The sequence below is a fragment of the Rhodamnia argentea genome, chromosome 7, assembly GCF_020921035.1.
Source record: "Rhodamnia argentea isolate NSW1041297 chromosome 7, ASM2092103v1, whole genome shotgun sequence".
Classification (NCBI taxonomy): Eukaryota; Viridiplantae; Streptophyta; class Magnoliopsida; order Myrtales; family Myrtaceae; genus Rhodamnia; species Rhodamnia argentea.
Window position 1 is genome coordinate 12,136,273 of NC_063156.1, and position 138,237 is coordinate 12,274,509.

At 38.8% G+C, this 138,237-nt stretch overlaps 6 protein-coding genes and 2 long non-coding RNA genes across 23 annotated transcripts; 6 read left to right on the forward strand and 2 right to left on the reverse strand.

The window, feature by feature from the left end:
* The first annotated feature begins 386 nt into the window (after positions 1–386).
* On the forward strand, positions 387–50,479 carry LOC115741914 (protein RESTRICTED TEV MOVEMENT 3-like). Of its 13 annotated transcripts, XM_030675942.2 has the most exons (6): positions 34,785–34,915; positions 34,958–35,106; positions 35,414–35,532; positions 35,704–35,861; positions 36,863–37,539; positions 50,193–50,479. In XM_030675942.2, the coding sequence occupies exons 1-6, from the start codon at positions 34,801–34,803 to the stop codon at positions 50,382–50,384; spliced, it is 1,410 nt and encodes a 469-aa protein (XP_030531802.2). In that variant the 5' UTR covers positions 34,785–34,800; the 3' UTR covers positions 50,385–50,479. The 13 variants fall into 13 exon arrangements, with proteins under 13 accessions (XP_048137612.1, XP_048137619.1, XP_048137618.1 ...); XM_030675947.2 differs by lacking the exons at positions 34,785–34,915; positions 34,958–35,106; positions 35,414–35,532; positions 50,193–50,479 and adding exons at positions 24,269–24,429; positions 24,708–24,826; positions 24,941–25,065 and having other exon boundaries at positions 35,829–35,861; positions 36,863–37,996; XM_048281655.1 differs by lacking the exons at positions 34,785–34,915; positions 34,958–35,106; positions 35,414–35,532; ... (1 more) ...; positions 36,863–37,539; positions 50,193–50,479 and adding exons at positions 387–521; positions 24,530–24,826; positions 24,941–25,098; positions 26,066–27,170.
* LOC125315977 (MATH domain and coiled-coil domain-containing protein At3g58360-like) lies at positions 16,162–18,180 on the forward strand. The gene is made up of 3 exons (XM_048282604.1): positions 16,162–16,292; positions 16,412–16,569; positions 17,289–18,180. The coding sequence occupies exons 1-3, from the start codon at positions 16,162–16,164 to the stop codon at positions 18,158–18,160; spliced, it is 1,161 nt and encodes a 386-aa protein (XP_048138561.1). The 3' UTR covers positions 18,161–18,180.
* Positions 47,213–47,833, forward strand: LOC115741922 (MATH domain and coiled-coil domain-containing protein At3g58360-like). The gene is made up of 2 exons (XM_030675960.2): positions 47,213–47,367; positions 47,498–47,833. Exons 1-2 carry the CDS (start codon positions 47,237–47,239, stop codon positions 47,778–47,780), a joined length of 414 nt encoding a protein of 137 aa, XP_030531820.2. The 5' UTR covers positions 47,213–47,236; the 3' UTR covers positions 47,781–47,833.
* A 5,754-nt stretch (positions 50,480–56,233) lies between the features above and the next one.
* On the reverse strand, positions 56,234–57,219 carry LOC125315812. Its single transcript, XR_007199093.1, has 2 exons — positions 56,858–57,219; positions 56,234–56,636 (listed from the first exon to the last, which is right to left on the reverse strand). It is a non-coding gene; the product is annotated as an uncharacterized LOC125315812 (long non-coding RNA).
* A 7,438-nt stretch (positions 57,220–64,657) lies between these two features.
* Positions 64,658–72,558, reverse strand: LOC115741859 (salicylate carboxymethyltransferase-like). Its single transcript, XM_030675876.2, has 4 exons — positions 72,447–72,558; positions 71,518–71,946; positions 65,567–65,821; positions 64,658–65,185 (listed from the first exon to the last, which is right to left on the reverse strand). Exons 1-4 carry the CDS (start codon positions 72,519–72,521, stop codon positions 64,826–64,828), a joined length of 1,119 nt encoding a protein of 372 aa, XP_030531736.2. The 5' UTR covers positions 72,522–72,558; the 3' UTR covers positions 64,658–64,825.
* Positions 72,559–90,627: 18,069 nt separating this feature from the next.
* On the forward strand, positions 90,628–135,211 carry LOC115741912 (ubiquitin C-terminal hydrolase 12-like). Of its 4 annotated transcripts, none has more exons than XM_048281650.1 (12): positions 90,628–90,763; positions 90,846–90,923; positions 90,991–91,110; positions 91,760–91,882; positions 118,063–118,143; positions 118,269–118,357; positions 118,446–118,554; positions 118,829–118,897; positions 118,979–119,080; positions 120,122–120,240; positions 120,373–120,530; positions 121,491–122,471. In XM_048281650.1, exons 2-12 carry the CDS (start codon positions 90,846–90,848, stop codon positions 122,357–122,359), a joined length of 1,917 nt encoding a protein of 638 aa, XP_048137607.1. In that variant the 5' UTR covers positions 90,628–90,763; the 3' UTR covers positions 122,360–122,471. The 4 variants fall into 4 exon arrangements, with proteins under 4 accessions (XP_048137607.1, XP_030531795.1, XP_030531796.2 ...); XM_030675935.1 differs by lacking the exon at positions 91,760–91,882 and adding an exon at positions 117,418–117,540; XM_030675936.2 differs by lacking the exons at positions 90,991–91,110; positions 91,760–91,882 and adding exons at positions 116,675–116,794; positions 117,418–117,540.
* LOC125315804 lies at positions 92,336–100,522 on the forward strand. Its single transcript, XM_048281669.1, has 6 exons — positions 92,336–92,405; positions 92,530–92,618; positions 92,707–92,815; positions 98,530–98,598; positions 98,678–98,776; positions 99,602–100,522. Exons 1-6 carry the CDS (start codon positions 92,346–92,348, stop codon positions 100,274–100,276), a joined length of 1,101 nt encoding a protein of 366 aa, XP_048137626.1. The 5' UTR covers positions 92,336–92,345; the 3' UTR covers positions 100,277–100,522.
* On the forward strand, positions 129,556–130,205 carry LOC125315811. Its single transcript, XR_007199092.1, has 2 exons — positions 129,556–129,642; positions 129,768–130,205. It is a non-coding gene; the product is annotated as an uncharacterized LOC125315811 (long non-coding RNA).
* Positions 135,212–138,237: the final 3,026 nt, after the last annotated feature.

A 138,237-nucleotide genomic window follows, 5' to 3' on the forward strand; every position in this document is an offset into this window, starting at 1 on the left:
AGGCATTGCTTTTGCTTTCACATCAGGAAATAATGCATTAACTGATATCGTTATGTTTAAGACGATGAATACTGCCATTGATTGGCCATTTTTAACAAAAGGAAATCCGTAAGAACACTTATTCCATAAGCAATATGACAAAAGGGACAAGAAATCTCTCGCTTGTTTTTATTTAATTTGTTTGTTTATTTTGGCGATTATCATCGAGCTCTATTAGAAATATTTTGATATTATGATATTGCCTCTGATTTTCTATATCTATTTTGATTATATATATAATTGAATTTGTTTAATTTCTGTTAATCACAGTCTTCAATTAGCTCTAGTATAAGTAGTCGGTAATGGTTTTGTGCGGGGTATCTTTCTTATTCTGAAATGCGCACGACTCAATTGACGCAAGACGAGGTTGTTTTTCTCACTGGGGCTTCTTTTCTCGTCGTCCCCAGAACACAACCCAAGTTCCAACCGCTTTTGTCCCACTCTCTTCTGAGTCGGAGCTCGTTCCACGTTTCGCCGGAAAGGTCTAGGTTCATTCCTTTATTTTATTTTATTTTTACCTCTGTTTCAAGAAGTCCATGTACTTGAATACTGCCCTGTCTAATGCACATTTCAGTCGATGCTTTAACTTTCAAGAAATGGGGTGAGTGTTTGTTTTGGTTTCGATGTTACAGAATGACGATGTCTGAAATTTTCCGTTTGAATTTTTGTGGGAATCATTGTGTGCTCTTGACTCTAAAGACTGATGATGAGTCTTTGTTGTTTCGATTGATTGTGTCATGGGGAAGCAGGCGGGCGGTGAGCAAAATCTCGTTTCATGGAGATACACATGGAAGATTACCAACTTCACATGCCTGACTCCAGACAGATACTACTCCGAAGTGTTCATGCTCGGCGACCATGCATGGTAATCGTTGTATTCGGTTTTCGGCAACCGTAATGGTCAAATTGCGCCCTGTTCTTGTCTTGTCGTTTCCTTGTTTAATTCCTAAGAATGATCAGTTCTCTCGTGTGGTACGGTTGAGCAGGCGAACAGTCATATACCCTAAGGGGTACAATACAACAGAGCATCTGTCCATATTCTTGGAACACGCCGATTTCCCGCGGGTGCCGAGTGGGTGGAGCACAAACACTAAATTCTTATTGACCCTGGTCGATCAGAACAATTACGGCTCTTCTAGGATTAGGGGTACGTTGATTGCAACTCTGATTATGTGTGGTGTTTTCAATCTGCTATACTCAACCAAAAAAAAAAAGAAGAAAGAATCTGCTATTGAAATCTGATCTTTTGATATGGAATTATGGGGAATGTGAAACCTTCTTTACTTGCTACTGAAGTTCTCGTTCATTTCTTGGATAGGTTTAGGCACATATATGTCCTCGCATTTGATGGTATTCATATGAATGAAGTCCGCACTCAGAAATTTGGTATAATGGAAAATTTGATTCATGACCTGAGAAATCTTGCTTATGCTAGTATCTTACGAAATTATAATGCATGAAATAAATCCACCATCATTCATCATGTGAAGTATTCCATTGTGTTTGTGGTGTGCACCGACAAAGACTATAGTCGGGTCAGTTATCCAGCACTTTGTGAATTTGGATTAAGTATACTATAAGTGTCAAAATTTGTGTACGGCGCTCACTTTAGTGCTAAAACTTAGCATTGCCGCAATTTGAATTTTTTCCATACAGCAGACCAGGCCGAGGTTTCTGATGAAGCAAAGTGTGAGAGCATGATTAGGCCTTGTTGTTGCAATGCTTTCTCAAAACATGCTTTAACTTCATTCTTATGGTTCTGGGGTCCCATGATTCGGACCCGAAACGCAGTTTTCTTTTCATTCTTTGAACCTAATGCCCCCGAGCAAAGTCTTTAACCTGTTACCCCTTTCTACTGAAGTCCCATCTGAACAAATTTGCAGAGCTCGAATGTCAATTCACTGCAACTGAGAAGGCCTGGGGCTGCAGAAATTTCATTCCATTGAGCGCTGTCCATGACAGACGTAAGGGGTACTTAGTGAACAATGCTTTGACAGTTGAAGCTGAAATTTTTGCCCCCCTACCCCCAGCCCCCCAAGAAATTACTCCTGCAAGTATTCCTGAGGCTACACCAACTGAGAAGTTCGACGCGTACTTCTCAAATCTTGAGGAAATTATCAACGCTGCTCCGAGTTCTCGTACCAGAGGAGGGTCGAAGGCGATAAATAAAAAAGGTGCTCTTTTGACTTCCGAGTCTCCAAACTTGGAAGAAGTAAAGAAGGCTAAGCTGTCTTTGAAGGAGTGCCTTTCTGATATCTTCAAGCTGAATGCAAAAGACAGATTGGCTGAAGCTATTTCGACGTTAAGCATAGCCAAAAGCGGGTTATCACTAGACCAGCAAAAATCAGCCAAGGCCTTTTGGGCCAACTTCGATGAGTTCATTTCCGACTTTTTAACCTTTGAGCGGGACAATGCCGAATTCGAGCTGCAGAAATTGCTGAAGGATCAATCTTTTGCAACAATGAAGAAGAGTCACGAGATTCACATCTCGTATGTGCAGTTGCTTGGTGACCTGACCCAGGAGGAGGAAGAGCTCAACAAAAAACTTGAGGAAGCGAAGTCCAGAAGAGAAAAACTCATGTCAGACTGGGAGATTTTGATGGTCGAGACGGAAGAAGCGAAATGTGGGCACGAGAATCTAGAGAAGAAAGAAGCAGCGGCCGGGGAAAAGAGGAGAACAGCCGAGGAGAGAATGTCTTAGATCAACCGCTGCTTGGTCAAATCTGAAGATGCTATCCCGGTTGAAACCTTTGGGCGTGGATCAGAACTGGCTATGTGAATTTCTTTTGCTAATAAGTGCTTTCTTTTTGCTGGGTCTAAGCTAATAAGTGGTTTTGAGTGGTGAATACCTGGGCCTTCGAGAAAACAGTCACCTTCCGATAATTTTTATACCGAGTTACCACATCTGCTGTGCTCTTTTACACTTCAGAATTTCACGTTCTCTGTGTTCTTCTTTCCGTTATTTCACTTTTGAAGTTGAGACCAAAGATGTTCTTTCATCCATTCACCTGTACTGCAGATAGATTTCGAGAGGATGATTTTGGACATTAACACTCTCTCTTACATACCACAATCATTTCACTCTCATATCGTTGAGGCAATTCACATATATCACTTTGATTGGGCAACAGGGGAAAAAGAATTGGTGATGTTAATTCCCTAACGTTGTTGGGTAAATTTGAGATCTCATTATAAAGAAGTAAATGGCCATGTTTGACGGATACGTCGATGGTTGTTTACTAGCAAAGTTAACAACTTTTGATCATCACATGAGATGGTCAGTTTAGTTACCAATTATTTTAGATATTTACAATTAATATCTTAATACTATAGGTCCTTCTTATAAGGTAGAAAGCCATAAGTAGAGTAAGAACTACACTGAGTTTAAGTAGAATGGAACTAGTCTATTTTTCCCAGAAAATTTACCGGGGAAAACAAAAATTCTCCTGTGTAATTAGTAACTTGCAATGAAATTATTAATTTACCAACTCAAGATCATTTAGAGGTCATCAAATTACCTGTTACGCTAGGAACTTACGATTCCAAAGCATCTCCAATGAAAGTGAGGGCAAAACTTGAGGCTTCATTGTCAAACGCGGAAAGCAATTTCCCTACACTACAGAAGACAGGCGTAGAGTAGCGATGTGGACCAGAAATTTTTTTTTGGGTCAAAGTGGACCAGAATTTACATTAATTTTTTTCTTGAAAAAAAATGCACTAGAACTTTGGAAAATTTCGTACGGCGCACACTTTGGTGTTAAAATTTTTCGTCGGATCATTTCAATGACACTTTTTAAAAAAGTTCGATCATTTGAGTTTGACTGAAATCAACCCAAATAAAAGTTTGTAGGAAAGACCTTCCAAACTCTCTAAGACAGTTTTAGGTTTGACTGAAATTGACCGCAGATGAAAATTTGCTAATAGCATGATTGAATGACACACCTGGGTAGTTCCTATCAAGAGGCTTCTACAATCCCCAATTCGCCCGAAAGGATAACTGGGTGTCCAAATGTATGATATCTTTTAACCACAATCGTTCGATCTTGAGGGTGTAAAAAAAAAAGTGTAATTTTCAATATTAGATGATACATCCGCTTCAATCTTGTTACAAGCTTGCATAAGTCTCGAGAATTTCAATCGGACTCTTTTTGTCTGGGGACCTAACTATGGCCAATGTGATTTTCTAGTCTGAAGTGCACCCGACATGGTTTCTGGACCTTATCACCTTACAAAGCGTGACCACAGGCTTTTGCGTGACATGAGAAATTGAGTTTTGATATTCACATTAGGAATGCATAATGTTTTTTATACGTTATTTATGAGGATATCCCCATTATGCTTGTTACTTAGGGAAACTATGATGTATGTTGTAGAGTTAATTAGATACATCGAGAATCATTGGCAAAAATGAAGATTTGACATAGTTTTTATTTCATTGGATCGCTCAATTTCCACTCGAAATTTGTCGGAGAAGCATAATATAGTCTTCTTCGTAAAATGTTGATATTAAAATGGGATGATCAGCTTCATGTCTTGATCGTTCCATGATCAACTGTATTTTGGTAGTGCGCGGGCCCATTTTGATATCGCCTTGGTCATCTTACTGTGTATAGAATCAATCAATATTCTCTTTGCCAATCATATATGTAAGGGGTCACAATATCCTCCTATCTTTATTAAAATCAACAAGTCACTAACATTTATGTTTAAGGACGTGACATTTTGGTTTTCGCCTACCTGTTTAATGAGCAAGTCAGATTAGTTTTGGCGGCGATGATCGAGGAGTCACAATGAAATGGACTTTTATATCATGGCGCGATAACCAGGGAAATGGGTAAATTTAGAGGGGCGATAATCGATGAATTGTCTTGTAAGGGATTTTAAGTCGATGGCGCGAAAATTTATCGACGAAAGAACGAGAACACCTGATTATTAATTTCGGTCCCGCAAAGTTAGATTATGTGAAAAATTGATACACCTACTGAAATTTCTTCTTGATGGACCGAGGACAAGTGGAGGCGCCCTTGGAGGACACTTGTCCCTCATGCCGTCAGCCCCTTTCTCCGATAAATAAATATCTTGATTCTCTGTCTCCTCCTCATTTGCAAGAGAAGCTCCAAGAACTCCCAACTCTCTTTCTTCCTCTCCCTCTTGATGCTGCGCCTCCCTCACCCTCTTTGCCCGCTCGGTCGCTCTCTCCTTCTCGCCGACTCGATCTTTCTCTCAATCGTCCTCTCGCTCTCGTTCGTGTGAAGGAAGTAAGGACGGAGGTTCGAGTGCGACGCGGCGGCTCGTCTTGCAAGCATTTCCGTGCATAGGACTCGAGGCGAGTGAAATTCCAATTCATCAATCATTGGTTTGTCGATTCTGGTTGCATGTCTTAAATTTTAGCAATATAGACTTCCTCGAGGTTTGGGTGAACTAGAGTGGTGGTTGGATAGTCGCAAAAGGCGACGTATCGGTGGTTGGTGCGCGATGGACCAAAAGTGAAGGCATGGGCGCGAAAAGGCCCTAAACTTGTTTGCATGTCTCAGATTCTAGTTAGATAAGGTGCTCTCGGTGTCAGGTTAGTGAAATTCGTGGGTTGATCGTCGAGGTGGACGGCGGGTGGTGCTTGGCCGTGCGTGGTGTTTTGGTACCGTGGCTTGGGCTCCGAGCTGATTGCATGTCGTATTTCTGAGCTACATAGTTATCTTCGAGTACCGGGTTGTTGGAACTCCAGGTCAATCAAGTGAGACAGGCGATGGATTGTGGATCGGGTTACATAAGAATGTCGATCATGGTTTGCATGGGCGCGTACATAGCCGCGTCGGTTTGCATGCCGTCGATATTGCTTGAATAGTCTACTCTGGGTTCTGAATTGGTTAGATCGATGGTTAAAATTGGTAAAACGGGCAATGATTTTCGGCTTGGTGGCGAAGGAATGACGGCTGTGCATCCTAGAAATGAATTTGGGTTGTTGATGGAAGTATAGTTGTCATTAGTCATTCACTTGACCTGATTTTCTTTTGAATATTGAACATTTGACATCACAAAGGAAAATTACCAAAAAAAGTCGTAAACTTATCGTAATTGTATTAATTCAGTCACAAACATTTTCTTTTGGCCGGTTGAATCTCAAATCTTTTGCATTTGTGTCAATTCAATTCATTCGATCAATTTTAGCTAGAAATCACCGATATAAATGTCGACCGTCCTACGTGACTCGGTCGGCACTGTCCTGGATAATTTTTACTAGCATATTCACTTTTTTCATTTTTTTTATTCTTTCCTTTTTGTTTTCACTTTGGCTGGTGAGGCCATCACTGCTGTTGTTAAAATATATCTCGAGTTTGAGTTCAAAGAAAAAATAAGGATTTCAAAAGTAAATATATCCTAATCGTGAAAGATGACGGATTATTTTTTCTGTTTTGAAGGTGCGGTCAAGAAGGGAAACTGTAGCGGCTTGGATTTTGTGTTCGATGAAGTCTGATTTGAAATCCACAGGATTGTATCCTTTCAGTTATTGGAGTTGGCGAAGGAAAAGATAAGAATGGGAAGTTGACTTTGTTGACCGAATTCGTTAGGCACTCCTCTGTCAAGTGGACTTCATGCATATATATAATATTGTTCTCAATGGTTGGAAAGTGTGCCTTGCAAAATTGCTGCCGTGTGTGGGACTTCATCGTGGGGGGCTTTGAAACTTTCGATAATCGCATCTAGACGAAGTTTTATTAGTGTTCAATAGCCAATAAATCTTGTCTATGATTTGTGTTTTAATTAGGGGTAATCGGTTCCAGAATGGAAGATTATCACCTTAGAATCGAGAACCGTCCGCTAAAAACCGGTTCCGCAAAATACAAATGGTGAACTACCCATTCGTTTCATGGATTCACCCGAGAATCGAACCACCGGTTCGGTCCGATTTTCGATTGGATCCCGATTACAGTCCTACCGAGAGAACTAGTCCCTAGCAATTGAAGGTGGAGGGCTAAACTTGGGACTTTGGCTTTGCAACTTGAATCGACTACCGAGGCTCACACCCATCCTGCAACATCTACTACTCATCATTCATCACAAGGAAGTACAAAGCCTCCTTCACATTATCCACAAGACTACTTAAGGCAATTGATTGCTGATAAACTGACCCCTGTTCAAAACTTCAGTTTGATATACATAAAGCAGCCGGTCTACTTAGAAGAAAGTCAGATTTTTAATTCTTTGGAAGATCCAGAACACATGATGTAAAGGGTTGGCACCTCGTCGATGATTCACGTGCGTTTCAGTCTGCACTCTCTTTGTGAATTCATTAAGGAGACACTACAAAAAAGCACGTATTTAGCCACGAAAAATTAGCGACGGAACAATTTCGTTACAAATTTGCAACGAAATTTGCCACGAAATATTGTTTTCGTCTCAAATTTGCGACAAAATTAGAGAAAATACGGTTTCGTCGCAAAAAATTGCGACGAAAACAATATTTCATGGCAAATTTGCCACGAATATGTGTTCGTTGCAAATTTAGCAACGAAAATATAATTTCGTCGCAAATTTTGCAACGAAACGTACGTTTCATCGCAAAATTAATTGGTGTAATTTAAATAAAAAATAAAAATATTAAATTAGTTTGCGACGAAAGAATAAATTCATCGCAAATTTTGCAACGAAATTCACCTTTCGTGGCAAATTTGCCACGAACTAGTGTTCGTTGCAAATTTAGCAATGAAAATATAATTTCGTCGAAAAATGTGCAACGAAATGTACGTTTCGTCGCAAAATTAATTAGTGTAATTTAAATAAAAATAAAAATATTAAATTAGTTTGTGACGAAATAAGAAATTCATTGCAAATTTTGCAACGAAATTCACCTTTTGTGGCAAATTTGCCACGAACCAAGATTCGTTGCAAATTTAGCAACAAAAATATAATTTCGTCGCAAATTTTGCAACGAAATGTACGTTTCGTCGCAAAATTACTTTTAATATTTTTATTTTTTATTAAAATTATTCTAGAATTTTGCGACGAAAGGGTAAATTCGTCGAAAATTTGCGAGGAATTACTCCTTTTGTTGCAAATTGTTTTTAATTTTTCATTTTTCATTTAATTTAATCCAGCAAATTTGCGACCAAAACATGATTTTGTCGCAATTTTTTTATTTTTTCTTAAAATTTGCAACGACATCATACTTTCGTCGTAAATTACTTTTAATTTTTTTTCTTTTTATTAACATTATTCTAGAATTTTGCGATGAAATTATAATTTCGTTGCAAATTATTTTTATTTAATTTAATCTAGCAAATTTGCAACGAAATGATGATTTCGTCGCAAATTTTTTTAATTTTTATTAAAATTATTCTATAATTTTGCTACGAAAGGAGAATTTCGTTGCAAATTATTTTTAAAATTTGTTACTTTTTATTTAATTTAATCTAGCAAATTTGCAACGAAATGTGCCTTTCGTTGCAAATTTGGCAACAAAATTATCCTTCGTCGCAAAATTCTAGAATAATTTTAATAAAAAATAAAAATAATTTGCGATTTATAAGCTTAGAAACCCATAAGTCATTTGAAATTTTTTTTCGCAAAATCAAAATCTTCTTGATAATGATATTGGAATTGATAGTTCATTGTGTGTTCATAAGCCATTATAACTAAAAGTTTCTAACATTACAAACAGATAATTTCGTCGTGAATTTATTTAATTGTTTATTAAATTATTTTTATTTAATTTATATTCGACAAAAAATTATTTAGCGACTAAAGTATTTACAAAGAATGAGTAATAGGGGGAAAACTTGAAATTTCTTGATGTTCAACTCTTGATATATTCGACAAAAATGCTCTTGATATAAGGAAATAAATTAATTTTGATTGTAGATTCAATTTCATATCACGTGGATAAAAAATTTAAAATATGCTTAAAGTTGAAATTCGTCACAAAAGTATGGGAAAAGTATTTCATTGTAAGATCATTGTACTTTACTCATTTAAAATGCTTGAAAATTGTATGACTGAAAATTTAATTAGAAATGTTGTACATTTTCTTTTTTATTTATTTGTTACAAAGATCCATTTTTCTTTTTTAGTTTATCGTCAAAAGATGGGAAAAGTACTAAAAAAGTCTTAAACATATTGAGTTGATACCAATTCAGTACTAACCATTTTAACACTAGTACGAATCCAGTCTCATCCGATCAATTTTTCTTGAAATTAGCGACGAATGTAAAAGTTAGCGACGAAATAAAAATATTGCTAATTTGATTATTTTATTTTGAATTATATTTTCTTTTTAAAAATAAAAATAGAAAATTTAATAATAAACAGAATAAATAAAAAATTAAATTAGCGACAAAATATTTTTTTCGTCGCTAATCAGGGTTGAATATTTCATTTTCGTCACTAAATATTTATTTTATTTAAATTTATTTAGCGACGAAATGTAAAATTCGTCGCTAAATATTTATTTTTATTTGAATTTTCTTAAATTTAGCGACAAAAAAACAGTGTTCGTCGCTAAATTTACGACGAAATGATACATTTCGTCGCAAATTTATTTAATTTATTGTGGAAATTAGTGACGAAATTATTTTTTCATCGCTAATTTTTTTTCTATTTTATTTAATTTATATCAGCAATTTGCGGCGAAATGAGAATTCGTCGCAAATTTTGCGATGAATTTCATCTTTCGTCGCAAATTTTTATTTTTGAAAATTAACGACGAAATTATGTTTTCATTGCTAATTAGCGACAAAATTATGTGTTTCGTCGCTAATTAGCGACGAAGGACTTTATTTCGTTATTAGCGACGAAACACATAATTTTGTCGCTAAATTTTTTAGGGAACTTTTGAAATTTAGCGATCTCACTCTCTCCTCCCGCCTAACCCCATTCTATAAACTCTCCCGCCCCCTTTATATCATTCCACTCTCCACAGCATTCAATTTCCCCCACCTAACCGCACTCACCTTCTCTCTCTTCGTCCTTCTCTCTCTTCCCCCCACTCACCTTCTCTCTTCCTCCTCTTTGTGCGAACAGACCCCCCTTCCCCCCTGTTCATCATCATCTTCTTCTTCTTCTTCATTCGGCAGCCCCCCCAGCCGACGCCAGCCTCCAGCTAACCACCACCCGCCTTCGTCGTTACCCCGCCGTTGCGGCCGTCGCCGCTCGCTCGCCAGCCCCACGTAGCCGTCGTCGACCTCCACCCCACCGCCTCTCTATTCCCCACAACTCAGGCCCCGATGCCCACAGCTTGCAGCCACCACCTCCAGCTGCACCGTCGCAGCGCCATTCCATCGTCCAGCGAGCCTGCCGAGCTCGCCCCGCCAACCTCACAAGCCACTAGACTCGCGACGCTTCGCCCTCCCCCTCTGTTCCACTGCTGCTCTACCAGCCTCCAGCTAACCACCGACGCCACCACCTGCCGCCTCCTCCAATCACCGTCGGCCTCGTCGTCATCCCTCCAGCCGTCCGCCCCGAGCCCGAGCCCCTGACCTCCATCTCCATCTCTCGGTCTCTCTCCCTCTCTTTGTCTCGGCACCTCGACTACCCTCCTGCTCTGCTCCTCCTTTGCCCGCGATGCCCCCTGCTCCAGCTGAGACCCACCCCCTCCGCCACCGTCTAGCTCGCCAGCCCCGTCGCCATCCACCTCAGCCCGGGGACTCCCTCGACCCGCTGCGACCCAAGACTCCCTCACCCCCTCTGCCACTGAATAAAAAGGAGCACTACAAAAAAAAACACGCTTTTTGCGACAAACATTTGCGACGAATAAAAATTCGTAGCAAATTTGTGACGAATTTTGCGATGGATCAAATTTTTGACGAATTTTGCGAGGAATAAAAATTCGTAGCAAATTTGTGACGAATTTTGCGAGAAAAAAAAATTCGTTGCCAATACGACGTCGCAAATTTTGCGATGGAAATTCGGCAATTTGTGGCAAATTTGCGACGAAACACTATTCGTGGCAAATTTGCCACGAAACACAACTTTCTCGCAAAATTCCCGACAAAGATAGTTTCGTTGCAAAATTCGTGGCAAATTTACGACAAAACACTATTCGTGGCAAATTTGCCACGAAACACAAGTTTCTCGCAAAATTCCCGATGAAGACAGTTTCGTTGCAAAATTCGTGGCAAATTTGCAACGAAACATAAAAATTGTCATGGCAAAATTTGTGATGCCTGATTCGCGACGAAATTTTTTTTGTTGCAAATTTCGTGGCAAAATCGATTTTCCACGAATTTTTCCCAAATTTTCGTTGCAAATTTCGTGGCTAAAACCTTGTTTTTTTGTAGTGAGAGATTTTCACAGCTGAAGTAGTCCCATTTACATTGCGTACATTCACAGAGAAGCATTGCTTCTAAACCAGAGTGAGCCAGCAAATGACATCAAACGTGTCTAAAGTTCCGAAGCTTCATTTTCAAATGCATCCATAGTGTACAACACATTAAAATAAGTTTGCCACAACAAATTCGCAAGAGTGAGCAAGCAAATGACACTAAAGTGATCTTTTTTTTAAAAAATTGACAGTTAAATAATCGTTTTTAAAAAAAGTTGGCACTTAAGTGATCGTTTTGAAAGTTTTGGCATTGAAGTGATCGTTTTTCAAAAAATTTAGCACTTAAGTGATAGTTTTGAAAGTTTTGACACTAAAATGAGCGTCATACACAAGTTTTGGCACTTGTAGTGTACTTAAGCCTAATTCGTTCCATCTGGTTGGCCTGCGTTGACGCGGCACTCTCGATGCTGACGTGGCACTCTCGGTACTAACGTGAACATTTTTTTAACGCTATTTCAATAGTTTTATGAAATTTTTATATTTTTCTTGAATTTTTTCCCTTGGACTTAGATGGAAAATTAAAGAAAAGAAAGTAAAAAATAAAAATTATAAATAAATATCAAAAAATTATTTAAAATAGTATTAAAAAGTTCACGTCGGCGTCAGCGGCTAGATAGACCGAATTGACACAAATGCAAAAGGTTTAGGACTGAAATGATACAATTACAATAGATTAATGACTTTTTTGATAATTCTCTAAAAAATAATGTATTCACTAATTTATAATATTTAAGACATTGAATACCGCCATTGATTGGCCATTCCTATCGAACAAACTACCTACGTACACTTGAGAAGGATTTTTTTTTTTTTTTTTGGTCAACAATTGAGAAGGAACTAGTCGAACGCAAACCAAGGGATCTTAGGTATGAAGGTTTGATTAAAATTTGGACAAGTTAACATCCCACCACACCCTTACAATATTACAGCAGTATTTATGGTAAAAACTTTAAATAGGATTAATGCCACGGAAAAACCTAAGGCGATACACTTGTGATAAATTTATCCCAAACTATTTTTTTAACCATAAAAAATTTCAAACTGGTACACTTGTGACAAATTTATCCCAAATTGGTATATTTATGATAAATTTACCATATGTTAGTTTTCAATAAATTTAATTGTCAAATTGCTGAGTTGGATGACACGTGGTAGTTGTCAGATATATCATTTTGGGGTTTTTACCATCTATTTTTCATAAGTTTATCAATTCGGGGTTTTTCGTTATATTAACTCAGTTTAATGTAAGGTAAATTTGTCACAAGTGTATCAGTTTGGGGTATTTCGTGGTCAAAAGAATTAATTTATGGTGAACTTGTCATAGATATACCAGTTTAGGATTTTTGGAGGTCAAAAAATAGTTTAGAATAAATTTGTCATAGGTGTACCAGTTTGAGATTTTCCATTATCAAAAAAATAGTTTGGAATAAATTTATCATATACTAATTTAGGGTTTTTCATGGTAATAACACTTAAATCCCTCATCAATTATTTTTGAATGCAACATGCAAAGTTGGATTCAAACATGATTACGAGACATGTCGTGGCGATATTCACGTAAGCAAATTGTCTTGACCTTTTGACCCAAAAAAAAAAAAAAAAAAATTGTCATCACCCATTTTACTAAACCTTGTTTTTGTCCGTTAATCCATTTTGATTTACTTTGTTGCTAAATGAGTTATTCACTCTGCATGGGGCCCATATAATATGAGTTGCAACATGGGGCTCGGACAGATATTGCCGGCTCCAATATCAGGGAATGAAACTTTGTGTGAACTGAACAAATTCTATGTTGATGTCAACGGAAAAGGACCTCTGATTTTTGTATAGATGGAGCAGCAAACAAGCAACCACAATGATAATAACCATTGTAATCGAATCGAAAGTTGGTTCCGTATGAGTTTTTCTGACATGAGTTACATTAATGAAAATTGTAGTTTATTGTTTTACTATATTATTCTAATAAGGTAATATATAAATATTCTTAAGAACTCCAATATGAGTCTAGCTTATGTGAGCCGAGTTGAGTCCAGCCCATAATGAGAGGATTAAGCCGAAAACTCTATATGAATAATACTTAATAATAACCTCACCAAAGGAGCAGTTTCATTTAGTGATACAGGGAGAAACACTCCTTAGCTGCACAAATTCCTTCAATACATTGTTGTGTTTCTAGATTTTAGCTATGATGATTTTGGGTGCCGTTTTTGGCTAATTGCAAGTTCATCTAGTTTAGATCTACCAGAAAAGTTTGTAATTTCTACGACAGAGAGAAGAAAGAGTTGCAAGTACATCGTTTGGATTTTTGGCAATACTTTTTTGTTTGAATGTTAATCATGTTTTTGGAGATTGATTGAAGCTCGTCGAGAATCAGGAATATGATGACGAATCAAGAAAAATCCTAGAAAGAGAAAGCTTAATATGAAACGGAACTGGCTTCAATATGACAGAGGCGTATCTTCCTCGTGAGAATCGGCTCCTCATATAAGTGAAAATTAAAGAAAAAATCTTTCGAAATCTCGATGTATTTGCAAATAATAGTATTAAGTACTGTCATTCCATCGACAGCTTTAATCGTCAGTCTCCCTTTCTCTTCTTATGGACCATCAGTTACCTGATTGCTGCCCTTGAGCCTGGCCGAGCCGAGTCGAGTTATAGGCTTGCGCGGAGACGGTCTCTCGATCAGCTCAAATGCTTCCACATGATCATTGATATTTCTCTCTCCATTCCTACGCACTTATATAAGTATGGAATACTAATAGCAATAGGTTTAAATGAATATATTATGAAAGAATTTTCCAAATGGCCGTTTACGTTCTATTTCTTCACTTTGTACATTACTTCATTAAATGATATTGACACTCTAGTGACCTTTTCGTGGGCCTAATATATATACATATAAAACTAACTTTAGCATCTGTTCTAGTTATATCCACATTTTTTTGTCTTGTAAAAAATTCCAAACTTCTACTTTTATCCCTATTCTACTAGCCTAATATCCAAAAAACCCCCCAACTTTATCCAAAATTTTTTTTGTCTCATATAAAATCCTCAAATTTTGCTTTTGGCCCAATTCTATCACCGTCACCTTTCCATCCATAATCACTATTAGTTACTTCTATGTGGCTCAAATTTTTTCGTTGAGATTATCCATGAATATTTGAAATTCGAAAATAGCAGGTTTCAGGAATAAAGAGATTTAAGATCGTTCATTCAAATAATTAGATCTACATGTCCAGATATTCTTTGAGCTATTAAGTGCTGGAGAGAATCCGAAACGCGTAGTCTTGAGTGGCTCTGTAGAGGAAGCATACAACAGAAGAGAAGTTGGAGGATCTTTTTCATGTCAACTTTGCTAAGATGTAATTCATTAACAACGTGAAAAAGTCACATAGGATTAAATAATAGTAATTATAGATGAAAGACTAACGGTAGTAGAATTGGGACAAAAGTAAAAGTCGGAAGATTTTTTATGAGACGAAAAAAATTGGATATAATTGGGACATATGCTAAAGTTGGGGTTTTTTTTTTATTAGGTAGGTAAAATTGAGATAAAAGTAAAAGTTGTGGGTTTTTTTTTTTATAAGCATAAAAGTTTTTAATATAATTGAAAAAGATGCTAAAATTGAGGATTTTTTTGGGGTAACCAGCCCTATTTTGTGCTGACAGAATATAGAAACATCCAATAGCAAAAGATTTTCTTTTGGGCAAAAGAGAATATAGCTCATGCTGGTACTATTACAAGAATTCAGTTTCGGTCCTTGTTCTATATCTCCGACATACTTAGTTCCCCATGTTATCTATGGCAATAATTCAAGGACAAAATTCAACTTGATGGAATATGTTGAGTCAGCATCAGGAAACCAACACATGACGTATATGTGTGCAAGTCTCTAAGAAAAAAACTAATATTTTTTGGTTTTCGTACTTTTGTGGGATGTAGTACTTCTACAATTTCAAGACAGCTAGTCTTCGAATTATTTCAATAAAATTTTTAGCTTCTTCATCAATATTTATCAGACATATATCTAAAGCGATAATGGCAAAACAAGGCATTGCTTTCACTAATTCCTAATGTTTAAGACACTGAATACTTCCATTGATTGGCCATTTTAATAAAAGGAAATCCATGCGTAGATTTACTCGATTGACAACATGACAAAAGGGACAAGAAATTTGTTGCTCGTGTTTATCTAATTTGGTTGTTTATTTTGGCGATTATGGATGAGCTCTATCAAAGATATTTGAGATCTCATCTCTTTTGATTGTGCTTATCTGATTTAAATTCTTTTGATTTTCTCGTATAGTCATTAGAACTTATAAATGCTCTTTTGATGGTTTTGTGCAGTAATCTTTCTTATTCTGAGATTCCCACGACTCAATGAGCGCAAGAAGAGGTTGTTTTTCTCGTTGGGGCTTCTCTTCTTGTCCTCGCCGGAACACGACCCACGATCAACCTGCTGTTGTCCCACTCTCTTCTGAGTCTGAGTCGGAGCTCATTCCTCGTTTCGCCGGAGAGGTTTGTGTTTATATTCATCTTCCTCTGTTTCAAGAAGTCCCATGTTCTTGAATCTTGCCCTGTCTAATGCAAACTTGAATCGATGCTTTAGCGTTTGTTTGTTTTTAACGTTGAAGGTTGTGCTGTTTTTGTGCTCCTTTCTTGAACCATCAGAGATGGGGCGAGTGTTTGTTTGGTTTCGATGTTACAGAACGTTGATGTCTGCGATTCTTTTCATTCGAAATTTCCGGGAACCGTTGAGGTTTTTTTGTCTTCATTCTAAAGACTAATTTTCTCAACTGGTTGGATTATGGGGAAGCTGGCGATGGGAGAGCAAAATCCCACTTCATGGAAATACACATGGAAGATTACCAACTTCACTAGCTTAACTCAAAAGAGATACTACGACTCTGAAGTGTTCACGATCGGCGGCAATGCCTGGTAATCGTTTCGGCAAGCGGAATGATCGAATTATGGCTTGTTCGAACTTTTGTTTCCTTTACCTGTTGAATTCCGTAAGACTTAACCAATCTCTTCTATGGTACGGTTGATTTGAGCAGGCGAATAGTCATATTCCCCAAGGGGAACAATACAGACAATTTGTCGATATACTTGGACGTCCCTGATCACAGGAGGCTACCAGACGGGTGGAGCAGAAGCGCGCATTTCAGATTGATTCTGGTCGATCAGAACAATTATGGCAATTCCTGGATTAGGGGTATGCTGATTGAGACTCTGATCATGTCTGGTTTTTTCAGTCTGCTGAATAGTGCTGATGGAATCTGATTTTTGAGATATGGTGGAATGAGGAACTTTCTTTGATATTTGCTACTTTAATCCTCTTTCATGTCTAGGATGAATTTAGGCGCGTATGTGTCCTTGCAATTGATGGTATTCGTGTTAATCATGTTTGCGCTCGCGAATTTGGAGTAATGGCCAATGTGATTCATAACCTTAGAAATCTCGCTTATGCTTATTGATATTCGGGTTAAATACATCCACCGTCATTAGATGAAGTGTTGTCTTTGTGGTGTTCATTGTCAAAGACCATAGTTGGGTTGGCAATGCAGTACTTTTGTGAATTCTATTAATAAGTCTCTTTTGGAAAGAATATCGAAGGATTGTTTGACTTCTCTTGTTGAACTAATTATGACGAGGGAATCGAAGTGATCATAGCACCTGCTTATAGACGAGCTGAAGCTTCTTCTGTGTACATATTTTTGTGCTAATTCCAATTGCACATGCACTTCTGGGTTTCTGATTTCTCATCTTTAGGCCTTGTTGCAACGCTTTCTTGAACATGCTTTAACCTGTTTCTTGTGGTTCTGTGGTCCCGTGTTTCTGATCTGACGTGGAGTAATCTGTTCATTTATCGAACCTAATACTGTAGCCTGTTAACCCCCCTCTTTACTGAAGTTCCGTCTAAACGAAATGCAGAAGCGAAACGAGATTTCACTGCAAGAAACTGGGACTGGGGCTTCACATCCTTCATTCCATTGAGTGAAGTCTATGATGACATCCGTAACGGGTATTTAGTGAACGACACTGTGACGGTTGTAGCGGAGATTTTGGCTTCCCAACCCCTGGCCGGAAATACTCATTTGGCTGAACCTCGTGCAAATGTCCCTCAGGCAACACCAACAGATACGTTCGACATGTATTTCACAAATCTTGAGAAAATTATTAACGTTGCTCAGAGTTCTCCCACCAGAGGAGGGTGGAACGCAAGCAATCAAAAAAGTGCTCTTTCAACTTCTGAGGCTCCTACCTTGGAAGAAGTAGAGAATGCTAAGCAGTCTCTGAAGGAGTGCCTCTCTGATATCTTCAAGCTAAATGTAAAAGACAGATTGGCAGAAGCAATGTTGACGTTAAGCATAGCCAAAAGCGGGTTATCACTGGACCAGCAAAAATCGGTCAAGGCCTTTTGGGCAAACTTCGATGAGTTCACTTCTGACTTTTTGACCTTCGAGCAGGACAATGCCGAATTCGAGCTACAGAAATTGATGAAGGATCAAATGCTCGCAACGATGAAGAAGAATCACGAGACTCACATCTCGTACAAGCAGTTGCATGATGACCTGACCAAAGAGGAGGAAAAGCTCAGCAAAAAACTTGAGGAAGTGAAGTCCAGAAGAGAAAAGCTCATTTCAGACTGGGAGATTTTGATGGTCGAGTCGGAGGAAGCGAAATCTGGGCACGAGGATCAAGCCAAGAAAGTAGCAGAGGCCGAGGAAAAGAAGAGAATAGCCGAGGAAAGAATGTCTAGATCAACCACTGCCTGGTCAAATTTGAAGATTCAATTCTGTTAAACACCCGTGACTTCGAGATACAGTCGCCTTCTGATAATTTTTTTACAGAGTTACCACATTTGTTTTTTTTTTTTTTGGTAAGATTTTTTTTTTTTTTGGTAAGGGAGTTACCACATTTGTTGTGTTCTTAAACAATTCAAATTTCACATTCTTTGTTTTTCTGTCGGTTATTACATCATTTATTATCATTCCTGCTTGTAAGCCTATTGCTGCTTCGTTTCGGTCTGCATAATTGTATGCAAATGATAACCTACCTATGCCTTCATTTTCTTTTTCACTGTGAAGTTGAGACCAAGGATGTTCTTTCATCCATTCAGCTGTACTGCAGAAAGGTTTCAAGAGGATGATTTTGGACACTATCACACCCTTACGTGCCACAATCATTTCGAACTCATGTCCTTGAGGCAATTCACTTGTATCACTTTGATTGGGCAAAGAGGGGAAAATTTTTGGTGATGTTAATTCCCTAACGTTGTTAGTAAATTTGAAATTTTGTTAAAAAGATTGTGTTACCAATTATTTTGGAAATTTACCACTCAAAGCAAAAACTTAGCAATAAAAAAAGTAAATAACCGGTAAAAAATAATATCTTCGAAGGTAAAAATAACTAGCTCCACTTATAAGGCAGAAAGTTATAATAGTAGAATGAAACTAATCTTTTTTTTTTTATGGAAATTTACTGCTGAAAACAAAAACTTACCAGTGTAAAGTAACTTGCAATGAAATTACTGAATTACCAATTTAAGATCATTTACGGGTCAGTAAGCTACCAGGAATTTACCATTTCAAAGCATCCACAATGCAAATTAGGGCAAAACTTGAGGTGTCCACGTCAAAGGCCGAAAGCAATTTCCCTACACTATAGAAGATACCCTCGCCGGCCATTGAGCGAGGGTCGCGAGGTTTCGCCAGCCCCGACGAGGGCATCTTCGTAAACCTGAACGAAAGACATTCCAAACTCTCTAAGACTTTTTTAAGTTTGACTGAACTTGACCCCACATAAAAATTTGCTAACCGTTTGATCGAATGGTGTAAAATGTAGAGTTCCTATCAAGAGGTTTCTACAATCCCCAATTTGCCTGACAAGGGTAGCGGGGTGCCAAGATGTCATATCTTTTAAGCAGGATCGCTCGGTCTTAATGGTGTCTAAAAAAAAAAAAATGCGCAATTGCCAATTTCAAGTGACCCATTCGCTTCGATCTCGTCACAAGCTTGCATATGTCTCGAGAATCCTATGGATCGGACTTTTGATTAAGGAAATATCTTGACTATTTATTGAATTGGGATGGTCAACTTCCAATGAAAATTTTCCGAAGAAGCATAAGATAATTCCCTTAGAAAAATGTCGGTATTGAAATGGGACAATCAGCTTCTAATCTTGATCTTCTCATGATCTGTAGTGCGAAACAAGCTGTTGAATGATTCATAATTACATGTCATTGATATAACAGAGTTTACAACCATACCCAAGTCTCTCAAACGTTCTCAATATTTCCTAGCTCTCAATAACATGTCAATAACTCATGCAGTGTTTAATCCAATAATTTCTCTCGAAATAATCTCTCAATCTCATGAAAGAACTAACAAATCTTACCATCAAATTTAAATGGCTTTAACACTTAAATTATTCATATAACTCCACGAAGAAATCCTCTGCCAAGCACTCGGCAAAATGGCGCTTCCTTTGGAGCATTCACGTCGTTCTATCTTCCTAGAAAATCAACTTGCAGTAAACATGTTGTTGTAACAAATGCGAAAGCGAACATAGAACACAAGGATTTACATGGTTCGATCGAGGTGATCTACGTCCACGGACGAGGCAAAACAATATTCCACTATGATCAAAAAGAGTACAGATTGCAGAAGTCGGTCTTATCGACCGAATAAAAGCACACGACTCACTAGTCTCTCACATAAGGAAAATCCTCAATACCAATCGAAAAGAAACCCTAGCCGTAGTATAAATAGAGCTCAAAAAAATTTTCTCGGGAGCGTTGCCCCCGAACCCCCATACAAATTTGTTCGCACCGCAATAGAGATTTGTTTGTTTGCTCCGAGTTGGGCCTATCCGCCCAACTCTCCACGTCACGACTTGGTTTTCAAGTCCATATTCAACTTTCCACTCTTGACCGAGACGTCCACAGGAATTAGGAAAGAAGAGAAAATTTCTTGTTCGTTCTCTGCTTTTCTTGTTTTCTTGCCAAAAGTCAAACTTCAAGAAACATCAAGTTAACGATCCAAGACCAATAGAGACTTTGCAAACTTATGCCACATCCGAATATATAAAACAAAACAAAAAATCCAGTCTGATTTCCACATACACTTTATAGAATATGGGTTTATTTATGGGCTCAAGCTTGAAACATATTTTAACTTGATCAGTTTGTCATTGGCGTAATTCGGTGGTCTGTGTGCCCATTTTGATACCGTCTAGTTCATCTTACTATTTATATATCACGGGACATCATTTCTTCCTATCTCTGTCACAATCATGAACATCACTAATACTAACATATGTCAATGATATCGCAACTTTATATAACCTACCAATTAAAAGGGTGATCGGAGGAAATTTCATCATATGGGTATTGCTCAAGCCTTGAGCTAGAACACTAATGGGGACTTGTCGACCTCGTCGGCTCTAATCCGCATATCTACTTTGTCCCATTTCTTTTGTGCACAGTAAGAGGTCTGCACCTGGAGAAGAAAATTGAAAGCACCTTAAACTTCAGTGTTCAAACTAATTCATGCTGCAGAATGTTGCACTCGCCATGCAATATAGAGATAACTTTCATAACCCGTCGCCGTGTCTTCACGATTCTCATCCAAAGATGCGCACGGTTCATTCCATCGACCGAGATTGATGATCGCAGTGCCGGCTTTCTAGCAAGACGCTTTGGTGATGGAAGCCAGGTTTAGGTCCTAAGCTTCGCTACTCCTTTGAATATTGTATAAGCAATTGTTGGATGACCTCGCCGAGGAAGAGGAAGAGCTCGACGGGAAATTGGAGGAAACGAAGTCAAGGAGAGATGCGTGGTGATTTATGAGAAGTTGCAGCGCTTTGATGGAATGAATGGAAGTGTTGGATCGGGATAGATGAGTCCACCACAAGGCACGACGGGGTATTCCACCCGCCACGGTCAAAGGACTCTAAGGATCACCGCCAAGCAATTGAATAAACAACCGAATGATTCACTCACTTGAAAGGAATTTTCATATATATTATAAACTCAACTCTAAATGTTTTTTGTTTTTGACAAAAAAAAGAACTCTAAATGTTTGCAATTGTGAATGCACGTCCCATGTAGATGGACTAAACTTTGAGGAAACATGGGAATTGACAAAGCCGATTTGTTTTTTTAAAAAGAAAATATATTGTAGACATATGAATTTGGAAACATTCAAAATACAGAAATTAGGAAATGATCCGGCTAAGCTGACGGTCGGTCGGACGGTCAACTTGTGGCCACAAATATGTTTGTGGAAACCGGATCACTTGCTGATCCGGTTTCATTATGCTGACTCCCCATTCCTTTTTTTTTTTTTCCACTTTTATGTGTTTTTATTGTAAGCTAAAATTAGAAGACAATTAAGGTTCTAATGAAACATATCCAGCTAATAATATTCAAATAATAAGTTGCAACTTTTGAAATAGTAGATATTCTTCTCCTGCCAAATAAAAAGATCACGGTGGATATTGTTCATACGATTACGAAAAAATTCTTAAGGAGTTTGCTGGGTGACAATATTATCATTGAACGGTGCAACTTGAACTGCACATACCAGACATGGAATTTTGGCTATATCGCGGGGATATGTGGTGCATACATGAACCTAGACTTTTGGTTGACAAACATACCACGCAGATATGTGGTGTGCGTGGGTCCGTCACTTTCATGGACTGTCATTTTAGCTTTTCTCAATTCTTAATAACACAAAAAAAAAATGAAACTTAATTATTCTATATACTTTATCTTCTAATGTTAGCTTATAATAAAAATACATAAAAAAAAAAAAAAGAATGGGGAGTCAAAACGATGAAATCGGATCCAATTTCCACAAACTGAGATTTGTGGCCGTAAGCTGATGGTCCCACCATTTGACTTTGAGGGATGGTAGAGGTTCAGCGAAGCAATTTCCTTTGCAAATAACCCTCAAGCTTTGACCCAGCCGAATCTGCCTCCATCCTTCAATTCTTGAAACTCTATCTTGGACACCTTACCTCATAGGGTCCATTAAATCATGTTGTGGCCGAAATCTCTTTTTGGTTGCATAAATTTGGTTGATTGATGAGGCTCGATTTGGGCTTGTGAGTTGATTTTCTTCAATGGACCCGCCCCAAGGAGAGCAACGCTCGTCTTGGACTAGGAGATTTTGATGGTCGAAGGGAAATCTGAGAACAGAACTCATCAGAAGAAAGTAGCGACGAAGAGAAGAGCGGCGGAAAAAATGTGGAGATCGAGCACTGCTTGGTCGAACCGGAAGGGTCAATTTTGCTAAAAATCTTTTAGCTGGTAACCGTGGCAATTTGGCTAATGCTTACAAGTGTTTCCACAAAGCTATAGCGGAAACGGGCTTGCTTCTTGTATCCTATTTGGCCACAAACAGAAATAGAGAAAGAGTCCGGTTTGTGAAGATCTTCCACGCGAACCGTGCGGTTCGGTCATTATGTTTTTTGCTCTTGGAACTTAGAAGATCGCTCTAATAAATGCGCTTTCCTCGCTGTTATTCAGTCGATTCATGAGGATTGAGTAGTTCCATCTCGCAAAACCTATCCCCGGTCTGTACCTTACATGTCTCCGAACAAATATAGGCGATTCATGTGTTGGTTGTGAATCTGTACTCATGAAATGCATGTTCATCTGTCTCAAGCTGTTTTGCTGTTTTCGGAACAAGAGCTCTTCCCTTTCTGTACCTAATGTTCACTTTGCTCCCACTGCTGCGAAGGACTGATACATTGAATCCGAGCTCCTCCTCCTTATAAGTTCGGAATTCCCATTCCCTTTACAAGCAGAAGATCCTCAAGATGACTAATTCTAACAAATAAAGGAACCGCCACGAAAGAGACTCAATCATGAAGAAACGACTTCGAATTTGAACTGGTTCAAAGTGGCAAAACCACCTCGAAGTCAATCTGGAAAGTGTATGAAAATATGTTCCCGTCAGTCGACTATTATCAGGAAAGAGATTTCACAACTTGACCAAAGATGGAATGAATTTGTTAGGTGAATTACAACTACGTCAAGGTGTCAAACTAGCCAATTCACAAAGCCAATTTGGCGTACGAAAAGTATTCATGGAATGTGAAAGTCATGCTAGCAATTTGCTTGGAAATAGTAAGAGCGTGGGTTGCCATTGACGATGAATAAAAATTATAATCTAGTGCAATTTCTAGAGAGTTTGCATCACATATATCTAGAGTGATTATGACAAGATGAGGCACTGCTTTCATATTAGGAATTAGGAAATAAGAAGAGGCCAATAGAAAAAGGTTTGGAAAGCAGCTTTGTAATGTTTTAATAATGAGTTTACAATTTAGTACCGAAGAAGTAATGGGCACTATTACCAAAAAAGTCATAAATCTATTGTAATTATGCCAATTCAATCATAAATCTTTTGCATTTGTGTCAATTCAGTCCATCTCGCCGGTCAGCTGACGTAGACTTTTTTTTAAAACATTTAGAGTCAATTGGCAAGGCTACATCTTTGGATATGGTAGGTTCGTGGGAACCCACATACATACACACGCCTATTGACTTCACGTACGAAATAATGCACCAGCTAATATTCTAATGTTTAAAACACTGAATACTTCCATTGATTGGCCATTTTAATAAAACGAAACCCATGGGTAGATTTACTCCACTAACAATATGACAAAAGGGACAAGAAATCGGTTGCTTGTGTTTATCCAATTTGGTTGTTTAATTTGGCGATTATGGATGAGCTCTGACAAAGATATTTAGGTATTTAAGACATTATCTCCTTTGATTATGCTTATCTAATTAAATTTCCTTGATTTTCTCGAATAGTCGTTGGAACTTATAAATACACTCTTCATACTCTTTTCTAGTGCAATTAGTGACTTACATGGTTTTGTGCAGCAATCTTTTTTATTCTGAGATTCCCACGACTCAATGAGCGCAAGACGAGGTTGTTTTTCTCGTTGGGGCTTCTCCTCTCGTCCTCACCGGAATACGACCCAAGTTCAACCTGCTGTTGTCCCACTCTCTTCTGAGTCGGAGCTTGTTCCTTGTTTCGCCGGAGAGGTCTGTGTTTATTTCTTTTTTTCCTCTGTTTTTAAGAAGTCCATGTTCTTGGATCTTGCCCTGTCTAATGCAAATTTCAATGGATTACTTAACGTTGAAGGTCGTGCTCTTTTTGTGCTCCTTTCTTGACCCATCAGAGATGGGGCGAGTGTTCGCTTGGTTTCGATGTTACAGAACGATGATGTCTGCGATTTTTCTTGATAGAGTTTCTGGGAACCATTGAGTTTTTTTCTTCATCCTATAGACTGATTTTTTCAACTGATTGGATTATGGGGAAGCTGGCGATGGGTGAGCAAAATCCCACTTCATGGAAATACACATGGAAGATCACCAACTTCAGTAGCTTGACTCAAAAGAAATACTACTGTGAAGTGTTCATGATTGGCGGCAATGCCTGGTAATCCTTTTGGCGAGTGTAATAATCGAATTATTGCTTGCTCCTCCTTTTGTTTCCTTGTTGAATTCCCTAAGACTTATCCATTCTCTTGTGCGGTACGGTTGATTTGAGCAGGCGAATACTCATTTTCCCCAAGGGGAACGAGGTAGAGTGCTTGTCGATATACTTGGACGCCCCTGATTCCACAAGGCTACCAGCAGGGTGGAGCAGAAGCACCCGTTTCAGATTGATTCTGGTCGATCAGGACGATTATGGCTGTTCTAAGATTAAGGGTATGATGATTGCAACTCTGATTATGTCTGGTTTCTTCAGTCTGCTATTGGAATGAGAAACCTTCTTTCAGATTTGCTACTTTAGTCCTCTTTCAAGTCTAGGATGAATTTAGGCGCATACATGTCCTCGCAATTGATGGCATCCGTGTTAATGTAGTTTGCACTCGCAAATTTGGAGGAATGGCTAACGTGATTCATAACCTTAGAAGTCTCGCTTATGCATATTGAGATTCAGGTTAAATACATCCACCGTCATTATGTGAAGTATTGTCTTTGTGGTGTTCATTGTCAAAGACCATAGTTGGGTTGGCAATGCAGCACTTTCGTAAATTCTATTAATAAGTCTGTTTCGGAAAGAATACCGACGGATTATTTGACTTCTCTTGTTGAACTAAGTACGACTTTAGGGAATCGAAGTGAGAGAAATCACTCTATGATCATAGCACCTGTTTAGGGATAAGCCTGCTTTATTAATGAGATGAAGTTTCTTCTGTGTACATGTTTTTGCGCCAATTCCAATTGCACGTGCACTTATATGCACTTTAAAGCATCTGAGGTGATAATATGAATTCTTGGCAACAGAAAGTATAGAAGGAATGCCTGAACCTTGTAGACATTTAGAAGTATTGGAAGGAAGGGAGATTCACTATTTCAATATCGTTTGTGGGACAAATTGCAGGATTTCGGGTACCATATCAAATGAACATAGAAGTGTTGTTGTAATTTGGATTTTTTCCGTTTCTGCAAACTGGACTGGGTTTCTGATGAAGCAAACATGCTCATGTTTAGGCCTTGTTGTTTTAATGCTTTCTGGAAGCATGCTTTAACTTCGTTCTTGTGGTTCTGGTGTCAATGTTTCCGATCTGAAGCATAGTAATCTGTTCATTTATCGAACCCAATGATGTGAAACAACCCATCTTTAACCAGTTACACCGTTTTACTGAAGTCCCATCTGAACAAAATGCAGAGACGGAGCATAATTTCAGTGCAGGAGACAGTGACTGGGGCTTCGCATCCTTCATTTCATTGAGTGAAGTCTATGATGGCTTTCGTAACGGGTATTTGGTGAACAACACTTTGACGGTTGTAGCTGAGATTTTGGCCCCCCAACCCCCGGCTGAAAATACTCGTTTGGCTGAACCTCCTGCAAATGTTCCTCAGGCAACACCAACAGATACGTTCGACATCTATTTCACAAATCTTGAGAAAATTATTAACACTGCTCAGAGTTCTCCTGCCAGAGGAGGGTCGAACGCGCACGATCAAAAGAGTGCTCTTTCTACTTCTGAGGCTCCAACCTTGGAAGAAGTAGAGAAGGCTAAGCAGTCTTTGAAGGAGTGCCTCTCTGATATCTTCAAGCTAAATATAAAAGACAGATTGGCTGAAGCAATGTCGGCATTAAGCACAGCCAAAAGCGGGTTATCACTGGACCAGCAAAAATCAGTGGAGGCCTTTTGGGCCAACTTCGATGAGTTCACTTCCGACTTTTTGATCTTTGAGCTGGACAATGCCAAATTCGAGCTGGAGAAATTCCTGAAGGATCAAACGCTCGCAACAATGAAGAAGAATCACGAGACTCATGTCTCGAATAAGCAGTTGCTTGGTCACCTGATCCAGGAGCAGGAAGAGCTCAACAAAAAACTTGAGGACGTGAAGTCCAGAAGAGAAAAACTCATGTCAGACTGGGAGATTTTGATGGTCGAGTCGGAAGAAGCGAAATCTGGGCACAAGGATCTGGAGAAGAAAGTAGCAGAGGCTGAGGAAAAGAAGAGAATAGCCGAGGAAAGAATGTCTAGATCAACCACTGCTTGGTCAAATTTGAAGACTCAATTCTGTTAAATACCCGTGCCTTCGAGGTACAGTCACCTTCGGACAATCTTTTTACAGAGTTACCACATCTGTTGTGTTCTTAAACACTTCGAATTTCACTTTCCTTTTGTTTTTCCTTTGGTTATTACATCAGAGGTTTGAAGATTACAATCATTCCTAATTGTAAGCCTATTGCTGCTTCGCGTTGGCCTGCATAATTGTATGCAAATGATAACCTATCTATGCCTTCATTTTCTTTTTCACTCTTGAAGTTGAGACCAAGGATGTTCTTTCATCCATTTACCTGTACTGCAGAAAGATTTCAACAGGATGACTATGGACATTCTCACTCTCTTACAGACCACAATCTTTTCACACTCATGTCCTTGAGGCAATCTACTAATGTCACTTTGATTGGCCAAAAAGGGGAAAAAAAATTTGGTGATGTTAATCCACTAACGTTGTTAGTAAATTTGAAATCTTTTGGAAGAGATTGTGTAAATGGAAATATGTTCGACAGATACATCGACGCTTGTTTACTGACGATGTTAATAACTTCTGAACACCACATGAAATGGTAAGTTACCAATTATTTTAGAAAATAACCGGAAAAGAACAAATATCTTCCTACTATAGGTCCACTTATAAAGTAGAAAGTTATAAGCAGAGTAATAACCATACCGAGTTTAAGTAGAATGAAACTAATCTATTTCTTCACAGAAATTTACCGTTGAAAACAAAAACTTACCAGTGTAATTAGTAACTCACAATGAAACTATTAATTTACCGATTTAAGATCATTTACAGGTCGGTAAGGGCGCGAATGATAACCATTCTATTCCCAGGAGTTATTTCTGGCCAGAAATAGATCACTTACGAATTTCTATCCTAAACTTGTTCTCGAGAATAGAAAAATAGAAAAACAGGGAAACAGAATGCTTAGCATACATGTCCTAAGTTACCGGTTACGTAAGGAATTTACTATTTCAAAGCATCGACAACAAAAAACGAGGGCAAAACTTGAGGTGTCAACGACGAATGCCGAAAGCAAATTGCCTACACTACAGTAGACAGACAGGTGAGGAGTAGCGACCTGGACTGGAATTTATATGGACGTTTTTTCTCTAAACATGCATGAAAGACCTTCCAAACTCGGAGCTATCCACAAATGATCGCCTAGCGCGAACGGAGAAGCTCCTGTAATACCAGGAATATCTTCCAGTTCAGCAATTTCTATTTTTACTTCCAGGGTCAAACCGTAACTTTAGGTTATTATGAACTAGTTCTACATGGAGACCAAAGTAGCCAAAGAAATGGACATTACTCCTATGAAACAGAGGGGGTGGATTGGGACTTACCAAGACAAATTGCATAGATTTGGCCCCACTTGCTGAAATTAGGTGGGCACTTACTTGGGCTCCATATTTTTGGCGAAAAATTAATGATTTTGAAAAACATGTTTCAAAAAATAATGTTTTGCATCATTTCAAATAATTAGTCAATGAAAAATATTTCCATTATCGATGACAATTTATGTTTGAACTTTCGTGAAGGATGAAAATATTTTTCGTTCACTTATTATAATAAGTTATACATGCGATTAATTTTAGGAAAGTATTTTAAAATTATTTATTTTTCACGAAACAAATGGAGCCTTAATCAAGAGTGCAAATTGTTCAAACCTTCGCCCGCTTGTTTTTATGGATAATTCTTCGTTCACACGTCAAGTTTTGAAAACTTTTGATCCCTTTGTGACCTAAGACTTTTTTAAGTTTGAATGAACTTGACCCCGGCCCGGATAAAAATCTGCTAATCGAACGGTCTAAGTGGGTAGTTCCTATCAAGAGGTTTCTACAATCCCCAATTTGCCCAAAAAAGGATTGCTGGGTGTGGAGAGGCTGTGTCTTTTGAGCAGGATGTTCGATCTTAAGGGTGTCAAAAAGTACGTAATTTCCAATATTAGATGACACAATTCCCTTCAATCTTGTCACAAGCTTACATACGTCTCGAGAATCTTATGATTAGAATCTTGATTAAGGAAATATCTTGACTATTCACCATGATCATCCGTCTTGCCCGATTATCATAAATATCGTTTCCAAAGTATTGGAGTTGGCGAATACTTTGAGGACCCTTGTTTCTTACATCGGGCACGCCCACGTGAGCTTAGGGAAATTGAAGTATGATCTAATGACATGTGACCCCTACGCACGAAATACGGGAGTTCGGGGGCAGCACTCTCGACACGGGTGTCCCGCTGCCCTATCAGCGAGCGGGGGTTCCGCTCCCCGGTGAGCGGACGGTTGCCCCACTTAAAGGGGTTTTATTTAAGTTTGCCCATTTGTTAATGGATTAAAAGGGTTTCAGTTAAGTTTTGGTTTTGGGCCCGTTTAGGGCATACATATATTTACTCGTTTTTGATTGATTATTGTAACGCGTTGTACGGTTGTAAACCTAAATCATAGTGAAATCTCTTTGCAGGATGTAGCCCTATTCTGGGGTGAATCTGGGTAAACCGTGCGTCGTCTAATTTTTCTTCTATTATCTGTGTAATCGTTCTGAATCGGTTTGCGATACATCCCTTCACAAAGCACTTCTTCAGTAATGAAAACTTGGTTCTTGTATGCACAAAAATCAAGTTCATCGTTCATTGGAAGGAAAACTTATGTACTTCTTAGAAGCGCCAGACGGGCAAAATTGGATGGAACATCATATACTTTTCAGCCGCATGTTAATATTGTCCGAAGTATTTTGTCATGAAATGCTGTCTATATTGATGAAATATTTATTAAACCAGCATGTTGTAATTTGGTTTGGATTAGAAGCTCATCGTCAACCTATATGTTGAGACATGATATGCTTGTGCACAGACAGATTCCGTCTGGGGACCTAACCACGGCCAATGTGATTTTGGAGGATTAAGCACACCCAACATGGCTCTCCGACGGTCAGCTGGAGGAAGAGGGGGAAGGAAAAAAAGAAGATCAAAATTATTAAAATAATATTAAAAATTGTTACATCAGAGGATTCGTACCATGTCAGCGATTTTCGGCTAATAGAAGGAACGGAAATCATATATATTTTTTAGGGTTTTTTACATGACTGCAAATATTTCAAAGATGCTATTAGGTCTAGTGTAGCGATGGGGAAATAAAAAAACCTAAGTACACTTGTGAAGCAACTAATCGAACGCAATCCTAGCGATCTTAGGTATGGGGGTTTGATTACGCATTTGACAAATTAGCATCTCACGTTGCCCTGTCAGTAGTACATGTACAATAATATTTACGGATAACCAAGACTGTGTGGACTGAACGAATTCTCTGTAGATGCCAGCCAAAAAGGACCCTGTGTTGCCAGAAATGTTCCGTGACGAGAGACCTTTTATAGAAGGTTTGGATCTTCGGTTTTGATGTTTAATCGGGTTGTTGTGGCGATTTCGGATATAAAATAACTATGCAAATGAGAAATGAATTGAACAATAAAATGTAACGAAATAATAAAGAACAAATAACTTGAATTGCAAAGGAAATTGATAAGTGTTATTGATTGTTCAAATCATTTACAAAGATTCTTCTCCGATTATTTATAGTCGAGTACATAAGACAACCATCTGTATCGATTACTGTTCATACATTATATCCTTAAATTCTCGGATACGCTTCGGTAATTGCTCATATGATCCATTAAGCGGTTGATTCTTTGACTTATTTACTTTGCTTGTACCTCGGTGTCACGTAATGATCGTGTGGTGTCACCGATGCTCCCTTTGCTCAGACATCGGCCACAACATGTATTTGGTCACCGATGTGTTCTAAATGTTCTGGGTCCCCAAGCCCATAATGTTTTATGAGCCTTCCTGCTTTCTAAAAGTCGGGTCAATTTTAGATGTCAACAGACCAATTTAAATATAAAGGAAACTAACAAGAAGAACGTGAAAGGAGACTTTTTATCGTCGATTTGACACGGCTTGGTAATTGGAGAGATGGAGAAGCAAACAATCAACCCCTCAATAATAATGACAACGGAATTGAAGGTTGGTTCATCCAATTTCCTCTGCATTTCAGGTCATCAACAGACCCGCATCAAGGAGGAAAAAGCTCATCTTGGACTGGGAGATTTTGATGGTCGTGTAGGAGGAAACGAAATCTGGTAACATAGCTCATTAGATGAAGATAGCGAAGAAGAGAATAGCCAGAGAAAAAATGTCAAGATCGACCGCACCTTGGTCGAACCCGAAGGCTCAATTTTATTAAAAACTTTTAGCTGGTAACTGTGGAAATTTGGCCAATGTTAACGAGTGTTTCAGCAAAACTATTGCGGAAAAGGACTTTGTTTCTGGTATCCTATGTTATGCTAATGCGCAGCTCATTTTGGCCACAAACAGAAATAGAGAAAGAGTCTGGTTTGTGATGATCTTCCATGCGAGCTGTGCGGTCCGGTCATTATGTCTTTTGCTCTTGAAACTTAGAAGATCGCTCTGATGCTTTCGTCGCAAAGCCAGTGCCCGGTCTGTACTCTACAAGTCTCTGAACAAACATTGTGCGATTCATGTGTTGGTTGTGAGTAGTGGGAATGTAAAGCAATGAATTCCTATTCATGAAATGCATGTTCATCTGTCTCAAACTATTTGCTGTTTTCAGAACAGGAGCTCTTTCGTTTTCTGTACCTGATGTTCAATGTGCTAGCAGTGCTGCGTGACGCAATTCCTTCCTCTTATAACTTCTGATGTCTCATTCCCTTATTAGGCACGTTAGATTTGATTGGATTAGTGCCAATTGTTATAAAAGCATAAATCGTTAGACGAAGACATGATTTAATATTTAATTATTCTATCACGGTAAAAGATGTTCAAGATGACTAATCCCAATTAAACAGAAAAAAAAAGAAAAAAAAACAAACCGCCATTATAGACTTTTGATCATGCAGAAATGACTTCGAATTTGAACTATGAAAATGTTCCCATCGGTCGACTATCATCAGGAGAGAGATTTTACAATTTGACGAAAGGTGGAATGAATTTGTTGGGTGAATAGCAACTACGTCAAGGTGTGAAACTGGCCATTTCACAAAGCCAACTATGTCTGCGAAAAGTACTCGTGGAAACCGAAGGTCAACGATGATAGCAATTGCTTGGAAATGGTGAGAACGTGGGTCGCCATTGACGATGAATAAAATTTAATCTGGTGCAATTTCTGGCGATAATGACAAAACACGGCATTGCTTTCACATCAGGAAATAATGCATTAACTAATATTCTAACGAGATAATTCGAGAAGGTTTGATTTTTTTTTTTTAGGATTAATTTAATGAAAAACCCCAAACTGATACACTTGTAATAAATTTATTCCAAATTATTTTCTTGGCCCCAAAAAACTCCAAACTAGTACATATGTGATAAATTTACCCCAAACTATTTTTTTGACCCTGAAAAACTTCAAACTGGTACACATGTGATAAATTTGCCTCAAACTCACCAAAAGTTCTAAACCGCTATATCTTTGGCAAATTTACCGTAAACTAATTTTTTTAACCATAAAAAATCCCAAACCGATACGTCTATGACAAATTTACCCTCCGTAAAATTATGTCAATACCACGAAAAATCCCAAATTGATACACCTATGACAAACAGAGGGTAAAAGCCCTAAAGCGATATACCCATCAACTACCACATGTCATCCAATTTAGTAGTTTGACGATTAGATTTAACTAAAATTAACGGAGGATAAATTTATCATATGTGTACCAGTTTAGGATAAATTTGTCACAAGTGTACCAATTTGAAATTTTTTATAGTAAAAAAATAGTTTGGAGTAAATTTGTCACAAGTGCACTAATTTGAGGTTTTTCATGATATTAGGCTTTTTTTTTTATGTTTAAGACACTGGATGCTGACATTGACTGACCATTTCTATGAAAAAAAATAAATAGATCCATAAGTAGGGTTATTCCATTAATTATATGTCAAGAAACAAGAAATCCGTAGCTTGTGGCTATTTAATTTGTTTGTTTGTTTTGGCGATTATTGATGAGCTCTAGTCTAGTTTGAAACTCACTTCGTCCTAAGGCCAGCCAATTTTTTTTCTTTTGCCGGCACTCTTTTCTCTATCGGTTATGGTTACAACTATCGCTTATGAATTTGGAATGAATATTTTTATTTGATAATCTAGGAGTACATTTGCGAAGGCAATATCGATTCACTTATTCATATGCAGATTAAGGCTCCATTCATTTCGTGACAAATGAAGTGTTTCCGAAAAATATTTTTCAGAAAGTCATTTCTTAAGAAAATGACGATATCTTCTGGTGTTCGGTTGAAACCCGAAAATGAATTGAAAAATATTTTCCATCATTTGGTAAGGAAAATCGGTTTCCCGTGCTCTACTTCTAATAATTTTTTTTATTTTAAAAAATTTAAATTTTAATAATTTTTTTTTCTCTTTTTCTATTTTGTATTTTAAAATTTTCCCTTATTCTTTTGCTAGTCGTCGGCGGCAGCGATGGCTAGTGATCGGCTGCAGGCGAGCTTGAGCTTGACGGATCCGGTGAGGCGAGGTGAGTTCTCACTTGCCTACGGCCCGTCGTCAACCAAAGTCGTGGCCGTCGACCGGCTGAAGTAGGGCAAAAAATAAAAATAAAAGAGAAAAATAAAAAACTAAATTCCAAATTTAAAAAAAAAATTAAAAGAGACAATGAAAGATGAGAAGAGGAAATTCCCCACTTTTGAAGCTGTTTTTTAAATGGGTGAAATATGTTTTCCTTGACTCATTTATTTTCCGTGAACCGAATGTAGAAAAATTTGGAAAGCATTTTTCTGGAAGTTGTTTTTTCGCAAAACGAACGGAGCCTAAAGCTACTTCAGCACCTAAATTTTTTACATAAAATCTTTTCGAGTCAATTGGCAAAGATTAGATCCTTATGCATGGTGGACTCGTGTAAACTCTAAACATGCACACGTATTGAGGCTGTGCCGCACGTACGAGGTTTTACTCGATAACTTCGTTTTTAAGGTCACTTAAGTGAGATTAATAACGTAGGAACAACCATCATTATAAAAGGCTAATAGAAGCAAAGACAATTCCATTTTCGCAGGTTTATCACATGACCGCATATATTTCAGGTATGGAGGACTGAGCACGCATTGGACAAAATTAGCATCGTACGACGCCCTTTCAATACTATAGCAATCTTAAAATGTGAAATATTTTCCATAAACACTTTATGTAGTGCGGTTATTAATTAAATTTAAAGCCACCATTTTTCCATGAGTTATAGTAAACTCTATTTGCATGTGAAAGTGTGTACGCAGAATTCGTCATGACGGTAATTGAAATGCAAAGTTGGATTCAAACATAATTAAATTTTGCTTTTTTTTTAATCCGAATTCAAACATAATTGAGAAAACGACATGTTGTGGCGATATCCACATAACCAACTCATCGCAATCCAATTTACTAAGCCTTATTTTTTATTAGGGGGAATTGATTATCTAATTGTCTTTTGAGTGGCTGTTGCACTAAAAGTCTATTTTGGACCACAAAAAATTATGTAAAATTTAATAGAAAATAATTGTTGTGGCCACTCTTTTAAAAATTTGTGACTCACAATATATTTCTATTTTAATAGTCGTTCAAAAACTATTTTGCTAGCAAATTCTTTTTTTTTTCCTTTAAATTAAACTCATTTTGTCTTACTTTGTTGCCAAATGGGTTGTCTTTTCTGCAAAGGGCCCCATTAAACATGAGTTTCAAAATGGACTTGGGACCGATATTGCCGGCTCTAAAATCAGGGAATGAAACTCTGTGTGAAATGAACAAATTCCATGTACACGTCGACGGAAAAGGATTCCTGGGGAAACTGACAAGAAGAACACGAAAGGAGACATTTTTTATGGTCCACTTGACAATGGACCAGCAAACAAGCAATTTGCTCTGCATTTCAGGTCAACTGATAAAGCTTGTATTAGCCGCCTTTTTGTTCATAATTAGTGTTTTATTAGGATTTTGTGAGGCAAATCTATCTTTCTCTTTTTTTTTGTTTTTCTGAGATGCCCACGACTCGATGAGTGCAAGAAGAGGTTGCTTCTCTCGTTGCGGCTTCTCCTTTCGTCATCCCCGAAGAAGCGCAACCCAAGTTCAACCTGTTGCTGTCCAACTCTCCTCTGAGTCTGAGCTCGTTCCTTGTTTCGCGGGAGAGGTTGGTGTTCTTTTCTTGTTTCTCTGTTTCAAGAAGTCCTTGTTCTTGAATCTTGCCCTGTCTACTGCAAATTCCAATCGATTCTTTTAACGTTGGAGATCGTGCTCTCTTGGTGTTCCTTTCTTGACCCATCAGCGTGTGTTTGTTTGGTTTTTTTTTTTTTGGTAAAGTGTGTTTGTTTGGTTTTGTTGTTAAAGAACGATGATGTCTGCGATTCTTTTTTTCATTCGAATTTCTGGGAACCTTTTGAGTTCGTCTTCTTCATTCTAAAGACTGATTTTTTTCAACTGATGGGATAATGGGGAAGCTGGCGATGGGAGAGCAAAATCCCACTTCATGGAAATACACCTGGAAGATTACCAACTTCACTAGCTTGACTCAAAAGAAATACTACTCCGAAGTGTTCACGCTCGGCAACAATGCCTGGTAATCCTTTATTTCGATTTTTGGCAAGCGTAATGATCAAATCGTGGCTTGTTCGTCTTGTTGTTTCCTTTGCTTTTCTTTTTTCTTATTTTTTTTTGGTCCGATTTCCTTTACTTGTTGAATTCCCTTGGAATTATCCATTCTCCGTTGTGATACGGTTGATGTAAGCAGGCGAATACTCATTTTCCCCAAGGGGAACACCATAGACCATTTGTCGATATACTTGGATGCCGCTGATTCCACAAGGCTACCATACGGGTGGAGCATAAGCGCCCATTTCAGAATGATTCTGGTAGATCAGAACAATTATGGCTATTCTAGGATTAAGGGTACGTCCATCGCGACTCTGGTTATGTCTGGGTTTTTCAGTCTGCTGTTGGAATCTGATTTTGAGATATGGTATTTTGGGGGAATTGAGAAAACTTCTTTCATATTTGCTACTGAAGCTCTTGGATAAATTTAGGAACATACATGTCCTCGCAATATATGGTATTCATATTAATACTGTCTGCACAATTTGGTGTCATGCCAAATTTGATTCGTAACCTGAGATATCTTGCTTATGCCGGTATCTTAGAATTTGTCAGTAATTTGAAAGACATCCACCATTATTCATCATATGGTGAAGCATTCCAGTGTGTTTGTGGTGAACATTGGCGAACACCACAGTTGGATTAGCTATGCAGTACTTTTGTCATCTCTATCAATAAGTTTCTTCCAAAAATAATATCGAAGGATTACATGACTTCTCTTGTTGTACTAAGTATGACTTTACGGAATCAAATTGAGGAATTGCTCGCTAGGTCATAGCACATCTACTTATGGGGATGCCCACTTTATGGATGAGACGAAGTTTCTTCTGTGTTCATAATTTTGTGCTGACTCCAATGGCATGTGTGCTTTTATGCACTTCAGAGCGTCTGAGGTGATGATAAATACTTGCCTGCTGTAAGTTTATAAGTAATGCATGATCATTTGGACGTCAAGAAGTACCGAAAGGAGTGGAAATTCACCACGTCTATACTGTTTGTGGAACAAATTGCAGGATTTACTGCATCATATGAACACAGACATGTTGTCAGTAGTCTTGATTTTTTCACTTCTGCAAACCAGACCAAGTTTCTGATGAAGCAAACTGAGAGAGCATGTTTAGGCCTTGTGGTTGCAATGCATTCTCAGAACATGCTTTAACTTCTTTTTTGTGGTTCTGGTGTCCCATCTTTCTGATCCGAGCACAATAATCTGTGCATTTATTGAACCTAATGCAGTGAAACAAGGTATCTTTAACCTGTTACCCCTTTCTACTGAAGTCCCATCTGAACAAATGCAGAGACGGAACATAATTTCACTGCAAGAGAGAGTGACTGGGGCTTCACATCCTTCATTCCATTGAGTGAAGTCCATGACAGCTGTAATGGGTATTTAGTTAACAACACTTTGACGATTGTAGCTGAGATTTTGGGCCCCCATCCCCCGGTTGAAAATACTCAGTTGGCTGAACCTCCTGCAAATATTCCTCAGGCAACACCAACAGATACGTTTGACACGTATTTCACAAATCTTGAGGAAATTATTAAGGCTGCTCAGAGTTCTCCTGCCAGAGGAGGGTCGAACACGAGCAACCAAAAAAGTGTTCTTTCAACTTCTGAGGCTCCAACCTTGGAAGAAGTAGAGAATGCTAAGCAGTCTTTGAAGGAGTGCCTCTCTGATATCTTCAAGCTAAATGTAAAAGACAGATTGGCTGAAGCAATGTCGACGTTAAGCATAGCCAAAAGCGGGTTATCACTGGACCAGCAAAAATCAGTCGAGGCCTTTTGGGCCAACTTCGATGAGTTCACTTCTGACTTTTTGACCTTCGAGCAGGACAATGCCGAATTCGAGCTGCAGAAATTGCTGAAGGATCAAATGTTTGCGACAATGAAGAAGAATCACGAGACTCACATCTCGTATAAGCAGTTGCTTGGTGACCTGACCAAAGAGGAGGAAGAGCTCAACAAAAAACTTGAGGAAGTGAAGTCCAAAAGAGAAAAGCTCATTTCGAACTGGGAGATTTTGATGGTTGAGTCAGAGGAAGCGAAATCCGGGCACAAGGATCAAGCCAAGAAAGTAGCAGAGGCCGAGGAAAAGAAAAGAATAGCCGAGGAAAGAATGTCTAGATCAACCACCGCTTGGTCAAATCTGAAGACGCTATTTGGTTGAAACCTATTGTCTTGGATTGTCTTGGATCAGAACTGCTTATGACGACACTGTTCGAATGGATTGTGTATGTGAATATAACTTTGTTTGTGTGAACTCTCTTGCTAGTGAGTGCTTTCACGTGGTGAAAACCGGTGCCTTTGTGATACAGCCAACTTGTGATAATTTTTGTACAGAGTTACCACATCTGTTGTGCTCTTATACACTTCGAATTTCACTTCCTCTGCGTCTTTCCTTCGGCTATTTCATCAGATGTTTGAAGATGGAATCATTCCTGCCTGTAAGCCCGATGACGCTTCGCGTCGGTCCACTTAATTGCCCACAAATGTTATCCTGTGGCTTCATTGTGACTGAAGTTGTATTTCTTTTTCACTTTGAAGTTCGGGACAGGATGTTCTTTTATCCATGTGCATGCTATGTTACTGCAGAAAGATTTCAAGAGGATGATTTTGGACATCTACACTCTCTCCCTCTTACCACCATAATTTTGTTCATGCCCTTATGTTATTAACAAATAAACATTTGATACACCTAAAATCCTACACAGTGTCAATAATTTATATAGCAGTAAACTAGTTATTTTTTTGGTAAGGTACAACCATTCACCGACACCACTGGTAAAGTATGCATGCAACTCTTAACCTACTAGCGGTAAAATTACCAAAAAAGTCATAAATCTATTGTATTTGTATCAATTCAGTCTTAAACCTTTTTCTTTTTGCCGATTCAGTCCTAAATCTTTTGCAATTGTGCCAATTCAATCGATTCGGTCAATTTTGGTCAGCCGGCATCGACGTGAACGCCGGCTGGCGTCGGTTGTCCGGCGACATAATATTTTAATATTATTTATTTATTTATTTATTTTCTTTTCATTTCTTTATTTCCTTTTTTTTTAGTGAGGGAATGCGAATTGGCTCGAACGGTCAAGTTTAGCAAAATTCATTGTGTCGGGATCATTGGAGTCGTCTTCTTCAGTTGCAAAATCACGATGTAGGAAGGCCATCAAGTTACATTCCGCTCCCTTCGTTCTCAATTCTCTGCTAGTGGGTTCCCAAAGCGGCAATTTAATAATAATGCACTTGAACGCTAAAATTTTCACTTCGTATGTTTGCGTTCTAAAGTATTTTTTATACAGTTCTCCCCTTTAGTCTTTTCGCTAACTTCGGTGTAAAGAAAGTCTGTCATGACATCATTCTTTCTTGATGGAACAAAACTGATCGGGAGGACTATAATGACAAATTACCAAAATATCTAAAACTAAATTGATCAAATTAAAAAATTTGAAACCGAATTGACTACCGTAAAATAAGTTTAGCACTTAATAATTATTTCCCTATTTGTGGATACGAGGCACCATGCGTATCTACCCATGCAACCAAAAGGAAAAAGTAGCTTGATACAATGAACTGTTCATCTTGCTTTATCTATGGGCATAAACAAATAGTTGGGTGTAAGTTTTCTCAGATTCTCAAACCACATCCAAAATAACGTGATAGAACAATTTTACTATACCTAATATAAAGGTTGATGATTCTCCTTATTTGGTCGGATTTGTGTTGATTAGCGTATCACTTCTAAGTTGTTTCAACAGTAACTATAGGGTTTTCCTAAAAATGTGTTGTACCGAATCGATATATTTTTCAATAAATTCATGACATGTTTTTATGTCACGAGGATAATCAATTATATTGGGAGTTAAAAAAAAAAAACGATGAAAGGACCAGAGGTCCCTGAACTGCCGCAAAATACTCAATAAGTGTCCTTACCTTTGTGCAATTGGGTCCGTAAAATACGTGCACTCTTCTTCGAATTAGACCTTTCATCAAATTTATAGACTAAATTATTAACATGAAACACATCAGCGCCGCATGAGTATATGGGCATCCATGTTAGTGCCACAACATCATATTCTTCCAACTTGTTGCTCCCATGAATTTAGAAGTGGCAAAATGATCTAAAAACCATAAGTTTAACCCATATACAATGATACAAGTCATAAATGTGTTGCCTTAAATATAAAGGTTAACACTACAAAAAATCTCAAATTGGTACATATGTGATAAATTTACCCAACACTATTTTTTTTACCACGAAAAATTTCAAACCAATACATTTGTGATAAATTTACCACATACTATTTTTTTATCACATAAACCCCTGAATTGGTACACCTGTGATAAATTTACTCCAAACTATTTTTTGGCAACCAAAAAACCTAAATTGGTATACCTAGGACAAATTTACCTCAAAGTAGTATACTTATGACAAATTTGGCTCCCGTAAGTTTTCGTTATTTTAGTTAATACCACAAAAAACCCTCCAAATTGATGTACTTGTGACAAACAAAGGGTAAAAATCTCAAATGAGTACATCCTTCAACTACCATGTGTCATCTAACTTAGCAATTTGACGACAAATTTTAACAAAAACTAACGGATAATAAATTTGTCACAAGTGTACAAGCGTAGGGTAAATTTGTCATAAGCGTACCAGTTTAGGATTTTTTGTAGTTAAAAAAATAGTTTGAGATAAATTTGTCACCAATGTACCAATTTGGGATTTTTTTTTATTGTCAAAAAAATAGTTTGGGTAAATTTGTCACAAGCGTACCAGTTTGAGATTTTTCATAGTACTAATCCAAGTATAAAAATAAACCTAAGTGGTCATAAATGGGTTACCTAACAACTTCTTTTTTTAGAAGTTACCTATCAACTTAATGAGTCTTAAATGAGCCATAAATTAGTTAGGTAACAAGCTTAAGAGGAACATGAACTTGTCTTCTTCTTTTTTTCTGATTTTGTTGTAATTTTTATTTATTTTATTTATTAGTTTTTTTTCTTTCTTTTCCTTTTTTTGTTTTGAGAAATCCAATAAGAGTTGTTGGCTGACCCTCACTAGTCATAGTTTTAACATTAAAAAAAAATAGTCCGTACTAGTGTAGTAATATATTTTTTTAGAAACTTATAAGAAACAAGTTTTCCTATATATATATATATATATGAAAGTGTTTTAAAAATATGGGTTGAGTTAGTTATATATTGAGTATGGGTCGAGTTAGATATGTGTTCGCTCTTTTATGGGCTCAATTTAAGGCCTAAGCTTTTAGTGGGCTGAATAAAGCTCAAAATAAGCCAATTAAGGCCCATTCTCTTTATAAATTCCGGCTCTACCTCCTCCTATGCCGTGGCCGACTCCTTCAAAGGGTTCTCGTCCGTGTGCGTGTCAATTTCACGTTCGTTTCCATTGCCGGTTCGATTAAGATGCAAATGAATGCAATGCAAAAAATTAAACTAGCCTCTATGCACTTATAAAATGATTTAAATATTTTTGTTTAGGGGCCGGGGTCGGTCCCTAATTTTTATGAAATTAATAACTATGCAAAAAGCTAAAATTCAAGTGTCAACAAAAGGGTCTAAGCATTTGTGTCTAGTTTTTTACCATAAAGAGATCAATTCAGAATGGTGATATTACAATAGAGTATATTTCCACAAATGATATAGATGAAAACCACTAACTAAAGATTTTCGCCCTTGTGAGTTAAAACGACATGTTATTAGCATGGGCTTAGATTCATCATGGGATGTTGTTTAGTGGGAATTGTTTTGTTTTGCTCTAATAAAATTTACATATGTATTTGTATTTGTTACATTTTGTAGTGTTTTGATAACTCTTTTCCATTCAATGAAGTGTTTTATAAATGTATTGATGTTAAATACATAATCTTGTGAAAATCACAATGTATTGCGTAAACCTTGAGTACGGGTTAAAGGCATTCAGTTATTAGTCTTAAGAATATATCTTGTTACACATAAAGTATAGTTAATTATAATGATAAGATATATGTTGGTTCATTGGAACCACAAGGATATTCTCTAATGACACTTGATGAGAGAGAATGTGGAATAACAAAGGGGATAACACATAAGGTATCACTCTCTATGAGGTGTTATCCATTTTCTATACCAACATATTGAATCCATAACAAGAGAGTTAATAGCACTCGTGAGCATAGATCGCTCTATGATTATTGAAGCAAAAATGCCATAGTTCGGCATTTGAGACTTTATGCAATCGAATTGAGTACATAGAATTATCTCTAGACCATCATAAATGTGTGTGCATACAGCACAATTTTGGTTAATGTAGTTCAAATGGGAGAATGTAAGAGTTTTTCTTATATGAGCTACACTAATTGAAATTGTAATTTACGAGGTCGGTCTAACAATGTAAGATATTAATTTGCTTAATTAGTCTAATATGTAGCTAGTTAATGTGGGCCGAGTAAAGCCCGATCCGTAATGATAGGGTTCGTGACTATAGATAGTGCTCAAGTCTCTCATTTAACCATGATGCACAAATAACCTCACATAAGGAGCAGTTATAATACATAACTGGTGATGAGCAGTCCCATTGAGCCGGTGATACATAATGTGATAGAGGAAAAGCACTTTAGTCTTGGATCATTGATATTCCACATAAAAAACGATGGATTCCAAATTAGGTGTGCAAATCACTTTTTCCTCCATTATTATGTTTTAAATTCTAATTATAGTGATCTTGGGGTGCCGTTTTCTCTGCTTACATGTACAACATTGAATCCATATTTGAGAAATGCATTTTCATCCGTCTCAAACCATTTGTTGTTTTCCGAACAAGAACTCTTCCCCTTTCATACCTGATATTTACTTTTCTCCCATTGCTACGAAGTAAAGGCGTCAAAAGGGTGAGTCGGGTTGGGTTTGGTCCAAGTGGAATATGGTTCGACCTATATCGACTCATTTAAACCATTTTGATCCATTTTCATGCAGTACAAACCTCAGACCCAACTCATATCCAACCCATACCCGACCCGATCTGTATTACTTAAACACTTTTATATTTGACCAAATCATGAAATATTTATTTCTTATTATTTGTTAAGAAAAATAATATTGCTAAAATACCTTTATGCAATACCGTGATTTTTTTTTCAAAAAGTATTTTTTTCATCTTTATTTTTTAAACTTTTTTATGTTTATTTTCTTTTCCTTTTTTTCCCTCCGAAATTCGGCAGATAACAGTAGACAGCAAAGGGGTTCCCATCCACCGTATGCAGCCAATAGCGATACCGCTAATCTACTCGGCTTTATCTGCTGCATTGCTATCGAAAATGCCATCGCGGACGAGAATAAACACTACCAGGCACTGCTAACCGTTAGGGGCTGATCCGGTCAGTTTCGGGACATCGTCGGGCATCGCAGGGACTCGGCTTGGAATCATGCCGAGAGAAAAAAGTGCCTGGGGGCACCGGGGTGGGATGATGGATTGGAGAGGAAAGAGGAACATGGGCCAGAGCTTCTTTGTTTTGTTGAGGCTCCTGGTATCTCCCCGCTGTGAAGAGATAGGATGGATTTATGTGATTTTTTCTTTCTAGGCTTTACGTGTTTTTTGTTTCGGTTCAAAAGAAAAGAAAAAGAAAAAGAAAAAGAAAAGTCGAAAAAAGAAAAATTGAAAACCGAACCGAATTGGATTTTCAGTTCGGTTCATATTCAATTCAGGCTGAGATTTGGTTCGATTCAAGCTTACCTCCTAATGGTTCAATTCAATTCGGTTTTCTTGCAAAACGGAACCGACCGGAACCATTGCCGGAAATGTTGCGAATTCAACTTAATGGGATTGCTTATAATACGATGGAAGAGAAGATCCAGTTACATGATGTGGGAGTCTCGTGACTTTTTCCCGTCGGCCGGTGCAAACAAGGGATGATAGCCGGCTGCACTCTACATATTGTGTAGATTTGGGTTCGGTGTCTGAAAGATTATTATAAAATCTTCTTTAAGTTCAATAAATCACACGAACTTCGGCAGACAGTGGTCGACAGCGATAAACTACGGTGGACGGTGGCCACTGTCGACATTTTACTTCTTTGGAAAGTTTTTACATTACTCAATAAAAGATAAAAAAAAAGAAAAAGAAAAAGAAAAACAAATAAAAAATAAGAAAATAAAGAAATCAAAAAACATTTTTATGACTCACTTAACATAGTAAGGTAACTCATTTATGATCAATTTAAAATCTATTTAAGATCCATTATTTTGTTAAGTGGCCCATTTATGATACTTAAGTTTGTTAAACAACTCATTTATGACCCACTCTCTTATATATGAGTTAGAATATGGGTTCTTGACTCATTTTGCCATCTCTACTGTAGAGCTGTCAATATGAGTCAATTGCCTATTTCTGACCCATATTTTGTGTAAAATAGGCTCTATATGGGTTGTTAGTGTTTAGGTGGCTCACTAAATATGGGTCCACAAAATTGAAGGTAAATATAAGTGGTCGAAAATGGGCCACACATGAAATCCATTTTGGACTCATTTTCAACCCATCAAAATCATCCAACAAGCAATGCGTGCGTGAGCATGACCCACCCAACCCAGTTTCCGCAATCACCTCTTGCCTTGGCAGCTCTCAAAGTCGTAGGCACCATCACCCCCTCTGTCGGCTCCTGCGACTATTGCGATGTGACGAAGGAGGCAATGGTGACGAAGGTGAGGATGGACTGAAAGAAGTGCATGGACAAGAGGAAGTACTTGTGGCCGAGCTAGAGGAGGTCATGCTCGGAGAGGGCATGGATCTTCTGGCCGATGTAGAAGGAATCAGAGTGGCAGACGAGGTGCTTGGGGAACTGGGCCATGAGCTCTAAAGTCGAGTTGAGTGGTAGTAGGTCTTAACGAGGCCATCGGACAGGATGAGCCTGACGGTGCCGGCATCTTCGGCAGAGGAGTAGGGCAGCAGGGAGGGCTTAGGCACGGGCTAGGGCTGAACACAGGAGGCGTGGCTGCCCATGAGTTGGAAGCACCAGGGGATCATCTAGAGGTTCAAGAATTTATAGATGTCCATCTTTTCTGTCTTAGTTCAAAAGCGAAGAACAAAAAGGAAGAAGATGCGGTCCAAAACACATAACTAAGCTGAACATGAGAGATGATGGTGGGTTGGCTTAGATCTTTGACTGCAACTATAAAGAATTGTATCGAAAGGTTTCACCTTTGCATACAGAGAGGTGAACTAGGTAGGAGATCAAAATGAGCTGGAGATGGGGGGATGACTTTACACGAGCAAAGGCTGAATCTGAGAGACAGAGAGTGAGTGTGCGACTGTTGAACGAAGATGGTGACTCTATAAAGAAGAGATATAGAGAGAGAAAGTGGAAAGGAGATGGTTTTTAGAGAGAGAGAGAGAGAGAGAGAGGGGCGTGAGAGCCGGGTAAAGCACTTCTTTTGAAAATGGGTTCTTGTTGCTTGTCATAGATTGTGGTCTAATGACCATATTGGATTGATTTTTAACAACACCTAAAGATGGAGCGGGGCTTGATGCGTGGTTTTGCTCCAGGACATAAATTTGAGAATTGAGATTTAGGAAGTGAGTTAGGAAATTCAGGTCGAACATGCTTGACGTTCAATTAAATTCATCAAACGCATATATATCTACTTTCAAAAAATGAATTACCCATACAAAATTGGGCTCATTAAATATGGGTCACAACCGATCAAAAAAATATGGGTCATAACCTGTTTTGTCAGCCTTTTTTTTATAAGTATTTCAATTTATAGATTTTTTACATTTTTATTTAGTTTATTAATTTTTTTATTGTTTAATTTATTTTTTTAATCTGAAGGTTTATCTAGATAACATACACATGTGAAAATTTTAAAGTAGGTTAAATGAGTTGAATAGGTTTTTTTAGAATATTAGCGTGTTTTGATTATATGGGTCAAAACGGATCGGGCCGGGTATGGGTCGATTACGGGTCGAGTCGGGTATATGTCATTAAATATGGATCAAAATGGGTTTAGACGGGTCAATATGGGTTGGAACATATTCGACCTGACCTAAACCGACTCGATCCGACCCACCAATTTAAGACATTTACTCTACTATGTGAAGGGCTGATATATAGAAACAAAATTCCTTCTTAAAGTTCTGAATTCTCATTCCCTTTACAAGGAGAAGATCCCTTAAGATGACTAATTCCAATAGCCAAAGGACCTGCCATGAAAGAGACTTGATCATGCATAATCGACTTCGACTTTGAACTCCTCAACGCGGCTAAGTCGCCTCCAAGTCAAGTCTGGAAAGTGCATGGAAAATGTTCCCGCCGATCGACTATCGTCAGGAGAGGGATTCTGCAATTTGACCAAAGACGGAAATAATTTGTTGGGTGAATTACAACCACTACAAGGTGGGAAACTGGCCATTTCACAAAGCCAACTTGTTATACGTCTAGTATTCATGGAAAGCGAAGGTCAGCGATGCTATTGGTTGCCACTGGCGCTGAATGTGATATAATCTAGCTCAACTTGAGAGTTTGCATTACGTATATCTAGAGTGATAACAATAAATTAAGGCATTCATTTCACACTAGGAATTAGGAAATTAGATGAGGTCAATAGAAAAATATTTGGAAAGAAGCTATGAGAATGTTTTAATAATGGGCCCACAAATTTCCACCCAAAAAACAGTGCATTAACTAATTTTCGATGTTTAGGACACTAGATACTGCCATTTATTGGCCATTTCCATAAAAACAAAAGGGAAAACTTCAAATAAGGGCATGAAGTATCCTCATTTTCTCAAATAAAGGCATGAAGTGAATTTTGTTTCAAATAAGAGCCTGTAGTGCCTCATTGTTTAAAAAAAAAAGGGCCTAATCAAAGGTATTTTCGCCATCTACTTTTTAAATTTTTTTCTTTTCTTTTTTCCCATTTTTCTTCTTTGTCGCGGCCAGATCTGGCTAGGGCTACCTCGCCCAGCCCTCACCAATGGCCGGTCACCCTAAAAAAGGAATGAAAAGATAAAAAAAAGTAAGAAAAAACAAAAGGAGTAAAATAAAAAAGGAAAAAAAATAAAAAAATTAAATGACAAAAGGGCAAGGCAACCCTCGCTCAGATTTGGCGAGAAAAAGAAAAGATTTATATGTAGGTTTATTCCATTACTAATATGACAAGAGCAGCAAGTTCCCCTCACTTAGTCCTATGGCCGACCATTTGTTGCCAGCACTCTTTTCTCTGAGTCGGTGCTCGTTCCTTGTTTCGCGGGAGAGGTTGGTGTTCATCTTTCTTCTCTCTCTCAAGTCCATGTTCTTGGAATCTTGCCCTGTTCATCGCTGCTCTTTCTTTCGTCCCTGTTTCAAGTCCATGTTCTTGAATCTTCCCCTGTTCATCGCTGCTCTTTCTTTCGTCTCTGTTTCAAGTCCATGTTCTTGAATCTTCCCCTGTTCATTGCTGCTTTTTCCCCTTTCTTTTCTGTTTCAAGTCCACGTTCTTGAATCTTGCCCTGCCTAATGCAAATTTCGAAATCGATTCTTTAACGTTCAAGAAATGGGGCGAGCGTTTTGTTTGGTTTCAAGGTCGCAAAATGATGATATCTGCGATTTTTTTGGTCTAAATTTTGCGGGAGTCGTTGTGCGCTCTTGACTCTAAAGACTGATAATGACTTTTTTTTTTTTTTTTTTTCAACTGATTGGATCATGGAGAAGCAGCAGGCGATGGTTGATCAAAATCCCACTTCATGGAAATACACATGGAAGATTACCAACTTCACTAGCTTGATTCAAAAGACGTCCTCCTCCGAAGCGTTCACGTTCGACGACAACGCCTGGTAATCTTTGAATTCGATTTTTGGAGGGTAGGTGACGAATTGTGACCTGTTCTTGTCTTTTTGTTTCCTTTACTCGTTGAATTCTCTGAGACTTGTCCATTCTCTTGTATGTTCCGATTGATTTGAGCAGGCGAATACTCATTTGCCCCAAGGGGAAGGACGTAGAGTACTTGTCCATGTACTGGGAAGCCACTGATTCCACGAGGCTACCATCAGGGTGGCGCAGAAGCGCCTGTTTCAGATTGATTCTGGTCGATCAGAACAATTATGGCCATTCTAAGATTAAGGGTACACTGATTGCGATTCTGATTATGTGCGGTTTTTTCAGTCTGCTGAGGGAATCTGATTTTGAGATATGGTGGAATGAGAAACCTTCTTTCATTTTTGCTACTTTATTCCTCTTTCATGTCTAGGATGAATTTACGCACATATAAGTTCTTGCAATTGATGGAATTCGTCTTAGTAAAGTTTGTGCTCGCGAATTTGGAGTAATGGCTAATGTGATTCATAGCCTTAGAAATCTTGCTTATGCTTATTGTGATTCAGGTGAAGTATTCCATTGTCTTTGTGATGTGCATTGTCAAAGACCATAGTTGGGTTAGCAATGCAGTACTTTGGTCAATTCTATCAATAAGTTTTGTATAGAATATTGAAGGTCTATTTGACTTCTCTCAGTTGAAATGCTTCCTCAGAACATGCTTTAACTTCGTTCTTGTGGTTCTGGTGTCCCATATTTCTGATCCGAAGCGCAATAATCTGAACAAAATGCAGAGGGGGAAGGTCATTTCACTGCAAGAGAGAATGGCGGGGGCTTTCCATGCTTCATTCTATTGAGTGAAGTCCATGACAGCTCTAAGGGGTATTTAGGCTACGTATGGTAACGTTTCTGTTCCCGAAACAACTTTTAGAATAGAAACATTTTTTTTTCTGTTTCTGTTCCTAGCAACAATTTTTGAGAACAAAAACGCGTTTGGTAACTGCAAAAAAAAAAAATATGTTCCCAGAATAAAAAAAGAACAGAAACACGTTTGGTAATCGCATAAAATTTCTGTTCTAGAACAAAAAAGAAGAAGAAAAGAAATGTGTTTGGTAACTACAAAAAAATTGTTCCTAATTTTTTTCATTTAATTAAGGGGACTATATATATTAAAATTAAAATGTCTTTATCTTTTTAACTTACTAAATCAAATTAAATTGCATTTGTTCAATTTACTAAATCAAATTGGACCAATATATGTATAAGTAATTTATGCATGATTTATCAAATGATGATATGGACGAGATCAACTATAAAAAAAAAAAAAAACTGAAAGAGAAGACGAATTGGAATTAGACAACGAGAACATCAAATATGTTTTCTATAGATAGGAAAAATTACAATTATGAGTTACACGTAAACGTTCCCAAGTAGTTAAAAATATAATTACCTTTAAACGAGGACCCTAGAAAAATATTAATTACACTTTGAGTGAAATTGGTGACTAAAATGAAAAATATTTGTGCATTTAGGTCCTTTTAGTCCAATTGTGCAATTTTTCCAAACATGAGGACTGAAATGAGATGCAAGGTACTAAAATCTCATGTCATGACTCTAAAAGTAAAAATTTTGGCGAAAATGATTTAAAATGAACTTTTTTAGTCAATTTAGGATTATGTTCAATGAAGAGGCATGTGGTCCCAAACTGAATTTTTTTTAAATTTAAGAGATCAAAATGAAAAGGGAATTAAAATAAGAATATAGACTATTTTTGCACATTTTTCTGACCACAAATACTATTTTCCTTATTTTCGGCTATTTTTATAATTAAAATAAATCTGCAAAATGTCAAATATTACAAAAAATATTTTTTTGTTCAAAATTGGTTGCTAAGGCTAGGCCAAAGCTTCCAAGGTTGATTTTGTAATTTTATGAATTTTTTCATATTTTTAATTAATTTTTTAAAATAAAATGATCAAAAATCAAGTGCCAACATCATGCAAGAACAAAAGAGAAAAAAGTGTGTTCAAAAACAAAATTGTTCCCAATTATTTCTACAAATATTCCAAATGTGTTTCTAAAAAGTGTTCTAGGAACACAAAAACAAGTTTTTCTTGTTTCTTGTTTCTGCTCCAAAAGTGTTTCTTTTTCTCAAAAGTGTTCCCAGAACACTTTGAGAACACTTTTTTACCATACGCATTTCTGTTCCCAAAGTGTTCCGGGAACACTTTGGGAACAAAAACACTTTTTCTGAAATGTTACTATACAGACCCTTAGTGAACAACACTTTGACGGTTCGAGCAGAGATTTTGGCCCCCCAACCCCGGGCTGAAAATGCTCAGTCGGCTGAGTCTCCCGCAAATGTTCCTCAGGCAACACCAACAGATACGTTCAACACGTATTTCAAAAAAATTGAGGAAATTATGAACGCTACTCAGAGTTCTCCTGCCAGTGGAGGGTCGAACACGAGCGATCAAAAAGTTGCTCTTTTGACTTCTGAGGCTCCAACATTGTAAGAAGTAGAGAAGGCTACGCTGTCTCTGAAGGAGTGCCTTTCTGATATCTTCAAGCTAAATGTAGAAGACAGATTGGCTGACGCAATGTCGACGTTGAGCATAGCCAAAAGCGGGTTATCGCTGGACCAGCAAATAGCGGTCAAGGCCTTTTGGGCCAACTTCAATCAGTTCACTTCCGACTTTCTGACCTTTGAGCAGGACAATGCCGACTTCGAGCTGCAGAAATTGCTGAAGGATCAAATGTTTGCAACAATGAAGAAGAATCACGAGGCTCACGTTTCAAATAAGCAGTTACTTGGTGACTTGAACAAGAGCTTAACAAAACACTTGAGGAAGTGAAGTCCAGAAGAGAAAAGCTCATTTCAGACTTGGAAATTTTGATGGTCGAGTCAGAGGAAGCGAAATCTGGGTACAACAATCTAGAGAAGAAAGTAGCAGAGGCCGAGGAAAAGAAGAGAATAGCTAAGGAAAGGATGTCTAGATCAACCACTGCTTGGTCAAATCTGAAGGCCCTGTTTGGTTGAAACCTTTTGGCTAGGATTAGAATTGGCTATGAAGACACTGTTCAAATGGATCGCTTATTGAAATATGACTGCGTTTGTGTTAAGTCTCTTGCTAATAAGTGCTTCCGGAGTCGTGAAAGCTCATGCCTTTGAGATACAGTCACCTTCTGATAAATTTTGCAAAGAGTTACCACATCTGTTGTGCTCTTGTACATTTTGCATTTCACATTATTTGTGTTTTTCCTTCAGTTATTTCATCAGAGGTCTGAAGATAGAATCATTCCCGTTTGTAAGCCTATGGACGCTTCGCGTTGCATCGTACCGCTTAATTGCCCGCAAATGATAACCTGTGGCTTCGTTGTGACTGAAGCTGCATTTCTTTTTCACTTTGAAGTTGAGAGAGAGGATGTTCTTTCATCCATGGGCATACTACTGCAGAAAGGATTTTTTTTTTTTTTTTTTGTGCTGCAGAAAGATTTCATTCTTGCGTGTGAGATCAATTGCAGACAACATTACGGGGTAAGACATCATCGACGAGCTCCAAATTCAGTGTAGATTCAACGAAGGTAAGGACTTTTCAGTTTGTTCTGTTCTCTCAAAAAAGAAAATAAAGAGGACAGATTTGGTCAAAACGTGTGAAATTTCATTTAGACGTGTAATTGAGCGCGATCGTCTGTATATCTTTTCAGCTTTCTCTTTTCACATAGCGATATCTCTTTTGCAGGAGATACTAAAGCCAGTTACCTCACGGTCTTGTTTCTTGAGGCTCTCTCCATCTTGAGGCACAAATTCAATGCAAATCTGGCGAGTCGAGCCTCGCCGTCACCGGTGAACTTGCCCAACGACGGTGGCAAGGCTCGGCTTGGGCGACACCGACCTCGCCCTCACCGGCTCTGGCCTCCGGCCGATCGCCCATGCCGAAGGAAGAAGGAGAAGAAAACAAAAAATAAAAATAAAAAAAAAAAAAAATATAAAGTAATTCAAAAAATATTAAATCATTATTAAAAATTGTCCACATCATGGTTGGTTGGCATCCATGTCAACACTAGCTAGCCAAATTTGGATAGATTAACTAAATTGGCAAAAATGCAAAAGGTTTACGACCTAAAAAAAGATTTATAATTGAATTGACACAATTATAATAGGTTGAGGATTTTTTTGGGTAATTTTCTTATCGAAAAAGTGCATCCTCTTGTAAAACCCGCGTATATGTTTGTAATCTAAGTGGGTAATTTAATATGGCAAACCCTTTATTTTAGCAGTATGTTATTAACAAATAAACATTTGATAGTCCTAAAATTGTCAATATTTTACTAAGAATTTATACTATTTAAATAGTTTTTTTTTTCGAAAGGTACAACCATTAACCAACACCACTAGTAAAGTATCTCAGCAAGTCCTAACCTAGCAGAAGAAAAAAGCATCAACTTGCAAAATTTAAAATCAATTAACAATCTACTATAAAATTTTAAGGATGGAAAAATAGTTGTTTCATGGGTGACTTACTAACAGTTTTTTTGGGTCGGAAACTTACCAACTGTTGAACGGACTAATATGTTGTCAATCACTTTTTACTTAGCAACGCAATTTCAAATTTTAACATCCATTTTTTCAAATTTATCCTGGACAGAACGAATTGGCTTGCGCACCGACTCCTGCTCCTTCAGCGTAGGAGGCTCCAAAAGAGTACATCTCAACTCAAGCTCATTGTATGCAGCGTCGCTACGGAAGGAATCTAAAGTACTTCGACTCGAATGAGCGAGTGGCGACTCGAGAGCCGTATTTAGCGAATCAAAGTTATTAGAGTGCGGATTGGCTCGAACAGTTTTGAGTTTAGCAAAATTCATTGTGTTGGGATCGTTGGACTCCTGTTCACAAGTTACAGAAGTTCGATATATGAAGGCCATTACACGCTCTTATCTACCCAATTTCACTGGCTTCATTCTCATTCTCTGCTAGAGGGTTCTCAAAGTGATGATCTAATAATTATGCACGTGAGTCCCAAAATTTTCATTTCGTGTATTTATGTTCAAAAGTTCTTTTTTTTTTAATAGTTGTCCACTTTAGCCTTTGTTTAACTCCAGCGCAAGGAAAACCTTCATGACATTATTCATGACCAAAATTGGCCGGAAGGATTACTTTAGCAAGAGTTAAAGACTAAATTGGCCAAATTAAAAGATTAGGACTGAATTAACTACCATACAGTAAGTTTAGACTTTTTTTATAATTATCTTGATGTAGAACAACTAGCGTGTGATTTTTTTGAAAAAACGTGATTACCAAAAATCATGTAGATTTAAGCGATTTGGGGCTAGCGAGCTCGGATTGCCCTCAAATTTGGTCGGCTGAAGCGAAACGACCTTCTGATCAATAAACACGGCTTTGCCGTGACGTACAATGGATTTTCGCATTTCGGAGTTGTTTATATAGGTTTTCGGGCAGTTTTTAATTTTAGGAAACTTAGCGATATAGATATTAGCAATATTTGATTTGAATTCTGTTTGATTAGATTAGATTTGATTCGTTTAATGTTATTTTTGAGTAATTCTAAGGGAAAAATCTAAAAAAGGGCCTAAAGTCTTCTTGTTTTTTCAATTAAGGGCCCAAAGTTAACTATGTTTCAAAAAAGGGCCCAAAGTGACATAGAATGTTTCAATTAAGGGCCCGAAGTGTTCATAATGTTTCAAAAAAGGGTCTGGCTTGAAGGGTCTTTCCGTCATTTCACATTTTAATTTTTTTATTCATTTTTCTTCTTTTTTCTGATTAAAAAAAAAAACACTCCTGCACAGGGCGGGGGGGCAGCCCTCCCGTTTGTGAATGTCCAATTTTCCTTTTTTTTTTTTGGGTGAGAAAACAGAAAACAAAAGGAATAATAAAAAAAGAAAAAATTAAATAAGTGAAAAGACTAAAATACCCTTAAATCAGGCCCTTTTTTGAAATTTTATGATCATTTCAAGCCTTTATTTGAAACAGTATTCACTTGAGGCCCTTATTTGAAAAAAAATGAAGACTTCGGGCCCTTTTTTGAAACAACATTCACTTGGGGCCCTTATTTGAAAAAACATGAGGACTTCGGGCCCTTTTTTGGATTTTTCCCTAATTCTAATTCCTAAAGGAGTCCTATCTATATAATGGACGTTCGCCCTATGTAATCTTTACATTATCATTCTATCAAATTCAGTTTATCCTTTGGAAGCTTTTCCAGTTATCACTACTTCTACATCATATCTCCATAAAAAATAAAAACGAGGCACCATGCCTATCAACGAATGTAGTCAAAAGGAAAAGTAGTGTGACATGATAAATTGTTCATCTTGCTTTACCTATGGAGATAAACCTAACATTTGAGTAAGTATTGTCAACAGTAGTTGATTTTTTTTTATGAGAAAACAACGTATATATACAAACTAGGGTAAACTCCCAAAACCCATAAGCGCATAAAGACCATTCTACCCTTTACTCTTTAACACTCCCCTCAAGCTAGAGGATGGATATCAAGCATGCTCAGCTTGTTACAAATATACTCAACCCTACTACTCCCTAGAGATTTGGTGAAAATATCAGCCAGTTGTTCATCGGTCCAAATGTAACTAGTAGAGATAACTCTAGCTTGAAGTTTCTCATGAACAAGATAACAATCAAGTTCAATATGCTTGGTACGCTCATGGAATCTTGGATTAGAAGCAATATGAACAGCTGCTTGATTATTGCACCACAACTCCATTGGTGCGGGATCTTTGAATCTGAGTTCAACTAATAGCCGACACATCTAGATTAACTCACAAGTAGCTTGAGCCATCGCTCCGTATTCTGATTTTGCACTTGATCTAGCCACAACACTTTGCTTCTTACTCTTCCAAGATATTAGGTTTTTCCCACAAAGGAGATCCTGCCCAATTAGCATCCGAGAAAGCTTCTACCCTTTTGTGACCATGATTCATATAAATGAGACCACGACTTGAGGCTTTTTTCAAGTATCTCAGAATTCTGATTACGGCATCCCAATGTGACGTATGGGGGGAGGACATAAACCGACTCAAAACATTCACCGGAAAGGAAATATCGGGTCATAGTCGGATAATTAGCTTTCCAACAAGCCTTCGATACCTTTTTGGATCATCTAATAGTTCGCCATCCTCTGCCATCGACTTCAAGCCCACTTCCATCGGTATATCCAATGGTTTAGCTCTTAACATACCCATCTCGGTAAGCAAATCCAGAACATACTTTCGTTGTGAGATATGAATGCCTTTCTTCGCCCATGCCACTTCGATGCCCAAGAAGTATCTAAGTGACCCCAAATCCTTTGTATGGAACCGCTGCTACGGATACAAGTTCAACTCATTAATTCCTATAGAATCATCTCCAGTTATGACAATATCATCCACATAAACTATAAGAAATATGTGACTAGCTTTGAAAACTCAGTAAAACATCGAATGATCTCCAATACATCTACTCAATCCAAACCGGAGTACTGCCTTAGAAAACTTCCCGAACCATGCTCCGGGAGATTGTTTCAAACCATATAAAGATTTTTTTTAAGCGACAAACATGGCCGGACTCTCCCTAAGCAACAAACCGAGGTGGTTGCTCTATATTCACCTCTTCCCGTAAATCTCCATGAAGAAAGGTATTCTTAACATCAAGCTGAAACAGAGGCCAACTAGTAGAGGCAACCAAAGAAAGTAAGAGACGAACGGAGGTCATCCTAGCCATCGGAGAAAAGGTATCACCATAATCAACTCCATAAACTCGTGCATACCCTTTAGTAACCAATCTGGCCTTGAGACAAGCAAGATAACCATCGGGATTAACCTTGATGGTAAGTACCCACTTACATCCAATGGTCGTCTTCCCTGCGGGTAATGGGACAAGATCCCAAGTTTGATTTTGGTCCAATGCCAATAGTTCCTCTTCCATAGCTTTCCTCCAGCTTGGACTAGATAATGCTTCAACAATAGTTTTAAGAATAGGATGTGTATCAATGGTCATTAGATTAGCCCGACAAGAGGTAGATAAACCAGAATAGGAGACAAATTATGCAATAGGGTGTTTCGTACAACTACGAACTCCTTTGCAATGTGCAATGGGAATATCAAGGTCAGTATGTGACTGACTTACCTCGGGTTCGGAAGATGAAGAAGACGAGATAGGCTCGGATTCATCTGCAGGGGGCTCCACATGCCGACAAGGACGTTTCTTGTAAACATATTGGACAGGTGGAAGAGTTGGAGCTTCCGAAGTGGGTGTTGATTCCATAATGACATATGTCAAGGAATCATCATCCACCGTAGAAGGCTCCATTGGATTATCGGAATAGACTGTAGACTCAAAAAATGAGACATCCGTAGTAGTAAAATACTTATACAAAGAGGGACAAGAACACCGATAACCCTTATGTGTACAAGAGTACCCCACAAAGATGCATTTAAGAGATCGAGGATCAAGTTTAGAAAGTCTTGGACGATGATCACGAATATAATAGACACAACCAAATATACAAGGTGGCAAATGAAATAAAGGGTCAGAAGGAAAAAGAAGAGAGTGAGGAATTGCACCTTTAAGAACAGAGGACGGTATGCGATTGATAAGATAATGCAACGGTCATAAGGCGTCGGCTCAAAATGATTTATCTATCTTCATTTCAAACATCAAAGAACGAGTAACTTCTAACAAGTGACGATTCTTTCTTTCAGCTATACCATTTTGTTGTGGTGTATCCGAACACGAGGATTGATGAAGAATGCCCCGTTGAGACATGAATTTAGAGAAAGGCTAAGAAAAGTACTCTTTGGCACTATCACTTTGAAGAATACAAACAAAGGTAGAAAATTGAGTATGTACTTTGTTAACAAATGCACAAAAAATAGAGAATAACTCAGAACAACTTTTCATTAGATATAGCCAAGTGGCTCTTGAATAATCATCTACAAAAGTAACGAAGTACTTAAAACCCAACTTTGAAGTAATCGGACAAGGACCCCAAACATTAGAATGAACTAACGCAAATGGTCGAGAGGCCTGTTTATTAACTCCTGGACTATAATTAATACAGTGCAATTTTCCAAATTGACATGACCGACACTCAATACGAGATAAAGAATGAAAATGGGAATCTAACTTCATCAAATTTCCCAAAGAGGGATGTCCCAAGTGACAATGAATTTTATGTGGAGAAATTGTCAAACAAGCAACACTGGTAGTATCATCAAACACATATAGCCCCCTCGACATGTGTCCCCTACAAATCGTCTTCTTCGTCTTCAAATCCTGAAAAACATAGGAATCGGGATAGAATGTTACAGAACAATTATATTCTTTGATAAGGTGACTAACGGACATAATTTTAAATGGAAATTTTGGGAGGTACATGATAGAAGATAAAGATATGGAGGATGTCGGGGAAACTGTACCTATCTCTTTTCTTGTTGATAAAGAACCATCGGCTATAGTAACATTGGACATAGACTCATGAAAGATAGAAAATATACCTGAAGATCCAGTCATGTGATCCGTAGCACTTGAATCAATGATCTAGGAGCGAGAGATAGATGAGAGACATGCTATTGCATTACTTGTCTGAGCAAAGGTAGTTGTGGAGGAGGAAACCGGCTGAGAAATCTGGAACCGATTATACCTAGCAAGTTCCTCTTCTGACATTCTGATAAATGTTCCTCCCTCGGAGGAGCGAGAAGGAATAATAAACTCAGCTGCATTAGCTACATTTGTTGTAGCCAAATAAGGGGGCCTTCCGGGAAGTTTATAGCGGAAACGCTGAATATGTCCGGGTATACCACAATAATGACATGTTCGTACAAGTCCAAGATATCGCCCGAGTCACCGAGAGGTGTTACTATATGACCGTGATTGGCCTCTAATAAACCCACATCCACTACAACCACTACTAAAGCCGCGACCACTCCGACCACCACCACAACCTCGACTACCACCTCGGTTCCCTTGGACTACCAAGGCGAGCTATCACACTGTGGGGGATATATCTTTAGATGATTCACGAGAAACCCTTAAGACCTGAGAAAAGGTCTCCGTCGGTGGGGCTACGGTATCTCCTCCAAGAATTTGTGAATGAACCGCCTCAAACTCTAGTCCTAGTGCTCCCAAAAAACCCATAACAGCCAATTGTTCTCGCTACTCTTGCATCTTCTTAATGTCTGAGATAATTGGCAAAAGATGATTAAGTTCCTCATACATTTGTTTAAAATCAACAAAGAATTGAGTAAGTGGCCGACCCTTTATATCAGCTCTAAAGAAATCTTGAGAAACTTCATAAATCCTTGATAGATTATTTTCTCCAAAATAGAGGACATTCAAGTAATCCCATAGCTCTTTAACCGTAGTGACATGTGTAACTAAGGCAGCCACATGAGCTTCCATATAATTCCACATTTGTCCAAGAATTCTGGTATCCATTGTATCCCATTTAATATCAGCATCAATTCGTTCACTTGATAGATGGTGATTTAGCTCTCTCCCAGTCAATACTACCATAACAATTCTCTTCCATTGCTGGAAGTTGGTGACCCCGGCTAATTTCTTCTTTGTCAAATGACTAGAGGATGTAGATACAACTTCCGTTAATACTCCTTTGTTCTTATCTGCCATAATCAAACACTTCCACCAAACTAGGAATAAAACTCCACAAACTTTCACTACACCGTTGATCACCAACTAAATCAGCCCATTCACCTCGCACAAATCAGAAACTAATAGCTTTGGAATCAAACCATACACCTCAAATAAATCTACGCAAATCCCACCCAATCAATACGCACAACATTACACCCAATCAGCCAACTTATACATGATAATACTCTAACACGATCAGCAGCCAAACTCTATAACACCAAAAGAAAATTTCACAATCCTCTGTAAGTCAGATTCACATAAACCTTACAGAAGCAATCGCCTTTTGTGTGCACTTCAAATAGCAAACTTCAAGGCCACAGGGTCCAAAATCAGGCGCGATAGAGTCATGCAAAGGGGTCGCTGGGGTCGCACTTCAATCGACGACCCCAAGGAAGTCTCGCGCCTTGACCAGCAGGGTTAGTACATGCCAGAAATGGATCGTCAGGCCTAGGTGACGTTAGGGGACGCCCAGCAGGAGGTTACCGGGCCTCAGCGAAGTCAGGCAACTCCTGACAAAGGTCGTCGAGCATGGATCTGGGTTCGCCGGCTTTGGTTTAGGCTCACCGGCCTAGATTTAGGGTTCGCCGAGCTTGGTTTGTCAAGTAGTGGTGTTCGGTGATGGTCGATGATGATTCTAGGGTTCAGATCTAGGGTTTAGGTTTTAATTAGGCTCTAATACCATGTCAACAGTAGTTGATTTTATTTGATGAGAAAACAACATATATATACAAACTAGGGTAAACTCCCAAAATCCACAAGCCCATAAAGACCATTCTACCCTTTACTCTTTAACTAGTATAATTTTCTCAAATTCTGAAACCACTTACAAAATAATGTGAGAGGACTATTTTCCTATATCTAACATCAAGGCTAATAATTCTCTCTATTTCATCCGATTCATGTTGATAATTATGTCACTTCTTAGTTATTTCAACGTAGCAACAAAGTGGTTTATTTAAACTATGTTGTGTTGTGTTGTGTTGTGTCTTCGACCAAAGAATAAAATAAAATAAAGTATGTTGTGCTACATAATTTTCAATGAATTATGCTATTTCTTCTTGTCGTGAGGATAGTCGATCATATTGTCTTCTGCGTTTCTTTTTCTTTTTCTTTTTCTTTTCTTGTGAAGGATTGTTTGGCGTTCTTCATCTCTTTTGACGTGGGTGGCTTTCTGAATTGTGCTTCGGTTGCGCCAATCTATCTAGTCTGGCGATTTCTCTAGGGTTTTGACTGGGTTGATCGGGTTTTGGTTGGGAAGAAACTAACTGCTTTTGACACTTACTACTTTGCATTTGTTACAGCAAGAGGACAAAGATATGCTGGTTCTGCATGCTTCGACCCCTGACTAGAACCGAATTTGTTTGAAATTCTTACCTTCATCATTGAAGCTAGAGGCAGATGATCTGTACATGAACAGAGCACAGGAATATCGAATTCCTGAAGAAATATTTATTAAAGTCCCAGATCTAAGTCGGAAGAGGATAGATCCATGATCTAGAATTAGATCACCAGTGCTCGAACTCTTATTTAAATCTAGACCGGGAGAAGAGAGCTTCCTCTTCCAGATCTAGATTGGGAAAGATGAAAAAACAAGGAAAGAACAAGAATATACAAACAAAATTAATAAGAGAGGGAGGGGAGGGCACTTTAATAAATATGTCTAGCGACAATAATTGTCCCTTGACGAGCTTTCCCTTCCCAATTCGCTACAGTGTTCCCGGTGGCTTCTTCACGCGTCCACAACACTCTAGCCGACGGAGAACAAACAACGACGCCCTACAATCAAATCTCGTTGCGCAATCCTCCAGCATGCTTAACTAGTTCACGCTGCCAAGTCCAGAGTCGTCATCGTTCTAATTCAAGGCCTGTTAGTGCCTTGACGAGCTCATCCCGATGCTCCAGTTCGGCCACCAGCGATCCTTGCTGGGTTTACCCATCACCGCCGGTCCTCCTCCCCCTACCGTGCTGCCGCTCCTTACCGGTTGCCGTCAAACACTTGTTGCCAATCGTCGTTGGAGTCAAAGTCCGATTTAGGTAACTTTCCTAAGTTAAATATTGGAGTATTTGATCTGGATTATTTGATTATAATCAAGATTGGTTCAACGCTTTTTAGGCATTCCTAACTAGGAAATTTCCTTTTTGAGTCATGAATACTAACGAAAATTTGATGTTTTAGAATTAATCATGGATCACCGTTTACTTTTATTTCCTAATTTGTATATGGTGAATATTGGTTTATGTATTGCGTGTTTTTAATTTAGTTAACTTTCTTCTCTTCAAAATACGAAAAAAGAAAGAAAAAATTTCAGAAAAGGGTCTAAAATGAATCTTATTTCAAATAAGGACCTAAAGTTCGTTTCAAAAAAGGGCCTGACTAAGTGCATTTTTGTCATTTCCTTTTTCCTTTTTTTACCCTAGCTTGTCACCAATGGCTAGGAAAGTGAGTCAGCAAGGACCTTGCCAGGGCGAGTTGCGGGCTTCCCTCACCCTTGCCGGCCAGATCCGGTGAGGCAATGATCGCCCTTGCCGGCCTCACTCACCCCGCCCAAGCAAGGGTGGCCTCGCCCGACCCTCACCCATGGCCGGCCACCGGCGAGAATTTAGGGAAAAAATATGGAAAAGGAAAAAAAGGAAAACAAAAAAGAGGGAAAAAAAGAAGAAAATTCAAAAAAGGAAATGAGGAAAATGCCCTTGGTGCCTTTGCACATCAAGCATTTATTTAAAATAAGGTCATCTTTAAACCCTTATTTGAGAAAATGTGGTCACTTCTGGCTCTTATTTGAAGTTTCCAAAAAAAAAAAAATTACATTGCATTATAATAATCTTGTATTAGTTTCCTAATTTAGAATTGCATATCTATGAGTCAAGTAGTAATTTTGGAACTTTCCTAATTTCATATTTCATTTAATCTAATTGATTTTCTAGTTTAAATTATGAAATCACATGTTTAAGTAGTTCCCTACTTTTACTTTTAAAAAGAAAAACCATAAAAAAATAATGCATGTAATGTAGAATTAGTTGCATCATTGTTACGTCATTGTTGCCACGTCACCACATGCCATCTCATAATTTCCTATGTCATTTAACAATGACATTGCTTAGACTCATATAAATTAGACTGCATGACATGCAAGATTAGTTCATAAATTTTTTCCGTTGCTAAAATTAGGTCATGTCACATATCATTAGTTTAATAACTCGTGCATGAAAAAATTAAATTTTGTTTAGGAAAACCCAAAGAAGAAATAGTTTGAATTGCGTAATTGAGAAATCATGTTTAGGACATGCAAGCAATTTCTAGTTACTATCTTGCAAACCATTCGATGCATTGCAATTAATGGGTTTTTGCTTGTTTGCGGTTTTGATGATCCTGCCCTATCTCTGGCAACTTATTTATTACTTTGATTATTAGTTGTTGAATTCTTGTCTGCACACCAGCATGGTTACCTCTCGCTATTTTAAGTTAAAATTGACCAAGATTGGCTGCAAAATATTTTTGAAAAAAGGAGAAAAGGTATCGAGCATAAGATTTATATAGCTTAATCAGGTCCCCGTATTTGTAAATCCTTAGTTCGCAAAAGTAAAAGTGATTCCCCACACTTTACTTAGATGTCTAATCGACCTACCAGTAATTGATTAATGACGACTCTAGAGTAAACTGATTTGCATGTTAAGTTAATAAATTTTAAACTTGAAAGTTGCGATTGGCATGGGCTTGGGACGGTTGTCACGACCTAAATTTAAAAATTTCATGTTAATGGCTTGGGACAGTTGTCACGACCTAAATTTAAAAATTTCATGTTAATGGATTGTTAGGTAATTATCCGGCTAACCTAATTTAGACTCTCCTAAGCTCTGCCAAATCGCAACTTTGGTTCAAGTGATTATTATGCAAAAGATTTTAATTTCCGAAGCCGCCATTAATCATTATTTGGTAGGTAAATGAGAAACCTAAATAAGATATTGGGAGAAATATCTTATTTCTGCAAAGATTAAATGAGTTCGGGTACTTGATTACATTAATTTTTCAATTAACGCCCTTTCGATACCCATTTTTCGTGAAAGCCTTTTGATTTGGCCAATGGATTTAATTTTTAAGTGCTTTCTCTTTATTTAATGCAATGCTAATGCAACTAACCTATATGACATGGCAAATGGATGACATAAGATAACATGTGCATGAATAACGTGGCAAATATGACATTTAAACTATATGCTATGCAATATGAATGACATTTTTTATATTTTTTTATGTATTTTCGGATTTATGAAAAGTAAGAGTAAAAAGCTATCCTAAAGTGAAATAACATCCAATATTATTTAAGAAATTGATTTCTCAAACTCCCAATTTTTATTAGATGTTATTCTACATGCAAAAGTGTAGAAAAATATGTTTTACCTTAAGAAAAGGTGACATTTTTTGGGATTTTTTTAGAAGTTTAAGTAGACTATAAAAACATAAAATTTGAACAAAAATAAATAATTTTTCCCATAAAACACCTCTAAATCTGAAAATCCGATTTTATTTGCAATGCCCCCTTGCGGTTAGGGGCGGTAAGTGAATATGATATAGTCGTCCCTAAATATATATGGCTGACCTTGAAATTCTATTTAAGAATTATCAATTCGCTCCTCGAGATCAAGGATTTGAGGTATAATTCACATGTGCGGGCATAATCATACTTCGTGATCGAAGTCGGATGTTGCTTTAATGCAAATTTTATGAGGGACAATGCACATTAGAGAGCACGTATTATGGGCAAAATTATTTAGTAATGTGCAAATTTAAATCACATAAAGATAAAATAAAAGACAAGATGCAAAAATATAACAAATAATCTTGCCTACTTATATATAAGGCAATGCCTTTATCTATAAAGATCAACATTTTTCTAATTTATGCAACAACAATATCCGCAAGATAGAATCAAAGATGTGCAAATATCTCGAATTAGGCAACAAAATATTTGGAATATCATTAGATGACGATTGTTACCTAATTCACGGATTCTGTTTCCAAATTCGAATCGGCTCCAGATCGGAATCCGTACGGACCCCACGATGCAATTACTTGCGTGACTAAGGCGTGATTACATGGAAACCTCCTTTGACGTCAATGGAATGGAATAGCAGCAGTGAGGGTGTCGAAGGTCACCTGAAAATCTATGGAAAAATTGCTAGAGAAAAAGCCGATTTGGGTTAGTTGGATTTAATAATCATCACCAATGAGGAACCGAGTCCTTCACATAAGTGGAGGACTGCCTTTGGGGTAAACAGGAAGATAGTACTCCCCTTCCTGTCCTTTTGTGCCGCAGCGGACCAGGGAAGAAAGAAATAGATAACGAGAGAGAGGAGCCTTCTACTTTTTCTTCTCGTGGACTACCTCCCCTCCCTCAATTCACACTTGTTGGCTGTGAATTGAGTTCTGTGGAGCTCCTTCTCTTTTGACTTTCTTCCCTCGCTTCTTTTTCGTGTAATCCTGGTGAGCTCCCTCTCAATGTGCCGTCTGTTCAATTTATGTGGCCTCCAAGAGAGAGATCCGGAGAAGAAATTCTTTGTGGCGTCTACGGAGAAAGCCGCTCTCTTTCGCCTCACGATCTCTCTCCTTTTGTGCTCTCAAAAATTCTGTCATGTGTTCAATGAATTGGCCTCTTGTGGACATTGCAAAGGAAAGCCCAAAAGGAAATCCTTTCCGTGAGCGTCACGCAGCAAATAATCAATACAGAAAAAGAACCAAACAATGAAAAGAAAACTTCTCTCTTTTTTTTTTGTGTGTGTGTGTGTGGAAAATCTAAGTATCTAATGAATATATCCCTATCTTTTATTCTAATTAAAATTTTAAGGATTATATTGTTATTATCACCGAATTTGATAATGCTGACTTTTTTAATCTTTGTACGCCACGTACACATGCAATTTTCGGCCATATATCACAGTGGCTGGCTAAATTCTTTTTCACGTGCTTACTCTAATTAATTTAATTAATCTGAGAGCATTCAATAAATCCACCGCCAATGGTCCGATTACAATGCAAATGCAACTCAATTTAGGTGTCCAAAGCAATCCATGCTAAGTGTTTGAATTTAGTGATTCATTAGCTTTCCCTTGATAGTTCGTCTTTGGGAAGGTCACTACAACTTGCTAGCTCCCCTTCAAAGGATGCTATTGAGGAATAGCCCTCTCTACATGGTGTTACATATTATCAAATCGACTTCCTACTATCAATTCATTTTTGTCCCCAAGTTGTAAAAAATGTAGATAGCTTCATTAATTTCTTGACGCGTTTGGATCCTCACTTATGTAACATATGTTGTTTAAGTCCTTCTTAGCTCAACAAATATTGCCAATGCAAATTGTAATTTCATAATTTAATAAGCACCACTGCTCGCAACTATGGAGTAAAATCGTTCGTATGCTCCGTTGACATTATTGTAGATGAGTTTTCAAACTCCATTTTGATACAATCGTGTTTACTCTTCCAGACTTCCCTGGATGGGAACCGTACTTGATTTAGCTTTCTTCTTTCATTTTCCTTGGATAAATAAATCAAGAAAACACCGAATTCGCTCATTTGTAAATGCATGGTGGATCTACGAAAGAAAAATTCTCGAAACAAAATCCCAAACGTCGAGTCCTTCAACTTCTAAGTCTCTCACATTTTCTTAATCCTAGACATAAGAAGCAATACACGTACAACACTCACACCTTCTTCAAAATATAGTGGACACACTTGTGATGTTCATCTTTCAACTACACAATAAACGTACATATATCTGTAACGTTCTTAATCGTGATATTTTTTTGCAGTTTATCTAGGTGATCTTTTTTAGCGAAATGACGACATTGATGGCTAAAGTCTTATGCTTAGATATGTGATCGGAGGCTTGAGCCCTATATCTGTTGAAGACCTCATCGATGAGAGCTTCACCAAAGTGTTCAACGAGCAAGGGCTCGGCAACAGCTCTCATGGAAATGGCCATACCATATGCCCTATCCTTGGAGACATCGTTAGGGACGAAACCGGTGTCGAACACATCCCAATTAACTTCGGACACCTCCAAGCAATCGATCAAGAACGATCCTTGCTTTTGGACCTCGCATCTTACTTCCTTTGGTGAGGGCGTGTAATAAGGGACGTTGAAGGAGTCCAGTTTCTCTTCTTCTATAAGTCCCTGCATCAGTGACAAACGCGGAATGTTAGGTGTTTTACCAAAGATGAGAAACAACTGCAAAATCATAAGTTGTCAGTATAATATCCACAAAAAAGTTACAGTTACTTGTTTATGTAATTGGCTATGTAACTGTTGCATACCGCTGATATATGTAGTTTGCTCTCATGTAATTTGGGTCTACACCATGTCTAAGAGGGAATGATCTGTGCACTCGAAACACCTAGTAATTTTATCTCTTGTACTTCTTATTTTCCCGATACTTTCCTAAGGAAGCTATCAAATTAATTTGTAAGGTCACCGGGTTCCACAGTAGGAGATTAAATTTTTACTGGAGGCAATAAGAGTAATTGTTCAAGTAGGCTTTTGATTTTCTATTAGTACCTCGGAGACCATCACATTGAGAACAGTAGCTAAGAGATTCCAATGGTGGCAACACTCTTCGCTTGAAGGATCGTTGCTTCTTCGACCCACGAGACTCAAAACCATACGTCCTCCCACCACCAACTCTCGCCCACGATACTCCAAGAACATGGAGAAGTCCCTCTGGAATTGCTCGAAGAATGCCCTAATCACACTCGGAGGGCTTGACCTCGCAATGTACACGTTGCCTTTGTTTCCCTCTAAGCCTCGTGGCACCTGACCACATATAGAGAGAGAGAGAGTGTGTGTGTGTGTTTCCCAATTACACCTCATCTTCCTTCATAGAAAAGAGAAATTTTCTAAAGCCCTTAAGCTGAGTTTCTGAGGGTGTCAACCTTTACATACTTGACTTTTCCAAAGAAAAAGAAAAGGATTGTAGTAGCACAATGATGTTACAACCGTGGCATCCAAAGCTAAAGCTCAAGAAACCCGCAAATGACACCCTCCCGGTATGGGTTAGGATGAGAGATATCCCACTCTCTCTATGGTCACCGCAAGGTATAGGCCGCATTGCTAGTGCGATTGGAAATCCTCTCTATGTGGATGTCCAAACGGAGCAAATGAAGAGACTTTCTTTTGCCCGGGTATGTATCGAGATCAAAGCTTCTCGACCTCGGGTGCAGGTGATCAAACTTCGATGGGATGATGAGTTGATCACTATTGGAGTTGAGTACGAATGGAACCCCCTCTCATGCGACGCTTGTGGCATCTTTGGGCACAAATTGGGGGCAACTGGATACCCGTGTGCGAGTGAACATGGACCCCCCAACGATAAGCCTTCGGCTCCTGCTCCTCGCCCCCAGCCTGAAGGCACTTGGCAGCAAGTTCAAGGTAGGAAAGGAAGACGAAATGCGGGACCTAAACTACCCCTACCGGATGATTCCTCCGTCCCTCAACTTGCTCGGCTACGGTTGGATTCAGACCACGATGTGAATCCGGAAAAAATAGGGCATACCTCTCCCGGTTTGAAGAGCGCCAATATGGACCCTCCTCTTCGAGCTCCTTCACTAGTCCCTGCAGACTCTGCAGGCCTTCAAACTGCAGTGAATCAGCAGCCTCTTTCATCGGCTGAATCACCCCGAGCCTCCTCTACCCACTCTTCCACATCAGGAAATGGTGGTGACACTGGAACAAATAAGGGCATTGATGCTGAAGACGATATTTCCACTCCCTCCCCTCCTTTTACTAGAGCTCGGGCCACGGTTGGTGCTCTTGCGGAGGACCACGATCCGATCATCCAACCGAATGCAGCCCCTAAGGAGCCGGATATTCCTCGGAGGGAAGACAGCCCTACCTCTTCTAAGACAGGCCTGAAGTCTAAGAAGAAGAAGGCTAAGAAGAAATACCGGTAACCTCCCCTCTCCCCCTTGTATATATGTTTCTTGCATTTTGGAATATTAGGGGCCTAGTTAACCCCCTTAAACAAGCTGAAATCCGGTCCCTTGTAAGGATCAACCGGCTTTCTTGTATAGGAATTCTGGAGACTAAGGTGAAGCAATCTCGTTTTGAATCCATATCCAGTGGTATACTACCGGGTTGGCGGTGGACTTCCAACTATGATTATTCGTCTCGAGGTAGGATATGGATTGGTTGGAATCCTCGGGACGTTGATATTCTCGTTCTATTGACTACTGCTCGGTTGATCCATGTTCATCTTAATTTTATTACCATGAACAAGTCCCGTTATCTTTCGGTTGCCTATGGTGAGCACACTTTTGTGGCGCGGAGAGCCCTTTGGGCGGACCTTGTTCGTCTCGGCGGAGGTGAAGATCCGTGGATGGTAGCAGGGGACTTCAATGCCATTCGGGATCACACCGACGGGATGGGTAGCTCAAACGCTTGGATCCCCGCCTTCGATGAATTTGGAGATTGCCTAACTCATGCTGGACTTGACGATCTCGGATATGTTGGGCATAGGTTCACATGGGCTACCTCTTCCGGGGATTCTCGCAAGCAACGCAAGATTGATCGGGTCCTCATCAATGAACACTGGAGCCGTGTCTTCTCCTTCTCTGAGGCAGCTTTCTTGGCACCCGGCATCTCGGACCACACACCTATGGTTGTCAAGATCGTCCCCCCTCCGGTATCCAAAAGACCTTTTAAGTTTTTTAACTATTGGACGTCTCATCCGTCCTACAAGGATATTGTCACACAGGCTTGGAGCACACCCGTCGGCGCCTCTCCTATGTACAAGGTATGTTGCAAGCTCGGGCTTCTCAAAGCACGTTTCAAACAACTAAATACAAGCTCGTTCTCAGACATCTCCAACCGGACAGAACAAGCAAGATTAGCCCTCTTTTCAGTATAGGATGCCCTAGAACGGGATCCCACGAACGGTAGCTTGGTTGACCGGGAGCTACAACACCTTCGTGCGTTCTCGGAACTTAGACTTCGGGAGGAATCGTTCTACAAGCGGAAGTCAAGAATTTGGTGGCATAAAGAGGGGGATCACAACACAAGATACTTCCACCATTTTGTTAACAAAAGACACCACCGCAACCGCATCCTCTCGGTTTTAGACTCCATTGGTGTCGTCTTGACCGAACCGAATCTGGTGCGGGAACACATTGTAGGACACTTTCAGCAGCTGCTCAATGGGGATTCGACCTCTACTTGTACTGGGATTTCAGATATACGCGGCTACATTGGTCGTACTCTAGATGACGACCAAATCAACTCCCTATCTCGGCATGTCACGGACGAGGAGATCGGATGCACCTTCTTCTCCCTTGCTAGAGGTAAAGCTCCTGGCCCCGATGGTTTCAATGTGGAATTCTTCACAACTTCATGGGAAACTGTTGGTCCGTCGATAATATTGGCAATCAAGGATTTCTTTTCCACGGGTTGTCTTCTCAAAGAGACCAACACAACTATCCTCTCCTTGGTTCCCAAGACACCCAATGCCTCGGCTATGGGTGAGTTTCGGCCTATTGCTTGCTGCAACACCGTCTACAAATGTATAACCAAGATCATAGCCAACCGAATTGCTAGTGTCTTGCCCTCCATCGTTAATTCATCTCAAACAGCTTTTGTCAAAGGAAGAAGGATTAGTGATAACATATTGCTCGCTCAAGAGTTGTTTGCGAACTTTCATCATCAGCCATATCTTCCAAAATGTGCAATCAAGGTTGACTTCCAAAAGGCCTATGATACGATGGATTGGTCTTTCCTTGAAATGGTGTTACAAGCATTTCGGTTCCCCTCCTTTCTTGTTAGGTTGATCATGGAATGCGTCTCCTCGCCACGGTTTTCCATCGCTATTAACGGTGAGCTCCATGGCTTCTTCTCCAGTAAGAGAGGCATTAGACAAGGTGACCCCTTATCCCCTTACTTATTCACCTTGGTTATGGAAATTTTCTCCGGTATTCTCCGTGCCAAGACCACTCTTCCGGACTTCAAATATTTCCGGAGATGCAAATCTTCCCGACTATCGCATTTATTCTTTTCTGATGATGTCCTCTTATTCACCGAGGCCCACATCGGGTCGGTACGGTTGCTTAAAGAGGGGTTGGATATATTCTTGGGGTGGTCGGGTTTGAAGCCAAACCAGAACAAAAGCGACATCTTCTTCTCTGGTGGCACTTCGAGTCTTCATGACCAAATCCAGGAGTGCTTAGGCTTCCAACAAGGTACTCTCCAATCCGCTACTTAGGGGTACTTGTTATTGCATCTAGACTAAGCAAGACTCATTGCAAGGTATTGGTGGACTCTATCACGGCTAGAGGAAGGTCTTGGGCCTAAAGGTTCTTGTCTTATGCCGGTCGTCTACAGCTCATCAAGTCTATCTTACGGTCGATCCATGTTTACTGGGCTAGCATTTTCACCCTCCCAAGGTCCATCTTGCATGATATTGAGCGTATTCTACGACGGTTTCTTTGGAAAGGTCCCGACCTTGGAGTTGGGGGTGCCAAGGTGTCCTGGGCGGACATATGTCTTCCCAAAGACGAGGGGGGCTTGGGGATTCGCAGGCTTGTGGATTACAACAAGGCCATGACCCTCAAACATATATGGACCCTATTCAGCGATAAAGAGTCCTTGTGGTGCAAGTGGATCCACTCGACTTTCTTGAAGAATACTAATTTTTGGGTGGCTACCAAACCCACATTCTGCTCATGGACTTGGAAGAAGATACTCGACCTCCGCGTGGATTTTTCTTCACAATTCCGATGGAAGTTAAGAAATGGACGTACGACGGCTTTCTGGTACGATTGGTGGCACGATAAAGGCCCCCTCTTCAGGCTCTTTTCTAGTAGGGATATCTACCGTTCCAGGATACCGCATGAAGCCACAGTGCGCTCCTTTTATGACTCGGATTGGCCACCGTCGGACTCACAGAATACCATTTTGGGGTGGGCGGAGCCGGCGCCTACTTTCAACGACAATGGAGATGACATACTCACCTGGCAAGCCCACCCGTCGGGTACTTTCTCGGTGGCGTCGGCCTGGGACTTCATCGAGTCTAAAGGTCGGGCTGCTCCTTGGCACTCTTTTGTGTGGGACCGGGACATTACTCCGCGTCACGCCTTTCTCATGTGGTTAGTCACTCTCAACCGCATACCTACCCAGACTTTACTAATCCAAAACCGCAGGATCACCGACGGGACTTGTGCCTTTTGCCGGAGGAGACCGGATTCCGTGGATCATCTATTCTTTGGGTGCTCGGTTACGGGTAGCTTGGCCTTGTTTTGGGCGGCCAAATGTCGGTTAACATGGAGGAACCGTCCGTGGCAAGAACACATCCGTTGGGCCATGACGTACATAGGTGGCCGGTCTTTCTCTCACCGACTTGCCGGATTCTCCCATGGTGCGCCTTGTCACCTTATATGGACTAAGCGGAACGACATCTTATTTCGGAGCAAGGCCCTTTTTGTACCGGAAATGATCAAACACCTCATTAAGGTGGTCAAGGACAAAGCTATTTCTCTTGGAACCGTCAACGATACCCCTTGGAATCGTCGGTTACAAAGTAGTTGGGGTCTCTCCCCCACCATCTTTGAGGCTTGTCCTTAGGTCATTTAGCAGTATTTACTCCTTTTTGGCTGCTGTTTTCGCCGTATAGTTTGTAGACTCTTCGACGGTGCTTTCGCCGGTTAGCGGTCTTCTTGTTAGCACCACATGGTTAGGCCGCTTGTGTGGCCTCCGGGGATCTTCCCCTTCTTGCTCTCACATGTCTTTTGTGCTGCATCACCTTTGACCCCTCTAGGACAAATTCTTGTGTCCTAATTGGGTCAAGGTTTTTGTGTTCGGCTACTCTTGTTACCTAGTGCTTTGAAAAGTTATACATTCTTAACTTACCAAAAAAAAAAAAAAAAAAAGAAAAGGACTGACATTGATGTTTCCCATCAAGTTGACGAATAAAACTATGAGCCAAAAATTTATGGCTCACAATATACTATTAACCGCATGATTACTCAAAGACTGTTATGCTAGCAAAATCCTATAATATAATGCATGATAGTTTCCTCTGAAGTTTCATGATAAATAGAATAGTTGTGGTTGGCGATTTGTTTTTGTCTAATGAATTAAGCTGACGTTCTTTAAAACTAAAAAAGAATTAATCCAAGCAATTACGTCATGAACTTCATATTTCTTTCACATTCAAGTTGGACGGATTCTACGGGAAAGCAACGTGAGGTTTGACTTGTTCAAAAATCAAATTTAAAATTACAATTAACAAACAAGATGCTGGCAACCCTTTTATAATCATAGTGACCGTTATTAGGAAGGCTCAATTGATCTTGGGGGGTGATGTGGAATTGAGCCCTTCGATTGGTCCCACTATGAAAGTACTAATACGAAAATGAAGTGAAAGTCAAGATATTAATCTACAATACCCGATTGATTGTAGCATATATCCATAATTATTTCGTTGGTATGATAAATACAAGTACTTAAACCAATGAAGAATTTACCTGAGAAAGCCACATGAGGCAAGATGAAGAATGAATGAAGTGCAGGCTCTCCTGAGGGAACAATCTCCTGTAGAACGAACCAGGGACCCCATTGAAGAAGCATGCCAACTTCGCCAACGCTCTGTACTTCAACATTTGCTCACTCAGCTTCTCTTGGAATCTCGGCAAGAAGTTGCTGAAGAGTGTGTTGAAGTCGTTTTCCGGGAGATCGTTCAAGAACACTTGGAACTCTGGCAGTTCATGCTTCTTTGCATTGCAGATATCAATGATGATGCTGATGATCTCAGACACAGCGAAGAGAGTGTTGGGGCCGCAGGAACAGCCCAAGTCCGCGATGGCAAGGCTCGCCGGGAAGGTGGAGCCGGCAGTGGAGTAGAGAGCTGTAATGGCTGCCTCCATTATGGGCTTCGTCATCGATATCACCTTTCTCTATGAAAAGGTAAAGAGTGCATTGACTTAATAGAAGAGGAAAGGTTCAAGTCTTTAGTTTTTTTCATGTACAAAGATAAATATCATTTGTCATGTATTGTCTATACTGGCGAACAAATCCAATAATATATTCTGGATTGAATATGCGGGCAGTTCATTTAAAATGCTTGAATATTGCGGATTCTGTACATTTCTATGTTAATCCAAATTAGAACATCATGGGAATATATTTGTCAGATGTTGCAATGATCTTGCAAGTTCTAGCACTTTTAGGATCGTACTAGGAATTTTTGAATGATAAGTTACATGGTCTCAAAGTGCATAGTAAATGGTGTCCTTTGCATATGGAATTTCAAATCTTGGTGAACAAATGAACCTTAGTTTCGTATAGAGTGAAGATACGGCTGTGGTACATAATGACAAAAGAGTGTAAAATCAATCTTTAAATGCAGTTTAATCTAAGACTTTATGTGCCCAAAATAGGACAATAAGAGATGTACCTGAAGCGATGAGTTGTTAGCATAACTTGTTTCTCCCACTCCTCCATTCATGTGCAATTCTCTAGGGACTTCCATCTCTCTCTCTCTCTCTCTCTCTCTCTCTCTCTCTCTCTCTCTCGTTGGCTTGCATTTGAATTGGTCTGAGGCTCTTCTATTTATAGACAGTTTCGGGGCATTTTGTCTCGATGCCCTCATTAAACAGGGAAATTACCACAAAAGTCCTAAATTTTTAAAATTGTGACAATTTTAGCTATAAACTTTTTTACATCTTTGGCGAGGACTGCGATGCCCTCGCCTGTGGCCGGTGACCCTTGAGGGCCCTAGCCAAAAAAGAAATAAAGATCAAATTAGAAAAGAAAAAAAGTGGAAAGCCTAAAGAATTATTAATATGTTATTAAAAAAATGTCTAAGTCAACGTCAACTGTGCCATGTGGAGCTGCTGACATTTGCGTCCATAAGTTTTAGTCAAAATTGGCCGGATAAACTTAATGACAAAATGTGAAAATTTGGAACTCAATTGCCACAATTGAAAATTTCATGACTTTTTTTTTTGTAAGCATCCCCTCATTAAACAGTAAGTTGAGTTCGATTTAAGTGTGAACAAATGCATGTGCATGAGTTTGCACGGACATGTCCACTTCAGCGTAAAAGCGATGAAGGGAAATCAATTTTCTTTATGGTTTTAAGAAAATGTGCGCCTTGGTTGGCATGTTTTGCACGTTCAGTGATCCGTGATAGAATGGATGCATGCATTCTACTTAAGGCAAGACGTTTCGCCTTATGCATTATATTTTCTTAGTAAGTTGTTCGATGAATTGAGAATGTGTGCTAATTCAAACGTACAAGTTAAATCCTATTATTGCCCATCATGGCAATTCATGGGGTTAAGCATAGGGAACACACCTAACACCAGCCGCAGAAACAAGTCTTTTCGACCTTGCCGTCTGCGAAATCATACTTTTTATTTCACTAAATCATAGGATGTATATCTTACCAGTCTTTTGGGGCGAGCTTGAGAGGACACGATTTATTAAGGCACCTAGGGAAAAAGACACCATGGTTAGGTTGAACTTAGAAATTCAAGATTCTTTAAGAAATTCTGAATATTATGCGTTAAAAACGTAAAATGCTCTTAACTCCAAGTTTCATTGACGTACTTATATCTTGAGAGTTTGCATTCACATGATAAGAAATTTGCATAAATTGGAAGACTTGATAGTGTCTCAAACAGAATTTACACGTCACCAAAACAAACACGAAAGTAGTTAATGTTCTAATGATTACTGGCGAATTTTTTGTTCTGATAAACAAGCCAAAGTTGTGTCGTGCATTAATGGCTCACCTGCCTGCTCTTCTTATTTTAATCAAATGGGGGACATGTGCTATTAATCAAATGGAGAAGGGAGGACGTAAGGGTGTGTTTATTTCGGGGAAAGTGTTTTCCCGGAATTAATTTTCTGAACTTTCACCTATTTGGTTCAATGAAAAATGATTCGTTCAATAGAAAACACTTTCCTGAGAGAGAAAAGTTCATGTACAAAATCAGGAAAGTGAATTTCTCAATCTGAATATGTGAAAATACTTTTGGGAATTATTTGTCTTTAATTTTTTAATATTTTAATGTTCTAATGTTATATTTTAAGTTTATTTTTTGTTCTTTTTCATTTTGTTCTTTTTCTTTTTCTTTTCTTCCTCCCTTGCGACTAGGCGACGGTGGCCTCCGTCGAGACTCGAGGCCGTTGGCCGAGCTCGCTAATCCCAGCAAGCCTCGAGGCCGTCGGATCTGGCAGCCTTAAGCTCGTCAACCTCGGTGAGCCTCAAGGCTGTCGGATTGACCTCCTCGAGCTCGCCAAATCTAGTGAACTCGAGGCTCGTTGACTGCCTCGAGCAAATATGGAAGCGTTGAGGCTCGCCGGTTGCCTCGAGCAAGTCCGGCGAGCCTTGAGCTCGCCCATTGCCGCAAGTGTCGCCGAAGGAAGACGGAAGGAGGCAGAAAGAAGAAGAAGTCACAAAAGGAAGAAGAAGTTGCAGAAGACAGAAGGGAGAAGGAAGAAGAAGAAAAAAAGAAAGAAAAATAAAATATAAAAATATAGAATATAAAATTTAAAATATAGAATAAAATTTAAAATTTTGATTTTCTTTTTCCCTAAGATAAAATCATGAAAGTGAAATAATTTTTAAAGTGAAAATCAAATACCAGAAACGTTTTCCATCACATATCACGAAACAATGGAAAACTAATTCCGAGAAAACGTTCCATGATCTATGGGCCTACCGGAGCTACCCACTTCAATCAATTAGCCAAGATTCAATGAAACAAATGCACCCTAAGTTTGGTGAAAGATGGGCTTTGTCTTATTGTGATGTCCCATACCACCACACACGAAGAGAAGGCTTTCCGAAACCCACACTCTTCTTTAATCTTTCGTTAATCAGAGTAATCGGCGCATGCAAGAGCACTAATATAGAAAATCAAGCAGAGCAGCCATACGGTGCACAAGTGCATGAAATACAAAATATTCAATTGGCAGGCACGCCTATACAAAAGGTATGGCCTTTCATGGTTTCACTAACTAGATAATACGCCTTAATAACAAAACACCTAGAGTACAAAACATTCGATTTTATAATATCATTAACCATTTCTTTACAAAAGTTCAAAGACACCGGGAGCATCACAAGTTATGATAACTACTCTGGCCTAACGTCACCCTCGGAAGCTTCATCTTCACCACCAACATCAATAAGTTACTCATTGCTGCTAACATCATTGGTTAGCTTCGCTAATTTGAAAAATGGTTATCCCACGAGCGGTGAGCTCAATAGCTCCATGAATAAACGTCTAACCCAATAGAATGCGAGCATTGAAATCAAAATGCCACATCGATAATTCATGAATCCAAATGCACGGGTTTCAGGCGATTTAAATATAAGATTTATTTTGAAAACTCATGAGTTTGTATGCAATGCAATCTCCGGCTCCTTCGCAGATAAACCTCATGCGGGTATGCCGTCCTTGGGGATAGATTCACCCGGCATCTCACTCCAAAGGCATCTCAAGCTCACAAGCGTGGAGGCATCTCTGGCCTTCAGAAAGCATCGAAGGACATCCCGAATTCCGTTTGGCTCCCACGGGGCATCGCTAGATAAACCCCATGGTGGAATAACGTCGGATAGACCCTATTTCACTTGTTTTATCATGAAATACCATGCCATGCCATGCATACGCAATTACCGCCATTGGCGTTCAAAAGTTCCATGAGATGAATGAATCATTCGTATTCATGATAATATTCTTTTCAAAAATTCCATCAATGCAGAAATCAAGCATATCAAGCAAAAATTCAAGAATACGATCCAGTTTTTGAACTATTGACGAATGATTCAAACGCCAATCCAAACAGACTATAAAAGTTAGAAATCCACTCACACGTTAAGTGAAACTCCGATATCTGGAAACGACAAATGGGTGACGCACCAAAAGACTAGGGCCAAGTTAACAAACGGCATAGCCATGCTAGGGCGATGCACATCCAAGGCGGTGACAGCAACAATAGCGATCGTGAACCGCGACGGCTCGGTGGATGGTGATCGACCTAAGGCGATCGGCGATCGGACAAACAGTGTGACGACTCAATCTTTTTGACGAATAAATTGACTATTCAGGTATTTATAGGGGAAGCAGCTGAAGTTCAATCGGCTTAGACCGGTCATCTTGCTAGTAGCTTGTAGTAGAGTCGACTTATGACGAGTCGGCAGCTTCAATCGCTTACGGTCGCGCTAGAACGCAATATGTATCAAGCAGCTTGTGACATGTTGTGCTTGACGATTTATCGTACTTCTGTTTTATCGTACTTGATGCTTTGTCATGTTTGATTGCTTTGTCATGTTTACATTAGGCCAATTTCAAATTTCGTGCCAAATGATTCTAAAATGTCAAGCACTAACCTGCTCCTATTTTAAGTAGGTAAAAGATCGGGTCATCACACTTATCATGAATTGGAGGTGTCAAAATGACTCAAAAGCTCACTTGGGGCGTATGTAGGTTAACTACAATGCAAAGACTGAGTAGATATGAGTTTAGAGAATCAAAATCTAACTAGATATAGATTTTAATAGGCATAAGAACACCTCAAGTGCTAATATTTATGTACTGCACTCACTTTGGTGTCAATATATTTTTTTAGATCACTTAAGTGTCAAATCGGATAAAAACCAATCACTTTAGTGCCAACATCGAGAAATTCAGGCGACCTCATCGGAGTTGGCACTTAAATAATCATTTTTCAAAAAAATTGGCACTTAAGTGATCAAAAAAACGATCACTTTAGTGCCAACGGTAAGAAATTTCGGCGATCTCACCAGAGTTGGCACTTAAATAATAATTTTTTAAAAAAATTGACACTTAAATCACAAATAAATATTAGCATCAAAGTGAGTGCTGTACACAAATATTGACACTTGAGTACTTTTGCCGATTTTAATAGGTCTAGATTGCACCCGCTTGTAACCACTATTAGGCAAAAGGGGAGTTTGAAGATCGAAAAAGATGAAAAGTGTGACGTTAATCTAGAGAAAGAGTGTTGACATCTAAATTTTGACTACTCATCGAAGAATTACTTGCATACAAATTAGAGACCAGTCCCTAAACAAAAATATTAAAATCATTTGCATATAGGAATCATATAGTTTAATTTTATTTTCAACATGCATTCATCTTGCATTTAAATCGGATCGGGAGCAGAATTGGACCTAAAACAATCACGTGGATCGCGCCAAAACTAAATGAAAATTTCGGCCGACAAGTGAGGAGGAGATTCCGAAAATTTCAAGGCCACGAGGCCTTACCACTCTGCCGAGACCCCCATTGGAGCCTTGTTCGCCTGAAGATACTACCACTCGTTAGCCGTCACCCTCCCCCACCACCGCAAGCCGGTCCCCTATTCCCTCTTCTCTTCTGTCGATGCTGCTGCCCTAACCAAGCCCTGACGACCCAACCCGATGCGTTCTTCGCATGGGCCGCACCGATCGACGTCGATCCTGCTGCCTCACCTCGCCCATGATGCTCACTTGCTCCTTCCTGACAACTGCTACACTGTTCTAAACCAACCAAGACAGACTGCTTTTCCCTCGCTAATCTAGCCGCGACTGCTCCTTGCCCGACGACAACTCATAGCTGCTTTTTTGCCAATCCTCGCCTCGATCAACCGGCCAACCACCGCGAAAGCCACGACCATCGTTGCCTTCGTTGGCCTGAGTTGTTTCTTCACCACTGGTGAGTCCTCCATCGAACACAACCAATCGATCACCCGCGACTAGTCCCAAATCACCGTGGATCCATTGTCCCAATCCAGTCTCCTCTGATCCGCCGAGTTCGAATTAGGAAACCTTATCCGCAAGCAAGGTAAAATCTTATTTAAGATTGGATATTTGATCAGGTTTTCAAATTTGAATTATTTGACATATTTTGCTAGATATTAGAAAAGTAGTCCAAATTAGGAATTTTCCCTTACCGACAACATGCGGGACATCGGTCTCAACCACGAGACTCAATCCGTGATAGCATGAAAAATTTGCCAATCTAATCTACAACCATTTAAATTCGATTCACCAATTTTATTAGTCAAATAAATTGGGATTAGATATTTCCAGAAAAAGAAATCATGCGCTATCTTTTGCATTATCTTTTATATTTTTGAATTGCATATTTATCTTGATTTGGTTTCTTAATTCAAAAACCCCAAAATTTATCTTATCTCATAGGAAGCATTTCATATAGAAAGATAAGATATCTGATAGATTAGGATTGCATTTTATATATTATTTTCATATAGGTTAGGATCATTTTTTAGATAAAATTTGCATGTTCAAATGATCTTGCATGTTCGGATAGATTCTAATTTAAATTGATAATCATCTAGAACAAATATTTTAATATTTGATTCAAATTATTTCCTACGATGTTCAAGATAATTATTATTTAGGGCACTTTTAATTTCATTAATTTATAATTTATAATTTTAATGAAAATACCAAAAATATCATTTGTATATGCATATCATATAGTTAGGTCATGCATATAGTTTAGGCACATCATTTTACATGTTACGTGCATTATTATTGCATGTTGCCAAGGTAGAATATGTCAATTTGCCGAGTCACTAATTTCATGCCATGTCATGCATTCTTGCCACGTCATAATTGCCATGTCATTTTCATCATTCATTATGCCATGTCATCACATGTGTGCCATACCACTTGCCATGTCATTTACTTTGCATGTCATTTAGTATGTATGTTTAGGTTCATTAACATAGTTTAGAGAATTAGTTCATTTAATCTAAAATTACTTATAATTTAGATTAGATATCATTTTTTTAAGTGGGAAATCGAAAATCCGATACCACGTCCTATTGTTCATAGTGTTACTCCAACAAATATCGTTCAACATCCCGAAGGTAGGATAACCATCCAATTCCCTCGGCGATCTTTTGATTTCTCACCTCATATTTCTTCAAGATCATCTTTTTCTACATATTCTTCTCATAGGTTAGTAGATCTACATCCGAATCTGCCTCCTGTTATTACTATTCCGGTTATCAGTCATGGCGATTCCATTTCTCAAGCACAAGGACAAACAACTCCTAGTGCTCCTCCTTTAAATTCTGATCTAAATCTCAGTGGTCTCGATACAAGTTCAAGAATTTCAAGACCTGTTTATTAACAACAAGATCTACGATCTCCGGAACCCACTCCTTCGTAAATGGACGAAGACCACGAGTGTTGCGTTTTGGAAAAAGATTTTGTGCCAGATCGCATTCTTTTAAATAAAGAGTTTAATTTTGAGTTCAATACTGAAATCAAAAACTGGTTTTTTGCTAATTTTAAAGGACAAACTAAACAAATTAAAGACAAATATTATGAATTTCTAGGTCAACTGGGAGAACATATGTTTTTCTTTGATTGGTTTGAGAACCATTTTCTAGAACAAAGGGAAATTTTTAATTTAAACAAAGTTTTTAAATGGAAATTAGATGATGGTCAAGAGATTGAATCCATCCACCCCCTTTAAGAAAAATTAATATCGACTTTCATATTCAGATAATTCCTACTGTGACATCCTGTAATCCGACTCATTTTGAAGCCTTGAATACATGAAAAGTCTCATCGATGTATTTCAGTTTAATCTCACTCGAAATGGTCCATTCTCGAACGGACTAACCAAATGGGAATGGCTAGCTAGGAAAATCAAGTACGTGGACCTAAGAACTTGATTCTGGATTGACTCTTTGGCCATGAAAATTATCGAGGAGATATTTTGGACCAATATAGGCCGATCCTAGAATGATTAAGGAACAATTTGGATAATATCCCACGCTTGGATCACGGGTGATTCCGTTTGACCTCGTATGGGTTCCAAACGGCCCTGAATTATTTTCTAACGATCGTGTCCATCGGGACTAGTAATTGACCCTCGTAATTGAATGACAACCAAAGTCGCCATGGCTCGAGTAATTCTTAAACATGATTTTAATCACGGGTCGATACGCGTAACTCCTAAAAGTCGCCCGTTAGTTTGAGATACGCTGAAAATTCTATTGATCGAGATTGATCGCGAATCGAGCTTCGGAATTTGATGTCGGACCTTCGGGGGTTTCAATAAATAAATTTTGGACATTGCCTCATCCAGTGTAAAATTCTTCGCGGTTCGCCCAAGAGGTTCGGGAAAAATAAAATTTGGACTGGAAATGGAAATTGCCAATTTGCCCTTCTTGCATTCAAGACACCAAAAATATCAACCCTTTAATTATCCCACATTTTATTAATTAATGTTTTAGCCCTCTTCTTCTTCATTTTTCAAGAGCACTTTCTCTCTCTACCTCACCCCTTGGCCGAATTCACTCTCCCTCCCACCTCCATTGCCGAAAAAGTTTCTAAGCCTCGCCGGATTCGTCTTGGATCGCCGGAGCTCGACTACCACCCGAACCACCTTAAACTGCCGAAGTTTTGTGGATTTTTAGCCGAGCAAGGGAGTCGCCGGAGCCGCCGGTTGGAACCAAGATTTCTTCGCCCGTTTCTCGCCGGAAAACTTGCAAAAATTGTTGTAAGTTGGTCCCTAACCTTATATTAGGTATCTAGGGTGCTAATAGACCATAGATTATGTAGTTTTGGATGAAAAATTGGTTGTTTTTGGCTATTTTTATGCCTTGGCCGAGAATGAAGTAGTGAGGAGAGAGAAAGCGTGTTCTTGAAGTGAATAGTGAAGTCAAGAGGATATTTGCATAGTCAAAGTTGGACCATGGTTACTTTATGCCTAACTCTAGTTACTTTATGCAATTATTTAACCATGGTTAGGTTAGTTATTGACTCTAGTTAATTTTTGAACCATGGTTAGTTTATACTTTAACTATAGTTACTTTTATATGACAATATGTTGTTATGCCATGGAATTAATTGAATGTGGCATTATTATAGTTTAGTACTATAGTAGTGAATTAATTGCATGTTAGAATATTTAAAGTGTTCGGCCCCAATAAATTCCCACGTTGGTATAATTAAATTGTATGGTGCATATTAATTGCACGTTAGTATAATTTTAATCATACATTATTTATTTATTGCTACGTTAGCATAATATGGTCGTATGGTGTGGATTGAATTCTGTGGTAGCGTAAATTAATCGGGTGGTTCCGATTTATTAATTCTCTAATGTGAGCGAATCACGTGGTCCCTATCTATTCTCAAAAAATATGAGGGTCATATTCAATCAAGTCGTCTGAGGCCAAAGTGAGTCGTATTCGTCTGATTGTGCGAGACCGAGAAGGTATGAAAGTCGTGTTCAATTAAGTCGTCCGAGACCAAAGTGAATCGTGTTCGACTAATTGTCCGAGACTTAATCTGGTCGTGTTCCTATGTGTCCGAGACCGAGATTTATGGGTCGTATTCCTCTGTGTCCGAGACCCTAGTATATATATATATATATATAGAGCCATGTTCTATAAAGGTCCGAGGCTCAATGTTATGAACTTGTATGATGTCGGCGGAGTAACGTGGAATTTTTCGAAGTAATGTGGATATTTATATTATGGCACGATGCGTTAAATGCGGGCCCTGGAGCATGTGGAATATTATATTGTCGGACCGAGGCGTGGAACGCCGAAATGGGAGTAATGTAGAATGTTTGAAAAGGTGTGGGAATTTTCGGAGAAAGAATGAAATTTTTCTGGATTTTAATTGTGGAATTTTTGGGTAAGAAAGAAAGATTGTTGGAAATTGTTCACTGAAAATGTGTCTGGAGGCACTAGAGCCCTAACTTAGGGTTAGGAGCTTTCTTACTGAGATTTGTCTCACCCCATCGTGGGCTTGTTGTTTATTTCAGACCCTCCGCCACAAGCATGAATGATCCGCTCCAGAGTTGGATGAGGACGAGCTGGCAACCTTGGACGAGATTATTCCGGATAGCGAGGACGGGGCCTAGGATAGTTGGCCTCCCGACTGTTGTAGAGTGTTGTATTTTGGTTGCGTAGCGAGTTTCGACCACGTATCTTTTTGTTATAGGTGGTCACAGGCTTGTAGAGTGTGGCCTTCGAAGCCCTAGGTTTGTGAGCTTGTAACAACTATGAATATGTACATAAGTTTGTTTTTACCATCCCAAATTATCATAGTTTTGCTGGTTTTCGTACGGGGATTGTTGTTGCTTCCGCATGCATATGCTTTATTTTGTTGGCCTTTGATCCTGGAGAGCTGCACGCAGTCGTGGCCAAGTGGGATGTCGACGGCTCGCGGGGTTCGGGTCGTGACACCTACTGCACCTTTTAAGAAACCCTCTCTTGAAAATAGTGAGGACTTTAAAGCAGAAAAGGAATTTAAAAAGATTATTGAACAAAATAATTTTGCAAATCAACATATTTACACGATAGGCGAACAATTGAATAGGATCGAGATGACTATTAGCTCGACAACCTCTTCATGCTCCAAACCTATCCACGCCGTTTCTACTCCTTCATCTTCCAATTTAAAAAAACCACTTTTTAAGAATTTTGACATGCCGAAGAAATTCAGTAAAGAGTTTTACAAAGTTCTTCAGCTAAAAAGAAATTTCTTTTTAAGAGAAAAGGAAAGAAAGCAAAAGGCTGTGGACTTTCCTCCTCAACAACCTGTTTTGAATACTCCGAAGGTTGAAAAACCTTTAACAATTTCTACTCCCAAAGAAGTTGCGGTTCTAGATTATGACCACAATTCTGAAATTTTTGATACTCCAAAAATTTCTACTCTGGATTTTGAAGATATTCCTCGGATCAACAGAATATCTTGGAAGGAACCACAAAAACTTTACTATTCACGCGCCACTCCTCCAGATCTCATCAAAGAAGAATCCTTGACTAGGATCCAGAATAAATATTCTGCTAATGCGATTTATGAATGGAATATCGATGGCGTTTCTGAAACAAATTTAATTCAAGTTTTAAATCGGATGGTTATGTTAGCTACAACCTACAAAATCATTCCTAATATCACGGATCAACAAGTTGCTTTTATGATTATTACTGGTTTTTCAGGAACTTTGAAAGGTTAGTGGGATAATTATCTCACCGAGGACCGGAGAAACCAAATTTTGAATGCAGTCAAAACCGATGAAAACGGCCAAACTGTTTTTGATAATGAAGGACAAAGTATCCAAGATGTTGTTTCTACTTTAATATATTCGATTTCTCAGCATTTTATCGGTGATCCTTCTATCTTTCGTGATCACAACCAAGATCTCCTTTCTAATTTAAAATGTATATCTCTTGGTGAATTTCGCAAATACAAAGATATTTTCTTTCAACGCGTTATGCTCCGACCAAATTGCAATTACGGAAAGAGAAATTCCTCACTGGTCTCCCGATTCTCATAGGAAATCAAGTCCGAAAACGAATCCACGAGCAATTTGGCGAAGAAATCCCTTTTAATATTCTTTCTTATGGTGAACTTGTTTCTTATGTTTTTAAAACTGGATCTGAGATGTGCAATAATATTAAGCTGTAAAAACAACTTAAGAAAGAGAAATCTCTTGGAAACAAGGGATTTGGAGATTTTTGCCGCCAATATGACCCATCTTATACTTCTAAATCCCGATCGAAGTGCAAGAGAACTTGTCCACCTAAAAAGACGGAACAGAAGAAAAAGAAAAGTTTTGCTAAAAAATTTTATAAAAAGAAAAATTTTGATTCAGGACAACAAGTAACAAAAAGAGATTTTTCTAAATTTACTTGTTACACTTGCGGCAAAAAAGGACATACCTGCAATTTTTGCAAAGTTTTTAAAAAAATTAATGAGCTCGAATTGGACGAGGAAACCCTTGACCAATTAAACTAGCTTATGATTGATTCTGAGAATGAGACTTCTGACTTCTCCGAACAAGAGCAAAATGACGAAGGTCTCCAAATCAATGATTTAGAAAATCTTTTTGATTCTGAACAAGAACCCGAGGATCCTGAAAAGGATTCTAAGGAAGTTTGTGTTTTGACTAAGGATGAAGAAGAAATTTTAGATAAAATTGAAAACCTTTCTGACTACGAGATAGCCATGCGTCGATTTACAAAAATTTCTACTCTAAAACCTTTTGAGAATGCTTATAACTTGACTGATGTTTTGAATAGAGGAAAGAAACAATATTCTAAACCAACAAATTCCAATGATTTGCAATTTGAGATAAAGGAATTAAAAAAGGAGATTCGTTTTCTCAAAATCAATCAAATTGAGCAGCATCAAGAATTTTTGGAATTCAAAAGACAAGTTTTGAAAAGAAAAGAAACCGAAACTAAGGAAAGCGAGGAATCGGATCCTTCGTCTTTTCTTCACCTACTTCCTGAAGTTACTTCCAAAAAATGGATAATAAACATTTCTATTAAAATCAATGGTTTTGTTTTACATACCACTGCCCTTTTTGACACAGGTGCAAATTTGAAATGCATTCGTGAAGGTTTAATTCCCACAAAATATTTTGATAAAACTACTGAAATTTTGAAAACTGATTCGGGTAGTTTTTTAAACATTAGATACAAACTCCCAGAAGTTATGATTATTAAAGATAATATATCTTTAAAGACATCCTTTTTGCTGGCTAAAGATTTAAAACAAAATGTTATTCTCGGAACTCCTTTCATAACTTTAATTCAACCTTTTATAATTATTCGGGAAGGAATTGAGACAAACATTTTGGGAAATAAAATTATTTTCCATTTCATTTCTAAACATCAAATGAGGAATTTGAATATTCTGCGGGAACAGTCCATTAAAGAGATTAATTGTCTCATTCGACATAAAGAATCTCATCTTTTATTTTTAAAAGAAGAGCTGGAGTATAAAAGGATTGAACAAAGGCTGGTTCATCTTGATATACAAAAGAAAATTCTTCTTTTAGAAAATAGATTGAAGATGGAAGTCTGTTCTACTCTTCCTAATGCCTTTTGGAATAGGAAGAAAATCATTGTTGATTTACCTTATGAGTCCGATTTTTTTGAGAAAAATATTCCAACGAAGGCAAGACCTTCACAGATGAATTCCGAGTTTTTGAATTTATGCAAAAAAGGAAATTGAAGACCTTTTGCAAAAAGGTTTAATTCGCAAAAGCAAATCTCCTTGGAGTTGTTCTACTTTTAACGTCAATAAAAATGCAGAATTGGAAAGAGGAGTCCCCAGATTAGTTGTGAATTATAAACCTTTAAATTCTGCTTTAAAATGGATTCATTATCTGATCCCTAACAAAAAGGATCTTTTAAACAGATTATGTCGTTCCAGAATTTTTTCTAAGTTCGATATGAAATCTGGTTTTTGGCAAATTCAAATTTCTGAAAAAGACCATTATAAAACGGCATTTACTATACCTTTTGATCAATTTGAATGGAACGTTATGCGCCTTCAGAATTTCAGAGAATTATGAATGATATTTTTAATCCTTATTCTGATTATATCATTGTTTATATTGATGATGTTTTGATATTCTCTTCTGACATTGATTCACATTTTAAACATGTTAATCAATTAGATTTCTTGGACATTATATTCAGCGTGGTACCATCATACCAATTGAGCGATCTATTCAGTTTGCTGAAAAATTTCCTGATGAACTGAAAGATAAAACTCAATTACAAAGGTTTCTTGGCAGTTTAAATTATGTTATTGACTTTATCCCAAATATTAACATCATCTGTAAACCTTTACACCAAAGGTTACGAAAAAATCCAGTCCCTTGGACTATTTTGTATTCTGACACGGTTCGCAAGATCAAAACACTAGTAAAATAAATTTCATGTTTACATCTTGCTGACCCTTACGCCTTTAAAATCGTTGAAATTGATGCCTCCGAAATAGGATACGGAGGTATTTTGAAACAAAAGAATGACCTTGGAAAGAACAAGTTGTACAATTTATTTCTAAACATTGGAATGATACCCAGAAAAATTATTCCACTGCTAAAAAAGAAATTTTGGCGATTGTTCTTTCAATTTCTAAATTTCAAGGTGATCTCTTGAATAAAAAATTTTTATTAAGAATTGACTATAAATCTACAAAAGACATTTTGAACATTGCTTCTAAACAAATTTTTGAACGATGGCAAGCCATCCTCTCTGTTTTCGATTTTGATATTGAATTTATACACGGTGATGTAAATTCCCTTCCAAATTTTCTGACTCAAGAATTTTTACAGGGAAAGAATCCACCTTTCGAGTTATGCCGCCAAAGAAAGAAAAAGGAAAGGGCAAAACTGCCCAACCTTCAACCCAAATAATTCCGACAAAACTCACTCCCATCCGGAGCTTGGTGGAGGCTACCCGGTCTTCGGAGATTTCTAAAAATATGCCTCAACCAAAAATGCCCTGCGGTCCTGGACAATCGTCTTCGACCAAAATTTTGAAACCTTCAAGCTCAAGAGAATCCTACTCAGCTCTCATACTTTTTGAAAAACATGCTATGGTGCCACCGGAACTTTTGAAGCAGATGGGTTACGAAATTGTAATCCTAGAAGAGGTACAGTCCCCTTCACCTTTAAAACCAAAAAATATTTTAAGTGAGGTGGTTCTTCCGACTACGCCAACCCCTCAAAAAACTTCTAAAAACAAATCCAAGTTTTTCCTAAAACACTTGGAGAAAATTTTTACTGTTGAAAAGGGTTTTTATATCAAAGACCCTTATGTTTTTGCAAAAAACATGTTTGGCGAAAATAATTTTATATGCCACTTGATGTTTTGAAGACCGTCAAGTATTACGAAAGGATTTTAGTACTGTTTGGTTCTATAAAATTTAAACATTTTGCTGATAACCGTAACCCGAATATCATTAATTATTCCACTGTAAAAATTATGAGGGTCATTCATCCTTTTGAGTGGGATATTTCCCCAAAAACTCCAATTAAATTCACCACCCATTTAACTGAAGTTCTTTCTATGAGACCTAAATTTACATATTTTGATTATCAACAAGCCTGGTGGAATACTTTCTTCAGGCAGAACCCCTATAGAACCCATACTTGGTTGTTCTATTTTGAAGAAAATTTTGACATTTCTACCCTACCATACTGGTTCATCATATGGTGGGACCATTTTGGCCCTCTTACGGATGTCCTCCCTTCGAGTATATTTGAATCTTACCATATTTTTAAATCATCCTATACACCTACACTTATTGCAAAGGTGCATCCAGCCTTTTTGATGTTCTCAACTACTTTACGTATCTCCTAGGTATCAGCCTGGGATTTTGAATATCAAGTCGGAGTACCCGGCTCTACGGTTGTGATCCTATCACAATGGTTCAAAACCAAGTGGTGGGACGGTTTCAACTTTTGGGACAAATGCTCAATAGCAAATGTCCAAGCTTGGATCCAATCAAGACAAAGCAGATCCAAGAGCACTCCTTTAAATACATCATTCTTGCATGATCGTTCGATAGCTGTATCAAGACTAGCAAGAGCTTCTACGGAAGAAGATTTCTACCGACTGAAGAAACAAGCTGTTGAAGATTATGAAGATACTAGGAACTCCCAAGCATAGTCACATCATAGTGGAAATACTAATGAAGATGACTGCTATGGAATACTCCCTAGTATAAAATGGGCAAATGTCACTGAGGCAGAAGATGCTGAAGACTTGGCGTCTGACTAAAGTTTTGATTTTAAATACCATATAACATTGTACACTATAGCAACTTCACCGTAGCGCTGTACACCGTAGCGGATTTTAATTTTTAACTGTACATTATAGTGCTGCACTATAGCCACAGTACATTTTTGCTTTTAAATATCCGAATTCTGAATGTTATCGGCAAGATTCAGTTTTTGCAAAACCAAAGACGAACCTTGAGAGCTCCGGACTTTCCCTCTCCTCTTCTAACCCTTTCTAATCTTCTCTATCCTATAGCTCCTCACGAGCACCCATAGAGAAGAGCTAACCCTTTCTATCTTCTGAAACCCAGATTCCATTTTGAAGAAACCTTTCTACACTTCCTGGAAGTTTTCCAGTAAGTACCTATTTCTACCCGGATCTTACATGATCTTTTCTAATTTTCTTATCTTCTACTCGGATCCGCTCCGGATCTTTCCGTTTTTGGAGCTTTTTTGGATAGATCTACGGATCTTTTGTTGTAAACGTTCAATTTTATGAACAACATTGTGAAGTTTTCATATTTCTAGCTTAATACCCATAAATCGCGGAAGGCTCTGCCTCCTACTTGTGGTGTGGAGAGCTATGTTCTTTACATTCTGCAATTTACTTACTGTACTTTAAATTTCTGTAATTTATTTATTTTCTAAATCCCAAAATCGGAAGGTCGTGCCTCCTACTGGTGGTCATACAAACATACATTTCTGATTTTAATTGATCTGGATATTAAGTGAACAAAGTGTAGAGTCCGTTGGGAGCCCTCCCCTCACTTTGATTAAGTTCGGTGAGATTTGTTCTTAGGGCTCGCATGGTAACCATTCTCATTCTCTGATTCTCATTCTGATCCCAAAAAATTGATTCTGGTTCAAATGAATTTTTTGATTTTGTTACTGAATGAGTTTTAGAGAATCAGAACGTGTTTGATAACCGCACAAAATTTATGTTTCAAAAAAATAATTCTTTCCCTATTTTTTTCATTTAAGTCAAATAACTATGCGGTTAATTTATAAAATTTCATCCTAAATTAAAGACTAATTTTCAATGCATACTCAAATAATTTAAAATACATTTTTTTTAGCATGTCATGAATGAAATACAAATTTTAATACATGATGTTTAAAGTTCTTTAAATGTTGCGTTTTCTAAATACATAGAAACATCTTGTGACGCACGGCTACTAGTATGCATGTTGGATGCCCTCATCCTCTGCAATATTCTTTGTAGGAGAGTGAAATCTATGAAATTTAGGCCCAACTTTATGAAAATAAGGTCAAACTAGCATAATCTAAGCTTTTTCTATTTTTTTAGGATTATATAAATTTTTTGTTATTTTTTATTTTTATTTTATTTTATTTTATTTTTATTAGGTAGAGGGGAAAAAATGACGAGAAAATTACAAGGAAAAAGTGAGAGATGTGGGACTTCATTCTGTTTGCTATTTTCAAAAGTCATTCTTTTTCCAGAAGCAACTTTTTTTTGCTTCTAGATTTTACTCTAAAAGCGATTCTGATTCTCCAAAGCTGATTCTGGGAACGTAATCAGAATCAGAATTAGTTACGTTACCAAACAGCATTCTCATTTTTTATTTTTTTGGGGTGAGAATCGGAGAATGAGAATAGTTACCATGCGGGCCCGACCAAGGATAAGTCGGATCTTGCATTTCATATGCATTATCTCTTATTCCTAGGCTTAAGTACACCCCAAGTGTCATAAATTGTGTACGGCGCTCACTTTAGTGGCAAAACTTTCAAATCGATCACTTTAGTGGTAAGTTTTTGTAACTTCGATCACTTTAGTGCCGGAGCTAACGTGGCTTGCCAAAAATTCGACACGTGGTATTTTTTATTAATATTTGAGATGACGTGGCTCGGTGAATTTGACTCTAAAGTGATCGTTTTTTAAAAATATTGGCACTTAAATGATCATTTTTAAAAAAAGTTAGCACTTAAGTGATCGTTTTGAAAGTTTTTACACTGAAGTGATCGAAGTTACAAAAACTTAGTACTAAAGTGATCGATTTGAAAGTTTTGGCACTAAAGTGAGCGCCATACACAACTTATGACACTTGGGGTGTACTTAAACCCTTATTCCTATTTATATTCACTATCTGTCTATATACTTTCATCATTCTCCTTTTGATATTTTGTATACATTCTTTAGTTTCTTTTATTTGTGAGTTTGGTGAGTGGTTTAATTTGGAATTCCAGTCGACATCCTTTATGATATTCATTTCCATCATTTTGAGTGATCTTCAATTATAATTTCAATTTTTATGTTTTGGTTTATCGATCTTAGTCCCCTTATGGTATATATATACATATATATGTAGATATATATGAAAAGAAATACATATATATGTGTCACCAAGTGCTGACCTCCAAGTTGCTGACCCGTACAGGCCATCAACTTGCTCCGCAAGTCGCCAACCTCTATGTGAATGTGAGAAAAAGAGTTTTAAATTGCAACTTTTAAATTAAATAAATTCTCTCTCCCATTACAAAGACTGAAGGCAGGAAAAGGCCTCAAGGAAAAGGAAAAGGAGCAAAGAATCTCTCAACAAGGAAAAAGAAAAAGGAAAAGAAAAAGGTTCTCTTTAACCTTTCTTTAGCAATCTGGGACTTTTACTTACGGTGGTTGAAGGGAAAGTGGTCCTTAGTTGGGCTTAAAAGGGGTTTGTTTTGACGTTGCTGCCTGTGTTTTTTGTGGTGACAGAAAGTGGTGTTCAAGCTGGATTTGCTCAAATGAAAAAGAATGGAGAACGGCCGGGGATATAGTCTTTGAATATCAAGGTGTAGATCAGATGAAGCTTTCTTCTCGCCACAGTCTCCCTATTTCTAGTAAACGAACAGAACCGATTATCTCAACATCTGCAGTTAAGTTGACCGAGTCAATACAGAGTGTGAGTTTCTCTACTTACGTGCAGGTAATTGTATGAGCATTAGCAGGAGCAGGAGCAGGAGCAACAAGAAGGTGACGGTGGACGGAGCCGTAGATCCGGTGGAGCTCTTAGGAAAGCTGAGGAAGCGGTGTGACGCGGACATACTCTCCGTTGGACTGGTCGAAGAGGCTTAGACGAAGTGAAGAAACGACAACAAGAAAGACGATCGGGACAAGAAGAAGCACGACAAGGAGAGCTATTTTCACTTCCGTGAAAAGGATATTGCGGAACATTTAAGGGTAAAATTATTTCTTGATGAATGCTACTCCTATTCTCCTTTATGTGTCCATGAAGCTGGACTCATATTCCTGTTGTCTTTAGATGAGTTTGATGAAGGAACAAGAAGAGGAGGAACAGAGAAAGTGCAAAACACAAGCCCATCTTTATACCATAATAAAGGTATATCCTCAGAAGCAGCATTTGCCTTTGTTAATACGAAATCTGAAGCAACAGATTATGATGCTAGGTTGCACGAGAAGAGGATCTTGTTGACAAGATTGGAAAAGATATATACTTCGATCTTGTGGACCATGACAAAGTCCGAAGTTTTCGCATTCAGAAGCAAACGCCGTTTACTCTTTTCAAGGTATCTTTACACTTTTCATGACTTTAGCTAATGACTATTTCGAGCTTCACCCCAGTATAGTTAGGTCTTTAACTCTCTTTCTCGTTAGTTTTTTCTGATTCAATATGCGTTGCCGGTTTCTACAAAACCTAGAAGCATCTATTCTGTTCCAGCTACAATATTTCTCTAATCTAGCCCTGTTTTTGGCACTTTTGTTGTCTTTACTTCTCCGACTACAGTAGTACTGATGCAGAAGTCCTTCTTGGCTGTCATCTGCTCTTGAAAGAATTTCTGTGTGCGATACTTTCTCGTTTTCTTTGTTAATTGTGTGCTTACTTGTCATAGTAATTTTGTACTTCGTCCCTTCAATTTACCACAAAAAATATTTGAATAGCTGAAAATCATTAAATCCTGGTAAATAAACCATGCTTCAAAAACCTTTTAAGTATACCTGACCCCTGACTTGGTGTCTGCTGATTTTGGTACACGGGTAGTGGTTATATGATGACATTGCTTTATCTTGATTTAGATAAGGCAGTAAAGACAACTAAGATTTTTGTTTAGTGTGTCAGCCATTTGAACGTTGCTGTGCCATTTGGATCCTATCTAGTAGTATATCTTGTCAGATATGTCGACCGATGCATGTAACTGATTTTCTGGTAACTCGCAGGAGGAAGTTGCCAGAGAGTTTGGTGTACCTGTGCACTGTCAGCGTTTTTGGTTATGGGCAAAGAGGCAAAACCATACTTACCGTCCACTTCGGCCTCTGACAGCCCAAGAGGAAGCACAACAAGTAATAACATTTTACTGCTGAATCCAATCCTCCTATTCCATGGATTGATTTATGTGATTGGGGAGGTTCCTTTCTTTTGTGCGTTAAAGTTTCTTCATAAAATGTAGAAAAGCAAGATACATGTAAAATTCGTTTAGGTCACTTTCCTTAAGGGAAGTTATGAGTTCTTTCTAAGCTCTCTATTACAATAACTACTACCATATAAATTTGTTCCTCATGGATGTGAGTTAGAGAGAGTATCAAATATTACTCTATGGCCTTTACCATATATGTGTGGAAAATGGGATTGATTATGCCGTTAGCGATGGTGGTGTAAGGAAAACTGCTGTTATCTTTGTTTTTTGTTTAATCGGCTTAGGCTCATCCTAAGAATGAGGACGAACTGGAGTATGTAGATTGAGTTAGTGCTTCTCATGTATATTCGATTATCTAATGATTATGATAACCTTGACAGCTAATAAAGATGTCGAACAAGGCTTCCAATTCGGAATTAAAGCTGTTCTTGGAAGTTGAGCTTTTGCTGGTAATGATTTATAGTCTTTAGCCATGCATTATTAGTGTTTGGCATGCATTCTGAGGTGGCTTTGGAAGGTACCACATTTTTGTAGCTTTTGCTATGGTCTAAATGACAGTGCATGATATTGCAGGATCAGATTCCTGTTGCACCACCCGAAAAATCTAAAGAAGATATCTTACTATTCTTCAAACTTTACAGCCCTGAGAAAGGAGAACTGCGGTAGTTTGCATTTCTGTATATCAAATTTTCCTGTTTTCTTTGCACCCCTTTTTTTCATCTTACATGAGAATTACCACCATGATACCAGATATGTAGGTAGGCTCTTTGTGAAGCGTTATGGTAGACCAATTGAAATTTTGCCAAGATTAACCGAGATGGCAGGCTTCAATCAAAATGAAGAATTAGAACTATTTGAGGTTTGTTCCTTCCCTTTCCTTGGAGAAAGAGGAAGCCTGCACTTGAACATACTTCTTTGAGGACTAGATAGTTCAATTTCATTCAAATTAGTTAAATATTTGCTGGGAATAAATTTAGGAACTGTCTTAGTGAAAAATCATAACAAGCAGCTTTACCTTCCACTTTTAAAATATAGTTTTTGTGGTAAAAGATAAAAGTCGTCCTAGTTTCAACTATATAAGGTCTGTCATGAAGAAGATTCAATAAAAGAAGGAAAGAGTCAAAGCAGAGGAGGAAGAAATCTTGCTGCTATAGCCATTTCCTTCATTCTCACAAAACTTTTCATCTGAGAGCGCATGACCTCCAGCGTTCGTCTTTTCAATTTTATACAACAAAAGAATCTAGGTCTAGAGCAGTCAATACTTTAATTACATCCCAGAACACAAAAAAAAGATAAAGGAACAAAAAATATAGAAATTCCTTTACTGATCCTTCTTCTTGTCACTCTAATTCGTCAAGGCTCAGAGTTGCCAAAATAGGGCTCAGAGTTGCCAAACCGGGGCTCAGAGTTGCCAAAACGGTTATTGAGAGTACACGTCTTGCTGGAATCTTCCAGAGAATATATTTGTGTACCAGATGAGACGACATCGTTTTCTTCTAAAATTTGTTTTCCTTTCCTTATTATAGATTGAGTAGCTCTCTCCGATGGTGTAATCTCAACATCCCCCCGCAAACCGGGTAAGGGTTTAAACCCTAAACCCAGTTTGGTTCGGATGATGCAATGGTCCTGTCTTGACAGCGTCTTGGTAAAAATGTCAGCAATTTGACGGTTGCTCGGAATATATTGTACACTGAGAGAACCCAAGGATACTTTCTCGCGGACGAAGTGAAAATCAATTTCTATGTGCTTCGTCCTGGCATGTAAAATGGGATTAGCAGTAAGAGAAATCGCTGATTGATTATCACAAAAGAGTATCGTTGGTGAAGCTAACGATATTCCAATGTCCCGAAGGACGAAACTTATCCACGTAAGGTCAGCGGTAGCGCAGGCAAGCGCTCCGTACTGCGCCTCCGTTGATGACCGAGATACGGTTGTTTGCTTCTTCGCTGACCATGAGATTATATTCGAACCGAGATAAGAACACAACCCGGTAGTAGAACATCTCGTTTCAGCACAACCTGCCCAATCGGCATCCGAAAACCCATAAAGCTTCAATGAACTATTAGAGTGAATGAAGAGTCCCAAGTTGACAGTCCCTTTAACGTACCGAAGAACTCGTTTCAATCTGTCAAAATCACCAACTGTAGGTTTCTGCATTTTTCGACAAAGCAAATTGGTGGCATAAGCAATGTCCGGCCTTGTTATTGTTAAATATTGAAGACCCCCAACTAAGCTTCGGTACTCAAGTGGTTGATCAAGAAGTACTTCATCATCCGATGTATGAGATGGTTTCATTGACAGAGGTGTAGACATCGGTTTGCACTCTTTCATGTTTGCCCTTACAAGGAGATCAATGGCATACTTTGTCCGACAAAGGAATAGCTCCTCCGGTGTGTGCTTTGCTTCTATACCCAAGAAGTAATGTATACACCCTAAGTCCTTCATGTGAAAAGTTGAACCGAGAGATTTGATCAGGTGTGCAAGTAAATGATCAGAATTACCAGTCAACAAAATATCATCCACGTAAAGCAAGAGTAGAATTGTGTCTTGTCCCTTATGAAACACAAAAAAGTGATGGATCCGTGGTGCTACGGAAGAATCCCGACTCAAGTAGGAAGTTACTAAACTTCTCAAACCAGGCCCGCGGTGCCTGTCGTAGGCCATAAAGGGACTTTTGGAGTAAGCACACATGATCGGTAAGTGTAGGATGCTCAAACCCCGAAGGTTGCTCCATATAAACCGTCTCCTTTAATGTGCCATGCAAAAAAGCATTCTTGACGTCGAGTTGATGTATTGACCACTTCTTTACCATTGCAACCGAGAGGATGATCCGAATTGTTGCCTGTTTTACGACCGGACTAAATGTCTCGAGGAAATCAATTCCCTCCTCTTGGTGGAACCCCTTCGCTACCAATCGTGCTTTCAACTTGTCAAGACTTCCATCAGGTGCTAATTTGGTTTTAAAAACCCACTTGCACCCTATTACATGCATCTGATTTGTTCTCGGAACTAAGGTCCAGGTTTGGTTTTCATGAAGTGCATTCATCTCTTCTTTCATCGCTTTATTCCATCCCTCATGTGCTAATGCGGATTTGACTGTCTTGGGCTCTGCAGGCACGTGATATTCAGCCAAACAAGCGTACTTGGGATTTGGTTTCACAATCCCCGACTTGGAGCGGGTTTGCATAATGTGTTTTGTTGTTCCACTTGGTTGAGAGGGTTGCAAAACTCGTGTTTCCTGACACGGGTAGTTGTCAACTGGAGCTGCAGTAGATTGGATAGGTGGACTTTCCCTTCTCAACTCTGAATCGGATGGTGATTGTTGAGCTGATGGTTTCTGTGACTTCTCGGTTGTAGTATAAGGAGCACGCATCTGTCTAATTTCAAGCACCTCACTTTCTTGTAAAAAGCCCGCATTGTCATTAGTGATATTCTTTACTTGCTCTTCTCTCTTCGAATCCGGAAATTCAACCTCGTCAACCCATTTCTTATACAAGGCAGTATAGTGCGGAAACACTTCATTCAGCTTCTTAGCAAAAGGGAAGAAACTTTCATCAAACGTGACATTTCGGCTAATATAAACTCTGCCATCGGAAGGTACAAGACACCGGTACCCTTTATGTCTATCACTGTAGCCTAGAAACACACAAGTAAGTGAGCGAGGATCGAACTTGTGTTGCGCATAAGGTCCGAGACAAGGATAACAAGCACTTCCGAATACCCGTAGATGTTCGTAACTTGGTTTGTGCCCGAAAAGCTTCTTTGTGAGGGGACTCCATCTGCAAATTTGGAGTAGGAAGCTTGTTTATAATGTAAGTGGCAGTCAAAAAAGCATCCACCCAGTAACTCAACGGAACTCTTGCATGATATAGCATTGATAAACCAAGTTCTACCACATGACGATGCTTCCGTTCAGAAATCCCGTTTTGTTCTGGAGTGTATGGACAAGAAATGTAATTTTTGATCCCACAATCCTTTAAATGATTCTGAAATCTAAGGCTTGAAAATTCGCCCCCGCCATCACATTGAAACACTTTAATTTTGCGATCAAATTGATTTTCCACATATTTCTGAAACAAGATGAAGATATCATAGAAATCCGACTTTAACTTCATTGGATAAACCCAACTATAGCGGGAAAAGTTGTCTACAAAGATAACATAAAATCTGAAACCTTGAAATGATCTCACTGGCGATGGACCCCAAACGTCGCAGTGAATCCTTTCCAAAGGAAACTTGGTTCCGGACTCGGACAAGGGGAATGCTAACTTAGTACTTTTTACTATCTGACAACTCCTACACACAGACCGAGTTGTCTTATTGCATCGGATCATCTGCTGGTTCTCAAGAAACTTCAAAATCTGAGAATTAGTGTGAGCAAGCCGCTGGTGCCACACTTCTTCCCCAACCTGTTTATGTCTTTGAGTAAAAAGAGCCTCGGTTGTTTTCTGGTCTACTCTGTAGAGACCCCCAATTTTCCTTCCGAGCATCACCATTGTGTTGGTTTGATGGTCCTTAACATAAACACCGCATTTGTCAAAAACAAAAGAGCAAGGATAATCATCGGTTAGCTTAGAAACCGAAAGAAGATTTTTCCTTATTTCAGGAACCACCAACACATCATTAAGAGGCAACACATCAAACTCGGTATGTAAAAACGCATTCCCAGTGAATGTAATAGGAAGACAAGACCCATTTCCTATCATTACCGTATCGGTTCCATTATACTTTGTGGAGTTGTGAATAATACCCGGATTAGCAGTTATGTGGGCTGTGGCACCCGTGTCTGGGTACCATTCATTGCCCTTCGGATCTTCAAGATGTATTGCCGCAAGAGCTGTCGGGATGTTTTCTCCTTGAAAGGAATTGTCGAACCGATACCAACATCGAAGCGCATCATGTCCAGGTCGCTTGCAGATTTGACATGCTAGTCTCACACCTTCGTAGCTTTCTCATCTTGGACGTTTTTCATAGATGAATTCGGGGAAGGATATGACTTAACATCCCGATATCTTTGTGAAGCACCCGCATAAGGCCGAAATCCTTGGCCCGAACTAAGATTATTGATCCGTTGTTTATAAGCTTGAACCTCTAGGTCTTGGTTTGAATCAAATGATCTATAACTCTGATTTCTCCCTTGATATCCATAACCACGACCTCGATTATCATAACTACGACCGCTTCTACCATAGTTACGTCCACCTCTATTTTCATAAAACCCGTTGTTTCCTCTCTGACCCACAAAAGCAAAATTTGGTTGAACAACTTCACTATCAAAATCCACCTTCTGCTCTTTTTCAACATTTCTCCGCCCGTAGTAGGCAAAATTCGGGTTATATTGGCTTGAGGAGTAACTTTGCAACCTCGTTTCGAACCTCTCCAATTGTGAAATAACCTCATCATAATTCGGTTGAGGCTTCAAACAATACATAGTTGTTCTAAAATTCTCATATTCCGATCCTAACCCCTCCAAGACGCCGAAAACCTTCGTTATCTCATCCACAGGCTTACCAATTGCGTTCAACCGATCGCAAATTAGTTTGTACTCCCCGAGATAATCGGATAATGGTCTACCCCGTTTTTGACATGCCTGGAGTTTTCCCCTTAGCTCAAACTCTCTAGCTACGGACTTTTGTGTAAATCGATTCAAGAGAGTTTGCCATACCTCGTAAGATGTTTCTAAGCCGATAATCAACCCTAAAATGTTCTCAGAGACAGCTCCACCGATCCAAGAGGATATTAGCTGGTCGGTTCTCATCCGGTCTGCATAATCGGGGTTTTGCTCTTCAACCTCTTCATCATCAACTTGAACGTGCCGCTTCTGCGACGGTGGTGAAATCTCACCATTGACAAACCCAAATAGCTCTTGACTCCGGAGAAATCTATGAAACCGTGCTTGCCAAAGAAGAAAATTATCTTCAGCAAGCTTAATCGTAACAAAATTATTTATGTTTACGTGAATAGGAAATGGGAATTTAGGAACTCTCGCAGCCATTATTCGGTGTGTGCTTAATGCTCTCAGAGAATGGCTCTGATACCATGAAGAAGATTCAATAAAAGAAGGAAAGAGTCAAAGCAGAGGAGGAAGAAATCTTGCTGCTATAGCCATTTCCTTCATTCTCACAAAACTTTTCATCCGAGAGCGCATGACCTCCAGCGTTCATCTTTTCAATTTTATACAACAAAAGAATCTAGGTCTAGAGCAGTCAATACTTTAATTACATCCCAGAACACAAAAAAAAAGATAAAGGAACAAAAAATATAGAAATTCCTTTCTTGATCCTTCTTCTTGTCACTCTAATTCGTCAAGGCTCAGAGTTGCCAAAATAGGGCTCAGAGTTGCCAAACCAGGGCTCAGAGTTGCCAAAACGGTTATTGAGAGTACACGTACTGCTGGAATCTTCCAGAGAATATATTTGTGTACGAGATGAGACGACATCGTTTTCTTCTAAAATTTCTTTTCCTTTCCTTATTATAGATTGAGTAGCTCTCTCCGATGGTGTAATCTCAACATGTCACAATGCTTGGCAAAGTAAATTTAAGGCCCTCATTTCATTTTGGTGTTATCCCCAGGAGATAAGGTTTGAGCCATCTGTCATGTGCATACATGTTGACAAGGAGATGTCATTTCTTCAGAGTCAGGTATAAATTGGCTTATTATGTCACATTCAGATTCGCATATTGCGCATTTTCTTAGAATGAATTCTGTTTCTCTTCTCAGATTGAAGATGGAGACATCATTTGCTTTCAAAAAGCTCGAATATGCAAATTTCTTTACCCAGATGTTTCTTCTTTCTTGGAGTATGTGCATAACCGCCAGGTAGCACCAGCCCTTATTTGTTAACCACTATCGCTTGAGTATTTGTATCTTCTTTGCTTGTGAATCTGGTGTCTGGAGGTGTGTTTCTTAGTCTTAAGCATGCGGTTTAGCTCTTCTTTCTTTCCCGTTCTTTGCTGGACTTTGTTTTGGCCACGTATGTGCAGAAACTAATTTATTAAGATTAACACAATAACCTCAGGATTAAGAAACATCTTTCAAAGCATTCTCACTAGGTCACAACTTATACGGACTAGTTCATCGCTATGAAGAGTGTGTCGTTGGACCTGTCAACTTATAGGAAACAGCCATACCATCATTTTATAAATTCACTTAGCATTCGATGATACTAATTGATATTTGTGAAAGCTAATCAGTGGTGGAAAGGCATAAGGATGGGCAAAGGGATTTATGCATTTTTCTCATAAACTTTTTAGGGAATATGACAGGTTACAAGGGAAATTCTTTGGAGAATTCTGTAATGGAAAGGAGCACACGTTCATATACAATTATAAAAGGACGTGCATGAGAAAGTTTTGAGTTTAGTGTGCATGCATCGAAGATAATCGAGGTTTATCATGTAGACCATATAGCCTAGGATGGATCCAAGTTTTCAGCTTTAAGTCCTTATCCTTTCGCTTTAAAGCTAGTTGGGAATATTCAAGAAGATAAATCAAGTTTTATCTATTGAGCGAAGTCCGTGATGACCGTAATGGGTATTCAGTGAGCAACGCTTTGATGGTTGTAGCTGAGATTTTGGCCCCCCAACTCCCACAACTCCCAGCTGACAATACTTGGTTGGCTGAACCTCCTGTATATATTCCTCAGGCGACACTGACAGAATTCAACACATATTTCTCAAATCTTGAGGAAATTATTAATGTTGCTGAGAGTTCTCCGGCCAGAGGAGGGTCGAACGCAAGCAATCAAAAGTGTGCTCTTTCAACTTCTGAGACTCCCACCTTGGAACAAGTAGAGAAGGCTAAGCTGTTTTTGAAGGAGTGCCTTTCCGATCTCTTCAAGCTAAATGTAAAAGACAGATTGGCTGAAGCAGTGTCAACATTAAGCATAGCCCAAAGTGGGTTATCACAGGACCAGCAAAAGTCGGTCAAGGCCTTTTGGGCCAACTTCGATGAGTTCACGTCCGACTTTTTGACCTTCGAGCGGGACAGTGTCGAATTCGAGTTGCAGAAGTTGCTGAAGGATCAAAAGTTTGTGACAATGAAGAAGAATTATGAGACTCACATCTTGTATAAGCAGTTGTTGGGTGGCGTGACCGAAGAGGAGAAAGAGCTCAACAAAAAACTTGAGGAAGTGAAGTCCAGAAGAGAAAAGCTCATTTCGGACTGGCAGATTTTGATGGTCGAGTCAGAAGAAGCGAAGTCTGGGTACAAGGACCAAGATAAAAAAGTAGTGGAGGCCGAGGAGAAGAAGAGAATAGCCGAGGAAAGAATGTCTAGATCAACGACTGCTTGGTCAAATCTAAAGTCGCTATTCGGTTGAAACTTTATGGCTTAGATCAGAACCGGCTATGAGGACATTGTTCAAATGGATTGCTCTTGTGAATAGAACTATTTGTGTGGAATCTCTTGCTATGAAGTGCTTTGATTGGTGAAAACCTGTGCCATTGAGAAACTGTCACCTTCTGATAATCTTTTGTAGGAGTTACCACATATGCTGTGCTTTTACACGCTCCGAATTTCACTTTCTCTGTGGTTTTCTTTTGGTTACTTCATCAGAGATTTGTAAGCCTATTGACGCGTTGGTACGCTTAATTGTCAGCCACGAATGATGACGCACGTCTTCACTGTGACTGAAGTTGGATCTGTTTCTCTCTTTCAAGTTGAGACCGAGGATCTTTTATCCATGTACATGTACTGCAGAAAGACTTCAAGGATGACTTTGGACATCAGCACTCTCTCCTACCACAATCATTTCACACTTATGTCTTCCGTACCGTAGTCACTGATATCACTTTCATTCAAAGAACGATGTTCTGTTTGGGCAAAACGAGAACAAATATCGGTGATAGTAATTCTCTAACGTTGTTGGTGAACCTGAAGTCTTGTTAGTAAAATTTTTGTACCTGCCAGTTACAGTTACTAGTTAGTAGGCAACCCGTTCGACAGATACGTCAATGGTTAATCACTGACATTGTTAGCAACTTGTTAACATCACATAAGATAATAAGTTACCAATTTTTCTAGAAATTTACCACTCAAAACAAGAAGTCGAATACGACTTATCTACTTTCTGTGGAAATTTGCCATCGAAAACAAAAAGTCACCAGTGTAATTAGTAACTTACATTAGAATGATTAGCTTCACAACAATAAATCATTCGCAACTTGGCAAGTTACCAACAAGGTAACTGGAATTTGTTATTTCAAAATAACATTGTACTTAAGGCATATATGACAATCATTCTCTTTCTCTGTTCTCTTTCAAACCTGTTTATGGAACAAAAATCTGTTTAGAATCACAATTTCATTTTTTTATTTCTTGACCAATTTTTTTAGCGAGAAATAGGTTTGGAACAGAAATGAGAACTAGAAATTTTCTATTTCTCTATTTGAAAGAATAATGTTCCATTTGGGCAAAATGAAAACAATTTTTGGTGATGCTATTCTGTAACATTGTTAGTAAGCTAGAAATTTTGTTAGTTGCGCAATTGTCGATTAGTAGGCAACTCGTTCAATAGATGCATCGAGGGTAATTTAGAACATAGCATGAAATGATAAGTTATCAATTTCTGGAAAGAAGTCGATATGTATCTGATTGCTTCCTTGGCTTCATATTTTTCGAGGTATAGTGCCCTAGAATACCATCAAGAAAGAGCAATAAAACAAGGTTCGAATAAAATCTAACAAATGGGTAGGACAACCAATAGCAATTCAATGGCTTTGAGAGATAATCGGTATACTTTCTACGTAGGCAATTCCAACGCTATTCAATCAATATAGTCGGCGGAACAATGGAAAGAGGAATGGAAGAAGTTTTAGAAGAAGACCTAAGTGCCGAGAGGGAAATGGAGCTCGAACCAATATCATTCTACATGCACCCATAATTCGATATACGCATCATTACCACCAGACATTTCACTCGAATTAGTAGTAAGTGATACCCTCGCTATTAGAGAAGAAATATTCTTCTTTTCTTTCTCTTTCTTGGCATCAACAACTTTAACAACCATAGGTGCACCAACCGAGGTAGAGATTGGGGTTCGGTGACCATGCTCGAGATAAATTTGAACCAACTATTGCGGAGAATAGGTGCAATGGGGATTCTTTTCTTTCGGCTTTCATCCTTCATTCACAAGTCTTGCACTTTTGTCAATCCAATTCTAAACCTTTTAAGTTTGTTAATTCAATCCTAAAGCTCTTCACATTTTGTCAATTCGGTACTATTGGCCAGAAATCGGTGACGTGGATGCTAGCAATTCTACGTGGCACCACTGATGATAATGTAAACAAAATTTAATAATGTTTTAATATTTTTCAAAATTCTATTGTTTATTCTTTTATTTTTTATTTTTTTCCTTCTTCCTTTTTCCTTTTTCTTCTTTTCTTTTTCCCTCCGGCCTCAACCTCCGCCAACAGCAAGCGAGGCTGCCCTCTGTTGGAGTGTGATTCATACTCCCCAATAATAAGAAAGCATGTGGTTCCCACTCCACGCCGAGCGGGCAGGAGTCAGGGGGAGCTACTCCTGCGGGGTTCTCAACTGGACAACACCCCTTGAACACCATATGGCTTTTACGATTTAAGCCTTTATTTTTTTCATTGGTAGTTTGGGTTTGGACCCATAAATAGCTACTGTTATATATACTATTTTTTACTTGTAATTGAGTGATGTAATAAGAGGTACGAGGTACTAATTATAGTAGAATCATCTGCTGGAAGTAGCCCTAGTTTAAGGATGAACCTGGATAAAATCTCGTGTCTCAATTTCTCTTTCTGACTTTTACGCTTTACTTCATTGCGAGTGCCACGGTGTCTCGTAGGATCGCCATGATTCGGATCCGGTAGGACTGAATTGACAAAAGGTGAAAAGGCTTAAACCGAATCGATAAATTTAAAATGTTAGGACTAAATTGGCAAATATGCGAGGAATATGTTATTTCAAAATAACATCAAACTTAGCAACTTCCAATGAAAGTACAATGCCCATTTTTCCATAGTAAGTTACAAACAATTTGATGAATTTACCAACACCAAAATCCTCAATAAAATGTCAAATATTTCGTCCTTTCCGACAAATGGTAGGTCGTGGTCTACCCTACAAGAAACTAGCGAGGGCAATGACTTCTCCTAGTTCAAGCGCAACATACTCGTGTATATGCACATTCGCAAATTTTTTGTTCAACACAAAGGTGGGGGGATGATGTCTACGTCGGCTTGGGCCGAGTCTAGTGAGGAATGCGGGAGCCTCGGCGAAGCATGGTTGGCGGTGGGAGGCGCTTCTACATAGCTACTCTTCGTTGGACCTTAATGCTAGATCTTTCTATCTTCTTTTTAGATTCTTATTTTGCTAAAACTTCAAAAAAATATTTGTTGACGCCTAAATTTTGACTAATCTATTTTTTGCATAAAAATTATAAAAATCATCTCACATATTTATTTTGAGCATACATTGCATTGGCATATAATTTGGCAAGTAGAACACTTAATTTAGCATGCGTCTAGACTAGGCACGGGATGGAAAAATACACCGAGAAGATTTGAAACTTCGGGGACTGTATTGCAAATACTTAAAACTTCGGGGACTATATTGCAAATACCAAAAGAAGATGGAGAAAGGAAGATGGTGAAGAGAAGATAAAGAAGAGAAGATAATGAAAGGAAGATGGTGAAGAGAAGATGAAGAAGAGAAGATGAATATGAAGAAGGGAAGATGAAAATGGAAGGTGGAGAAATGAAGATGAGGAAGAGAAGATGAAGATGAAGAAGAGAAGATGAAAATGGAAGGTGAGGAAATGAAGATGAAGAAGAGAAGATGTAGATGAAGAAGAGAAGATGAAAATGGAAGGTGAAGAAATGAAGATGAATAATGAAGGATGAAGAACTTTGCCTATAAAAGAGGAGGAGAATGGAGAAAGTTTTGGGAAGAGTGGGAGAGAATTTAGAGAGCTCTTGAGATTGGTTTTAGAGAGAAAATTTGAAGAGAGTTTGAGAGTATGAGAGTTTTGAAGCCCGGTGCTACCATCGCCAATTTTTGCACCAACCAACACAAGCCACAAGTTCATCCCATTCGTTCAAGATCGCCGCAGCAAAAGAAAGCTAAGTGATTTTCTAATTTCCTCTAAGTTTGGATGCAAATTAGTCCAGATTTTCTACACTGATTTCTCTACGTTTTATGTTAAAAAATAGCTGCATACCAACGATGAGACATCAATGGTACAAGAATAGAATGAAAGCAAAAATGGAGAGAAGATCAATGCCTAGATTGCATCCGTCCCGATGATTCATTTGCCAAAAACAATTTCCTCCACTAAAGCTAAGTCCTCTTACTTTCTCTAGTTTGGTTCAAATTAATCGCACTCATTTTTATTCTTTTCTTAATTTGCAGAGCCTCATGGAATTATAGCAAGATGAGAAAGAAGCATAAAGGAGAGATAGGACCACGAGACTTCTTGGTCTAACAAGCCACCGAACCGGTTAAAACAAGCCCAGAGCAAAAGTTTGGAGCGATAGTTCAAATTGGGGAGTAATCTTAAACATATTTCATCTCAATTTCATGTAATTTCTTTATTTTGAAAATAAAAAAAAAAACTAAAAAAAGTCATAAGAAGAAAAACCAAAAAAAGAACCACCTCTGAACCTCAAGCGGAATCCATCAAAATTGCCAAATCAGACATTTCTTCGTGAAAATGGTACCGAAAGGGCATTAGAGTAATCTAGCATAACCAAGTCCCCGGACTCTTAACCTCCGGTTCGCAGAAATAAAATAGTTCTCCCGCTATTTTATTTAGGTTTCTAATCAACCTACCAAAAATGATTAGTGGCGGCTCCAAAAATGAAAAATCTTTTGCAAGATAATCACATGAACCATAAGTTGCGATTTGGTAGAGCTTGGGAGAACTCGAACTAGGTTAATTAATCTAATTAATTAATCCGGTAATCCATTAACCTAAAATTGGAAACTTGTTCATTTTTTTTTAGGTCGCGACAGCTTGGCGACTCCACTGGGGACTTTAAAGAGGACTTAGGCCGGATAATTTCATGAAAAAGAAATCACTTGATTTGGTAAACTTTGGTTGAATTCTCATTCTTAGGTGTTAAATGTTTTTGCAGATTGGGAGTTATAAGGGGAGGAGTGATCGGCTAACCCTTTGTTTTGCAGGCTTGGTGATTGGAATTGTGATTTAACTTTTGAATCATTGAAGTAGTGTTTGCCTTTAATTGTTGTGCATGATTGATCGTATTTGCACTACACTGCACACAATCCATGACCGGACCTGGGTCACACTAATAGTTTTAAGATGGTATTTAGATGGTTCTTTAACCTTGGCGGTAAGGTTTCGCTAAAGGTTATCCCATTTGGATCCCGAAAATTTTTCCAAAAAATGGCTCAAGGGTCGTTCTAATACACGTGAGGCTACGATGCATGAGAATTGCCCTTGTCGACCGAACAAAGCCGAAGTGATTGGACCCGACTAGTCATGACTATTGTACGCGAGGTTGCGACTAGTCATGATGATTGCGCGCGAGGCTGCGACATGTCATTTCGTTCATCATTTCACTTTGCAAAAGCCTTTTGGATAGATAGAATAAGATTTAAACTCACAATTCATGCGCATGTCTTTGTGATTGGCATTTTCTTCGTATGAGAGGTAATTTCTTGTCTCTTGTACCTTGTTATCTCATTTTTATTTTGGGCCGGTCCATGGTTTAGGTTGATTGTTTAGAAGTTTCATTGTCTTATTTCCAATTTCGCACTTTGCTTCCGCAGCTTTTACAATTTCATCAGTTGTTCTCAATTCTGATTTGGCTTATTCCTGTTGTGCGATTTTTACTAAATTCTACGATCGAGCTTTGAGTAAGTACCAAACACGAAAGTTGTAGACCTATGTTTCAACTAATATCTTGCAAAATTTCAGAATTAAATTCATAATTTAAGATGGCCCTTCGTTTTTTCAACAACATGCGGTTATAACAGTTTTCTGAACGTGATTTTTTTGGAAAGACACATTAAACTGATTTGATCCGTACATTTCTAGTCTAATTGGCCAACATAAAAGTTGTTCATCACCTTCTCAACTATAAGCTCGTAAAATTTGGACATGTTTTGATCAACGTACGAATTAATACGAATTTTTTCGTAAAAGCGGACAAACTGAAAATTACATGTTTCAATCTTTTGGTCATAATCACTTTGTTCATTTGAGTCTAGACGGATGTCATGGGCCGGCTCGCTATTCTTGCTCCCTGTACTCATTTTGGGTTTGTTACTGCGTACATGTAATTTATCACGGATCCTCCACATATTACTCGATCGGTCGCAAAGAGGATGGCCGACATTAATGCCGCCGTTAGTACTGTCCTAGACGAGAAACTTGGCTTCTTGACCGAGCGCTTTGAAGGGATGATGTCCCGAAAGATAGAAGAAATGATAGCCGCCTTCACCGCCAAACTTCAATCATCCGCCGTCAGCCCGCCGCTTCCTACTCTAGTTCCTCCTACGGACACATTCGGTAAAGCCCCGGAAGCTACTCTCTATCCGACAATGCCACTAGATGATGTGATCATCACGGGTGTGAGCTCGAGCACGCCGCCCGTAGTCCCAATCCCTCAAGCCAGCCCCGTGGCCCCCGGATTGAATGGTGATGCGGCCAAGCTGTTGGCCCAAATGGAACAGAGGATCCGAGAGGTTGAGGGGACTCACAACATACCCCAGATTGACCTGTCTATCTTTTCAAATGTCACGGTGCCGGAGAAGTTCAAGATGCCCGACTTCGAGAAGTATGATGGGACTTCCAACCCGGTTCAGCATATCTAGATGTACCAGGCAAGAATGAATAAGCATGCGACCAACGGCCCTCTAATGGTTCGGACTTTCCAAGCTAGTTTAAAAGAAGCTGCCATGAGATGGTATACGGACTACGAGATCTACCGGATGGATGATTGGGAAAAGGCAGCTAATGCTTTCATCAAACATTTTAGCTTTAACTTGGACGTGCTCACCACTAGAGAAGACCTTAAACAGCTTGAGATGAAGAAGGGAGAAACAATCAAGTAGTATGCCACCAGGTGGAGGAACGTGACATCTTAGCTGAAATCAGTCCCTCCCGAAAGGGAACTCATGAACTTGTTTGTTTCCACCCCGCCACCGGTTATGAGAACTCAAATTTTGGGATCTGCTGCCACGTCATTTAGCCATCTCATCGCGATGGCTGAAGAAATCGAGAACGGCATGAAGAAAGGTTGGTACGGTGATGTCGGTACGACGACTAAGAGGTTTGCGGTAAGGAAAGATAAGGAGCCGGCCCCACGGGTCAACATGACCTACAGCCAAAAACCTACGACCCGGACGCCGGTCGTACTGATTCCAAATCAGCAGTAGGCCAATTTCGGCGTGCAACGACAAAGAGGGAATCAACGGTCCCCTCGGCGGTTTACTCCTCTACCGGGAACCCCGTCGCAGGTACTCGCGGTTCTACGTAAGAGAGGTTTACCGACTTCCGAGCCTCTATGACCCAGTAACACGAGCTCGCCGATATATGATCCATCGAAGAAATGTGATTACCACTACGGGGAGCTCGGACATGACACTGACAGCTGTTTCGTACTAAAGCATCGGATTCAAGATCTTCTCGATTCTAAGGCATTTTCGTTCCAAGACAACAAACAATTTGAATGTCCGAATAATCCTTTGCCAAATCATTCGGGTAAAGTTAATGTTGTATTCATTTGGGAATCAAACAGGTTGGTGCTATTAAGGTTGAAATAGCTGATGTTCTCAACGCTCCGATCGGGGCAAGATATTATGAGGTCGGTGAACCGATATCACTCGATCGGTTGAAGGAAAAGGTCTCCGCTCTCCCGAAGGACGGATTCATAGTCCGGGCAAGTCAAACCGGGACAGTGGCCACTATATCCCGGATTATCATTGATCGGGATCGGGAGCTCGCAGCTTTGACCCAACTCGAGACCTTTCAAGAATCTCAAGTGGAAGATGCCAATGTGACTAACTTGATCAAGAACGACCCAGAGTTAGCGGACATGCCCGCCTTGGAAGATGCAGCGGACGATGAACTTGGAATAGTCATTGCCTCGCCCGGCCTTTTCCGTACGTTAATGACAAGGCGGTTCCTTGGTCCTACGATCTTGCCCCGATAACAAGATCGGGACGCGCTTATAGCGGTGACCAACCTACTAAGCAACTCACCGAGAAAGATGCTAAGGAATTCTTGGCTGTAATCAAGGCGAGTGAGTATAGCATTGTCGACCGGTTGCGGAAGTCACCGACTCGGGTTGCAGACGGCCAAGACTTCCGTCCGCTTATTCGATGGCGTAAAGAAGGATGTGCTGAGGCAGATCAACTTGGAGATTCTGATCGGGCCTTCTTTGTTTGACATTCTCTTCCAGGTCTTGGATATTCCTTCGGCCTTTAACCTTCTCCTAGGCCGACCTTGGATTCATAATGCCGGAGCTGTCCCATCAAGCCTTCATCAGAAAATTAAGTTCGTGGTCGAACAGAAGTTGGTGATTGTCCATGGAGAGGAAGATCACCAGATTTTTAATGAAACGGCCATCCCTTACATCGAGCCGGCTCATGATGAAGAAGATTCCTACCACACTTTTGAGATAGTACACACCATCCATGTATCACCGGAAAGTCCTTTGCCGGTTCCTGAAATGTCAACCACTTCTCTTATAGTGGCTAAGATAATGGTGGGCAACGGTGAAAGCTCAAGCTCAAGGAGTCGATCTGCTCACGGCGAAAACAAAATGGGAAATCTGGCACCGATGTTAGCAAACAACAATACCCAATTCGAGCATCAATTGCTCGAAACATCGGATGATTACTTTGATGATGAGCTTGCCACCTTGATGAGCTTGCTTGGAACTGAAGGACCTCCGGAGCCGTGATCCGAAGCTAGTGATTATGGGTTCTCAAACAACAATCGTTGGAGTCTGATCCAAGACAAAATCAGTCAATCATTGGAGTGGCCGGTAGAAGAGGTGGAACCAATCTCGCATGAATACTCCTTTAATTCCATTCCAGTACCGATCGAAGTTTTGGCCCGGATAGTTACGGAACCTGGAGAGATAACATCTCGAACATACAATCCGATCCAGATGAATCGATCTTTTCAAATTCAAAGTTCGCAAGGAATACATACAAGGGTAAAGCGGTATCGTTTCAACTCTTTTAGAACATGAGGACATACATTGACGCTTCCCCTTTTGATTTTTACGGGGGTCACTGCCTTTCCGGATAGAGAAGTATCTCTTCTCCCTAAAAAATTAATGAAATGAGAAATTCCTGGAGCCTTTGACAATCTCATGTCTCGACCTAGAGATAATGAAGTTTTGCAACTCATTTGCATGAGCGGGGGCAACTCATGATCCACGCCCCTAAGAAGTTTCTTATGTGTTGGCAATTCTATCCACCAAGATAAAAAGTTCCTGCATTTTATATGCTCGAAAACACTCATACATTGCATAGTTTGTGCATGACTATACATCATGTTTAATTTACCAACTCTGAATAAGGAACATGAACTGCATAAGATACATCGAATGTACGGAATGGGGCAGGACGGAATGATGAAAGGCAATCCTTTCCCAAACATGTCCAATTTTTTCAGGCGAGATGAACAGTGGCAAAATTCCGCATTCCCCGAGGTAAAGAGTTTTCTCGCGAAAGGTACAATAAGCGAAGTGACGGAGGCGTTCATTTCTCTATCCTAAACACTACGGGTTATCCGTTGATTAACCCATTTGAGCGGAGGTTTCACTTCTACAACCCTGTCGAGAACCACCCCACATTGGGGCAAAACAAAGGTAATTCCATCGGTATCGCGAGGCAAATGGTTAGAAATTCTCTTGCTTGGACTAACATCAATCTTCGGGTGATTCTTTGCATTGTACTTGCGCTTTAATTCAAGTGCCTTAGGATGACGAAAAGCATTTCTTCTTTTATCCTACACATTTATATCCATTTGCACAACACATTTGAACCTGCAAATTCATTTCTAAAAGCCCTTATTGGTGACCATTATTGTCCCGAAGCGAAAATGGCCCATCTTTGAGTAGGACTTGAAAAGTCGGATCAACGTAAAATCCCCGAATGAACTCATCAGCAGTAAAAATATAAAAAAAAAAAAAGCGAAGGTTGATTCTACAGAAAATTCTTGGGTATTTAAAAAACAAAGTGCCTACCAAAAGTAAGGCCAATGCCCATTCAATCCATTGTTCATTTGTAATGCACAATTCTCTTGTACGTTTCAAGAGGGGTTCTCATTAAGTGTCAAATTGCAAAATGCAATCCCCAGCTCATACCATCCTCAAAGCAATGGTGGCACCCCAAAAGGCCAAGATCGATGACAAGACCGCAATGGTCACCAACATCAAGTCGCTTCTCATACATCTTCTGAGCCAAAACAAATCCTTTCTTTTCCAAGTCCCCAAATCATAACCCACGGTACAACCCTTCAAAAGTCTTTTCCGACTAGGGCACTTGAGTTCTTGTAGGGCTCAATTATTTTAAGCATCGCTCGAAGAAGTTCGAGCAAGATTATTTCTCTCTCATTTTTGCGGGGTTCTTGACTTGTAAACCCATAGCAGATAATGAAGAAATTCATTGCAGCAGCCTTGACTCAACTAGAGTCCCCTTTGTAAACCTTTGACCTAGCCCTCATTACGGTCATAATCAAGACCTCTAGATCGGCTCGGTCGTATCAATTGCGAGATTACTTGGATCCTTATCGAATGCGATGATGGAAAGATTGAGTGATTTCTTTTGAATCCCGTAGACGGGATAAATAGCTTTTCTTGAGAATGAGTGAAAGCCCTTTCGGACTGAAGTCCCCCCATTCAGCTCACATTCGAGGTATTCGTAATGTGAGAACCTCCCTGGACAAAATTGGTAATGCGAACTTAAAAGAATGGTTATGCATGAACCATAGTATAAGTGATTGCATTATACTCATTGTTGAATATGTTTGTGTGTGTTACCTCCGACATTCTATGATAGGTAATACATTCCCGATGTTCGAGTTCCCTCCCAAGGTCTCGAAATTCACCTAAGGATTATTGAATGAGCAAGTTCTGCTGGCAAATGCCTACCAGGCACGCTATGAGCAATCTATTTCATTCCTTGATTAATCGTTCGGAAAGTCCAGGTAAGTTTTTTGAATCCCTTTTCCAATTAACAACTCTTCTGATGATAGTTGTTATGATTCAATTCAGGCGATATGCCCCTTTCGTACTTATCGATTCCATTCGAGGGTGCTCCCATCAAATATTGTTCAATTCCGGCAATATGCCTCTTCTATCGAGTCGTTAAGACATATGCACTAGCGATCTTGACATCTTATCAAATCATAACGACGTAGCTCTTATGATTTCGGTCTCGAATCACGAAGACGTATGCACCGGTGATCTTGACCTTTAGTCGGCTCATAATGACATAGCTCTTATAATTTTCGGCTCCTTTATCAAATCATGAAGACATAAGCACCCATGGTTTTGATCCAAATCAAATCATAATGACGTAGCTCTTATGATTTTGATTCCCCTTTGTCGAATCGTGAAGACATATGCACCGGCGATTTCGACATTTAATCAACTCACAACGACGTAGCTCTTGTGAACTCGATCCCACTTCTTTCGACTCACAACGACGTAGCTCTTGTGATCTCGAAAGACACACATATCTTGCGATGTCTCGCATTAGGGAGAAGTCTCTAATAACAGATAGGCCAAATACTTTAAGGTCCTCGTGTTTGCAAGAAACCGAGAAATTAAGGGAATCAACAGCTTATGAGGTATTTGGTAAAACAAGTATTCTCGTATGCGATCCATGTGCATGTTTCTCTAACAAGGAAAAAAGAGAAGTTTTGGCACATGTTATTTACGGTCTTGCATATCATGCATCACTTCATTACATAAAAAATGGGATTAAAACTCCCGTCAAAAAGTTCATCCATAATTTGCCTTGTCAAAATTTAGGATTCAATTTTGTCTTTGAGCGGAACCTCTACGAGCCTCCACTCAAAAAGGGGCAGTTGTTGACGCCTAAATTTTGACTAATCTATTTTTTGCATAAAAATTATAAAAATCATCTCACATATTTATTTTGAGCATACATTGCATTGGCATATAATTTGGCAAGTAGAACACTTAATTTAGCATGCGTCTAGACTAGGCACGGGATGGAAAAATATACCGAGAAGATTTGAAACTTCGGGGACTGTATTGCAAATACTTAAAACTTCGGGGACTATATTGCAAATACTTGAAATTTCAGGAACTGTATTGCAAATATCAAAAGAAGATGGAGAAAGGAAGATGGTGAAGAGAAGATAAAGAAGAGAAGATAATGAAAGGAAGATGGTGAAGAGAAGATGAAGAAGAGAAGATGAATATGAAGAAGGGAAGATGAAAATGGAAGGTGGAGAAATGAAGATGAGGAAGAGAAGATGAAGATGAAGAAGAGAAGATGAAAATGGAAGGTGAGGAAATGAAGATGAAGAAGAGAAGATGTAGATGAAGAAGAGAAGATGAAAATGGAAGGTGAAGAAATGAAGATGAATAATGAAGGATGAAGAACTTTGCCTATAAAAGAGGAGGAGAATGGAGAAAGTTTTGGGAAGAGTGGGAGAGAATTTAGAGAGCTCTTGAGATTGGTTTTAGAGAGAAAATTTGAAGAGAGTTTGAGAGTATGAGAGTTTTGAAGCCCGGTGCTACCATCGCCAATTTTTGCACCAACCAACACAAGCCACAAGTTCATCCCATTCGTTCAAGATCGCCGCAAAGCAAAAGAAAGCTAAGTGATTTTCTAATTTCCTCTAAGTTTGGATGCAAATTAGTCCAGATTTTCTACACTGATTTCTCTACGTTTTATGTTAAAAAATAGCTGCATACCAACGATGAGACATCAATGGTACAAGAATAGAATGAAAGCAAAAATGGAGAGAAGATCAATGCCTAGATTGCATCCGTCCCGATGATTCATTTGCCAAAAACAATTTCCTCCACTAAAGCTAAGTCCTCTTACTTTCTCTAGTTTGGTTCAAATTAATCGCACTCATTTTTATTCTTTTCTTAATTTGCAGAGCCTCATGGAATTATAGCAAGATGAGAAAGAAGCATAAAGGAGAGATAGGACCACGAGACTTCTTGGTCTAACAAGCCACCGAACCGGTTAAAACAAGCCCAGAGCAAAAGTTTGGTGCGATAGTTCAAATTGGGGAGTAATCTTAAACATATTTCATCTCAATTTCATGTAATTTCTTTATTTTGAAAATAAAAAAAAAAACTAAAAAAAGTCATAAGAAGAAAAACCAAAAAAAGAACCACACCTCCGAACCTCAAGCGGAATCCATCAAAATTGCCAAATCGGACATTTCTTCGTGAAAATGGTACCGAAAGGGCGTTAGAGTAATCTAGCATAATCAAGTCCCCGGACTCTTAACCTCTGGTTCGCAGAAATAAAATAGTTCTCCCGCTATTTTATTTAGGTTTCTAATCAACCTACCAAAAATGATTAGTGGCGGCTCCAAAAATGAAAAATCTTTTGCAAGATAATCACATGAACCATAAGTTGCGATTTGGTAGAGCTTGGGAGAACTCGAACTAGGTTAATTAATCTAATTAATTAATCCGGTAATCCATTAACCTAAAATTGGAAACTTGTTCATTTTTTTTAGGTCGCGACAATATTCTCTATAATATTTTCAATTGCCGTGTTAGGCAACGCGTAATGAAAAGTCATACCAATAATTCATAGATGCTTATGGTATTCTCTCTCTCTCTCTCTCCCCCCTTCGCTCTCGCATGTGGTCTTTCTCTCTCTCACGTAAAGTAAAAAATTCTTCCTCCTCCTCTACATTCTCTCTCTCTCTCTCTCTCTCTCTCTCTCTCTCTCTCTCTCTGCTTTTTCCAATGGTTGATGGCGAATTTGCACATCTCTACATCCATGACTATGATGACTCCTCCGCCTTGGGACGTAATCACCGCCTTTGTCTCTCTGTCTCTGTCTCTGATTTCCACCTCTTCTTTTCACTGTTGCTAGTTCTTTGACACTGGTCTTTTCGTTCTACCATTCGTAGCATTTGAGCTTCTTCTTCTTCTTTTTGAAGGATTCTTCGGCGATTTGCCTTCTTTTTTGAATTGAGCTTCGGTTGCACCAAGCTATCCAGTCTAGTGATTTCTTAGGGTTTTGATTGGGTTGATCGGGTTTCGATTGGTATGAAGCTAACTACTGCTTTTGACGTTGATTTCTCTGCATTGTTACAATAAGAGGACGAAGATATGTTGGCATCGCATGCTTCAACCCCCGATTAGGACCGACTTTTCCGATTGCTCTGTTGTAGCTTTGCTTGAAAAGGACAATCTCAAGACTAGACCCATGCACAGAGGAGATGTATGCCCTAAAGTTACCATATAATAGTTACATGTTGGGGATTTTAGTTATACTTTTAATTTCATATTTAATTAATGGTAAAGACATGTTCATTCATTTGTCCAGTTAATTAGATGAATGATTACATAAGATCAGTTATGACTGAATCTATTCTTGAGATATTAAAAATATGTGTGACAGGTTCACAGTTAAACCGAATCTTTAAATTGTTCCCGGTCGATGGATCATTAAGTAGATAGTAATGATCCTGTTGAGATCGGTGTGTTTTTAGCTTCACCATTAAGTATTGGATACTTAAGGGGATGACAATTCACAAGTCATTAGATATTATGATACCCGAGTTAGAGCATAGGTGCTTGTACTGGACAATTTCACTAAATGTGACACACATTAAATGATTAGCAACATGGAAGCTTCTAGCATGGTCAATGTCTAATCCTTCCCGCTTTGGTCTTGTGTAAATGATCTTTAAACCCGAGGCACAGTGATAGCTTGTGTGTAGGGTAGCTATGGTTCACAAGTGCGCATATTGTCGGTTCATTGATCCGTCTCTATACTTGATGGTCATAGTTCCTTCACATACGAAGTTACACGTGTGCGTAAAATGGAATTTATCTCCTTGTTAATTGCAAGGTATGATAATGATGTCCTATGCGATCAAATCATGACACTACATTGAAATTCCCGGCCGAGATTTTAACCGATAATGAAATATTCATGTCTCGTATAAATGCATGTCAATTAGATTTGTGTATGTGATTGAATTGGAGGCTTGACAAATATTTTATGGCTTTTGTACGATTGAGACATGGTAAGACAGAGGGATTGAATTACATTGTAGCCAAAACCGATGAGCTCATTATATTCTTGAAGCATTCACACTGTCTAAGCACCTATGACATATTGCTAAATGCCAATATGGCTTGTAGGACCTGAAGGTTGATTGGGACGGTCAATTCTCTTGGAAGTACTAATGTGTTGATGCATATGTTACTATCAGCTCAGTGATGAACCTAAGGATGTCACACATCATAACGAGTACATGACGACGTTGAATGTGAAAGACGATATTGTAAATATGTTTGTGATCACGACCATCAAATTAGTCTGACTGAAATTTAATTCTTATTTTTGGTCATAAACGAACGTGCATATGATGCACAAGTATGTCCGAAATAGAGATATATTGATGTGCCTAAAAATGTGCACACGTTGATATATATATATATATATTTATATTTGAAAAGAAATACATATATATATATATATATGTGTGTGTCAGCAAGTGCTGACCACCAAGTTGCTAACCCGTGCAGGTCATCAACTTGCTCCACAAGTTGCCAACCTCTATGTGAATGTGAGAAAAAGAGTTTTAAATTGCAACTTTTAAATTAAATAAATTCTCTCTCCCTTTACAAGGAACAGGAAAAGGAAAAGGAAAAGGAGCAAAGAATCTCTCAACAATGAAAAAGAAAAGGAAAAGAAAAAGGTTATCTTTAACCTTTCTTTAGCAATCTTGGACTTTTACTTGCCGTGGTTGAAGGGAAAGTGGTCCTTAGTTGGGCTTAAAAGGGGTTCATTTTGACGTTGCTGCCTGTGTTTTTGGTGGTGACAGAAAGTGGTGTTCAAGCTGGATTTGCTCAAATGAAAAAGAATGGAGAACGGCCGGGGATATAGTCTTTGAATATCAAGGTGTAGATCAGATGAAGCTTTCTTCTCGCCTCGGTCTCTCTATTTCTAGTGAAAGAACAAACCCGATATCTTAATATCTGCAGTTAAGTTGGCCGAGTCAATACAGAGTGTGAATTTCTCTGCTTACGTGCAGCTAATTGTATGTAGCATTAGCAGGAGCATGAGCAGGAGCAACAAGAAGGTGACAGTGGACGGAGCCGTAGATCCGGTGGAGCTCTTAGGAAAGCTGAGGAAGTGGTGTGACGCGGACATACTCTCCGTCGGACTGGTCAAAGAGGCTTAGACGAAGTGAAGAAACGACAACAAGAAGGACGATCGGGACAAGAAGAAGCACGACAAGGAGAGCTATTTTCACTTCCGTGAAAAGGATATTGCGGAACATTTTAAGGGTAAAATTATTTCCTGATGAATGCTACTCCTATTCTCCTTTATGTGTCCCTGAAGCTGGACTTTTGTTCTTATTGTCTTTAGATGAGTTTGATGAAGGAACAAGGAGAGCAGCAACAGAGAAAGTACAGAGCACAAGCCCATCGTTATACTACAATAAAGGTATATATACTCAGAAGCAGCATTGGCCTTTTGTTAATATTATATCTAAAGCAACAGATTATTATGCTAGGTTGCACGAGAAGAGGATCTTGTTGATCAGATTGGAAAAGACATATACTTCGATCTTGTCGACCACGACAAAGTCCGAAGTTTTCACATTCAGAAGGAAATGCCGTTTACTCTTTTCAAGGTATCTTACACTTTTCATGACTTCAGCTAGTGACTAATTAGAGCTTCGCCTCAGTATAATTAGGTCTTTAAGTCTCTTTCTCGTTAGTTTTTGCGGATTGAATACACATTGCTTGTTTCTACAAACGCTAGAATGCATCTATTCTGTTTCAGCTACAATTCTTCTCTAATCTAGCCTTGTTTTTGGCACTTTTGTTGTCTTCAATTCTCCGACTACATCAGTCCTGATTCAGGAATCCATCTTGACTGTCATCGGCTCTTGAAAGATTTTCTGTGTCCGATACTTCTCGTTTTCTTTGTTATTTGTGTGCTTACTTTTCCTTATAATTTTATCCTCCGTCTCTTCAATTTACCATAATATATCTTTGAATAGCTGAAAATCATTACATGCTTCAAAGACCTTTGAGCAAACCTGACTCCTGACCTGGTGTCTTCTGATTTTGTTTACACAGATAGTAGTCAAATAATGATATTGCTCTATGCTAATGTAAATACGGCACTAAAAACAACTAAGATAGTGTGTTAACCATGTGGGCATTGCTGTGTCATTTGGATCCTATCCAGTAACATGGACTGTCAGATATGTTGATTGATCCATGTAACTGATTTTCTGGTAACTCGCAGGAGGAAGTTGCCAGAGAGTTTGGTGTACCTTTGCAATGTCAGCGTTTCTGGTTATGGGCAAAGAGGGAAAACCATACTTACCGTCCAAATCGGCCTCTGACACCCCAAGAGGAAGCCCAACCAGTAATAACATTTTACTGTTGAATCCCATTGTCCAGTTCCATGGATCGATTCATGTGATTGGGGAGGTTCCTTGTTTTTTACTACATCAATGTTTCTTCATAGAATGCAAAAAAAAGCTAGATACGTGTAGAATTCCTTTAGGTCACTTTCCTTAATGGAAGCTATGAGCTCTCTCTGAACTCTCTTTTACAGTATGTACCATCTACCATCTTTTTTCCTCATGGACGCGAGGTACGGAGAGTATGAAATATTACTGCATTTACCTTGTTTGTGTGGGAATTGGGATGCTAGGTAGGCAGGTCATGTCATGCACTCGAAGTCTTCAGTAGATGTTCTACTTTCTTGACAACAGATTGATTAGGCTGTTAGCGATGGTGGTGTAAGGAAAACTGCTGTCATCTTTGATTTTTGTTTAATCGGCTTAGGCTCATCGTAAGAATGAGGATGAACTGGAGCATGTAGAATGATAGTTGCTTCTCATATATACTTGATCATCTAATGATTGTGATAACCTTGACATAGGTTGGACAGGTGAGGGAGATGCGGAACAAGGCTTACTACAAAGGGCAATTAAAGTTGTTCTTGGAAGTTGTGCTTGGGCTGGTATTGATTGATAGTCATTGGCCATGCATATTTGTGTTTGGCATGCTATTCTGAGGTGGCTTTGGAGGGCACGATAGTTTTGTAGCTCGTGCTATGGGTCTAAATGACAGTGCATGATATTGCAGGATCTGGTTCCTGTTTCACCACCCGAAAAAACTGATGAAGATATCTTGCTATTCTTCAAACTTTACAACCCTGAGAAAGGAGAACTGCGGTAGTTTGCATTTCCATATATAAAATTTTCCTGTTTTCTTGGTGCCTTTTTTCTTCATCTTACGTGAGAATTACCACCATGATACCAGATATGTCGGTAGGCTCTTTGCGAAGATTTATCATAGACCAATTGAAATTCTGCCAAGATTAAAGGAGATGGCGGGCTTCAATCAAGATGAAGAAATAGAACTATTTGAGGTTTGTTCCTTCCCTTCCCTTGGAGAAAGAGGAAGCCTGCATTTGAACATACTTCCTTGAGGACTAGATAGTTCAATTTCATTCAATTTGGTTCACTATTTGCAGAGAAGTTAAATTAATGCACTGTTTGTGCAAAAATCATAACAAACAGCTTTTACTCTCCAGATTTTCTGGTAAAAGATAAAAGTAGTCACAGTTTCAACTGTCTAGGGTCTGTCACAGTCCTTGGCAAAGTAAATTTAAGGCCCTCATTTCATGTCGATGTTATCCCCAGGAGATAAAGTTCGAGCCTTCTGTCATGTGTGAGCATCTTGACAAGGAGACATCCTTTCGAATGAGTCAGGTATAAATTGGCTTATTGCATCTCGTTCAAGCTCACTTTTTGCACATTTTCTTAGAATGAGTACTCTATTTCTCTTCTCAGATTGGAGATGGGGACATCATTTGCTTTCAAAAGGCGGACAATGAAGATGGATTTCGTTACCCAGATGTTCCTTCTTTCTTGGAGTATGTGCATAACCGCCAGGTACCACCAGCCCTCATTTGTTTACTACAATCACTTGAGTATTTGTGAGTTTCTTTACTTGTGTATCTGGTGTCTGAAGGTGTGTTTCTTAGTCTTCAGCATGAAGTTGAACTCCTCTTTCTTTCCTGTGCTCTTTGCTGGACTTCGTTTTGGCCATATGACGTGCAGAAACTAATTTATTAAGATTAAGACGCAACTTTCAAAGCATTCTCACTGTGCCACAACTTATAGGGACTAGTTCATTGCTATGAGGAGTGTGTTAATGGACCGTCAACTTATAGGAAAGAGCCATACCATTATCCATGAATTCACTTAGCATTAGATGATACTATTTGATATATGCGAAGGCTATCTGTGGTGCAAAGGCATAACAATGGGTAAAGGGATTTATACGTTGTCTTTATAAATTTGGAGGAAATATGAAAGGTTACAAGAGAAATTCTTTGGAGAACTCTATGGAGGAAAGGAGTACACGTCGTTAGTAAGGATACATCGAAGATATTCAAGACGATAACCTTGGCATATGCATTTCGCTGATGATGTTTGTAGATGAAAGTTGGAAATCAACCGGGAGTGAATACAAAAAGCTCATGTTCTAGTGGGAAATGTTGGAACATAAGGATTTGTTTAAGTCAGTCCAAAAAGGTAGTATATGGACTATGGAGTATGAGTTTAGTAAAGGGCGGCAGGCTAAATGTCACAATGTAGGATGGAGAAAGCATGGAGTTCTTACCCACCAAATACAAGTGGGACGGAGAAAGTGGTGTGTTCTTTGTTTTACGCGACCGTAGGATGGCACTTAAGCTTAAGTGAAATTTCTAATAAAGTTGGTAGTCAAAAGCTGATACATGCTCAAAATGAGTATGGCGGATGTGAGAATGCTTTATAGATTGTGTGAGCATATAAGAAAAGCCATGATAAAGTTGTCGTGAATATTGCTTTTCTTTGTACTTAGCGCATTTGCTTTATAGATTGTGTGTTCTTCATTATAAAGACTGGTGATGAGTCTTTTTTGTTTCAACTGATTGGATTATGGGGAAGCACGCGATGGAAGAGCAAAGTTTCACTTTGTGGAAATACACATGGAAGATTACCAACTTCTCTAGCTTGACTCAAAGGAAGTACTACTCTGAAGTGTTCACGCTCAGCAACCATGCCTGGTAATCGTTGTAATCGATTTTTGGCAAGCGCAATGATCGAATCGTGGCCTGTTCTTGTCTCTTCGTTTCCTCTAGTTGTTGATTTTCCTAAGAATTATCCAATCTCTTGTATGGTACGGTTGATGTGAGCAGGCGAATACTCATCTTCCCAAAGGGGAACAATACAGAGCATTTGTCAATATACTTGGAAGTCGCTGATTCCGAGAGGCTACCATCCGGGTGGAGCAGAAACGCCCGTTTCAAGTTGACTCTGATTGATCAGAACAATTATGGCAATTCTAGGATTAGGGGTATGTTGATTTGGACTCTGGTTATGTTTCATTTTTTCTGTCTGCTGTTGGAATCTGATTTTGAGATAATAGTATTTTGGGGGAATGGGAAACCTTATTTCATATCTGCTACTGAAGTCCTCTTTCATGTCTTGTTAGAATTTAGTCACATATATGTCCTCACAGCTGATGGTATTCGTATTAATGAACTCATAAATTTGGTGCAATGGCAAATTTGATTCATAACCTGAGAAATCTTGCTTAAGCTAGTGTCCAACAAAATTGTGATTCATGTGAAATACCCTCATTCATCTTACGTGAAGTTTTCCATTGTATTTGTGGTGTACGTCAGCGAAGGCCATTCTCTTTCAGAAAGAATACTGAAGGACTATTTGACTTCTCTTGTTGTACTAAGTATGACTTTAGGGAAACAAAGTGAGAGAAATACTCAAGAGGTCATAGCACATCTGTTTATGGAGATGCCTACTTTATAGATATGGTTAAGTTTCTTCTGTGTATACAACCTGTGCCGATTCCACTCGCACATGCGTTTTTATGCTTTTCAAAGCATCTAAGGTGACAATATGAAAAGTTGACTCCGAAAGTTCAGATGGAATGTGTGAACATCTGGACAATATAGAACTATTGGAAGGAGTGAAGATTCACCGTGTCGATACTGTTTGTGGGACAAGTTGCAGGATTTTAGGTACTATATAAATGAAGATAGGAGGGTTTTAGTAATTTTGATTTTTGCCATTTCAGTTAAACCAGGTCAAGTTTCTGATGAAGCAATCTGAGAGAGAATGTTTAGGCCTTGTTGTTGCAATGCTTTCTCGAAGCAAGCTTTAACTTCATTCTTCTGGTTCTGGAGTCCCATGTTTCTGATCCCAGACATTGTAATCTTTACATTCATTGAACCAGATGCAGTGATCTTTAACTTGTTACCCCTTTTTGCTGAAGTCCCATTTGAACATAATGCAGAGACAGAACACAATTTCACTGGAAGAGAGAGTCTTTGGGGCTTCACATCCTTCATCCTATTGAGTGAAGTCCGTGACGGCCGTAACGGGTATTTGGTGAACAACACTTTGATGGTTGTAGCTGAGCTTTTAGCCCCCCAACTCCCAGCTGAAAGTACTTGGCTGGCTGAACCTTCTGCAAATATTCCACAGGCGACAAAAACAGATGCATTCAACACATATTTCTCAAATCTTGAGGAACTTATTAATGTTGCTGAGAGTTCTTCAGCTAGAGGAGGGTCGAATGCGAGCAATCAAAAAGGTGCTCTTTCAACTTCTGAGGCTCCCACCTTGGAAGAAGTACAGAAGGCTAGGCTGTCTCTGAAGGAGTGCCTTTCCGATCTCTTCAAGCTAAACATAAAAGACAGATTGGCTGAAGCAGTGTCAACGTTAAGCATGGCCAAAAGAGGGTTGTCACGAGACCGGCAAAAGTCAGTCAAGGCCTTTTGGGCCAACTTCGATGAGTTCACGTCCGACTTTTTGACCTTCGAGCGGGACAATGTCGAATTCGAGTTGCAGAAATTGATGAAGGATCAGATGTTTGTGACAATGAAGAAGAATCATGAGACTCACGTCTTGTATAAGCAGTTGTTGGGTGACCTGACCGAAAAGGAGGAAGAGCTCAACGAAAAACTTGAGGAAGTGAAGTCCAAAAGAAGAGAGCTCATTTCGAGCTGGGAGACTTTGATGGTCGAGTCGGAAGAAGCGAAGTCTGGGTACGAGGACCAAGAGAAAAAAGTAGAGGAGGCCGAGGAGAAGAAGAGAATAGCCGAGGAAAGAATGTCTAGATCAAGGACTGCGTGGTCAAATCTGAAGTTGCTATTTGGTTGAAACTTTTTGGGCTTGGATCAGAACCGGCTATGAGGACACTGTTCAATTGGATTGCTTATGTGAATAGAACTCTCTTTGTGTGATATCTCTTGCTATCAAGTGCTTTGAGTGGCGAAAACCTGTGCCATTGAGAAACAGCAACCTTCAGGCTGCTGGTAATTCTTTTGAAGGAGTTTCCACATCTGCTGTGCTTTCATACGTTCCAAATTTCACATTCTCTGTGGTTTACTTTTGGTTATTTCATCAGAGGTTTGTGAGCCTATTGACGCTCCGTGTCGGTACACATAATTGTCCGCGAATGACGACGACGTATGTCTTCATTCTGTAACGTTGTCGGTAAACTTGAAATTTTGTTGGTAAAGTTGCGTAACTGTCGATTAGAACGTCGCATGAAATGATAAGTCATCAATTTTCGAGAAATTTATCACTCAGACACAAAAATTTGGCCGTGGAACTGAGATCTTGCTACTATAGGTCTGTTTATAAATAGCAAGTTACAAGTAGAGTAACAAATGTGCTTCAAGTAGAGTGGAAATTACATACCTATTTTCTGTAAATATTCACCGTTGAAAACAGAAACTTACCAGTGTAATTAGTAACTTGCATTATAATTGGTGACTTAACAATATAAATTCATGTACAAGTTAGTAAGTTACCAACAACGCAAGGAATTTGTTATTTCAAAATGACATGGAACTTAGTAAATTCCAATGAAGTAAAATGCCCATTTTTCTATAGTAAGTTGCCAACAATATGATGAATATACCAACACCAAATTCCACAATAAAATATCGAACATTTTGAAAAGAATTCGTTGGAAGTAGAACCTTACCATTGAATTTAGCAAGGTTAGTGATAATTAGTAACTTACCACGTTAGTGTAATTTCCTTACTGACCAAGGAAGGGAATTACCATAGCCTAAATTCTAAGTCAACAACAAAGTTATGTTTATTTGACAGAAAATGGATAATTTGAAAAAATATGTTCTAAAAAATGATCGCCTGTATAGTTTGCAAAAATAAATGAGTCAAAAATATACTCATTGTCCACAAAAACATTTAGACATAAATTGTTGTTGACAATGTAAAATATTTTGAATGTACTGATTATTTCAAGGGATTTTTTAGAAAAATATTTTCTAAATAATTTATCTTTCACGAAGCAAACGGAGCTTAAATTATCATATTTTTAATATTTGCCATTCATTTGTTGCTCCATTGCTCCCCCAAAAGCGAGCATGTATGTATAGCTCGCTAATTCCACTCGTAGGTTTCAAGTTCTTGATAGTTATCGAGTTGTTTAAAAATTTGCCATTAGTTATAAGATCTTACAACTAAAGGTGGTAGCTTACTTATTTAATAAACCTTAGCGGTGCAATAAGTTACCCCGGAGTTGTCTTTGCTGAGAAGTGACTAGGTCGTGATCGACCTTGCCGAAAACCGGCGAGGGCCGCGATTTTCACCTAGTTGAGGTGCGACACACACAAACGTACAGGCACAATCGCTATTTTGTTATTCAACCCAAATGTGAGGTGATACCTACGATCAGCTTGGGCCAAGTCTAGCGAGGGACGTCGGAGCGTCACCAGTGCATGGGCGGCGACGGAGGCCCTTCTACATAGCTACTCTTCCTTGAATCCTAAAGCTTGATTTTTCTTTTTTCTTTGTACATTTCCATTTTTCTAAAGCTTCAAAAGACTTTTTTTTAGTATTTCCAATTGTTGTGTTGGTTACACGTATGACAACAGTTCTATTTCTTATTTCGGGAAACATGTTTGAACAGAAATCCGTTTGGTATAGAGATTTCATTTTTATTTTTTTTTTCGGGATAAATTTTTTGCCTAGAAATAGGTTTAGAACAGATTTTTTTTTTTTTTTGGTCGAATTTTCTACTTTATATTTCTAGAACTTAAATAGAAATAAGAATTTTTTCTTATTGTTCACTCCTTCGCTCTCGTATGTGGTCTTCCTCTCTCTCGCGTCCCCGCCGCCAATGTCCCACTGTCGATCTCCGGTCCCTAGCCGCTTGTAGCCGGACATCGGATGCCAGCTGACTGTTGCCATCCGTCGGTTGCTGTCTGCCCTTGTTCACCATCCATTAACCACTATTTGCCATCTGTCATTCATCGATTGTTGGTCTTGAATTCCCGGCTCCCATTCGCCATTCACCAGCCGCCGTCGCCGGTCTCCGGCCACCATTTGCCGATCGTCGGCTACTAGTCCAGGTCCACTAGTCTTCGATCCATCGATAGCCGATCAAGGCCCAGTGGGCAGCAATCATAGAAATTTTGTACTATTATCAAAAGAATTTTCATTCCGAGAATAAAATTTTATGTTAGTATCAAATGGGTGTCTCTGCTTAAAAATTCGCTTAGGGAATAGAAATACAAAAATCCATTTCTAGCCAAAAATAGAGCCCAAAAAGAGAATGGTTGGCATTGGCGCCATTAATGACCACATCCGAACATGACCAACGTCCGAAGAAAACCTTATGATTTGGGGAGCCAATCGCAAAGAAAAAGAAATTAAAAATCAGATTTTTTTTGTCGAATTAAAAATCAGATGAAACGTCATTCAATAGTTCAACGATGCTTTGGTCCTTTCATTAAAAAGAAAAAGGAGGCGGAAACGTCAGATATGAAGAAGTTAGGCAAGGAGAGAGGACTTACTTAATCAAACTATAACGTTTTAGTTAAATGATAGCAAGAATATCAATTGAAGGTGTGAAGGAGAGTTTGAGAGGTATAGTATTGGCAAGGAAATGTTTAACAAATCTATCAATTTGCACTTATGGAACCTCTTAATTCAATGGAAAGGATGTCTATCGTAACGCGTATTGCATATGTATCAATATATCTACATATGCATTAGTTACTAATTTATCCTTAGAAATTGGACAATGACCACCATCATTTAGTATACATGCATACATACATATATATACATATACACATTTGTGTGTATCTAAGAAGCACCGACACTCTTTAGGGATCTATGTGTCGTGTCCGACACTCTGACATTTTCTAACACTCTCTGACATGCGACAAACATGTGGTCGGTGTTCCAGACGTACCGGTGAGACGCGAGTCTAGCATCCCGACATTTAAGCATTTTCAATAAATTAGAAGTCAAAATATAAGTTTGTCAAATATATATTTAGGTCATATATTTAGCCACTCCAAAATTAATATACTCAGCCATAAAAAAAAACTAATCATGAATCCCTAAAAGAAGAAAAAGAAAAAACTTATCGTGGATATTTTCATATATACTTGATAGTTTGTATATATATAAAAATATACATTTAGTATACAAACGTGTCTCAATGTATTGGAATTTTCTATTTTTTGAGGAGTGACGTGTCGGCGTGTCATATCGTGTATCGCATGTCGGTGTCGGTTTCGTGTATCGTATGTCGGTGTCGGTGCTACTTATGTATGTACGTTTATAGATAAAGAGAAGCCTCGGGAAAAAAAAATAAGAGTGTGTGTCCTTGGAGACTCAATTTGCTTTCCCAACTTGGTCGTATACTCCTTTGCTTCTGGGCCTCGGAAACTGTCAAAGATTAAAACCAATCTTCTAAGTAAATACCAATGTCACTTCAGCACCCAACATTTTCCATTGCCCTTGAGAGCATACTAGACTGTTAAAAACTGGAATAACGAAAAGTCATTAGAGAAACCAATCTCTGACCTCGGACCCAACCCAACCTCGATGTTTCCCATATGTATTATTCACTTTGGCTTTGTCTTTCTATTATGCGTGGCCTCGGAGAATTCCCATATCTTCAACGTAAACTTGCGATACATGTGCTGAGAAGTCTCTGGTCTTGGAAATCACTGGAGTAATATCTTATCTTCTAATCCTCATAGAGAAAAAGAGAGAGAACAAAAAAGGCTAGGATCCATTATATATGTAGACCTCAAGTGTTAATATTTATGTACGGCGCTTATTTTGATACTAATATTTTCTTTTATCACTTAAGTGCCAAATCGAATAACAAAAGATCACTTTAGTGCCAATGGCAAGAAATTCCAACAGAGTTGACACTTAAATAATCGTTTATAAAAAAAATTGGCACTTAAGTAATCTAAGAAACGATTACTTTAATGCCAAATCGAAGGAAAAAAACGATCATTTTAGTGCCAATGACGAGAAATTCCGGCGACCTCATCGGAGTCGGCACTTAAATAGTCGTTTTTTAAAAAAATTAGCACTTAAACGATTCAAAAAAATTTAATATCAAAGTAAGTGCCGTCTATAAATATTAGCCCTTCTTATGTCCATGTATATGTGTGTGTGAATACTAAGATATTAAGATAGAATGGAGCCTAATAATTGGCTGCATCATTACGAAAATTCACTCCTTCCCACTTTACTTTCCTTAGCATGAATTAGACATGTTTCTTCAAGTCCATGTCAAGCACATGGCGATGCGACTTCATACACGTGGACGCCACCGTACTTGTCCTATCAATATTTGTACATACTCAAATTTCGCCACGTACCAACAAAATCTCCACCCCAAATTGTGATCTCGAGCCTCCACAACGAGAAGATATTGGGGTGCGATAGATTTGCCAAGTTAGCAAAATAACACTAGAGATGAGCATAGCCGGGTGGACTAAATTCATACCTAAATCCTGAAACCGACTCTGTTATAATCGATTCCTAGTTTTTAAAACAGAGAACCAATCTTATTTGTCTTGAAACCTGTTTTGAAACCTACCCTATTTTTCGATCCGGTTCCAGGATCAACTCGAGAACCTATTTTCCTTTTTTTTATCAAAATAATATGAGTATCAATGAAATGAGCAATAAAAATTATAGTCAACCAAAAGCAATAATCCAAAATATAATAATAGATAATACGATGAGATGAGAAGAAACAGAAGAGCGAGAGAAGATGAGGGCCGTGAGGCAACCAAAGGGCAAGCGATGTTGGATTGGACACTAGGGTTTCTCTTTTTTTTTTTTAAAGTATCTAAAAATCGGTTCTAAAATCGGTCCGGGTGGGTCTTCACCTAGAATCGAAAATCGGACCGGTTTCAATCGGTTCCCAAAAATTGGAACCGATTCCTGGACTGATTTGAGCAGGAACCGATTCCCGATCCTACTTTCGAGTGGGTCGATCCGGATTTCGGATAAATCCAGTCCGGTTGCACACTCCTAAATAACACTCAATACCTTGATCAACACATGTCCATTCAGGCCCAAGTTTTCCCTTTCTTACTCATTTTTTCTCAATCATAAACACCGACCCCCCCAAAAAAAAAAAAAAAAACTTCTCGTTCCTCCGTTACTCTCTTTTGTGTCTCTATTCTCCAAGCTCTAGAAAATCTTAATGAGATTTTTCAACTTTTTCAAAGAATGATTCGCGCCCTCCCTGCACAGTATCACACTCATACTTTTTGTTTCCATGTCGTCTCCCTTTGCTTTGTGCGCGCTTCAGTTTTGGACGACTTGACTTCTCATTAGGTTCTTCTAGAGCTTGGAGAAAATAGAGGGAGAAGAGATTAAAGGAGAAGAGACAAGGTCGAGGCGTTCATGGAAGAGAGATGGTGAGTGAGAAAGGGATTTGCCAAAAATCTAAAATGTAGGTCTCCACGGGACATGTGTTTATCAATGAATGGAATATGGTTTAGCTGACTTGGCAAACCTATTGTATCTAATATTCAGCCAGACCTGAAAGATACTTTTGCAAAGGACTCCGTAAGTTGATTATTATACAACTTCCAAGTTGTTTCAACATAATTATATACTGTTTTATAAAATGTGTTGTATCGAATCAATATATTTCTCAATGAACCCATGACATGTTTTTGTGTCGCGAGGATAATCAATCATATTAGCAGTTTAAAAAAAGACAAAAGGACTGGAGGCCCCTTAACTATCGCAAAATATTCAAATAAGTACCCTTAACTTTCGTTTGTGCAATTGAGTCCCCAAACTACGTACCTTCTTCTTCAAATTGGACATTTCATCAAATTTATGGATAGAATTATTAACATGAAATACGTCAGCACCACATCAGTTTATGGACATCCATGTTAGTGCCACAACAACATATTCTTCCAACTTGTTGCTCACATGAATTTAGAGGTGACAAAATGGGTCTAAAAATTCATAAAAGATTTATCTAATAAGCTTAAGTGGATCATAAATTTGTCTTTTTTTATTTTTTTAAAAAATTTTATTTGTTTTATTTTCTTTTTTTATTGCAAAGTCCAACAAGGGTCGTTGGCTAACCCTCGTTGGCCACATGAGAGGGGCGAGGGTGGCCAAGCGACCCTCGCCAAGCTTAGAAGAAAAAAAGGAAAAGAAAAAAGAAATTCAAAAAGAAATTAAATTATAAAAAATTATACAAAATGTTGTAGTAAAATGATTTTTCAGAAATTTATGAGAAACAAGTTTTCCTATATTAACTTAAATTTGAAAGAGTTTTAAAAATATGGATATATGACAGGTATAGATTGGATATGGGTTGGGTCGGGCATGTATTGCTAGATTTGTATTAAAAAAATGAATCAATTTGGGTCGAGGCCTACAACCCTCGTCGATGGTTGGGCTTGTCATGGCCGCCACCTCCCCCATGTATAGAGAGTGAAAGTGGCCACGGAGAGAGTGTGTGATTGTGGTCAGCATCGCTCCAAGACAAATCTAGTTGAGAGTCGCGACTCTTACCTAATTAGGGTGATCAAGGGCCGCTTTCGCCCATATGTGGGATGCCTATGAGCCTGCGAGCCTTACCACTATAGCGATCCTTCTTGCCAAGTGGCCAGGTCGTGGCAAACCCTATCGGTAATTCGATCGCGAAACGCACGCACGCACTCACTATTATCTTGTTTAACATAGCGGTGAAATAGTGTCAGCTTATCCTGAATTTGATGAGGGACGCTCGAGCCTCGGTAGTGCACGGAGGCGGCGGTGACGCCTCAACTGTTGCTACCGTTTCCCAAACCTAAGCTTTGATTTTTCTCCATTTTTAGATTTTTATTATTATAAACGTTAAAAGAGTTTTTTTATAAAAAAAAAAAAACCTTTTTCTTGGTGTCTATTAGCACTTTACCCTCTTACCCTTCACTTTCGCGCCAACTCTCTCGTGTTCTCTTTGGCCAGAGCCCCGCTCAGTGTGCTGACCAGCTAGTTCTTACGCGACTGACTCTCTCTCTCTCTCCACTTCCTCCTCTCCATTTTCTCTCTCTAACTGCTTTTTCCAGTGGTTGATCGCGAATTCGCACATCTCTGCATCCATGGCTATGATGACTCCTCCGTCTTGGAATGTAATCACCGCCTCTCTCGCTCTCTCTGATTTCTACTGTTGCTGGTTCTGACACTGTTGAATGTCGATTTCGCTCTGCGATTTTCGTAGAATTTGAGCTGCTTCTTCTTCTTCTTCTTCTTGAAGGATTGTTTGGCGATTTTCCTTCTTTTTTCGAATTGAGCTTCAGTTACGCCAATCTATCCAGCCTGACGATTTCTTAGGGTTTTTGATTGGGTTGATCGGGTTTCGGTTGGGATGAAGCTGACTGCTGCTTTTGACGCTGATTGCTCTGCGTTGTTACAGCAAGAGGACGAGATATGCTGGTTCCGCATGCTTCGACCCTTGATTAGCACCGACTTTGTCCTATTACTCTGTTTTAGCTTTTGCCTGTAAAGGACAATCGCAAGACTGGACCCATACATGGAGGCCTTAGGTTCAAGTCTTTGAAATCGTATTCAACAGAGAGTTTCAGTTTCTAATGTCCACATTTGATAATTTCGCGATCAAGAAGTAGCAAATATATACTCATTTGCCTTTCCCGAAGCATATCTTATAGTAGCATAAATCCATTATGATTTGAATCCGTCACTTCCAAACGTTGAACACAATAAGTCATTAAAATGCTTGATTTGGTTTTAAAGTGAGACAACGAGCGGATATTGTAGCTTGCATCGTTTCCCATGAACTTATGTTATAAACATGGAATGTAGGACATAAATGCAGATTCCTTAATTTGTAGTGTGATCACAACTTCATATACTTTCCGCTGGTGAATCTTCATTGCTCTGATTTATTTTTCGTCCAAACAATCTAGTTGTTCCCGCAATCTTGGAGTGAATCCCCGTCATGCTAGGCGAAGACTACCAAGTAGAACTCATCACTTCTCTCACTTACTCTCGCACACACCCACACAAAATGCGGCACTTTCCTGTTGATTTGTGAACTCAGCTTTGTCGTAAGGTTGATGGTTTTACTTGCCACAACTTTATCTCTAGTCTGTGCGCTATACTACTATGTGTCCCATTTTTGACTTATTGCCTTTTTTTAATCTTGTTTTCAAGTATTTGTTAAGAAAAAGCCCCTTAATATTGGGGATATATATATTGTTCCTGGGCTCTGACGGTCACAAGGCTTAGTTGCATGTCTAGGCAATTGGTCTGTTAGTTTGGAACTTTTGTTATAATCCGTAGAAGCACATCTTTTGAGACTCATACTTTCAGGGTTAAATGATGATGAACGGGTGACAAAAGAAGATACAAAGAGGGATTTTGGAAGGAAGTACAGAGGAGAGGAGGAGGTGATATATTACACTGACTATCAAATTGATTTTCAGCCTGACTTGTGATGAACTTGTATGTCTCTTATTTACATTCGTTCAGTGGCTGCAGACCAATCCTGGTTTCATCAACACTCGCTTCAAATCTACAAAATACTCAAACGTGTACGTGCTTGGATGACGTGACGGTGACAAGGACAGAATCATTTGTCACTTCGGTGAGACGGATATTGCAGAACATTTAAGGGTAAAATTCTTTCTTGATGAATGCTACTCCTATTCTCCTTTTTGTATCCATGAAGCTGGCAATGTATTGGATTGGACTTGTGTTCTTATTGTATTGGATTGGACTTATGTTCTTATTGTCTTTAGATGAGTTTGATGAAGGAACGAGAAGAGGAGGAACAGAGAAAGTACAAAGCACAAGCCCATCTTTATACCATAATAAAGGTATATACACAGAAGCAGCATTTGCCTTTGTTAATACTAAATCTAAAGCAACAGATTATGTTGCTAGGTTGCACGAGAAGAGGATCTTGTTGACCAGATTGGAAAAGATATATACTTCGATCTTGTGGACCATGACAAAGTCCGAAGTTTTCACATTCAGAAGCAAACGCCATTTACTCTTTTCAAGGTATCTTTACACTTTTCATGACTTTAGCTAATGACTATTTCGAGCTTCACCCCAGGATAGTTAGGTCTTTAACTCTCTTTCTTGTTAGTTTTTTCTGATTCAATATGCGTTGCTGGTTTCTACAGACCCTAGAATGCATCTATTCTGTTGCAGCAACAATATTTCTCTAATCTAGCCTTGTTTTTGGCACTTTTGTTGTCTTTACTTCTCCGACTACAGTAGTACTGATGCAGAAGTCCTTGACTGTCATCTGCTCTTGAAAGAATTTCTGTGTGTGATACTTTCTCGTTTTCTTTGTTAATCGTCTGCGTACTTGTCATAGCAATTTTGTACTCCGTCTCTTCAATTTACCACAAAAAATATTTGAATAGCTGCAAATTGTTATATCCTGGTAAATAAACCATGCTTCAAAAACCTTTTAAGTATACCTGACTCCTGACTTGGTGTCTGCTGATTTTGGTACACGGGTAGTGGTTATATGATGACATTGCTTTATCTTGATTTAGATACGGCAGTAAAGACAACTAAGATTTTTGCTTAGTGTGTCAGCCATGTGAACGTTGCTGTGTCATTTGGATCCTATCTAGTAGTATATCTTGTCAGATATGTCGATCGATGCATGTAACTGATTTTCTGGTAACTCACAGGAGGAAGTTGCCAGAGAGTTTGGTGTACCTGTGCAATGTCAGCGTTTTTGGTTATGGGCAAAGAGGCAAAACCATACTTACCGTCCACTTCGGCCTCTGACAGCCCAAGAGGAAGCACAACCAGTAATAACATTTTACTGCTGAATCCAATCCTCCTATTCCATGGATTGATTTATGTGATTGGGGAGGTTCCTTTCCTTTGTACATTAAAGTTTCTTCATAAAATGCAAAAAAGCAAGAGTTTGAGAGAGTATCAAATATTACTCTATGGCCTTTACCATGTATGTGTGGAAAATGGGATTGATTATGCCGTTAGCGATGGTGGTGTAAGGAAAACTGCTGTCATCTTTGATTTTTGTTTAATCGGCTTAGGCTATTCCTAAGAATGAGGACGAATTGGAGTATGTAGATTGAGTTAGTGCTTCTCATGTATATTCGATTATCTAATGATTGTGATAACCTTGACAGCTAATAAAGATGTCGAAGAAGGCTCCCAATGGGGAATTAAAGCTGTTCTTGGAAGTTGAGCTTGGGCTGGTAATGATTTATAGCCATTAGCCATGCATTATTTGTGTTTGGCATGCATTCTGAGGTGGCTTTGGAAGGTACCACATTTTTGTAGCTTTTGCTATGGTCTAAATGACAGTGCATGATATTGCAGGATCAGATTCCTGTTTCACCACCCGAAAAATCTAAAGAAGATATCTTACTATTCTTCAAACTTTACAGCCCTGAGAAAGGAGAACTGCGGTAGTTTGCATTTCTGTATATCAAATTTTCCTGTTTTCTTTGCACCCCTTTTTTCATCTTACATGAGAATTACCACCATGATACCAGATATGTAGGTAGGCTCTTTGTGAAGCGTTATGGTAGACCAATTGAAATTTTGCCAAGATTAACGGAGATGGCAGGCTTCAATCAAAATGAAGAATTAGAACTATTTGAGGTTTGTTCCTTCCCTTTCCTTGAAGAAAGAGGAGGCCTGCACGTGATCATACTTCTTTGAAGACTAGATAGTTCAATTTCATTCAAATTGGTTAAATATTTGCTGGGAATAAATTTAGGAACTGTCTTAGTGAAAAATCATAACAAGCAGCTTTTACCCTCCACTTTTAAAATCTAGTTTTTGTGGTAAAAGATAAAAGTCGTCCTAGTTTCAACTATATAAGGTCTGTCACAATACTTGGCAAAGTAAATTTAGGGCCCTCATTTCATACTGGTGTTATCCCCAGGAGATAAATTCTGAGCCTTCTGTCATGTGCATACATGTTGACAAGGAGATGTCATTTCTTCAGAGTGAGGTATAAATTGGCTTATTATGTCTCATTCAGATTCTCATAGTGCGCATTTTCTTAGAATGAATTCTGTTTTCTCTTCTCAGATTGAAGATGGAGACATCATTTGCTTTCAAAAAGCTCGAATATGCAAATTTCGTTACCCAGATGTTTCTTCTTTCTTGGAGTATGTGCATAACCGCCAGGTATCACCAGCCCTTATTTGTTAACCACTATCGCTTGAGTATTTGTATCTTCTTTTCTTGTGAATCTGGTGTCTGGAGGTGTGTTTCTTAGTCTTAAGCATGCAGTTGAGCTCTTCTTTCTTTCCCGCTCTATGTTGGACTTTGTTTTGGCCACGTATGTGCAGAAACTAATTTATTAAGATTAACACAATAACCTCAGGATTAAGAAACATCTTTCAAAGCATTCCCACTATGCCACAACTTATACGGACTAGTTCATCGGTGTGAGGAGTGTGTCGTTGGACCTGTCAACTTATAGGAAACAGCCATACCATCATTTTATAAATTCACTTAGCATTCGATGATACTAATTGATATTTGTGAAAGCTAATCAGTGGTGGAAAGGCAAAAGGATGGGCAAAGGGCTTTATGCATTTTTTTCATAAATTTTTTAGGAAATATGAGAGTTTACAAGGGAAATTCTTTGGAGAATTCTGTAAAGGAAAGGAGCGCACATTCATATACAATTATAAAAGGACGTGCATGACAAAGTTTTGGGTTAGTATGGATAGATCGAAGATAATTGAGGTTTATCATGTAGACCATATAGCCTAGGATGGATCCAAGTTTTCAGCTTTAAGTCCTTATCCTTTCGCTTCAAATCTAGTTGGGAATATTCAAGAAGATAAATCGAGGTTTATCTATTGAGCGAAGTCCGTGATGACCGTAATGGGTATTTAGTGAACAACATTTTGATGGTTGTAGCTGAGATTTTGGCCCCCCAACTCCCAGCTGACAATACCTTGTTGGCTGAACCTCCTGCATATATTCCTCAGGCGACACTAACAGAATTCAACACATATTTCTCAAATCTTGAGGAAATTATTAATGTTGCTGAGAGTTCTCTGGCCAGAGGAAGGTTGAACGCGAGCAATAAAAAATGTTCTCTTTCAACTTCTGAGACTCCCACCTTGGAACAAGTAAAGAAGGCTAAGCTGTCTTTGAAGGAGTGCCTTTCCGATCTCTTCAAGCTAAATGTAAAAGACAGATTGGCCGAAGCAGTGTCAACATTAAGCATAGCCAAAAGCGGGTTATCACAGGACCAGCAAAAGTCAGTCAAGGCCTTTTGGGCCAACTTCGATGAGTTCACATCTGACTTTTTGAGCTTCGAGCGGGATAATGTCGAATTCGAGTTGCAGAAGTTGCTGAAGGATCAAATGTTTGTGACAATGAAGAAGAATTATGAGACTCACATCTTGTATAAGCAGTTGTTGGGTGGCCTGACCGAAGAGGAGGAAGAGCTCAACAAAAAACTTGAGGCAGTGAAGTCCAGAAGAGAAAAGCTCATTTCGGACTGGGAGATTTTGATGGTCGAGTCAGAAGAAGCAAAGTCTGGGTACAAGGACCAAGAGAAAAAAGTAGCGGAGGCCGAGGAGAAGAAGAGAATAGCCGAGGAAAGAATGTCTAGATCAACGACTGCTTGGTCAAATCTAAAGTCACTATTCGGTTGAAACTTTATGGGTTGGATCAGAGCCGGCTATGAGGACACTGTTCAAATGGATTGCTCTTGTGAATAGAACTATTTATGTGGAATCTCTTGCTATGAAGTGCTTTGATTGTTGAAAACCTGTGCCATTGAGAAACTGTCGCCTTCTGATAATCTTTTGAAGGAGTTACCACATTTGCTGTGCTTTTATACGCTCCGAATTTTACTTTCTCTGTGGTTTTCTTTTGGTTATTTTATCAGAGGTTTGTAAGCCTATTGACTCGTTGGTACGCTTAATCGTCAGCCGCGAATGATGGCGTACGTCTTCACTGGGCCTGAAGTTGGATCTGTTTCTCTCTTTCAAGTTCACTTATATCACGTTCATTCAGAGGATAATGTTCTGTTTGGGCAAAACGAGAACTAATATCGGTGATGGTAATTCTGTAACATTGTTAGGGAACTTGAAGTCTTGTTAGTAAAATTTTTGTAGCTGCCAGTTAGTAGGCAACCTGTTCGGCAGATACGTCAAGGTTAATCACTGACATTGTTAGCAACTTACTAACATCACATGAGATAATAAGTTACCAATTTTTCTAGAAGTTTACCACTCAAAACAAGAAGTTGAATACGACTTATGTACATTCTGTGGAAATTTGCCGCTGAAAACAAAAACTCACCAGTGTAATTAGTAACTTACATTAGAATGATTAGTTTCACAACAAAAGATCATTCGCAACTTGGCAAGTTGCCAACAAGGTAATTGGAATTTGTTATTTTAAAATAATATCGTACTTAGAGCGCGCATTACAATCATTATTTTTCTCCATTTCTCTTTCAAATCTGTTTATGAATCAAGTTTGAAATAGAAATTCATTTGATAATACAAATTTATTGTTTTATTTCTTGACCAATTTTTTAGTTGGAAATAGGTTTCGAACAAAAATGAAAAGTAGAAATTATTTATTTCTCTATTTGAAATAATAATGTTCCGTTTGGGCAAAATGAGAACAATTTATGGTGATGCCATTCTATGGCATTGTCAGTAAACTAGAAATTTTGTTAGTTGTGTAATTGTTGATTAGTAGGCGACTGTTCAATAAATGCATCGAGGGTAATTTAGAACATAGCATGAAATGATAAGTTATTAATTTCTATGAAGAAGTTGATATGTGTCTGATTGCTTCCTTGGCTTCATACTTTTCGAGGTATAGCGCCCTGGAACACCATCAAGAAAGAACAATAAAATAAGGTGGGAATAAAATCCGATCAATGGGTGGGACAACCAAAAGCAATTCAATGTCTTTATGAGATAATCGATATACTTTCTGCTGGGCGATCTGAGCGGTATCCAATCAATATAGTTAGCGGAACAATAGAAAGAGGAATGTCAGAAGTTTTAGAGGAAGATCTAAGTGCCAAGAGGGAAATGGAGCTCAAATCAATATCATTCAGCACACACTCACCATTCGATAGCAGCAATCTCACCACGTATCATTACTACCAGCCATTTCACTCGAACTAGTAGTAAACAATATCCTCGCAACTAGAGAAGAAGTATTCAATTTTTTCTTTCTCTTTCTTGGCATAACAACTTTAAGAACCAATGGAGCACCAATCGAGGTAGATATTGGGGTGACCATACTTGAGATTGATCTGAATCAATGATTGCGGAGAATAGGTGCAATGGGGATTCTTTTCTTTCGGCCCTCGTCCTTCATTCACAAGTGTTGCACTTTTACCAATCCAGTTCTAAACATTTTAAGTTTGTCAATTATGTCCTAAACCTTTTTGCATTTTGTCAATTCAATGCTATTAGCCGGAAATCGCTAATGTGAATGCTAGCAATCTTCCGTAGCACCATCGACGCCGACGAAAACAAAATTTAATAATGTTTAAATATTTTTCAAAATTTATTGTTTATTTCATTTTATTTTTTGTTTTCCTTCTTTCTTTTTCCGTGCTTTTTACTTTTCTTTTTCCCTACGGCCTCAACCTTTGCCGATGTCGGGCAAGGCCGCTCTCTAGTGAGGTGTGATTCATACTCTCCAACGACAGGAAAACACGTGAATCCCACTCCACGCCGAGCAGAAGGGAGTCAGGGGGAGCTGCCCCAGCGGGAGTCTCAAGAGGTTAGCGCCTCTTGAATACCGGAGGGCTTTTACGATTTAAACCTAAGTTTTTTCATTGATAGTTTGGGTTTAGACTCATAAATAACTATTGTTATATATATTATTTTTCTCTTATAATTGACCGATGTAATGAGAGGTGCAAGTGGTTAATTATAGTGGAATCCTATGCTAGCGTAGCCCTAATTTAAGGGTGAACCGGAATAAAATTTAGTGTCTCGATTTCTCTTTCTCGCTTTTACGCTTTACTTCGTTGCGATTATGCACCGAATCCTAACACCCTCATCAAGACTGGTAGTGCCACGTAAGATTGCCATCGTTCATATCCAAAGTTATTGAATTTACAAAAGGTGAAAAGGTTTGGGATAGAATCGGCAAATTTATAAGATTTATGATTGAATTGGTTAATATAAAGATGGTTTAGAACTTTTTCGATAATTTTTCCGATTATAATTAGTAAGTTACAAATGGAGTAACAAATGTGCTTCTTGTAGAATGGGACTTATCCATTTTCCGTGAAAATTCATGGTTGAAAACAAAAATTTAGCAGTGTCATTAGTAACTTACATTAGAATTATTGACTTACCATCATAAATTAATTTACAAGACAGTAAGTTACCAACAACTCAAGGAATTTGTTATTTCAAAATAACATCGAACTTAGTAACTTCCAATGGAAAGTAAAATGCCCCTTTTTTTCCATAGTAAGTTACAAAACAATTTGATGAATTTACCAACACCAAAATCCTCAATAAAATGTCAGACATTTCCTCCTTGCCGACAAATGGTAAGTCGTGGTCTACCTTACAAGAAACTGGCGAGGGCCGCGACTTCACCTAGTTCGGGCATGACACGCGCATGTACATGCGCATTCACAAATTTTCTTGTTTGACACGATGGTTTGGGGGGGGGGTTATGTCTACGTCAGCTTGGGCTGAGCCTAGCGAGGAACGCCGGAGCCTCAACGATGCATGGTTGGCGGT

Coding starts and splice junctions, on each gene's coding strand:
- LOC125315977 (XM_048282604.1), top strand. CDS start 16,162: ATGGGGAAGCTGGCGATGGGAGAGCAAAATCCCACTTCATGGAAATAC. Junction 16,293..16,411: donor ACGATCGGCGGCAATGCCTG/GTAATCGTTTCG, acceptor TGATTTGAGCAG/GCGAATAGTCATATTCCCCA. Junction 16,570..17,288: donor TGGCAATTCCTGGATTAGGG/GTATGCTGATTG, acceptor AACGAAATGCAG/AAGCGAAACGAGATTTCACT.
- LOC115741914 (XM_030675942.2), top strand. CDS start 34,801: ATGGTCCACTTGACAATGGACCAGCAAACAAGCAATTTGCTCTGCATT. Junction 35,107..35,413: donor TTCCTTGTTTCGCGGGAGAG/GTTGGTGTTCTT, acceptor ATAATGGGGAAG/CTGGCGATGGGAGAGCAAAA. Junction 37,540..50,192: donor AGCTCAACAAAAAACTTGAG/GAAGTGAAGTCC, acceptor AAAACACTTGAG/GAAGTGAAGTCCAGAAGAGA.
- LOC115741922 (XM_030675960.2), top strand. CDS start 47,237: ATGGAGAAGCAGCAGGCGATGGTTGATCAAAATCCCACTTCATGGAAA. Junction 47,368..47,497: donor ACGTTCGACGACAACGCCTG/GTAATCTTTGAA, acceptor TGATTTGAGCAG/GCGAATACTCATTTGCCCCA.
- LOC115741859 (XM_030675876.2), bottom strand. CDS start 72,521: ATGGAAGTCCCTAGAGAATTGCACATGAATGGAGGAGTGGGAGAAACA. Junction 65,822..71,517: donor GCCTCATGTGGCTTTCTCAG/GTAAATTCTTCA, acceptor ATATGTGGTCAG/GTGCCACGAGGCTTAGAGGG. Junction 65,186..65,566: donor TCAATGTGATGGTCTCCGAG/GTACTAATAGAA, acceptor TCACTGATGCAG/GGACTTATAGAAGAAGAGAA.
- LOC115741912 (XM_048281650.1), top strand. CDS start 90,846: ATGAGTTTGATGAAGGAACAAGAAGAGGAGGAACAGAGAAAGTGCAAA. Junction 91,111..91,759: donor CGCCGTTTACTCTTTTCAAG/GTATCTTTACAC, acceptor GGTAACTCGCAG/GAGGAAGTTGCCAGAGAGTT. Junction 118,358..118,445: donor CCTGAGAAAGGAGAACTGCG/GTAGTTTGCATT, acceptor CCATGATACCAG/ATATGTCGGTAGGCTCTTTG.
- LOC125315804 (XM_048281669.1), top strand. CDS start 92,346: ATGTCGAACAAGGCTTCCAATTCGGAATTAAAGCTGTTCTTGGAAGTT. Junction 92,619..92,706: donor CCTGAGAAAGGAGAACTGCG/GTAGTTTGCATT, acceptor CCATGATACCAG/ATATGTAGGTAGGCTCTTTG. Junction 98,777..99,601: donor AGTATGTGCATAACCGCCAG/GTAGCACCAGCC, acceptor TATATTCCTCAG/GCGACACTGACAGAATTCAA.